The following is a 144,179-nucleotide window of genomic DNA, read 5'->3' on the forward strand; positions in this document are numbered from 1 at the left end:
CACGCTCCATATCTGGTTTAAATGCCAATTCCTTTTCATATTTTACACGATCATGCTCTAGCTTCTCACGATCATGCTGCCGATCATGCTCTCTTCTCACTATCATGCTCCAGCTGTAACAAAAGCAGTTCTTTCTGCTGTTCAAAAAGAAGGCTACTAGGACTAACCGATGGAATGGCCATTGTAACGTTATGGGGAGATGACAAATCCTCAGCAGAGGCTGGCCCAGGGGTAACTTCAAGAATACCACTCTCCATCAGATTGGCCTTCAATATCAACCTAATAGAATTCTTTACGTTTATCACTAATCTCAACCTTGTAGTGTTCCGTGACCCAACAGCTGTTCTTTAGTACCTAAATCTAACAATTCCTCTGATGGAGAGCGAATGAACTTATCTACATAAGACGCCATAATCACACAAAAAAAATTCTCACTCTTCCCTTCTGCTGAGCACACCAGACCACAACCCGAGAATTAACAATCACCCTGAGCACCACAGAAGAGAGATGAGATATGGAGCTTCCCCAAAACCTACAATAACTCAACCCTAGTCTTCGTGCAGATTTGCGGTGGGAATTTACACACTGTAGGCTGGCAAGGAAAAACTCCCCAGCATGCTGGCAAATTCCACCAAGCCACGGATGTGCCCCCGAGACAACTGCTCAGTCCACAGACACCACACAAAAATAACAAACATTAACCATGCCCAACATATTCCAAAAAATGAAACACGTCGCTAAACCTATCAGGGGAAAAAGGCTATAGCTCCGGGTAGCAAGTTCCACTACCCTACCCAAATCTCCCACCGAGGTACACAGCCGATTACTCACCTCAGACTGAAGTCGCAACAGAAAGTAGAACAAGAGTTCAGGCTAGGCAGGGCCTGGAAACTAACCATTATACTCTCTCCAACGCAGCACACAAACCAAACAACAAAGGCAACCAATACTAGGCCTATCAAACTCAAACAAAATATGCAAACCAAACACGTACCTTCAAGGTCTCCCAAACCAATAGTTCAAAGATCCCGGATGAGCCCACACTTGTCACGAACCGGCGTGACAAAATATATATTTATTAACTAAAGCAACTAAGGAAAATATACAATGGTGTGTGTAATCAGTAGTGTAAGTGAGTGTTTTGCATGCATGCATGCATGTGATAATGCAGGGTGTTGAAAGATGCTGTCGCAAACAACCCAAAAACCACCAAGAATCACAACAAAATCCATAAAGGTGTCTGCATGGAGAGAGTCTCCCCATGAATGGGGAAGTGGTGTATTTATCCTGGGAGACACCGGGCCCAGGTGTTTCCCATGTAGCTGACGACCCTCCCAACTCCGCCCACCAGCATCCTAATAAGGAAACAACAGAGAGAGAATACGGCAGACAGAGTGGGAGGGTCGTCACACTACAGTGGTAGTACCAACAATGAAGAGACGGCCTACAGGGAGGCGGTGAGGGCCCTCGGAGTGTGGTGTCAGGAAAATAACCTCACACTCAATGTCAACAAAACAAAGGAGATGATCGTGAACTTCAGGAAACAGCATAGGGAGCAGCCCCCTATCTACATTGACGGGACAGTAGTGGAGATGGTGGAGAGTTAAGTTTTTCGGCTACACATCACGGACAAACTGAAATGGTCCACCCACACAGAAAGCGTGGTAAAGAAGGTGCAGCAGCGCCTCTTCAACCTCAGGAGGCTGAAGAAATTTGGCATGTCACCAAAAACACACAAACTTTTACAGATGCACAATCGAGAGCATCCTGTCTGGCTGTATCACCGCCTGGTACGGCAGCTGCTCCTCCCATAACCGGAAGGCTCTCCAGAGGGTAGTGAGGTCTGCACAACGAATCACCGGGTGCAAACTACCTGCCCTCCAGGACACCTACACCACCCGATGTCACAGGAAGGCCATAAAGAAAGGCCACCCCAGCCACTACCTGTTCACCCCGCTATCATCCAGAAGGCGAGGTCAGTACAGGTGCATCAAAGCTGGGACTGAGAGACTGAAAAATAGCTTCTATCTCAAGACCATCAGACTGCTAAACAGCCATCACTAACATTGAGTGGCTGCTGCCAACATACTGACTCAACTCCAGCCACTTTAATAATGGAAAAATTGATGTAATCAATTTATCACTAGCTACTTTATATTATATAATGTTTACTTACCCTACATTACTAATTTCATATGTATATACTGTACGCTATACCATCTACTACATCTTGCAATCTTGATGTAATGTATCACTAGCCACTTCATATAATGTTTTCATACCCAACATTACTCATCTCATATGTTTATACTGTACTCTATACCATATACTGCAGGGGGACCTTGCGTGCGCTGCAGGATTTTAATCCATGACGGTGTAGTGTGTTACTAATGGTTTTCTTTGAGACTGTGGTCCCAGCTCTCTTCAGGTCATTGACCAGGTCCTGCCGTGTAGTTCTGGGCTGATCCCTCTCACCTTCCTCATGATCATTGATGCCCCACGAGGTGAGATCTTGCACGGAGCCCCAAACCGAGGGTGATTGACCGTCAAGAACAGGAGGCTTCTTAAAGAAAACGAACAGGTCTGTGAGAGCCGGCATTCTTACTGGTTGGTAGGTGATCAAATACTTATGTCATGCAATAAAATGCAAATGATTTCCTTAAAAATCATACAATGTGATTTTCTGGATTTTTGTTTTACATTCCGTCTCTCACAGTTGAAGTGTACCTATGATAAAAATTACAGACCTCTACATGCTTTGTAAGTAGGAAACCTGCAAAATCGGCAGTGTATCAAATACTTGTTCTCCCCACTGTATATACAGACACATCAAATACACTGCTCAAAAAAATAAAGGGAACACTTAAACAACACAATGTAACTCCAAGTCAATCACGCTTCTGTGAAATCAAACTGTCCACTTAGGAAGCAACACTGATTGACAATAAATTTCACATGCTGTTGTGCAAATGGAATAGACAACAGGTGGAAATTATAGGCAATTAGCAAGACACCCCCAATAAAGGAGTGGTTCTGCAGGTGGTGACCTCAGACCACTTCTCAGTTCCTATGCTTCCTGGCTGATGTTTTGGTCACTTTTGAATGCTGGTGGTGCTTTCACTGTAGTGGTAGCATGAGACGGAGTCTACGACCCACACAAGTGGCTCAGGTAGTGCAGCTCATCCAGGATGGAACATCAATGCGAGCTGTGGCAAGAAGGTTTGCTGTGTCTGTCAGCATAGTGTCCAGAGCATGGAGGCGCTACCAGCAGACAGGCCAGTACATCAGGAGACGTGGAGGAGGCCGTAGGAGGGCAACAACCCAGCAGCAGGACCGTTACCTCCGCCTTTGTGCAAGGAGGAGCACTGCCAGAGCCCTGCAAAATGACCTCCAGCAGGCCACAAATGTGCATGTGTCTGCTCAAACGGTCAGAAACAGACTCCATGAGGGCCCGACGTCCACAGGTGGGGGTTGTGTTTACAGCCCAACACCGTGCAGGACATTTGGCATTTGCCAGAGAACACCAAGATTGGCAAATTCACCACTGGCGCCCTGTGCTCTTCACAGATGAAAGCAGGTTCACACTGAGCATATGTGAGAGTCTGGAGACGCTGTGGAGAACATTCTGCTGCCTGCAACATCCCCCAGCATGACCGGTTTGGCGGTGGGTCAGTCATGGTGTGGGGTGGCATTTCTTTGGGGGGCCACACAGCCCTCCAGAGGTAGCCTGACTGCCATTAGGTACTGAGATGAGATCCTCAGACCCCTTGTGAGACCATATGCTGGTGCAGTTGGCCCTGGGTTCCTCCTAATGCAAGACAATGCTAGACCTCATGTGGCTGGAGTGTGTCAGCAGTTCCTGCAAGAGGAAGGCATTGATTCTATGGACTGGCCCACCTGTTCCCCAGACCTGAATCCAATTGAGCACATCTGGGACATCATGTCTCGCTCCATCCACCAACAGACTGTCCAGGTCTGGGAGGAGATCCCTCAGGAGACCATCCGCCAACTCATCAGGAGCATGCCCAGGCATTGTAGGGAGGTCATACAGGCACGTGGAGGCCACACACACTACTGAGCCACATTTTGACTTGTTTTAAGGACATTACATCAAAGTTGGATCAGCCTGTAGTGTGGTTTTCCACTTTAATTTTGAGTGACTCCAAATCCAGAACTCCATGGGTTGATAAATTTGATTTCCATTGATAATTTGTGTGATTTTGTTGTCAGCACATTCAACTTTGTAAAGACAAAATAATTTAATAAGAATATTTCATTCATTCAGATGTAGGATGTGTTATTTTAGTGTTCCATTTATTTTTTTGAGCAGTGTATATACACACACACACACATCTATATACATACAAATATACGCAACAGGCACCACCAAGCAAGCGTCACCATGAAAACCAATGAGCTCTCCAAACAGGTCAGGGACAAAGTTGTGGAGAAGTACATATCAGAGTCGGGTTATAAAAAAATATCCTAAACTTTGAACATCCCACAGAGCACCATTAACTCCATTATAAAACATTTAAAGAATATGACACCACAACAAACCTGCCAAGATAGGGCCGCCCACCAAAACTCAAGGACCAGACAAGGAGGGCATTAAATCAGAGAGGCAACAAAGAGACGAAAGATAACGCTGAAGGAGCTGCAAAGCTCCACAGCGGAGATTGGAGTATCTGTCCATATGACCACTTTAAGCCGTACACTCCATAGAGCTGTGCTTTACGGATGAGAGGACAGAAAAAAAAATAAGCAAACACGTTTGATGTTCGCCAAAAGGCATGTTGGAGACTCCCAAAGAAATGGAAGAAGGTACTCTGGTCAGATGAGACTAAAATTCTGCTTTTTGGCCATCAAGAAAAGGTGGTGGCAACTCCATGGTCCCACAGTGAAGCATGGTGGTGGCAGCATCATGCTGTGGGGATGATTTTCTATTGGCAGGGAAACTGGTCAGAATTGAAGAAATGGATGGCGCTAAATACAGGGAAATTCTTGAGGGAAACCTGTTTGTCTTCCAGAGATTTGAGACTGGGACGGCGGTTCACCTTCCAGCAGGACAATGACCGTAAGCATACTGCTAAAGCAACACTTGAGTGGTTTAAGGGGAAACATTTAAATGTCTTGGAATGACCTAGTCAAAGCCCAGACCTCAATCCAATTGAGAATCTGTGGTATGATTTAAAGATTGCTGTACTCCAACGGAACCCATCCAACTTGAAGGAGCTGGAGCAGTTTTTGCTTCGAAGAAAGGGGTGAATACTTTCGCAAGCCACTGTACTCTATAGTTTCTTGTAGTTTTTACAGCCTCTATTACATTCAACTCTATATGCATTTAACCCAAAAGCTATACAATACCTTGAGACCAAAACATTGCAAATGGTACCATACAAACATACTTAATTGATATGAATGGTACAACTTTTATTCATGAGCTGGTGCCAGGAAATTAATGTTGACTATTCTGATTATAGGTACACTTTGCTTATTCTGAGAACCTGTCACAGTGCAAAGCCAAGAACTGGCATGGGGGGGGGGTCAGCAGCAACACTATGAATAGATTTGATTGAATGTCTCAATGCATATGTGTATTATTTTATGTATCTCCTAGAAGGAACATAGGATCCATACAATAAGTCATGTGTGCTACTGGAAAAGCCAAGGTTTACTGGATTGGTCTCCCTTCAAATAAGACCAACACACTGACGGAAGTTGTTAAATTCATTTGCACATCTCTTTTCAGTGAGATTTAACATGACCCGAGAGCCGACTGGAATGAAAATATCCTATTGTGTTTGACGAAGACAAACGTACCATCCATCTTTCAACACCAGTGGGCGCACTTACACCAGTCATGTTCCTGGGACCGATGAGGACTAGTGAGCACTTCCCTATGAGCAAAAGACGTTGAAAATACAACTTTTTGGTTGAAAAGAAGTTGAAAATACCACTTTCAACGTTGTGCTCAACGTATTCCCTTATTCACATCAGACGGCCAAACCAAGTCAAGTTGTACTGGTCTGCTTACACATCCCCCATAGTTGCTGAAAAGGACCAGCGCAGTACGATTCTGGATGACCATACTGTGAATCAGACAATGTGAATATGCTTGACGTATTTATGTCCAAAGGAGACACGAGTCACAAAAAAACAACCACATTTATTCCATGTCACAGTGTCAGTGAAACTGTAGATACATGGGAGAAGTACAATGTTGGTTTATCGAAGGACATCCACACATGCCAATTTAAGAGGTTCCATCTTTTGAAATGTTGAAAATAGTTGAAAGTAATTAAATGTAAGATTAACTGCATCAAAGCCAACAGAACAAGTATAACACAAAGGCAACCTACATACAGTGTCTTAAGTGTAAAAGGCAAACTTCAAAAGCCAGGATAGAGTATGTCATGACAGAAATTTAAGGACTTGTTTCAGTCCCTAAAATGAAGAGGCATAGTATGGGTTCTTAAAACGCATAGTAGTGGTAGAGTACAACATGCATTTTAAAAACAAGAGCAATGGAATTTTTTGGACAACCTACATACATTTCAGTAGAAATGTGGACAAAGCAATAGAAGTATCAAATCTTAGAAAATAATTGTGCAACATGCATGGCATCACCTCAAAGTGAACGGCATTTAAATGTACATTTTTTGGCCCTTTACTGCATAATGCTGAATGACACCAATGACTGAACGAGTCCTTGGAGTTTGATTGGTAGATACTGTGTAACCATATGAACAGCCAGCAACCTAAATCAGTTGAGTCAAGAGGACAAATATTCAGGATTTCTTCTCAGCTCAACATCCCAACTATACCAAATGGATGATAAGAGAAGTGGAAACAAGTTGAGTGTTACATTTCCTATAGTCCTGCAATGCCATCCTTCCAAGTATCCGAGTTGAGGAAATCTGGAAATAGCGTCTACATTTCTTCTGATCTCCAAACCCATTCAAAAAAACTCAACAATTCCAGAAAAACTACAGTATTTAATGAACATACTACATCTTGAAAACCAAAACAATAGTACACGTCACACCATAGAGTATTCTAAGGCTCAACCTCCAACATAACACCTACACCATACGGAAACAAGATCGCAGATTTTATTAAACGCTTCAAACTATTCACTCTACACCATTGAATTTCACCATTGCCACACACGAGAGACCTTCTTGGCACGATTGTCATACAAAGACATGGTCAGCTCAGTGATCCACATGTTCAGTTGAAACAGGCTTTGATGCATTAAGGGTCAGAAGAAAATGAGGCTACAGGCGAGGTATTCAAACATAACGTCATCTTTGTTTTGAAAGGAATGGCTACCATGAGGTAAGGTGATTGCTGATGATAGTTCCATTAACTGCCATAGCCCCTATTTGAATGCTACGAGGAGAGCAACATTAAAAATCAGGGACTTCTGAAGAGTTTCTCAGTATTCTGTATGTGTTCCAAAGTAGCTAACTGATAGACGGAATGATATTGACTCATCTCTTGAGTTTAGGGACAATCTTCAGTTCAAGCAATAAAAAGAGTGGGCACCCTGCCACTGTTTTGGTAAACAATAGATGTAGAAATTCATAAAACAGCTATGGATGCAAGGACTGACCATCCATTAAATATCAAAACTATAGTTAACCATTTTGAGGCTATAGAATTATTAGTGTTTCTAATGGGTTTATACAGTTGAACTAAGCTCACGAGACTGTTATATTCTTCATGAATCAATGGCTATATATTAAGATTGCCCTTTTCCATGTGTTTGAGTGAGAAACGGTGTAGCTACATGCATCCTCAGCACACAGTCGAATGGAACAACATGAGGACAAATGACGGTGATGAACTCATGTATGGCTTCTCAGATAGGTCAAATCAAACCCATGTTACATCTGATGCAAGTCAACCCCCCTGTTGTAAAACACTACCGTATGAAGAGATGGCACAGGGAATCTGGTATAACATACTGGACCACTTGATATGACCACACTATTAGCAAGACCTAGTAAGATTGGAAACGCACAAACTTGCATAGATACAGTGATGTGTAGAGCAGCTTTGGGATGTGTCCAAAACAGTCTCGTGAAGTTCTTGACATTTTGATAGCCCTGCAAAGGTTAGCTGCATGTAGAGAGAGTGAGCTCTCGACTTTCTCCCAATGAAAACATTGACAACCATACCACTAACATATGCAAGTTTTCCACTAGTTCACACAACAAAAAACATTTGTATAGGATTATTGTTCATTACAGTAGTTGGATATATATGACCAACATCAATGTGATATGGATGATATGAAGAGACATCTTTGTATCAGAGAGACATTAATTCATCTCTTATGTTCTACCTGACAATACACAGGTTTTAATGACTGATTGTGATGCATTAAACAAATTCATTATTTAAGTGTGCTTTCACAAGGACAGAACTGGACAAAAGCCATGTTTTTTTTTTCTTCAGGAAACTAAAGGTGGCTTTTTGGCTACTTTTCTAATTTATTTAAAACCATTTGTTCTATTTGGTTAAGCAATATGATTATCTGGGTTCAGAGGAACTCGGAATGAAAACGGCAGGACATCTATATTCAGGTATTCCATCTGTTGATTCCAAATGGTTTGTTTCCGTCTGTGTGGATGACGACACTAAGGTTCAGGGCCTGTATTCACAAAGTGTTTCAGAGTAAGAATGCTAACCTAGGATTTGTTTAGTCTTTCCTAGATCAGCAGTCCTACTCTGAGACTGTGAATACAGGCCCATGATTATCTTATTGGGACGTGAGAGTGAGTTTGGGACACCGTCACAAATACCTGTAGACACATAAGAGTTCAAATACAGTTTGTAAAATTAATACTTTCTTGCTGATAGTTGGAACAGAGCGAAAGATTACAAAAACACTGACATCAACAAGAGAACGTGCTGTACAGGGGAGTGAGAGAAAACGTCCCAACTCCCACCCCGGTCCTTAAAGTGACAAACGGGAGTCTCATGTGCAAACAGAGTGAACACAAAACGTGGGTCATCACGTAACTCCAGTGCTACTTCCTGTATGTTGACAGCTACACAGAGAGTGCTACTTCCTGTATGTTGACAGCTACACAGAGAGTGCTACTTCCTGTATGTTGACAGCTACACAGAGAGTGCTACTTCCTGTATGTTGACAGCTACACAGAGTGCTACTTCCTGTATGTTGACAGCTACACAGAGTGCTACTTCCTGTATGTTGACAGCTACACAGAGAGTGCTACTTCCTGTATGTTGACAGCTACACAGAGAGTGCTACTTCCTGTATGTTGACAGCTACACAGAGAGTGCTACTTCCTGTATGTTGACAGCTACACAGAGAGTGCTACTTCCTGTATGTTGACAGCTACACAGAGAGTGCTACTTCCTGTATGTTGACAGCTACACAGAGAGTGCTACTTCCTGTATGTTGACAGCTACACAGAGAGTGCTACTTCCTGTATGTTGACTGCTACACAGAGAGTGCTACTTCCTGTATGTTGACAGCTACACAGAGAGTGGGGGGGAGCTTTGTGTTTGACAAATGAACAAAACTTGATTAAAAGTGAGTTCAAGTGAAAGGTCCTCCGATTCAAGCTGTTCCTGCATGAAAATGTCCCGAGGAGAGGATCTAGAACAGGGAGGCTCAAATCAAATTGAAGGCAGTCAATTCATGGAAGTGGAAGAAATTTAAATTCTGAAATGTAAAAACTTTTGAAATAAAAAGTTTACAGTTAAGTTTATTGAGAAGTAATTTAAAATAAATGCAATTTGATCAATTATTTAATTTTTGTTTAATTCCTTAATGGACTGCCTTCAATTAGAATTGAGCCCAACCCTGACCAAGACATCCTAATGTGTTTATCCTTCATCTTGATAAAACACCCTCCTCTTGTCTTGTACTGCCTGAAGCACAGCTGAGGCCTCAGAGTGGCCCTGCTACAGTATACTTACACAAGCCCCCAAATCCACACAGAGGGGCATCATTGTCCTCCTCAAAGTCTGACCTGTGACCTTTGACCTCGTTGACCCCAGGCCAGTGGCCTGGGGTCAACTCCTCCTTCTCCACTCCCACCATGACACTGTGGAGTGATGGATTGGGAAGTGGCTAGGCCCAAGTCCCATTAAATAAAGCAGCACTCCAAGGTTGGAGGGAGGCAATAGAGGGAAAAAAGGAAAAAAATGGTCCATGGCGGGGGAGGGGGGGGCGGACTCTTCACCCGCCTGTGTTGGTGGGGTGGGGTTTAGGTGGGAAAGGGGTCATCATCTCCTTTGCTGCACTTGCACTTGCAGCAGAGGATGAATGGTGTGGCCAGGAGGAGGAAGGGAGAGGCCACCAGCAGGAGCAGGCCAAAGCCAGCGAAGATCCCCACCACCTGGAGAGAGAGAGGGGGAGAGAGGGGAGGAGAGAAAGTAGAGAGGAGGGAGAGAGAGGGGAGAGGGGAGAGAAAGTAGAGAGGAGGGAGCGAGAGGGGAGGAGAGAAAGTAGAGAGGGAGAGAGGAGGAGAGAAAGTAGAGAGGGAGAGAGGAGGAGAGAAAGTAGAGGAGGGAGAGAGAGGGGAGGGGGAGAGAGGGAGGAGAGGGGGAGGAGAGAAAGTAGAGAGGGAGAGAGGAGGGAGAGAAAGTAGAGAGGAGGGAGAGAGAAAGGAGGGAGAGAGATGGGGAGAGGGAGAGAGATGGGGAAGTAGGAGAGAGTAGAGAGAGAGAGAGAGAGAAAGTAGAGAGGATGGAGAGAAAGTAGAGAGGAGGGAGAGAGGAGGAGAGAAAGTAGAGAGGAGGGAGAGAGAGGGGGAGAAGGGAGGAGAGAAAGTAGAGAGGAGGGAGAGAGAGGGAGAGAGAGGGGAGAGGGGAGAGAAAGTAGAGAGGAGGGAGGAGAGGGAGAGAGGGAGAGAGGGAGAGAAGGGGAGAGAAAGGGGAGAGGAGGGAGAGAAAGTAGAGAGGAGGGAGAGAGGGGAGATAAAGTAGAGAGGAGGGGGGAGAGGGGAGGAGAGAAAGTAGAGGAGGGAGAGAGAGGGGAGGAGAGAGAGTAAGAAGGTGAGAGACTGCAACAAGACCGAAGCACCAGCAGATAAGACACTGTTTGTTTAGATACATAGCAAACATATCAAAAGGACAACACATGCCACACTATAGAGAAACCACTTTGAAAAGGACTAGCATCTGCGGAATCCCTTAACATGATAATTAGACTCCAAGCCATTTCCACTTTTCTTCTCAAACCATTTTCTCGTTTGGCCTTATTGAACATAAACCCCTGTGTGAGTGCTGGGCATCCCTTTTATTTTCAATCTTTGTTGTGCAAGTCACCTATCCCACCACATGGTGGCATCTGATTCCAGCCCAACATCTCCTCAGAAAAATGGCATACAAAGCATGCATTTACAGGGAAGACCTCCTTAGAATAACATAATGCAATTCTGCCAGTTTCAGAGCAAGAGTAATTTTGGGGATCACCTCAGGGTAGGTCTGTGAAGGACAAGACGGCAGAGAGTGAGATATAGTCTAAAAATCTAAAAATAACTGCAAACGGACAATTTTGACAGTCAGCTAGATGGTTTAACATAATATAATAAACATAATAAACATTTTAATTAAAGACCACCAAGCATGGATAAATATCATAGTTGAGATCCACTCTTGGGTGTTTCAGTTCCTCTCGTGGAGGTATTAATATTTACATGAATTCCCCAGACGAGCACCACAACCTTTAGTTGTGCCGGTATACCTGTATTAACATGATATCCTGTGTGCCCATATGAACAAACCCTGACAATGCTATCGTATAGAATATACCATGTCTGGTCTGAGAACAGTAAGCCTGGAGAGGTGACCTTCATTCCTCTTATGGCATCCCTAGTGGACACAATCCAATAACTGATCTGAAGTTAGACAGAGGCTGAGCTTTCATCAAGGCAGAATTTGCCCTATCAGATCAGGGCCTTTATTCATAAAAAGTGCTGATCTACGATCAGTTTTGCCTTTTAGATCCCAAGATCCGCACCTTTTGTGAATAAGGGCCATGTGTTAGGTATTCATGAGGAGTTCGAGAGAGCGACAAGATCCTTGGAAGCAGTGAGGTTGTACGGGCTGCGTAGGAAGCAGTGAGGTTGTACGGGCTGCGTAGGAAGCAGTGAGGTTGTACGGGCTGCGTAGGAAGCAGTGAGGCTGTACGGGCTGGGTAGGAAGCAGTGAGGTTGTACGGGCTGCGTAGGAAGCAGTGAGGTTGTACGGGCTGGGTAGGAAGCAGTGAGGGTGTACGGGCTGGGTAGGAAGCAGTGAGGTTGTACGGGCTGCGTAGGAAGCAGTGAGGCTGTACGGGCTGCGTAGGAAGCAGTGAGGTTGTACGGGCTGCGTAGGAAGCAGTGAGGTTGTACGGGCTGGGTAGGAAGCAGTGAGGTTGTACGGGCTGGGTAGGAAGCAGTGAGGCTGTACGGGCTGGGTAGGAAGCAGTGAGGTTGTACGGGCTGGGTAGGAAGCAGTGAGGCTGTACGGGCTGCGTAGGAAGCAGTGAGGTTGGACGGGCTGGGTAGGAAGCAGTGAGGTTGGACGGGCTGGGTAGGAAGCAGTGAGGTTGGACGGGCTGGGTACAGGAGGTGCAGTACACGAGCTGTAACCATGCTCAAATGATTCAGCCTGTCCCACTGGGCAACAGATGTCAGTGTGTAAGCTAGCAGTCACAACACTATTAAAACACGGGAAACATGCTCGTCTATGAATAGATATGTGTTTGAAGTTACTGTACTTATAGCTGAAAAATGACTTGGTGATGTAAGATGAAATTGTTTTGTTGTTGCATTAAATGAATATTAGAATAACAATTCTAAAGGACGCATGGACTTTCATTTGATTTCCTAATGTATGGCAAGTGTTATGTTTCAACTTTTATTTAACTAGGCAGGTCAGTTAAGAACAAATTCTTATTTACAATGATGGCCTACACCGGTCATACCCGGACGACCCTCGGCCAATTGTGCACCGCCCTATGGGGCACCCGATCACGGCGGGTTCTGATACAGACTGGATTCGAACCAGGTTGTCTGTAGTGACGCCTCAAGCACCTTAGATCACTGCGCCAGTCGGTTACAGCATGCTTATGCATGTTGTAACGCAAGATATTGAGCAGCCGGTCACATTTGTGCCAAACTAAAAGCTTTACTATTACCCATTGACTAGTAAATGTACACATACAAAGGAAATGACCTAGAAGACAGCAATGTCAGACATGTTCTCACCAACATCTAGAGCACATGAACCAACCTGTGCTCTCCTACCAACCAGTGTTTTTACATAGCACTGTCCATGTGTATTCATGTTGAACACGTGAAGTCCAGTGTGTGAAAGAGAGCGAGAGACAGAACGCTATGAAGGAGAACAGTGACTGTGCTAACATACTGTAACTCACCTGTGTTCTGTGCCAGATGACAGACGACCTGGAGTGGCCTAGTTTGTTTCGACAGGGTCCTTTGTCAAAGTGGATCAGGAGGAAGTCATCCTGTCACACACACACACACACACACACACACACACACACACACACAAAAACATGCAGACAGAGAGAGAGAATAATGATCTATCATTAGTACTCAGAGGCAGCTGCTGAGAGAAAATTGCTTTTAAATGACCAGTGCAGTCTAAATTGCTTGTGGTGTGAAATGAGGATTTACTTAAGACACTGCCAGTAAAGCATCCTAGCTTCCTGCAAGCACAGATAACACATAAATAAATAAAAACTGTTGTTTCAGTTCCATTGCCTTGTATCAAACGTCATGGATTTGGAAAGACATTGGTGTGCAGCCTTATCACTCCTCCTGTAGTGCTATTACTCACCATGTAACACATTGAATCACTGCTAACACCAAACGGAGTGAATTCTATGCAGATTTCAGACTGCTGTATTGCAGTCAGGTGCAACATTCTATGTACAGCGAATATAAAAATCCTTGGCAAAGATACGCGTGTATTATTCTATTGGAACATCAGCATGTTGTAGCAGCATGCGCGCAGATGTGTTTCAGGCAAACATTGAGACAACGTTCTTCTCAAGTCCAGGAACTCTAGAAAGTACCAGCAGAAAGGCGTGTGTGTGTGTGAGAGAGAGAGAGAGACAGGGTTCTTTACTCACGTCCAGTGACTCCAGGCAGTACCAGCAGAAGGCATGTTTGCAGTTCTTGCACATCATCTGGGCACAGCCCTCGTCTCTCTCGATGTACACCTTACACTTGGGACAGCGCTTGATGGGACAGTCATCGTCGTCACTCTTGTAAAAGGAGCTGAGGAGACAGTGAGAGAGCAACGTTCAGTGTGTGCTACGTTTCGTAAACAAATTCTGTTTGAAACAAGTGTTTATTCTGAATAATGCTTACAAAGACCACGATACATTAGAGACCCAGAGATGTTCCACCCATACAGTTTATCATGCCACAGAGCTGTTATAGCCTTTGTAAGTGCACAATAGACCCAAGCTTGCAATAAACTGGACACAGAACAAGCATATTAATTTCTTGAGCCAATTATCCAGCTATTGATCACATACAGCCAGAGTGAATTAAGGCACACCTCTTACTTCCTCCTTAATTTGATACCCTGACAGCCATTTTGTACCAAAAAAGGGCTTTTGATTCTAGCATCTACTTTGGAAGGAAAGTGATGGAGGCCTTAATGTAATACAGGTGCAAGATCAGAAGGTAAAATACATGGATCGCTGTGAGGTTAGAGGAGAGTGTCTGTTTCATATGAGCAATGGCAACAGAGAAACTAAAACAAATCTCAGTGAAAGGCAGAAAGCTCCGTGCAAAATGGGATCGGTCCACTGAGGATAACATTTGCCCTTTGTGATAATGCCTTCATATGTCAGCTGGTTGCAGAACGGGCTAATAGTGTAAGAAGAGGAGGCCATTCAAATAAGGAGACTAATTTCCCCTCCCCCACTCTTCAAGGAGAGAGAGAAGATAGAATGTACTCCAGAGCTCACTGTTGAGACAACTGAAGCATCACAGTAAGAGCCATACAAGCCATAATTGAAGTCTTGACAGTGGGGAGAGAGGAGGCTGCAGAGTAAAGGGGCAATCTGCAGCTCCTACGTCCATTTTGGGACGTAGAAATGAATTATATGTACCCCTTGAGTAATATGAATTATAAATGCCTCATGAAATTAGTACCCCATGAGAAACCAAAATATGCCTGTTTAACAATGTAAAGCTTCAAAACGTTGTTAAAACTTCCATTTTGAAATCATGGATGGTCAATCCTTGCATCCATAGCTCTGTCTATGAATATGAGAGTGGCTACAGGTTTCCAGCCCCATTCCTCAGCTTTTTACCCAAACAGAGGCGGGAGTACGATTTGGTATTATTCAACAGCTGATTGCCGCGTTAAAAGATGAATTGTTCAGGATTTTACAACTGGATGTTAGTTGGTTCCTCATCCTGAAGTTAAGTCCATGGGAAACTGTAATCCATGGTTTTCCTTAAACAGACAATACAAACAATACAACCATTAGCTGACTAGCTAACAAATGGTTAAAGAAAAGTGTGGCAAATAAAACATACCAATTTCATTTAAGGACCAAAAAAACTGACAGCTGTATAAATTGAAAAATAGTTGGTAAGAGATTTTCGATGTACCCATTCCATGGCACATGGTTAATGAATTGACACACAAAACAACGGCGGATTCAAAACGTCAAATTACAACCAATAGAATGGTCCAGGAATGGCTGAAGCCTTGCAACATTCGCTTAGAACTAACGCTGCAGATAGCAATACTGGGTGATTTGAAAAGCCATAGTCAATCAATCAATATATAATACAATAATTATTTTAGCATTTTTTTTTATTTACAATCTGTAGAAGCTATGAGAATAGAAAGGTTCAGTACTTTTGTGAAACATCACATTAAAAAAAATATATGTCAAATTGAAATCCAAAATGGATGGTGTTAAGAGATAGGAGGGGTTGAATGGAGCTGAAGGTTGGGAATAATAACAAGATGTAAAACATACGAGGTCTGTAAAATGTACATAGGTTCAGAAATGTTGTGAAATAGCAGTTACAAATAGAAATCAACTGGATGGACATCAGAAATAGAGGTAGGACAAAAAAAAAAAAAACTATTGTAAAATAGATTGTGTCTGTAAAATGTGTATAAACTGAAGGTAGAAACCTAAGTGTTATTGTTAATTAGTTTACTCCAATTGGGGGAAGGGTGGTAGAATTTGCAGGGAATAATAACGGTATATTCTAAAAAAAGTATGTATATCTATTTAGGTATGTGTGTGTATGTATGTGTGTATGTATGAATGTTTATGTATCCATATGTATGTACGTGTATGTACAGTCGTGGCCAAAAGTTTTGAGAATGACAAATATAAATTTTCAAAGTTCGCTGCTTCAGTGTCTTTAGATATTTTTGTCAGATGTTACTATGGAATACTGAAGTATAATTACAAGCATTTCATAAGTGTCAAAGGATTTTATTGACAATTACATGAAGTTGATGCAAAGAGTCAATATTTGCAGTGTTGACCCTTCTTTTTCAAGACCTCTGCAATCCGCCCTGGCATGCTGTCAATTAACTTCTTGGCCACATCCTGACTGATGGCAGCCCATTCTTGCATAATCAACGCTTGGAGTTTGTCCGAATTGGTGGGTTTTTGTTTGTCCACACGCCTCGAGGATGGATCAGAGGTTCTCAATGGGATTAAGGTCTGGGGAGTTTCCTGGCCATGGACCCAAAATATCGATGTTTTGTTCCTGAGCCATTTAGTTATCACTTTTGCCTTATAGCAAGGTGCTCCATCATGCTGGAAAAGGCATTGTTCTTCACCAAACTGTTCCTGGATGGTTGGGAGAAGTTGCTCTCGGATGATGTGTTGGTACCATTCTTTATTCATGGCTGTGTTCTTAGGCAAAATTGTGAGTGAGCCCACTCTCTTGGCTGAGAAGCAACCCCACACATGAATGGTCTCAGGATGCTTTACTGTTGGCATGACACAGGACTGATGGTAGCTCTCACCTTGTCTTCTACGGACAAGCTTTTTTTCCGGGTTGCCCCAAACAACCGGAAAGGGGATTTAGAGAAAATGACTTTACCCCAGTTCTCAGCAATCCAATCCCTGTACCTTTTGCAGAATATCAGTCTGTCCCTGATGTTTTTCCTGGAGAGAAGTGGCTTCTTTGCTGCCCTTCTTGACAGCAGGCCATCCTCCAAAAGTCTTCACCTCAGTGTGCGTGCAGATGCACTCACACCTGCCTGCTGCCATTCCTGAGAAAGCTCTGTACTGGTGGTGCCCCGATACTGCAGCGGAATCAACTTTAGGAGACGGTCCTGGTGCTTGCTGGACTTTCTTGGGTGCCCTGAAGCCTTCTTCACAACAATTGAACCGCTCTACTTGAAGTTCTTGATGATCCGATATTTAGGTGCAATCTTACTGCAGCAATATCCTTGCCTGTGAAGCCCTTTTTATGCAAAGCAATGATGACGGCACGTGTTTCCTTGCAGGTAACCATGATTGACAGAGGAAGAACAATGATTCCAAGCACCACCCTCCTTTTGAAGCTTCCAGTCTGTTATTCGAACTCAATCAGCATGACAGAGTGATCTCCAGCCCTGTCCTCGTCAACACTCACACCTGTGTTTGGGGATACATGATCCCCTTTGGGATCACCCCCCATCCCCCCTGAGCTGTAATGTGGCGCAGGGAACGCAATAAATAATCCTAAAAATATTTAACCTCCACAGAATCGCTTGAAAAAATGGCTCAAATGAAAGATAAAGAAGTTATTTATCTACCCAGCAAGTCAGATTTCTAAAATGTTTTACGGCGAAAACATAGCACATATTTATGTCCAACCACCACTGCATACATACCTCATTAGCATAGCCAAGTAGGAAAAAATATGCAATCAACAAACGCAGGATTAAAAGAAAAATCATTTCACTAACCTTTTGAAGTCTTCATCAGATGACAGTAATATAACATGTTACACAGTACATTCATTTTTTTTTCAATAATATGCAATATATATCCATAAATCTCTGTTTACAATTATGCATCGTTCAAAAAATGCTACTGCAATGTCAGGAGAAATAAAATAGCTCCGGCAGATAACGTCAGCTAACAAGGAATACACATCATAAACTTTGACTAAATATGCATGTTTTACATATGTATGGCAAGATAAACTTCTTCTAAATGCAATCGCTATGTTACAATTATTTTTAACGTTACATTTTGCGTTCACTAGGCTATAATAGGGAGGCAGCGCTCCCATTTAGCATACTGACTCCTCTATCTTGGAGTCGACAGAAACCCAAAATGAAGACATAAATATTCCCTTACCGTGGCTGTTCTTCCATTAGAAGACCTGGAAGGGTTAATACTCACCAAGTTAGCGTTCAGTTTTCAAGTCTGTGTCTTTCGGTTCTCAAACTAGCCACTTTTCGGTCTAAATGTATGCAAATTTCAAGTGGATGCGCACCAAAACGTCGAAAGTATACATTATATTTCGAGTAAACTTGTCAAACTATGTTTATAATTAAGCCTTAACATGTTATAAAGGTCTACAGCAATCGTGAGGGCGAACAGAGAAACACACGTTGTTCAATCCATCCTGAGGGAAAGAGAGAGAAATATCCCAGCTCGCATTGGTGAAACTTTTTTTTTGCGTCACCGGGACGTTTGGGCACGCTGAACGTCTCGTGAGCGCGCGATTCTCACAGTTACACGCCTCATCGAAAGCAGGCTTCACGCTGAAGACGTAGAAACTGTTTCCATGGTTATAACTGCTTGGGAAGTGTGTATACGATGACGTTGAAGTGGTGGCAACTTTTTTCATTACAAGAGAGACTTTGGGAGAATGCATGCCCTGAGACTTCTGCTTTACATAGAGACAAAATTTAAACGGTTTTAGAAGCTTTAGAGTGTTTCCTATTCGATAATAATTTTTATTTGCATATATTAGCAACTTTTGACAAAAATTTATCATGTTTTATATGGGTGCCGAATTCCTCCAGAAGGGCAGTATTCAGGGCTAGCCCCAACAGGTTTTAATTAACGAGAGAATCACTGACATGATGTCAGCTGGTCCTTTTGTGGCAGGGCTGAAATGCAGTGGAAATGTTTTTGGGTGATTCATTACATTGATGGAAGCAACAATCTTCCCGCAATATTGAGCTGATCCACCCCTAAGAAGAATTTATAAAAAACATTAACTAACTTTAGCCACCACTAGCTAACAATCAATGGACGTGATGGGGCATGTTTTTTATTTTTTATTGTATGGGGAAATGATGTTTAAGTAGCAACTAAATGTGGAGTTGATGAGAATTGATTTGGCCATGGCGAAAGTTGGTTGTGGCTGTTAAGAGAAAATTGAACCATGGATCAGTTTCTCCTGGCCCACAGACTACTTAAGTTGTAAAATCCTGAACAGTCCCTTTAACACTGGGGCCTTTCGTGACATCTGAGGACAACTCAACAACTCTCCCCTTCACTCTACTTTCAGATGGCTTTAATACTGGGCCACCATATCCTATAATTTCAAGTAGACAACTCATCCAAATTGGCTATGAGTTACGATCATAAATTGATCTACTTGCTCCCGGTACAACTTTCACCAGGTGACTTTAGTGCACTACCGTCAGGCAATCTGCTCCAGCCAATACACTCAGTCATATTAAATATCCACAAAAATGTACTAGATGACTAGAGACTACTACATGATTCATGCCATAGTGTTACGCATGAGAGCAGCAGGCTTCCTGGAACCATCAACAGCAGCAGCTAGGCTGGTATCCAGAAACAGAGAGCTGGCTGGATTGTAAATACAGGCTCCCACAGGGACCAGAGGTTGTGTCCTCACAGTGTCTTCAGTAGAGAGGACAGAGGCTGTGTCCTAGGTAGAGGACAGATCATCAACATGAGATACAGGGACCAGAGGTTGTGTCCTCACAGTGTCTTCAGTAGAGAGGACAGAGGCTGTGTCCTAGGTAGAGGACAGATCATCAACATGAGATACAGGGACCAGAGGTTGTGTCCTCACAGTGTCTTCATTAGAGAGGACAGAGGCTGTGTCCTAGGTAGAGGACAGATCATCAACCAGAGGTTGCGTCCTCACAGTGTCTTCAGTAGAGAGGACAGAGGCTGTGTCCTAGGTAGAGGACAGATCATCAACATGAGATACAGGGACCAGAGGTTGTGTCCTCACAGTGTCTTCAGTAGAGAGGACAGAGGCTGTGTCCTAGGTAGAGGACAGATCATCAACATGAGATACAGGGACCAGAGGTTGCGTCCTCACAGTGTCTTCAGTAGAGAGGACAGAGGCTGTGTCCTAGGTAGAGGACAGATCATCAACATGAGATACAGGGACCAGAGGTTGCGTCCTCACAGTGTCTTCAGTAGAGAGGAAAGATGCTGTGTCCTAGGTAGAGGACAGATCATCAACATGAGATACAGGGACCAGAGGTTGTGTCCTCACAGTGTCTTCAGTAGAGAGGACAGAGGCTGTGTCCTAGGTAGAGGACAGAACATCAACATGAAAAACAGGGACCAGAGGTTGTGTGCTCACAGTGTCTTCAGTAGAGAGGACAGAGGCTGTGTCCTAGGTAGAGGACAGATCATCAACATGAGATACAGGGACCAGAGGTTGTGTCCTCACAGTGTCTTCAGTAGAGAGGACAGATCATCAACATGAGATACAGGGACCAGAGGTTGTCCTCACAGTGTCTTCAGTAGAGAGGACAGAGGCTGTGTCCTAGGTAGAGGACAGATCATCAACATGAGATACAGGGACCAGAGGTTGTGTCCTCACAGTGTCTTCAGTAGAGAGGACAGAGGCTGTGTCCTAGGTAGAGGACAGATCATCAACATGAGAAGGAAACAATGACGGCTAAATACAATGCATGTATGTATGTGGATCACTGCACCAGGATTTCCAAAATAAGAAGAAACTTATGTTTATGCTCTCAACAAAACAATGCTTACAGTGTCATTTATTGGGGAAAGCCAGTTAAGCAGGTTGATTGAATAAGGCCCCATGTGCTGCTTTTTGGGATGAAATGTCATTCAGTTGTCACGAGTGTAACCCTATTCAACTAGTTTGAGGTGATGGGAAGGAGAGTGAGTTAAAGTGGCACTAGTCTCTTTTTCACTTCATTTAACATCCGATTTACTTAACAAAAGGCGGTCCAGCTAAGTCATGACAGAGCGGAGGGGGGGTACAAGCCTTCCCTCTTTTGTTCTCCATGGCCACTCAAACAAGGGGGAGGCTGATGACATCACGACATGCCATCAGACCAACTCAGGCTTGAATGCCCTATACACCTTGAAGTCTGCAGTAAACTTTTTGCTCAAAACAGATTTTTTTTACCCTTTAGTGTATGTACTTTAATGTATTTATACTTGGGATATCACTTTTCAACAGTAAAAAGTTAAGATGGCTGGAGGGCATCTTAAAGATGGTGAAAACAGGAGGAGGAAGAGGACAAAACTCCAGCTCTATACCTGGTCTCTTACGGGTAGGAAGGATGTGTCCGGGAGGATAGGAAGTGATTGAGATGAAGAAAAAAAAGAAGACTCTTGGGTGGTATCTAGATGGTCATACCTTCATACAGACTTTGTGCCATACTGGGATATTCAGTAATACCGGCACTGAACACAAGGTTCACTGATACTCTGTAATCCAAAAGGTTAGCAATGCTAACAAGCACATGTCAAGTTCCATAGAGAAGGTTAACGACATGCTAACAAACACATTGCAAACACTTTGTGCAGTTTCTGACCTAAACAAGTAACAAACAAATTATACTCAAAAGTTTTTAGCACGCACAAAACAAATATTAGCCTGCAAGGTTCCTGATCAAGGAGGGGATTCTCTGCGGTTACCAAGCGAATGCTTAATTTTGGAAGAAGCTAACCACTTAACGTTAGCTAGATAGCTAACTACCTACTAAATTAGCAAACCAAACGCACAGCTGCAGAGCATTTATCACATTTTAGACAGTTAACTTAAAATAGTTATAAGATTTCTAGCTGGCAAACTTTTAGTTGTGAATTCCATACCTTAACTAGATCACCTGGTGCATGCCGCACAACAATTAATGACTCAAAAGGCTCTGGTCTACTGTCGTTGTGTGCTTGTAAACAGGCGCCACGTGACTGGGGTCTACCACAAGCTTCATAACAATGTGACAGGTGAAATGAAGAACGCGATGTTCTTTATCTCCGAACATATTGCACAAGTTGACATCATGCATTTACTTAAAAAGCAGCAAAAATTCACATTTATTAAAACGGTATTGACAATTGTAAAAGCTTCCCGTGGCTTCTTCCAAATACCCTGGTATACCGCCAAGGCTAGAGGAGACTGCCTAGTTCCATACCTGGTCTCTCCAGGTAGGAAGGCGGTGATGGGTAGGTTGTTCTCCGGTGGTGGGCAGGCCTGCCCGGGGTGCCAGTTAGCCTTGCAGGCAGAGCAGAACTCCAGGGTGCACACGGCACACTGCACCAGCTGGGGCAGCGCCACCTCAGTCTCCTTCAGCTGGCACACTGCCTGGCACGACGATGACGGGCACCACATCAGACACGGGTCCAGAAGCACCTCTGTGGTGGCACAAAACAAGGTGTCACCAAAAGACTGTACTGTAACCTCAGCCCGCCTGTGTGGTAGTGGCATGGTGACCTTCTTAAGTGATTGTAGTGCCTATGTCGTTACATGTGGTAACACACATTCAATGCAATGACTTTTTGCAGAAATTAGTGATATTAATGATAGCAAAAACAATCCAATAATTCCATGTATTTTTTTAATACTTTATTATTGACTGTCATCTTTCATGTCTGTGTGTATAGTGAGATTGTATGTGTACCAAACCAATCGCAATTGTGACTGATGTAAACAAACTCCCAATCATGTCTAATTTGACATACACAAAATCACCTTCAGTTGGTCCATAACAGGGCAGCTAAATGCACTTCTATTTTTCTCTATTTAAATTAGCATCTACCGAACAAAACTGGCAGATGCTCAATGTTTGGTCTGTCGCTACAAAACAAACCTGACCATCCTGTCCCAATCAAAAACACACAATGCTTGTGTCCAATGCAACAGAGCCTCTTGCTTGCACACAATTCCACATGCAGTCTTAGGCTCTGCCAAATATGGAATGGTTTCAGACACTATTCTGACTCGCTGGCCTGGAACGTTGATGAGATGGCTGACTGTCTTTACCCACTGTTCTCCCTGGCTTTTCTTAAATATTTTTTACCCATTTATGGGGATCTAATGTGGCCACGGTCACCATATTGTGTGTGCGTGTTCTTGTATGTGTAAGCATGCACACTAGGGTTGAATATTCTCCTGACATTTTACAAAGTGTTCCATCCTGAGAAAAAATCCCTTTTCTCCCGAGTATTTCCAGACAAAACCGGACGTGTCATTCCAAAGCAATGGAGGACTTATGTAATTGTAAAAAATAAAATAAAACATTTACTTTGCTCTGTTTATCTTTCCCTTAATCTGGACTAATCTCCCAGTCCCTGACAATATGTTTTTGCGCTAGTTGGCTGTACCTGCACAAAAACTACAGTTTTTTTCATTCATAAGTTTTCAGCCAACTTGTTTATAGAACTTTTATTTTGATGACTGATCAAAACTCATTTTCACATGTCTCTCTTGTCCCTCTGCAGCACATACACATTTGTAAAAAAAAAAGTCTTAAAAACGTTTTTCACTTAGTCATTATGGGGTATTGTGTGTAGATTGATGAGGAATATTTTTTATTTAATACATTATAGAATAAGCCTGTAACGTAGGACTGGACGATATGGAAAATAAATTATCACGATATATATATATATATATATATTTTTTTAATTCGATAACGATAATTATCACAATAATCAAATAATGTTTAAAAAAGGTTCATATCTGCTTCAGACTCAAGAATGCCTGAACAAACCAAAGGCTTTAATGTTTCTTATTTATTGTCAGAAGTAGAACTCACAAATAACATTTTAACTTTTTTTAAAGCTGTAAACCCTTACAAGACTTGAGAAAGAAAGAAAAAAATACTGCAAGTCAATATGCATTATAACTGTTAGCCTAATGGCACATCACAGTTGAAGTTGGGGTAGTTTTTGTCTTACAAGTTACAAGCAAGAAGGACAAGTCTGTCTACGGTCTTCTGGCTTTAAAGCTGCCTTATGGCAGGTCACTGTTTCCACCGGTGCTAAAAACACGCTCTGAGGGGGAGCTGGTCGCAGGAACGCACAGGTAGCGCTTCGCCAGGTGCCTGACTTTGGGAAGGTTTTTTGGGTGGATCTTCCACCTGTCCAGTGGATTGGTTTCACCGTCAGCATTAGGAGACTGAAGGTAGCATTTGAGTTTCTTGTCCACCAGCTGGATTTCAGTAAAAACCTGTGGTGGTGGAGCATGACTTTTTGAAAAAACTGCCTAGTGACTCTTTTTAGCTGGCAGTTGTGGTGAAGCAGCAGCAACAACGTCTCCCTGTGCTGGGCTTGGGTTTTCATGTCCCTCATTGACCATCTCTGAGACAGCTCTTGCTTTTACCTGGCCCACCTTCTCCTCTTTGATGTAATGTGTTTTAAACCGAGGGTCGACCAAGGAGGCCATGTCCAGGAGGTCATCTGTGGCTAGGTCATCATATTTCTCGTTTCGATGAGCTCTGTTTCACCATCATCAGGTTTCATGACCTCTGTATTGAACAGGTGTAGTACTGGCTCCAGGTAAGACACACTGACATAATACTCCCCAGACAGAGCGGGGTCAATGCCTGGTTGATGGACTCCAGAACATCTATATAGGTGGAAGTTAAGTGTCGGGTGTTCTGGTCACTGGACATCACCTGTGAAATGTCTTTCTCCTGCTCCAGTACTCTTTGCACCACCTTTTGACGTGTCCCCACCCGGTAGGCAACTCTGTCACCAACTTGTGCTGGGGTAAGTCGTGTTCTTTTCGAGCAACTGTCAGGTCTCTTCTTTTTCCATGAATAGGAAAAGAAACCTACCACTTTCCTACACACTCCAATTGCTCAATCCACCCATTTGTCTCTACCCACTAAGAGAAATCAAATGTTAAATCACAATAATCCCTTTAGCTACGTAGAAATGTAATATTTATCTTAATCAGCAAAAAATGCACATTTAGTTTCATCTAACCAATCATGTCAATATACACAATTGACAAGGTTACTTAGGAATGGCCAAGTGCAGACGATGTTCAAAACATTGCAGTCGGGTCCATTTGTTGATCTGAGCGGCCTTCACCACATTCGCACCACTATCCGTTGTAATGCAGACCTGTCTGTCTTGACTGAGTCCCCTCTGCTATATGAGCCCCGTCAATGAGCCACTCTGCTATTGCTTCACCCGTGTGGTCGTCGGGAAAGTATGATGTTTGAAGGCATTTATTTGGAAGATTCCAGTCGTTGTCAATATAGTGGATAGCGAGGCTATTATAAGGCTCTGACGTGCGACTAGACCACAGCTCGGTAGTAGCAAAATACATCAAATCGGTCTTGAGCTGTTCCTCAACATTTTCTCTACACTCAGCGTCGAATTCAGGCAGTGCTGTGTGAGAGAAATGTTTGCGGACAGGGGGCACGTACCTGGGGTCCATTAAATTGATAAGCCTCTTGAAACATTCCTTTTCAACTGCGCTAATTGGTCGCATGTCCTTGGCAATGCAATGCATAAGAGATTTTGCGATGTCCTTGTGTGTCTTAGATGTTTGCTCGTAGGGCATAAACGCTGTCAGTGTTGACTGCTTGGACGAAACATCCCTAGATTGGCTGATTCTTGAGGAGAGTTTATCAATCTGTGGCGCAAACTCAAACTTTCTGCATGTGCCAAAGAGTGATTTTTCTTCAGATGGTGACTTGGCAGCCACCTGTCTACGGCACAATTTGCACCGAACATTGCTCTGCTCTTTGTCGGACTTCAAAAAGCCAAACCACTTCCAAATAACTGAAACAGTTGAACCCTTTTTATCAATCATTTCTATGTTGGAAGCTGTTCCTTCTCCATGGCTATCACTGCCACTGTTTTTGCCTACATAACACATTTTGTGGTTAATAGTGGCTACTCCATCACTCCAGGTGCTAAGTGGTTTTTAGTCGGCGTATACCTCTCTACGTGCATATTGTCACTTCTCCACCGCAGGTTCCTGCTGTGTCAGAGGTCAAATGGACTGCTGTACCTAATTATTCTATATCAATATTATATCTTTTTTTTTTTATCTAAACGTTTCTATATCGTTAGAGGGATGTAATTACCTCGATAATTATTGATATATCGCCCAGTCCTACTGTAACGTAACAAAATGTGGAAAAAGGAAAGCGGTCTGAATACTTTCCGAAAGCACTGTAGCCCTCTTTCCTCTCTTTGATAGCGGCTTGTGTTCAACTTTGATTGGGACAGAGACAGGCTCGAAGCCAGGACACGATAGGTCAGCCAACAGGACAAACACACACACACACACACACACACACACACGGCCGGGCGGGCGACACACACACGGCCGGGCGGGCGACACACACACGGCCGGGCGGGCGAGACACACACACGCGGGCGAGACACACACACGCGGGCGAGACACAGAGACACACACACGCGGCCGGACGCGCGACACACACACACGCGGCCGGACGCGCGAGACACACACGCGGCCGGACGAGACACACACGCGGCCGGACGAGACACACACACACGCGGCCGGGCGGGCGAGACACACACACGCGGCCGGGCGGGCGAGAAACACACACACACGCGGCCGGGCGGGCGAGACACACACACACGCGGCCGGGCGGGCGAGAAACACACACACACGCGGCCGGGCGGGCGAGACACACACACACACACGCACACGCACACGCACACGCACACACACACGCGCGGCCGGCCGGGCGGGCGAGACACACACACACGCGGCACGGGCGGGCGAGACGCACACACGCACACGCGCGGCCGGCCGGGCGGGCGAGACGCACACACACGCGGCCGGCCGGGCGGGCGAGACGCACACACACACGCGGCCGGCCGGGCGGGCGAGACGCACACACACACGCGGCCGGCCGGGCGGGCGAGACGCACACACACACGCGGCCGGCCGGGCGGGCGAGACGCACACGCGGCCGGCCGGGCGGGCGAGACGCACACACGCGGCCGGCCGGCCGAGACGCACACACGCGGCCGGCCGGCCGAGACGCACACGCGGCCGGCCGGCCGGGCGAGACGCGCACACACGGCCGGCCGGCCGGGCGAGACGCACACACGCGCCGGCCGGGGCCGGGCGAGACGCACACACGCGCCGGGCCGGCCGGGCGAGGCGCACACGCGGCCGGCCGGCCGGACGCACACGCGGGCGGGCGAGACACACACACACACACGCACGCACGCGCACGGGCGGCGGGCGGGCGAGAGACACACACACACACACACGCGCGCCGGCCGGGCGGGCGGGCGAGACACACACACGCGCGCGCCGGCCGGGCGGGCGAGACACACACACGCGCGCGGCCGGCCGGGCGGGCGGGCGAGACACACACTCGCGGCCGGCCGGGCGGGCGAGACACACACACGCGGCCGGCCGGGCGGGCGAGACACACACACACGCGGCCGGCCAGGCGGGCGAGACACACACGCGGCCGGCCGGGCGGGCGAGACACACACACGCGGCCGGCCGGGCGGGCGAGACACACACACGCGGCCGGCCGGGCGGGCGAGACACACACACACACACACACACACGCGGCACACACACACGGACATCAGGATATGAGTGGTGAGGCGGTCACAGATCGTTTCCTCTCCCACTCACCCCTTTCAAACTGTAGCTTCTTGTGTCTCTGCATAACCTCTGAAGCCACCATGCACTCGATCTGAATGAGGAAGAGAAGAGGAACAGTTAGGAACACACGCTTTTGATGGCGAATATCAGACAGGATGCTTTCAGTTAGACCACAATATTTTCAATTACTAAACCCCACTCAATTCCAGGATCATTAGAACTAGCCCACCTGTTTTAAAGAGAGGAATATGTGCATACTGGCTAGCTATACAGAGTTAAATGTGGTCATTACGAGATGATGAAAATAACATTTGGTGGTGGGTGGGTAGGGTTATCAAAGACGTAGCTGTCATAGCAGCTGGATGAGTACACCGTCTGACTTGAGTTACAAGCCAGGTTCTATTAAAGGGCCAGTGACTGATTGATTGGAAACATACAGCCGTGCCACCAACCTCAGACAGAGTGAGTCCATCAAGCAAACTACCTGGAGAGGCGAGGGAGCGGTGCCCTTGGATTGACCTCAAATTGGAGGGATGTAGGAGAGCAGAGCCCATCCACTTTGTATAAGCACGATGATACGTTTAGAGGGGAGCAAGAGCTAGGCCAGATGATTGCCGTGATGAGAGGGAGCCGGAGCTAGGACAGATTGCCGTGGTGAGAGGGAGCCAGAGCTAGGGCAGATTGCCATGTGGAGAGGGAGCCGGAGCTAGGGCAGATTGCCGTGTGGAGAGGGAGCCAGAGCTAGGACAGATTGCTGTGTGGAGGGAGCCGTAGCTAGGGCAGATTGCTGTGTGGAGAGGGAGCCGGAGCTAGGGCAGATTGCTGTGTGGAGAGGGAGCCGGAGCTAGGGCAGATTGCTGTGTGGAGACAGCTTCGGGGAAGGCTAATGTCTGCTCAGCAGGAAACACCAATTAAACAGTCCTTCTGCAGCTTCAGATCTTAGGAATGGATGTGGAGATCTTTTAAAGACATGTGAACAAATGTAATTAATCCAAACTCACATACTTATCTATGTTAATAGTAAGTGTTGTTCAAAAGGACTAAATATCAATAAAAGTTGGGCCATGAAAGAAAACAATTTCAGTGACATTTTAAAACCTGTCCCCTTCACATCCAAGACACCACCTTCACTTCCATTGTTTTTGATCAATGCTAATATCAGCAGTTGTTAGCAGGAGTTAAGTACTGAAAAATCTGAAACGTGAATTAAAGTTGCTTGCCCACAGGCTACGTGTCAAGGTACGGAGACATTAACTATGTGAGTGAGTGATCGGTATCTAAGAAACATAATCTATAATTGCACATCTTTTTCTTTAATGTACCTGCATGCTTATATTGTGCTTTGTTACTTTATTTTTATTGTGTACATTTTTATCTGTGCCAACGTACTCTGTGCATGTGGCAGTCATCTTTGCTGGAATTCCCCTCCCACTTCCTGCTTTATAAATGCAGTTCCCCATTAGGCCATAATCATTCCTGCCTCAAGAGTAAGGATGTCATCTCTGTCTGTGGCAAAAAGGTTTTCCTTGGATCTCTTTAAAGTTGAGGGTGACATCCATCACAGGTTCAGAAAACTCTTGTCTGTGCTGAACAAAGGAGGGAGCCCCATGTGCACGGAGCCTGGCTTAACGCCTGTAAGGAGACCAGTCTGTAAGGAGACAAGTTTGCTGAGGCATTTCTCAGTGAAACCAAGTAGTACAACGGTGCAGAGTTGGAGTCTGTCACCTTCAAGTCCAGTGCAGAGACTGCTAGGGTGAACTTAAGCAGCTAGGTGGAGAAAGAGGGGGAAATCAATAACATGGTGGGAGGGAACTGTAAACTAACACAAATAGTGTTGGTGAGTGCCATCTACTTCAAGGGCCAGCGGAAAGAGGAATTTGAGTAGGCCAAATCCAGAGAAGCTCAGTTCAAAGTGAGCAAGATTGCCGTGGAAATGATAACACACTCAATGTACAATTTCCAATTGGCAGTCATCCCTGAGGCCAACTGCCAGACTCTGAAGATTCTCAGATCATTCCCATCATAGGGCATGCTCATCCCTGATGAGGGCTGAAAAAGCTGGAGTTTCACCACTGGGGTTGAGAAGCTGAAGAAGAATCTCAAGAATTCTGTGACGTGGACAGAGCCAAAAATGATGCAGTCCATAAAGGTAAGGGGTAAATCTGCCAAAATGTACCTACGACCTGAAAGTAGTTAAGTCCAGCATGGGAATAGTGAACAACTTCAACTCATCCAGGAGCGATTTCTCAGGCATGTCGCCCAACAACAACTTGGATTTGCCCAAGGCCTTTATAGAGGTGCACGAGATGGGCACCGAGGCAGCTACCACCACCACGCTTGCAGAATATGACTTTATCTGCTCCTTTTTGCAAACCTAAAAACACACCTTCAAAGCGGACTACCCCTTTCTGTTCTTAATCCAACACAACAGCACCCAGGACATCCTCTTCTGTGGACGTTACTCCGCCTTAAAGGGATAGTCCACCCCCGGAAAAAATAATCATGAAACTTGTCAATTTAGCGAAAGCCTATTTTCTATCAGTGGGTAAATAAAAATCTCCCCCATGACTTAACTTCTACGTGGGCCATCTGTGAAAATCTGGAAATCACGTAGGAATATGTCAAAGTGCATTCAGAAAGTATTCAGACAGCTTGACGTTTTCCACATTTTGTTACGTTACAGCCTTATTCTAAAAAAGATGTTTTATTTATTTTTATAATCCCCGTCTCAATCTACACACAATACCCCACAATGACAAAGTGAAAACCGGTTTAGAAATTTTGGCAAATTGTATACATTTTTTAAATATATATTTTTTTTTTTATGTATTCACACTCTGTACAGAGACTCGAAATTGAGCTCAGGTGCATCCTGTTTCCATTGATCATAATTGACATGTTTCTTCAACTTGACTTGATTTGGAAAGGCACACACGTGTATAAGGTCCCACAGTTGACAGTGCATGTCAAAGCAAAAAGCAGGCCATTGGGTCGAAGGAATTTTCTGTAGAGCTCCGAGACAGGATTGTGTCGAGGCACAGATCTGGGGAAGGGTACCAAAACATTTCTGCAGCAGTGAAGGTCCCCAAGAGCACTGTGGCCCCCATCACTTATAAATGGAAGAAGTTTGGAACCACTAAGACTGGCTGGTGCTGGCTGCCCGGCCAAACTGAGCAATCGGAGGAGAAGGGCCTTGGTCAGGGAGGTGGCCAAGAGCCCGATGGTCACTGACAGAGTTCCTCTGTGGAGATGGGAGAACCTTCCAGAAGGACAACCATCTCTGCAGCACTCCACCAATCAGGCCTTTATGGTAAATTGGCCAGATCCTATGTAAAAACAAAAAGCCACTCCTATGTAAAAACAAAAAGCCACTCCTATGTAAAAACAAAAAGCCACTCCTATGTAAAAACAAAAAGCCACTCCTATGTAAAAACAAAAAGACACTCCTATGTAAAAACAAAAAGACACTCCTATGTAAAAACAAAGAGACACTCCTATGTAAAAACAAAGAGACACTCCTATGTAAAAACAAAGAGACACTCCTATGTAAAAACAAAGAGACACTCCTATGTAAAAACAAAGAGACACTCCTATGTAAAAACAAAGAGACACTCCTATGTAAAAACAAAGAGACACTCCTATGTAAAAACAAAGAGACACTCCTATGTAAAAACAAAGAGACACTCCTATGTAAAAACAAAGAGACACTCCTATGTAAAAACAAAGAGACACTCCTATGTAAAAACAAAGAGACACTCCTATGTAAAAACAAAAAGACACTCCTATGTAAAAACAAAAAGACACTCCTATGTAAAAGGCACATGAAAGCCCACTTGGTGTTTGCCAATAAAGCACCTAAAGGACTCTGACCATGAGAAACAAGATTCTCTGGTCTGATGAAACCAAGATTGAATTCTTTGGCCTGAATGCCATGCGTCACGTCTGGAGAAAACGTGGCACCATCCCTACGGTGAAGCATTGTGGTGGCAGCATCATGCTGTGGCGATGCTTTTGAGCAACAGGGACTGGAAGATTAGTCAGGAAAGCTGAACGGAGCAGAGATTCTTGACAAAACCTGCTCCAGAGCGCTCAGGACCTCAAACTGGGGCGAAGGTTCACCTTCCGACAGGACAATGAACCTAAGCACACAGCCAAGACAACGCAGGAGTGGCTTCGGGACAAGACCTTGAGTGGCCCAGCCAGAGCCCGGACTTGAACCCGATCGACTTCTCTGGAGAGACCTGAAAATAGCTGTGCGGCAACGCTCCCCATTCAACCTGACAGAGCTTGAGAGGATCTGCAGAGAAGAATGGGTGAAACATCCCAAATACAGGTGTGACAAGCTTGTAGCATCATACCCAAGAAGACTCAAGGCTATAATTGCTGCCAAAGGTGCTTCAACAAAGTACTGAGTAAAGGGTCTGAATACTTATGTAAATGTGATAGTTTCTTTTTTTTTCTACAGTACCAGTCAAAAGTTTGGACACACTTACTCATTCCAGGGTTTTTATTTATTTGGACTATTTTCTACATTGTAGAAAACTATGAAATGACACATGGAATAATGTAGTAACCGTATAATAAAAATAAAAAAAAGAGTTAAGCAAATCAAAATATATTTTATATTTGAAATTCTTCAAAGTAGCCACCCTTTGCCTTGGTGACAGCTTTGCACACTCTTGGCAGTTCTATCAACCAGCTTCATGAGGCATTTCAATTAACAGGTGTGCCTTCATAAAAGTTCATTTGTGAATTTTGAGATAATCACTTGTGTTGTGAAAAGGTAGGGGTGTATACTGAATATAGCCCTGTTTGGTAAAAGACCAAGTCCATATTATGGCAAGTACAGCTCAAATAAGCAAATAGAAACAGCAATACATTATTACTTTAAGACATGAAGGTGTTTTCATTTCAGTCTCCTCCATCTCCACTAACTGAAACTAATTGTATGGATTTTTTTCCTAATAATAACATCTGTACAGAAAGACTCATGTGAAGGCCAGATTACAGAGGCGGAACTTCTTGATGCAATTAAAGCCTTTAAGGCTGGGAAAACTCCAGGGCTGGATAGCATACCAGTGGAAGTAAACAAAACTTTTTTTATATACTCAGAGCACCATTATTAGCATGTTTTAACCACTCCTATATAAACGGTAGCTTACTGGACACTCAACAAGGTCTGATATCATTATTATTGAAACAGGACCCTAGTGGTATATATAAAGATCCAGTCCGTTTAAAAAATTGGAGACCTCTTACACTTCAGTGTTGTGATGCAAAAATCCTGGTGCATAGAATTAAAGTATTGTCAGATATTATTCATCTTAATCAGACAGGTTTTTTACATGGACGATACATTGGAGATATTATAAGACAAGTACTGGAAACAATAGAACACTATGAAAAACCGGGGACACCAGGCCTGATTTTCATAGCCGATTTTGAAAAGGCTTTTGATAAAGTAAGACTGGCGTTTACATATAAATGCCTAGAATATTTCAATTTTGGGGAATCTCTTATAAAATGGGTTCAAGTTATATATAGTAACCCTAGGTGTAAAATAGTGAACAATGGCTACATCTCAGAAAGTTTTAAACTATCTAGAGGAGTAAAACAAGGTTGTCCACTATCGGCATATATATTTATCATTGCTATCGAAATGTTAGCTGTAGATCAAACAATAATATTAAGGGATTAGAAATCAGTGGCTTAAAAACTAAGGTGTCATTGTATGCTGATGATTCATGTTTTCTTTTAAAAACACAATTAGAATCTCTCTACGGCCTCAGAGGATCTAGATACTTTTGCTATCCTCTCTGGATTAAAACCAAATAAAAATTAAGTGCACTAGATTACATATTGGATCACCAAAAAAATGCTAATTTTACATTACCGTGTAGTTTACCAATTAAATGGTCTGATGGATATGTGTACATACTCGGTATACAAATCCCAAAAGAAATGAATGATCTCACTCCCATAATTTTTGATAGAAAGTTAACAAAAATAGGTAAGATCTTGCTACCATGGAAAGGAAAATACCTGTCTATTTGTGGAAAAATCACCCTGATTAACTCTTTAGTCATATCACAGTTGACCTATTTGCTTATGGTTTTGCCTACACCCAGTGACCTGCTTTTCAAATTATACGAAAAAAGATATATATTCAAATTTTATTATTTGGAATGGCAAGCCAGACAAAATCAAAAAGGGCCCATTTAAAATAAATTCATTAAAAATCCTACAATGTGATTTTCTGGATTTTTTCCCCTCATTTTGTCTGTCATAGTTAAAGTGTACCTATGATGAAAATTACAGGCCTCATCTTCTTAAGTGGGAGAACTTGCACAATTGGTGGCTGACTAAATACTTTTTTGCCCCACTGTATATTCAAGAATGGCCTTTATTCAAATTACATCTGCTGAAATAAAAATATATCTATTTTTTTTCAAGTATAATTTTAGCGAATGATATCATAAATAGGACTGGTGGAGTTGTCACACATGCAGCTAACAGACATATGGAAATGTCTGCTCTACCCAAAATTACAACCAACTAATTGCAGGATTACCACAAAAACGGAAGAGGCAAGTAAGAAGGGGAAAAAAGTAAGGAACGTGTATGTCGGCCCTGTATTAAAGAACATAAATGGTTAAAGAAAAGTGTGGTAAATAAAACATATACCAATTTCATTTAAGGACCAAAAAAAACTGACAGCTGTATAAATTGGAAAATAGTTGGGAAGAGATTTGCGATGTACCCATTCCATGGCACATGGTTTATGAATTGATGCGCAAAACACCGGATTCAAAACTTAAAATTTTTAAAGTACTATACAAAATTCTTGCAACCAATAGAATTGTATATACAAATCCAGCTCTGCAGATTTTGCTGTGAGAAGGCAGTCATTAGATCCTTTATTTTGGTACTGTCCATATGTAGCTCGTTTTTGGTCACAGGTCCAGGAACAGCTGAAGCATTGCAAGATTTGCCTAGAACTAACGCTGCAGATAGCAATACTGGGTGATTTGAAAAGCCAAAGTCAATCAATAATATATACATATTTTTTATTTATACCCCAATTTCATGGTATCCAATTGTTAGTAGTTACTATCTTGTCTCATCGCTACAACTCCTGTACGGGCCCGGGAGAGACAAAGGTCGAAAGCCATGCGTCCTCCGAAACACAAACCAACCAAGCTGCACTGCATCCAACCCGGAAGCCAGCCGCACCAATGTGTCAGAGGAAACACCGTGCACCTGGCGACTGCGCCCGGCCCGCCACAGGAGTCGCTAGTGCGCGATGAGACAAGGATATACCTACCGGCCAAACCCTCCCTAACCCGGACGCCGCTAGGCCAATTGTGCGTCGCCCCAGCGACCTCCTGGTCGCGGCTGGCTGCGACAGAGCCTGGGCGCGAACCCAGTCTCTGGTGGCACAGCTAGCACTGTGATGCAGTGAGACTAATAACAAGACAACCAATGTAAAACATACAGGGTCTGTAAAATGTATATAGATTCAGAGATGTTGTGAAATAACACAGTTACAAATAGAAATAGAGGAAGGAGTAAAAACAAAAAATATAACTATTGTAAAATAGATTGTCTGTAAAATCTGTATAAGATGTTTGAACTAAAGCCTAAGTGTTATTGTTTATTAGTTTTCTCCAATTGGGGGAAGGGTGGTAGGGTTTGAGGGGGAATAAGAAAAGTATTATCTAAAAAAAAAGTATGTATGTATAGCTATATAGGTATGTGCATATGTATACGCATATACATATATTTACTCCCCAAAATATATGGGAGATTGGAAATGATGCTGACAATTACATTGTTGCTTCTATCAATCTTTCAACAATACTAAGCTGATCCACCCCTTAAAAAAAAAAGACATGAAGGTCAGTCAATTCAGAACTCTTCACAAAAACCATCAAGCGCTATGAAATGGGCTCTCATGAGAACCACCACAGGAAAGGAAGAGCCAGAGTTACCTCTGCTGCAGAGGATAAGTTCATTGTAGTTAACTGCACCTCAGATTGCAGCCCAAATAAATGCTTCAAAGAGTTCAAGTAACCGACACATCAAGACCAACTGTTCAGAGACTCAATGAAATCAGGCATTCATGGTTGAATTGCTGCAAAGAAACCACTACTAAAGGACACCAATAATAAAAACACGAGCATGAGTCCAAATTTGAGATGTTTGTTTCCCACTGTGAAGCATGAAGGTGTGGGGGTGCTTTGCTGGTGACACTGTCAGTGGGGGTGCTTTGCTGGTGACACTGTCAGTGATTTATTTACAATTCAAGGCACACCTAACCAGCATAGCTACCACAGAATTCTGCAGCGATACACCATTCCATCTGGTTTGTGCTTTGTGGGACTCAAATTTGGTTTTCAACAGGACAATGAACCAACACACCTCCAGGCTGTGTACGGGCTATTTGACCAAGAAGGAAAGTAATGGAGTGCTGCATCCGTTGACCTGGCCTCCACAATCACCCGACCCAATTGAGATGGTTTGGGATGAGTTGGACCGCGGAGTGAAGGAAAGGCAGCCAACAAGTGCTCACCATATGTGGGGACTCCTTCCAGATTGTTGGAAAATAATTCCAGGTGAAGCTGGTTGAGAGAATGCCAAGAATGTGCAAAGCTGTCATCAAGGCAAAGGGTAGCTACTTTGAAGAATCTCAAATATTAAACATGTTTTGATTTGTTTAACACTTTTTTGGTTACTACATGATTCCATATGTGTTATTTCATAGTTTTGATGTCTTCACTATTATTCTACAATCTAGAAAATAGTAAAAAAAAAAAAAAAAAAAAAACTTGAATGAGTAAGTGTCTAAACTTTTAGCTGGTACTGTACATTTGAAAAATGTAAAATAAAAAAAAAAAATGAAAATAATAATAAACTTGGTTTGGTCATTACAGGGTATTGTGTATAGATTGAGGGGGAAAAAACAAATTTATTCCATTTTAGATTAAGGCTGTAACGTAACAAAATGTGGAAAAATTCAAGGGATCTGAATACTTTCCAAATGCACTTTATATAACTCGTCAGACAATCACAATTCATAAAGCTTTTAAAACAATTACCTGCACACCAGATCACTTTGGTATTATTGTATGTTGCTATGTTTCTAGCTAGCTACCTAGCCCAGAGAGGGATAGAGAACATTGCATTGTGGGTTTTGTAGTAGACTTGCAGCTCAACAGATTTCCCAAAAAGATTTTCACATTTCTACCAATCTCTTTTAATTTGGTCCTTATAACATTAGTTCACATAAAAAATATAAAAAATAAAAATACATCGGTTTCACATAGTGTTATTTAACACTGTTAATAATAGGAATTTGTGTTTTGGACTTCCTTGATGATCTGATAGTATGAATGCAATGCATTTTGCCTCACTTATGAAATAGTCAGTTTCCCTACTTTATAGTGTCACCATAGCCAGGTGCCAGATCAGTTTGTTCTTGCCAACTTCATTGCCATAACAATGAGTGATACAGAGTTGGAATGATAGCACAAACAGACTGCCATTCCGTCTAGTTTCCCCATCATCCATCACGACTGAGTTGTGTTATGTCTGTGTAACCTACCTTTTGTCTTCTTGATATGAACACATTTTACTTAAGATACTTCTGTCAATTCTGCATGTATTCTGTTTTGCTGAAAACAGCAAGCAACAAGTCCAGTAAAATCAAATGGCATTATCAACTTACCACAACTTTGTGATCATGAATTCACTCACATGAATTCTGGTGTGTGTGTGTAGATGTAATATCATATTCTTAAAAGTAAGCAACTGTACACTGAAAAGTACAAGCTGAAAGATCGTACAATACATTAGGTTCCGGACCCTTCAATATCTGAATTGCATTGTCCCTGATACAAATTATACAATACCTCATTTTCCAGTAAGTGTCCTCTTTCTGGACAGGCAGAGTCTGGACAGCTAATAGCAGTTTCGAGCCCCTCTTTGATAAGGAGTTCCACATACTGCTTCAGGCACTGAAATAAAAACCAAGAGTATGAAATTGACCTCACTTCTTGGCCATGCAGTCAATCAGAAAATGTGCAGGCATACTGCAGGGATGGGCAACTCCAGTCCTCAGGGCAAAAGTGCAACATCCATCAGGACCCCCAAGGACTGGAGTTACCCATCCCTGGCATACTGTATGGTGTGACAACCAATGTGCCTCTCCCTCTTTGAACCCCGTAGTAGAGGTTCTCTGCTTTTGGCATTAACTATTCATTCTGCCATCCATTATTGGTTTCTTGACTGTGTCCGGTTAGCTGAAGAGAAGCATGCTAACCACAACATCCCAATGAAACTATTATCAACTAATGAGACAGTGAGAGGGCCTTCTAAACAAAGGCTCTTCACAGCTACAAGATGTAATATTGCATAGTGCTACAAATCCAGCCAATTCTCTATTAGCAACTGCAGTAAACATGAGTTCATTACCAAACTAAAAGCCACTGCTCTTTCATAGCTCTGATTGAGCTCCACCGACGACCGACTTGTAATACACACACACACCTTACATTTTTGGCCGATACCGATATCCAATATTTTCAATATTTATTGGCACATATTTAAAATAAAACTACACCGATAACCGATATTTAACATTTTTGCGGTCTTTTCAGCATTCTAGTACAGTTAAATAGTTAATACACACACACACGCAGCAGTCTAAGGCACCGCATCTCAGTGCAAGAGGAGTCACTACAGTCCCTGGTTCGAATCCAGACTATCACATCCGGCCGTGATTGAGAGTCCCATAGGGGAGCGCACAATTGGCCCAGCGTCGTCGGGCCATCATTGTGAATAAGAATTTGTTCTCAACAGACTTGCCTAGTTAAATAAAGAACATGCACACACACACAAAAAGTTATTTTGTTGGCATTTTTTTATGTCCACATTACCAGTAAAACATAATCAAAACCTATTTCTTTCACTTACTTGCTGTGCTGTTTTGTTGTTAATTTGTTTCATTCTCAACCAGGATTTCTATTGAACGCAGTTTGGTCTTTGCATGTCAAAAAAGGTATATGTCAAATAACATTATTTGACGTGTCAAATAACGACAATCTGTTTCAGTAGCTATATAGTTAGTTAGCTAGCTAGGTGTCATCATTCTTATCGGATTAATGGTGGTCGGCCCCAATAGTGGACTTTGCGGTTAGCCCTCAAAATAAAAGTATGCATAATTCGACTATTTGTATCACTGTCAATGGCATACTTTTATTTTGAAAGCAAACCGCAAATTCCACTACTGTGCCTAATCCTTATTGTGGCTAGCTTTACAACACATAACCCGGTCCGGTCGAGCCTCACTAGCCAGATGAGGCTAGCTGGCTGCTTAAAACGTTTGCCTTTGGCAACAGGGTTAAGTAGCTGGCTAGCTATTGATTTTCATGATCTGAAGTTCAATTTCAATAGGCGAACAACAAGTGGCAACCTAGATAATACTTACTCACAAGGATTCCTAAATCAGTCCTAAGAAAAACTGAAAATGACTGCAGTTTCTATTGGTCATTGTTTTCAGGCTGTTTGTATTGGTGCTAGCTAAAGCTAAGTACCCCAGAAGTTGCGGTCAAACAAATGATACTTTATTACTAACGCGGTATTGTAAACACATAGTTCGTGGCCGGTGTTTGCAGACTTTTTTGTTCAGCTTTGACTGTGCTACTGTATCTTTTGTGACACGCAAAGACTCAAATGGCGTTCCATAGTATGCATGTCGTGAAGCTAATAGCAGTGACGCTATTACTGTGTAACTCTGGTAGGGCAACATCTGAAAAATAGCGCACTTGGTAGTGGGTACCGGTGCTCGACCAGTTTGTGAAAGCCAACATCACCAACGACAGAGAACGGTAGATTGTCAAAGGCAATGAATTTCATTATCTTGGCTTTAATGGATTTCGCCTTTGAGTTGTCTCGCTGAAATGTTATTAATCTTTCAAATGACTGCCTGACTTGTTGAATGCTCGATCCACACAGCAGAAATTGTGTGGGCTAGGTTAGGAATGACGTGTTGCACGTGTAGCGCACAATTTTACGTGGTGTTATGGTCATGTAACTACGTTTTATACAGTTAACTCAGTTTTTCACAATTCCTGACATTTAATCCTATTAAAAATTCCCTGTCTTAGGTCAGTTAGGATCACCACTTTATTTTAAGAATGTGAAATGTCAGAATAATAGTAGAGAGAATGATATATTTCAGCTTTTCTTTCTTTCATCACATTCCCAGTGGGTCAGAAGTTTACATGCACTCAATTAGTATTTGGTAGCATTGCCTTTAAATTGTTTAACTTGGGTCAAACTTTTCAGGTAGCCATCCACAAGCTTCCCACAATAAGTTGGGTGAATTTTGGCCCATTCTTCCTGACAGAGCTGGTGTAACTGAGTCAGGTTTGTAGGCCTCCTTGCTCACACACACGCACATTCAGTTCTGCCCACAAATTAACTATAGGATTGAGGTCAGGGCTTTGTGATGGCCACTCCAATAACTTGACTTTGTGGTCCTTAACTTCTCTAGGGTAGGGGGTAGCATTGGGAATTTTGGATGAAAAGCGTGCCCAAATTAAACTGCTTGCTACTCAGCCATAAAAGCTAGAATATGCATATATTAGTAAATTTGGATAAAAAAAACACTGAAGTTTCTAAAACAGTTTGAATGATGTCTGAGTATAACAGAACCCACTTTGCCTGTGGCAGGAAAACCCCTGAGAAAAAATCCAACCAGGAAGTGGAAAATCTGAGGTTTGTAGTTTTGACTCTTGCCCTATCGAATACACAGTGTCTATGGGGTGATGTTGCACTTCCTAAGGCTTCCACTAGATGTCAACAGTCTTTAGAACATTGTTTGAGGCTTCGACTGTGACTGGGGCCGAATGAGAGGGGAATGAGTCAGAGGTCTGCCAGCAGCCACGAGCTCGGTCTCGCGCGTTCACGTGAGAGCAACCTGCGTTCCATTGCATTTCTGAAGACAAAGGTATTCTCCGGTTGGAACATGATTGAAGATTTGTTAAAAACATCCTAAAGATTGATTCTATACATCGTTTGACATGTTTCTACGGACTGTAATGGAACTCTTGGACTTTGTCTGCTCGTGCGTCATGAAGTTGATTTACTGGGCTGAACGCACTAACAACAAGGAGGAATTTGGACATAAATGATGGACATTATCGAACAAAACAAACATTTATTATGGAACTGGGATTCCTGAGAGTGCATTCTGATGAAGATCAAAGGTAAGTGAATATTTATAATCATGATGCCATCTATTTTGTGAAGTGCACCAGTCCCTCCTGCAGCAAAGCACCCCCACAACATGATGTTGCCACCCCCGTGTTTCACGGTTGGGATGGTGTTCTTCGGCTTGCAAGCCTCCCCCTTTCTCCTCCAAACATAATGATGGTCATTATGGCCAAACAGTTCTATTTTTGTTTAATCAAACCAGAGACATTTCTCCAAAAAGTACTCTCTTTGTCCCCATGTGCAGTTGCAAACCGTAGAGTTTTTATGGCGGTTTTGGAGGCGTGGCTTCTTCCTTGCTGAGCGGCCTTTCAGGTTATGTTGATATAGGACTCGTTTTACTGTGGATATAGATACTTTTGTACCCGTTTCCTCCAGCATCTTCACAAGGTCCTTTGCTGTTGTTCTGGGATTGATATGCACTTTTCGCACCAAAGTACGTTTATGTCTAGGAGACAGAATGCGTCTCCTTCCAGAGCGGTATGACGGCTGCGTGGTCCCATGGTGTTCATACTTCCGTACTATTGTTTGTACAGATGAACGTGGTACCTTCAGGCTTTTGGAAAGTGCTCCCAAGAATGAACCAGACTTGTGGATGTCTACAATTCTTTTCTGAAGTCTTGGCTGATTCCTTTTGACTTCCCCATGCTGTCAAGCAAAGAGGCACGGAGTTTGAAGGTAGGCCTTGAAATACATCCTCAGGTACACCTCCAATTGACTCAAATTACGTCAATTAGCCGTATCAGAAGCTTCTAAAGCCATACTTTTTGAAGCTGTTTATAGGCACAGTCAACTTAGTGTATGTTAACTTCTGACCCACTGGAATTGTGATACAGTGAATAATAAGTGAAATAATCTGTTTGTAAACCATTTTTGAAAAATTACTTGTGTCATGCACAAAGTAGATGTCCTAACCAACTTGCCAAAACTATAGTTTGTTAAAAATACATTTGTGGAGTGGTTGAAAAACAAGTTTTAATGACTCCAACCTAAGTGTATGTAAACTTCCGACTTCAACTGTAGGTATGCATGGTAGCTTTGACATCGGTTTTTATCACCATTAAACTTGACATCGATATGTTCACCGATATATCGTGCATCCCTAAGACAGCCAGACAGTTATTGTTCCCATTGTTCAAATATATAAATGATAGCGGACTGGTTTGAGAGATCCCCTACCAAACCATTACAGTACATTCAGTCTCTTGCTACTGAGTTTATATTCAATATGTCAATTACAGACAAAACACAATACATTTGATGTAGGCCCACTGACTGGAAGACACCTTAAATCCTAACTAAGATATTTGTTGCAGTTATTTACTTTTAATGCATAATTTTCTAAGTTAAATTACGACCAGTATTGTATTTCTGTAGATACATTACAAACAAAATTGCAAGATCAAGAAGGGAGTTGAGGTCTCATTGAGGTTTCAGTGTTTGACCCAGGTAGAGGAATACCATGGACTGACATGTATAGGAGTTGCTCACTCCTAGATCTAGGTATGCGATGCATGTGCTCACAACCTCCAGCCATGTAAGAATTCCTTTCACTTTGTTGACAGTTATATTGTTACATTGATCTGTGCATTCAAAGGCAGTGGTAAACACTGGATCTATATGGAAGAAACAATTGCATAGTATTCACTGCAAGTACTTCACTATCCACATATTGAGGTAGAAAGCACATGACTCCTTAGGCATAACATCGTGGGTGAACAAACACTATTCTTCAGGACGTTAACATGGGCAACACGGATACGGCTCTTTCACAGAGGACATATTGACAAGGACTGTGTAAAACACAACACATACACACTACGGTGCACACAGGGGACATATTGACAAGATAGGGAACAGACGATTTAAGTGCACTCACCAGTGTACAGAAGACACATTGACACTGAGTGATGGTGGTCATCTGCTCCAGGGGAAACTCTCCAAGGCACAGTTTGCAGGAGACCAGCGGGTCCAGTGCCAGGTCCCAGGTGGGCCGATACCTGGCTGTGGTCATCTTGCCTGGCACAGAGCTGAGAGCAAGAGAGAGGAGCCCTGGTTAAAAACATTTCCTGAGATGAATCAGAGAATTTGATGCTCTTCCAGCTCTGCAACTGGTATTCTTAATGATAGGTTTACGACGCAGAATGGCTAATGTTTGTCATTTCACAGACAACGGAAAACTGATATGAGATTCACAATGTGTGAATGAAGATAGCTCAGTAATGAGCATCTACATGATCTGTCCCCATGTCCCAGACATGCAGTTATTCGCTGTGTCATTCTGCATTGGTCAGAAAGGCAGTGTGACACCAGCTCGTTGCCTAAACGCACCTTGTCAGTAACAATCACTTCCCTTCTGGATGCTCTCAGACAGAATAAATACATCTCTAATCCTGCAGCGAGCGTCTTGTTGCTTTTTGCCCCGAGATAAAAGCAGTCGTATTAAAAGAACACTTTCCCTTCGCCGTCATCTCCGCTCTTCAATTTGGAAAAGGGTTTATTTTGGACCTTCTCAACTCTGATTCTGACTGCCTTTCATCCACCCTGGCTGAGACCGGAGAGGAAGAGACAGCAGTCACTTAATGTCTCTGAGTGTTTACAGGAACTGCCCCCGTGCAGTAAATGTCAACACTGTCAAACTCTCCCATCGCTGCTAGGCAACTGGGGAGAGACGAGAGAGAAAAGGAGGGGCCGGGCAGATACATAGCTTTCACTTGTCTGAGCAGTGAGCACTAACACAATAGCTTCCCTCTCAGAGACCAAAAAGTGGAAGGAGGCAGAAAGGATGAGTGGCTAGTTAACTAATGTAAAATGTACTGTGTCTGTAAAATGTATAAGCTGGAAGTAGAAGCCTAAGCGTTGTTGTCCATTAGTATATTTCAATTAGGGGAGGGATGGTAGGGTCAGGGGAAAATAAGAAAAACATATGGGGGATTGGAAATAATGCAGACAATTACATAGATAGAACCCACAATCTGCAATATTAAAGCTGATCTACCCCCTAAAAAAAATACAAAAGGAGAGGCTGCTATAGGGACTGAGAATGAGTCTGTCTACACATGCTGCAGGAAGAGAACATGTCCTGACCTGTGCTAAGTCTGCCAAGCTGACAACACACTGGCCAGTGTGAGTCGTTTATAGGAACAGTGTTGTTTGTCTGGTTGTGTCAAGGTCAACGTGCTGCATGGGGAGTCACCAAAACCACCCTGTGTCAAACAGACAGGGAGAAGTCCTGGGAATCAGATGTGGTAAATTATTAATCTAGTGACAAAGCAACTGAAATGGGCACCTCCTAACTATTAAGTGATTCCCCTTGATTTGTGGACTCTGTCTTCCCTTCAGCTCTTCAGTGGAGGCAGGCAGGTTGAGGGGACGCGAGAGAGGCAGAACGAGAGAGGGGGGAGAGGGAGCGAGAGGAGAGCCTCCTATCCATTAGTGTAGTACACTGGGCCTGCTTTCATCAGGCCAAGCAGTGGGAGGCTAGCCAAGAGCGCTAAAAGCCCATCTACTCTACACCAATCAAACATGCCAAGACAAGACTCACTGGCTGCCAAGTGAAAACCTGCCAGGGCCAGCCATCACAGCAGCAAGTGGAATCACATTAGCACTATAGATCGCCATATGATTGTTGAAATGGTATGTGCATTATACGGCTGTCTTTACAACGAGAGCCTCATTGAAGAGGTTGTCATTTTTGTCCAACAGTAGTACAAGGTGGATAGACCGCCATTATACAGACCGTGTACACTATAAAGCTCCCTCTATGTATTGTGGATTGGTTAAGCTGGGGTAAATAAGAATCAAAGACAAATGAGAGATTCTCTAAGGCGAGCCGGAGGAGAGGAGAGAGCAAAGTTCTCATGACAAAAGGTGGTGCAACTCAAAAGGGTGCCCTCCCGTCGCTGCATTATTTACCAGGTGGTCCATTATCGCTCCGTGACACACACACACACCAAATTTTAAAAATAGACCTACTGCATGTCTGGCACGACACATTACGGCAGCAATCAATATGCTGGAGGCCGTAAGTCAACGTGGTTAACCACGGCTACAGACAAGAAAGTTTGCATTCTTATCTTATAGATTAACTAACAAATAAGTGGAAGTGCCGGAGTCTGGCCTTCCGGAGTTGCAGTCTAAGCTCCCGACAACATACAGGGTTAGAGCCTGTCAATAATAATACAAAATATATGTAAATGGTGTCAGAAAACACTGTGTGTGTGTGTGTGTGTGTGTGTGTGTGTGTACACATTGTGTAGTATCCTGGGGGATTTGAGAGCAGTTCTAGCATTATATTGCTATAACTGCACAGAATGTATACATCCATCTATGAATGTACAACATTGAACTATTCCATAACACATTACGTGAGCAACCTAGATAGTGAAAGTGTACAGTAGAGAGTAGGGCTGTATAGAAAGTGGGGCAGTGGTACTTTGAGGAGCTAGCCAAGTAACTATAAATGGACATATCCTGTATACTACAGTATCTCTACATAATTCATCTTCCATCAGAGGAAATGGGTAATCTTCACATATTCAACCCCTTTAAGGCAAGCATAAATTTAAAAAAAATCTGAATAAATCACATAAGTTGCATGGACTCACTGTGTGCAAAAGTGTTTAATATGATTTTTGAATGATTAACTCATCAACTGTATGTACCCCACACGTACAAATATCTGTAAGGTCCCTCAGTCGAGCAGTGAATTTCAAACAATGATTCAACCACAAAGACCAGGGAGGTTTTCCAAGGCCTCACAAAGAAGGGTACCTATTGGTAGATGGGTAAAAATAAAAAAGCAGACATTGAATATGGAGGCCACTGTGTTCTTGGGGACCTCTAATGCTGCAGACATTTGGTACCGTTACCCCAGATCTGTGCCTCAACACAACCCTGTCGTGCAGCGCTACGGACAATTCCTTCGACCTCATGGCATTGTTTTTTGCTCTGACATGGACTGTCAACTGTGGGACCTTATATAGACAGGTGTGTGCTCGCGCCTTTCCAAATCATGTCCAAGTTGTAGAAACATCAAGAATGATCAATGGAAACAGGATGCACCGGAGCTCAATTTAGTGTCTCATAGCAAAGGGTCTGAATACTTATGTAAATAAGGTATCAATTCATTTATATATTTGCAAACATTTCACTTTGTCATTATGGAGTATTGTGTGTAGATTGATAAGGACTTGTATTTATTTAATACATTTTAGAATAAGGCTGTAACATAACACAATGTGGAAAAGGGGAAGGGGTCTGAATACTTTCCGAAAGCACTAAGTATCGTGACAATATTATATTGAGGTCCCTGGCAATTCCCAGTCCCACTCGTCATCAAAAAGGCCTAGACAAGCCTCCCTTCCCTCTCCCCGTCTGTCACTGCACCCTACCGCTCAAATGACACCATAGCCGAGCCCTGCATTAAATCGCTGTGATAAGCACTGCCATCACTCGTTAATATCAACATTCAACACCTCCTGGGCTACGATGCAGACAGAGACTCTGGTCAAGAACGGCTCTCATTTGAACCTGGTCTAGCAGCTCTCTCTGTAATTACATAATGTCATATCAAACTTGATTACGTAAGACCTATATATAGTCTACCGAGGCTCCTCTCGGAGCGGATGCACTCTACTAGGGATGGGCAAGGTTAAACGAGACGTTAGTGTTCGAATTTTTTTGGGCCGATTTTAACAATGAAAAAACTTTCAATTAAATGATCCTTGTGACATTTGAAATTCTTAATTTAATAACTTTTGAATGTAGTTTTTACAACGTTGAGTTAAGCTACTGGTGCACATTTAGCCCTCTAGGCGGCCTTGACATCGGTATGCTATTTCTCCCTACTTTAAATAGCAATTACAGATGCTCATCTAACAGAGTTCCACAATACGACACAAATGCAAAAAGTCCCCAGAAAGTATTTTTTGTAACAGAATCAGTCCTATCATGGCAAAAATGTCTTCTTTTGCTGTTGCTACCAGAGAAAAATCAGAATGACGCAAATACACATGGTAGAGGTTAACAGCGGACATTCTGCTATTTACTCTCAACCAATTAATTTTCTGACAAAATGTCTATTTGAATAGTAAATAAATGTCAAACGCCCATCCCTACATTCTGTTTTCCACACTCCAAAACACAGGTTCCCTTTTGTGAAGCGGCCAAACCACGAGTCGTCCTTGTGTGTTAGTGCAAAATGCAGGGGCTGTGATGGTGGACAGGGTTTACCTTTCTCAAAGAGACAAAAGCGCTGTCAAACAACTGATGACTTGTCCCTGGTCAATTCAACCTTTGAAAGTTTGAAAGCTTTTTTTGAAGAAACAAAAATAGAAAGGGGAAAAAAATGGGTCAGAGATGTGATACAATTGCTGCTGGAAGTGCTTCCTACTAAAGTGAACACTGGAGCAATGCATGTAAGATGCATCTAATCCTGTGAAGAAAGCTGTCATTCTGAGGAGTGTTTCATTGACTTCCACTGCGGAGGGGATGGTGAAGAGGCAACTCAACGTTGGTGTGCATTCAGTCAGAAGAGAAATGAATGGCAGTTGAAATGGTTGGAACCATGGTGAAGACCTAACATTCAGGGAAATGGTTTCACATAAATATTCCTACAGTGAAATCATAAGAAGTTTTTTTTAGCTCTCTATGCAAATGCTAGGCTCAAGGACCGTATCAATGAAGCACTAAGAAGACCAGAGAGGCTGACTGCTGAGTCAATCAAACCACATGCTGGCCAGCCAAAAGCTGCCACACTAATCTCATTGAACGTTTAGCATCCTTAAGCTTTCACTTACTGTAAGTTCCTCAAAATGACACACACAGACTGATCTTAACCTAATGGAAGTTCAAAAGTCCAAACCACAAATCAAAAGTTACAATGCTAATAGGCAAAGCTAGGTTAACCGACTAGGCTACCAGGGTAATTGAGGCTAAAAGGCTAGGCTAACAATCACAACACTATTTTGTTAGTCTGATCAAGGCCTCTAATGGACGTGCTTTGTGGGCCTGCCATCATCATGTTCCTCCCTCGCTGCACTCCTCGCTCTAGACAGGTAATTAAGAGAGGCGTCGGCACTCATTTGTGTCATGTCTCCTCGGCGTCCAGTGTTTCCGTCACACCGTGGCCATCTGCCAATATCCTCAGTCTCCTGAGTCACCTGGTTTTTGGCAGCGCTGCCGTTTGTCACCTTGTTGTGTAGCTCCCACTGGACATACGCTGTACGACAGACGGAGCACACGTATACCCCTGTTAGCAGTCAAGCCCTTCAAACAACAAGACAGACACTATTATATTTCTAACAGTTGATTTGAAGCCTGCATGTTCTTTGACATATGGCTGTGAACATTTTCAAATGACAAGTGTTTTTCCATTATTTACAAAACTGACATTGCCATAAAAAGGAACGTGCCCAACTGTAATGTCTTGGAATCATAAAAGAACAAGATGACAGCAGCGTTGACAGATTGAAGTAGAACAACTACTTCTCTGAGAGGCAGTCAGAGTATGACATCCTTGATGTTGCAAGCTAGACAGAGGACAAGTCAATGCTATTTCATTGTCTTAGCCAAGGAATGTTTTGTATGCAAGGATTTAAAAACCATCCTAATCCCAAATGGAGACATCCCAGCTACATCACGAAGACCTGAGAAACGTTGCTTCATTTCTAGCCTGGGCGTACTACAAAAGAAAGGATGTAATCTTGTGTTTTCCCTCAACTACAATTAACCATAATACATTTTGACAGGAACCACCTACTGTAGGCCGCAAGCCTATTCACAAAGGAAACGAATTAACACAATATATTCACATATATGTTTACTAACCGTGCTAAATGCTGTCCACGCTGCATTAGTTACTCAACACGAGCAGATGAAGAAGGAATATTCTCCTGATTGAGTTCATCAAATGCACCATAACCTAGAGGCCTCATTCTCATGCAGTCTGCATGTTTGGCCGTGTGCATAATAGTGTCCGTTCATGTGTGTGCGCCATGCTGGTCTGAGGGCCAAGGGCCACCGGCCTGGTGGACTCAGCGTGGTGTCAAACTCCTCTCTCTCTGTGAAGGTCACCCCTGGCCCTGTGCCAAGAACACAATGATTCATTAACTTCTGGTTGCCATGGAAGTCATGCATTCACCGTTTCTGGATGAGTGGGAAACCATGACTAGGAGCAGGTGAAAAGCACGTTGCAATGTGCGACAGTAACACTGACAGTATTGTTCTAAATATTTTCAGGTAAATCAAGAGTGATTACTCGATTTCTCTACCCATCTCCCCCCAACATGCACACACCAAAATGTTAGCTCAAGATTCACAATGGCACAAATGATTCAACACAACATTATGAAAGCAATAAAATAATCCAAAGAATGGAACACTGTTGCTGCTAGTGACCCATGCAAATAATAAGTTCGTGCCAGGCCCGGCCGTTATCGAAACAAAATGCTGTGACTGAAAAGCTGCGTATTACGAACGTCTGCCTCACCGGTCACAAATTTAGAATGTAGGACATTGGTTTCCATTCCACCGTCACCAACGTTTCTGTAATATAGAGACTCAGGAGGCCACACTTCTTCACCGCTCTCCAGTTCTCTTCTGCCCCAGCCAACTGACCTACATTCATAACCCAAAGGGATCCAGAGGTCCTTTATTTGGGGCACACTCTTTCTTTCCCCTCAATGAGGATCTGAAGTGACATGCCGAGAGTAGTGTAGAATAGTGAAGGGCGGGCGGGCCCAGACATCAAACAATTGGTTTTCTGTCCTTACAAGGAAAGGTTCACCCACTTTGAATGTTATATTGTTTTTGTTTATCTCTGAGTGATGTTCTATCAATTCCCTGGGTCATTTCATGTTTATCTGAGTTATTGGCGTTCAAGCAGGCAGAAAACCAGGCTGGTATGATGTAGCACTGTGATGAAGTCGCTCTCACTACACTGGAAGATAATAGGAATACAACTTTTAGATCACAAAAACCATCATAAACAGTTTTCAATACTGGCCAAACTCATAACTCAGGAGGATGTATTCTCACGAATGAGAAAATGAATCATATTTTGCAGATATTCCTACCTCGAGAAATTTGCAATTGAACATTTTTGGGATAGGGGGCAGCATTTTCACTTTTGGATGAAAAGTGTGCCCAGAGAGAACTGCCTCCTACTCTGTCCCAGACGCTAATATATGCATATTGTTATTAGTATTGGATAGAAAACACTGAAGTTTCTAAAACTGTTTGAATGATGTCTATGAGTATAACAGAACTCATATGGCAGGCGAAAACCTGAGAAATCCAACCAGGAAGTGTGAAATCTGAGGTTTGTAGTTTTTCAAAGCTTGGCCTACCGAATACACAGTGTCTATGGGGTCAAGTTGCACTTCCTACGGCTTCCACTAGATGTCAACCGTCTTTAGAAACTTGTTTCAGGTTTCTGCTATAAAGGAGGGGGGAATGGGAGCTGAATGAGTCATGGGTCTGGCAGTGTCTCAGGCTCGTGACGCGCAGTCACGACAGAGTCGTTCGACTCGTTCCAGTGCTTTTCTTCAGACAATGAAATTCTCCGGTTGGAACCGTATTGATGATTTATGTTAACAACATCCTAAAGATTGATTCCATACATCGTTTGACTTGTTTCTACGACCTGTAACGGAACTTTTAGAGTTTTTGTCTGGACGAAGTGCTCACGCCTCATGAAGATGGATTACTGGGCTGAACACACTAACAACAAGTGGCTATTTGGACATAAATTATGGACTTTATGGAACATATCACTCATTTATTGTCGAACTGGGATTCCTGAGAGTGCCTTCTGATGAAGATCATCAAAAGGTAAGTGAATATTTATAACATTTATTTCTAACTATTTCTATCTGTTGACTCCAACATGGCGGATATTTATTTGGCTGGATTGGGCTGAGGACCACTCAGATTATGTTTTTTCCATAAAAATCTGACACAGCGGTTGCATTAAGGAGAAGTCTCTTTAATTCTGTGAATAACACTTGTATCTTTTATCAATGTTTATTATGAGTATTTCTGCAAAATCACCAGATGTTTTGGAATCAAAACCATAGAGAGCACATTGCATTGTGGATTTTGTAGTCGACTTAAGCTGCAGATTTTCCATGTTTCTCACAGTTATTTGAAACTATATAATTAAAAGGAATGACTGGTTTTGGGTGGATTTCTTTCCTTTAATGCTGTGGAGGGACTGAACTGGATTATTAGTTAAGTGTGACAGTAAAGGTATTCAATGGCTGTACAGACAGACCACCCTCTAGATGTAGTTGTAGCTTTGATGGAAGAAGGGTAGACTAAGCTAAATGTTGTGCTGTTTGGGATGGACGCAGTCAGATAGGCTTCATGCACGGGTAACTAGGACACAACCAGTCTCATGCCTACTGGGCACGTCGCCATCCCTCTGCAGAGCAGTCATGGTGTCGTTTTTCTCTATTCTCGAGACAAGGGGGAGGAGAGGAGGTGGTAATGAATGTTGCCGTAGGCCCCGGTCCAGTTTCAACACCTCGCTAAACCTCCTAAATGTGCCATTAGCCAAGCGAGCCAGCGAGCCGAGGTTTAGGCAGCGCTCAATGACACAGCGTAAATATTCATGAGATTGTGGTGCTTTAAATAGGGCTCTGTAAATTCCTTTCAAATCCCCAAAAGGTTGAGGCAGGGACACGATGCATATTCCATCAGCTGTGTCTGATTGAAATCCTTCTTGGTTTTGGTTGGCGGTGTGCGACCATGGCCCAAAATGACATTTTCCCCATACCATGTTGCTTACTAAGTGCGCACTAGAGGTCGACCGATTAATTGGTGCCGATTTCAAGTTTTCATAACAAATCGGAAATCTGAACTTTGGACACCGATTTGGCAGATTTCTTCTATTTTCACACCTTTATTTAACTAGGCAAGTCAGTTAAGAACACATTTTCAATGACGGCCTAGGAACAGTGGGTTAACTGCCTTGTTCAGGGGAAGAACGACAGATTTGTACCTTGTCAGCTCGGGGGTTTGAACTTGCAACCTTCCGATTACTAAAATATTTTTAAAAATGCCAGATTTTTACATAATTATGACATAACATTGAAGGTTGTGCAATGTAACAAGAATATTTAGACTTAAGGATGCCACCCGTTAGATAAAATACGGAACAGTTCTGTATTTCACTGAAAGAATAAACGTCTGGTTTTCGAGATGATAGTTTCCGGATTCAACCATATTAATGACATAAGGCTTGCATTTCTGTGTGTTATGTTATAATTAAGTCTATGATTTGATAGAGCAGTCTGAGCGATGGTAGGTAGCAGCAGGCTCGTAAGCATTAATTCAAACAGCACTTTTGTGCGTTTTGCAAGCAGCTCTGCTGTTTATGACTTCAAGCCTATCAACTCCTGAGATTAGGCTGGTGTAACGATGTGATGTGAAATGGCTAGCTAGCGTTTCAAACGTTACTCGCTCTGAGACACGGAGTAGTTGTTCCCCTTGCTCTGCATGGGTAACGCTGCTTCGAGGGTGGCTGTTGTGTTCCTGGTTCGAGCCCAGGTAGGAGTGAGGAGAGGTACGGATGCTATACTGTTACACTGGCAATACTAAAGTGCCTTTAAGAACATCCAATAGTCAAAGGTATATGAAATACAAAATGGTAGAGAGAGAAAGTCCTATAATAACTACAACCTAAAACTTCTTACCTGGGAATATTGAAGACTCGTGTTAAAAGGAACCACGAGCTTTCATATGTTCTCATGTTTTGAGCAAGTAACTTAAACTTTAGCTTTCTTACATGGCACATATTGCACTTTTACTTTCTTCTCCAACTTCTTCTTTGTTTTTGCATTATTTAAACTAAATTGAACATGTTTCAGTATTTATTTGAGGCTAAATTGATTTTGACGTATTATATTAAGTTAAAATAAGTGTTCATTCAGTATTTTTGTAATTGTCATTATTACAAATATATTTTTATATTTATATATATATTTTAAATTGTCCGATTAAAATCTGTATCGGCTTTTTTGTTCCTCCAATAATCAGTATCGGTGTTGAAAAATCATAATCGACCTCTAGTATATGCAGCAGTTCGGGCCGCCTGGCTCGTTGCGAACTGTGTGAGGACTATTTCTTCCTAACAAAGACAGCCAACTGCGCCAAAAGGGGGATGATTTAACAAAAGCGCATTTGCAAAAAAAGCAATCGTTGCACAACTGTACCTAACCATAAACATCAATGCCTTTCTTAAAATCAATACAGAAAAGTATATATTTTTAAACCTTGCATATTTAGCTCAAATAAATCCAGGTTAGCAGGCAATATTAACCAGGTGAAATTGTGTCACTTCTTGCGTTCATTGCACGCAGAGTCAGGGTATATGCAAGAGTTTTGGCAGCCTGGCTTATTGCGAACTAATTTGCCAGAATTTTACGTAATTATGACATAACATTGAAGGTTGTGCAATGTAACAGCAATATTTAGACTTATAAGTCTATAAGCAGTCTTACTGAGTGATGGTAGGCACCAGCAGGCTCATAAGCATTCATTCAAACAGCACTTTAGTGCGTTTTGCCAGCAGTTCTTTGCTGTGCTTCAAGCATTGCGCTGTTCAAGCCTATCAACTCCCAAGATTAGGCTGGTGTAACCGATGTGAAATGGCTAGACAGGCTAGACACAGACTTGGAGTAGTTGTTCCCCTTGCTCTGCAAGGGCTGTGGCTTTTGTGGAGCGATGGGTAACAATGCTTTGAGGGTGTCTGTTGTCGATGTGTTCCTGGTTCGAGCCCAGGTAGGGGCGAGGAGAGGGACGGAAGCTATACTGTTACACTGGCAATACTAAAGTGCCTATAAGAACACATCCAACAGTCAAAGGTATATGAAATACAAATGGTAGAGAGAGAAATAGTTCTATAGATACTATATCAACTACAACCTAAAACCTCTTACCTTGGAATATTGAAGCCTCATGTTAAAAAGGAACCACCAGCTTTCATATGTTCTCATGTTCTGAGCAAGGCACTGAAACGTTAGCTTTCTTACATGGCACATATTGCACTTATACTTTCTTCTCCAACACTTTGTTATTGCATTATTTAAACCAAATATAACTAAATAATTTTTTTCTTCAAGTAAAAAAAAAAAATAATAAAAAAAAAAACGATTAATCGGTATTGGCTTTTTGTGGTCCTCCAATAAATCGGTATCGGCGTAGATTAAAAATAACAACTTTTTTTTATTTTTATTATTTTTAAAATCAGTCGACCTCTAGTGCGCACACCCTCAACTAGACGGACGTGTTACCGTCAGTAATGTATATATTTTTACTCATCCATACTGCTACGTCAACAGTCAGATTGACAACAGTGTTGTTGCCATAGAGATATTTTGGATGCTGTACACCTACTAGTGCTGGTTTGAGAATTCCAAACAACTTCACACAGCCTTAGAGAGAATGACAACCACAGACCACACAAAGGCTTGGGTTGTTCTGATTTTGAGAAGGATTTCTTTTTTTTTAATGTAAAAAAAAAACAACACTTTCCATAATCTTAAAACTGAGCAGTAGACGTCCTCCCCAGTCTCTTTGCACATATCGGTGAAGAAACGAGACGGAGTGTGCACGCCAATGTGCATATCCTTATTGACAGCTGCAGAGAACAAGGGCCCAGGGTTGACTGTGCTGACAGTCTGTTGTCTCTCAATGCTCTGAGCTCTACTTCTCAAAACAGCTCAAGCCACAATCACATTTATTTGCTCTGACAGAATAACTTTTTTTAAATGGGGTTTCCGTTCTTTTTATAGTAGAAACTTTACATTTCACTGTAATGCCAGGAGACTTCTATGCATTGAAAAAGCTTTTCTTAAACACTCCACAATGATACATTATTACACACATACAGTACCAATCAAAAGTTGACACCTACTCATTCCAGGGTTGTTCTTTATTTGTTCTATTTGCTAGATTGTAGAATAATAGTGAAGACATCAAACCATGTAGCAACCAAAAATGTGATAAACAAATCAAAATATATTTTATATTCTTCAAAGTAGCCTTGATGACAGCATCGCACTCTTGGCCTTGAATTGTAAATAAATCACTGACAATGTCACCAGCAAGGCTTATAACGTCATACCTCCTCCTCCATGCTTCACGATGGGAACCACACATGCAGAGATCATCCATTCACCTACTCTGCGTTTCATAAAGACACGGTGGTTGGAAGCAAAAATATCACATTTGGACAGATTTCCACCGGTGTAATGTCCATTGCTCGTGTTGCTTGGCCAAAGCAAATCTCTTCTTATTGGTGTCCTTTAGAAGTGGTTTCTTTGTAGCAATTTAACCATGAAGGCCTGATTCACAGAGTCTCCTCTGAACAGTTGATGTTGAGATGTGTCCGTTACTTGAACTCTGTGAAGCATTTATTTGGGCTGCAATCTGAGGTGCAGTTAACTATTTTATCCTCTGCAGCAGAGGTAACTCTGGGCCTTTCTTTCCTATGGTGGTCCTCATGAGAGCCAGTTTCACCATAGCGCTTGATGGTTTTTGGCGACAAAGTTTCTTCAAGTGCAAAGTTCTTAAAATGTTCCAGATTGACTGACCTTCAAGTCTTAAAGTAATCAGGACTGTAATCTCTCTTCGCTTATTTGAGCTTTTCTTGCCATATTATGGACTTGGTCTTTTAGCAAAAATGGCCATTTTCTGTATACCCACCCCTACCATGTCACAACAACTGATTGGCTCAAACACATTGAGGAAAGTCATTCCACAAATTAACAAGGCACACCTGTTAATTGAGATGTATTCCAGGTGACTACCTCATGAAGCTGATTGGGAGAATGCCAAGAGTGTGCAAAGCTGTCATCAAGGCAAAGGGTGGGTACTTTGAAAAATCTAAATTATAAAATATATTTTGATTTGTTTAACACTTTTTGGTTAGTACATGATTCCATGTGTTATTTCATAGTTTTGATGTCTTCACTATTATTCTACAATGTCAAAAATAGTACAAATAAAGAAAAACCCTGGAATGAGTAGGTGTCAACTTGACTGGTACTGTATATACAGCACATTCAGAAAGTATTTAGACCCCTTCCCTTTTCTACATTTCGTTACAGCCTTAATCTCAAATGTATTACATAATTTTTTCTACACACAATACCCCATAATGACAAAGCAAAAACAGGTTAATAAATGGTTGCAAATTTATTTACATAAATATTCAGAAACTTTGCTATGAGACTCGAAATTGAGCTCAGGTGCATCCTGTTTCCATTGATCATTTTGAGAAGTTTATACAACTTGGAGTCCACCGGTGGTAAATTAAATTGATTGCAAATTATTTGGAAAAGGCACACACCTGTTTATAAAAAGGTCCCACAGTTGACAGTGCATGTCAAACAAAAACCAAGCCATGAGGTTGAAGGAATTGTGTGAGACAGGATTGTGTCGAGGCACAGATCTGGGAAAGGGTACCAAAACATTTCTGCAGCACTGAAGCGCCAAGAACACAGTGGCCTCCATCATTCTTAAATGGAACAAGTTTGGAACCACAAAGACTCTTCCTAGAGCTGGCCGAATGGCCAAACTGAGCAATCGGGGGAAAAGGGCCTTGGTAAGTGAGGTGACCAGGAACCCGATGGTCACTCTGATAGAGCTTCTGTGGAGATGGGAGAACCTTCCAGAAGGACAACCATCTCTGTAGCCCTCCACCAATCAGGCCTTTATGGTAGAGTGGCCAGATGGATGCCACTCCTCAGTAAAAGACATGTGACAGCCCACTTGGAGTTTGCCAAAAGGCACCTCAAGGACTCTCAGACCATGAGAAACAAGATTCTCTGATCTGATGAAACCAAGATTGAACTCTTTAGCCTGAATGCCAAGCATCACATCTGGAACAAATCTGGCACCATCCCTACTGTGAAGCATGTGGGGATGTTTTCAGCAGCAGGGACTGGGAGACTAATCAGGATCGAAGGAAAGATGAACGGAGCAAAGTACAGAAAGATCCTTGATGAAAACCTGCTCCAGAGCATTCAGACAATGACCCTAAGGACAAAGACAAGACAATGCAGGAGTGGCTTCAGGACAAGTCTCGGAATGTCCTTTAGTGGCCTGGACGAACATCTCTGGAGACACCTGAAAATAGCTGTGCGGCGATGCTCCCAATTTAACCTAACAGAGCATCCTGCAGAGAAGGGGAAAAACTCAAAATACAGCAGGTGTGCCAAGATTGTAGTGTCATACACAAGAAGACAAGGCAATAATCGCTGACAAAAGGTGCTTCAACAAAGTAGTGAGTAAAGGGTTTGAATAATTATGTAAATGGGATTTAAAAAAAAATTGTAATAAAATCAGCTCTGCCTTCACTCAGTATCCTCTCAGGCCGCAGCAGACACTTTCCCAGAGCCACACACAGGCTGGAAAAGCCAATATGCTACACTAGGCCACATGCTGATGCCAGAGAGAAGTGCTAGATGAGACTGGATCCACAAGAGCAAAACACATTGGATTAAGGCAATTGGATCAAGATACAAAGTCCAGAAATAGCCATACTAGGTCCAGCGTTCAGAACTGTATTTGAGATGCATAGTGTATGTCAAATTCAACTTGTTTTTTCTTACACCAATTTGTCATGTGGTGTTGCAGATTACTTAGCATTTTGCCAGCTAGAAATCTGCCTATATACAACCAAATCTCTCTGGCCTAGCTTCTTAACGGGGTCCCGAGAGAGAGGCTCTCATCATGCCTAGGCTCAGAGACCAAGAAAGGGACAGAACTGGTTACATCATCAACACCTGGATTCCACAGGTGCCTGCCTGCCCGGAACACTGATCTAGCTATTCTGGTGCAGGGCTGAAGGAAGTACCCAGGCGGGCAGGCATGCACTATGCTACTTTACCATCGCCAGAGCGATAGAGGGGGGAGACGGAGCCAGAGCAATAGAGGGGGGGACAGAGCCAGAGCAATAGAGGGGAGAGAGTGTGAGAAGGAGGGAGGTGTGATCACTTACTCATATCATAGCACTGATTAACCTAGAGGACTACCCTGACTGCACGTAAAGCTCTAGACAATGGTGACTTCATGGCCACTTTGAGGGAGGGTTACTGACAGACACTGATGGAGTCTAATCCAAAGGTCATGGCACAGGGTTATTTCCTCGAGTGTAATGCAGTTTAGTAAATTGACAAGAATTTTAAGATTTCTAACTTCTAGAACTGCAGTGACAGTGAAAGCCCTTAAACAAAGGACACAGTCTCTCCATGTGTCATCCCGGCACAAGGGCCCGCCACTTAAGGCATTTTCTAAATCCCTGCAGCAGCACTTGAGGGATAATCAGTGTCCAGACAGACTATGGGCAGAGTCTGACTGAGCTGTCCCTTCTGTTAAACACATCCACGTGGTCTGAATAAGATCCAGCAAGGCCACACCAGGCCATCAAGTCAAGAACTACTTAGCAGTTCTGGTCAGCAACACAATTCAACGGGAAAGTAAAAGGTCTTTCTTTCAGATAGTATGCAGCAGAGGTGCACTCCTCAAGTCATGTGACTCGGATTCGAGTCCGACTCGATTCACAAATGTGAGGACTCGAGACTCGACTTAATAGAAAATAAAAACTTGAGTTGATTTGGACTTGGAGCCTCAAGGCGTTTTATCACTCATTTTGTGGCAGATTCTCCATAGATTACTCACCAAGCAGACAGAGAAAAGCCGCAATCAGCAGCACACATGCAAAGAAAAACTTGTAACAGATTGGCTAGTGAAATGCACACTCTGCCCTCTGATTGGATCAGCAAACTGTCAATCACAGGTCCGGTAAGCTGGTGCAGTATTTCCCAAAGTGTTAGTTCTATCCGGAATCCTAAACCCTTACCTTAACAATATTAAATATCACCTTCAAATGGGGTAACGTCAGAGTTGGGCCGTTCTTAAAGTGGAGAATAAAAAGAGTATGAAACTGAATAGGAAAAATATACTTTTTTAATACATTTACTTGACTACATATGCATACCATTTGTATTTTATATATTTCTACCTTTGTCTATTTGATCTGGTTTCTAGCATAGGTCTACGGTAGTGCAACAAATTGTCTAAAAAACCTCATCTGTGCTTCAGCACCAAAAAGTTGCATGTCTTGTTGGTGACCAGTGACCAGTTGTCTCGCAAAGGCGAGCGAGCATATCCAGAAAGCACACATTTAATTTTCTATGTTTTTTCCTGATAAGAGTATGCCTACTTTTATATTATCCATACATACAGTTTTGCAGTCTACTACAGACTAATCTTTGCCAAAACAATAAGGTTAAGCTACCTGGCAAGTTCTTTGATCATTTACATATATTTCAGATAGCCAGTAGTCCTACTTTGGGTGGCTATATGTGAGCGACCGGCTCAAAAAAACTAAATAAAATACAAATTCGGTCTTATGTAGCAAAATGTTTTTTTTACATTGGATAAAAGTAGAGACTCAGAGCTACAAAATGGTATATCAAGTCATTTTTGCTTTGAAAGTTGATTAACTTGTAAACTCACTGTGGCCTTTGAATGTTTTGGTACTACTACTGGAGAGCCCTTCTACACCCATTCAGCATCGTTCACACCCTCTTAAGCTTTAGACCAACCCATCTCTTTAGCACCAATCATCTCTTTAAGGGTTGATCCAAGCATTCTGTACTAACAGCAGCAGTCAAGCACTCCTGTAAAGACCTTTATTATACACAGATTCAAAATAGCGATTCTTAACAAATCTGTATTTGTGGATGTGACCGAGACTCTTGCCCATTGATTTTGGGACTGTTCTTATGTCGGATTGGAGCGAGATAGTAGTTAAAAAAATAAATAAAAAATCTATTAATGTTAATTTGAAAGACTTATTTTGATCAAAATTTTATGGACCCCGATTGAACTTTTGTTAAAAAAAAATATTTTTCATTGCAGATTCTTAATCCATAAAATGAAGTGGGTGGAGAACAAAACCCCTCTCCGCATTTTTAAAGACAGAATTAAAACATTATTTTGAAATGATCAGAAAGTGCTAAAACAAAGCAGCAATACGTACCATACATTTTCAATTTGGCAAAGTCTTATCTCGATATGTAATACCCAGTCTGTTAGGTTTATGTACTCGTTTGTATATAATAATAAAAAAATAAAAACAACAGTCAAGCACCCAAGCTAACTTGCTAGCTACTTCCAGACACAAATGAGAGAACAGATCACGGAACATTACTCACCCTAGCAGAGCTAGTTAGGCTGTTATGTTATCCAAAGCATTGGTGACTAACTGTACTGCTGGCAACAATTTAATCACGTTTTTTTTTGCAGACATAAATCAGTTTTTCTGCACTCTGGAACACTCAGACGAGAGTGCTCTGAAATCGTAATGGATGGTCAGACTGATTTTACGAACGCACCCCGAAATGGTTACTTACATAGTAGAGTCTTCTGTTAAGACATGTAGCTAGGTAGCTAGCTAGCTAAATAATGAACAACAACTCATGATGTTACTACCCTGCATGAATCTGCAGGTATCTAACCAACGTATATGAACAGTTGTCACAGTGACATTCTATTGAAATGGATACTTGCATAGGGGGGTCTTTTGTTCAAACTTGTAGATAACTAGCTAAACAATGAACCATAATTCCAACTCATTACGTTACTACCCCTCTTGAATCTGCAGGTAGCTAACCAACCAACAGATTCAATGTTAGCTACCCAAGCAAATGGCTCTGACATACAAATAATAAGATCATACACGTAACGTTAGCTAGCTAACAGTACACTAACTTGAAACATCACTTTCTTACCCGTATACATCATAGATGGACGCGTCTCCTGTCACGAATGCCATGGTTGCCCTTAGTTTGAAGATGTAATCCAAAGACAGGTGTTTTCTCCATCTCCTTAGATATCATACTCAAATTCCACTGAACAAGAAAGTGGAGCGACACTTATGCAGTTTTGCTACGTGATACATAAAAAAAGCTGCGTTAGACAGAATTACCAACACATACTAACTAGCTCAAATAGACAGAAGCGTGCTATATGGTAGACCAATCCAAACTCACCTCTCAGCATGTCCAGCCCACTAATTATCTCAGCCAATCACGGCTAGCGGGAAGGTTGCTGGCTTTTTCTGTGGCTAAACCAACTAGGCTTGTAATTTAACAATTTCATTTGTATTTACAGATGGCATACAAGTTTGTTATTAAGGCACATGAAATTTCACATGTTCGAGAAGGCATTTCTGCCAAACAAAAGCATTTTGCTAAAAAAAATGTTTTTTAAGGTTACGTTCAAACAGCTCTCCTATGAAGTAGTGACGCGCGACATACGCCTAGTTTCCAGAAACAGGTCATACATGTCTGGAGCTCTTCAATATTATGGGATAAGGTAATACATTAGCAAGAATATGTTACGATATTTGTGAGGGAAAAAAGTGTCTACACAGTTGGCAAAAAGCATTCTGCAGGCAGACAGTGTGGTGACAGACCATGCTTTCCATTTATCTCCTGCAACAACCTCTGCATACAGGTAGGGTAGGTATTATCCTGCTTGCTCTCAACTCCAGAGAAGTGACAATGTGACATGACATTGCCTGCTAACATGATTGACTTTCATCTCAAAATGCAGGTGTAAAACAGTTTCTTTCTGTGTGGTGTGTTTTGAAAATGCTTCACTGTTTATGGCTGTAATGACAGGTTACATTTACGCAGCAATTTTGGGTGCACGCATGTGTGGGGATCGCGGGTCAAAAAGTTTGAGAACCATTGAACTACAGTGCCTTGCATAAGTATTCATCCCTCTTGGCATTTTTACTATTTTGTTGCATTACAACCTGTAATTAATGGATTTTTATTTGGATTTCATTCAAAGGACACACAAAATAGTCCAAATTGGTGACGTGAAAAAAAATTACTTAAAAAAATTTAAAGCGGAAAAGTGGTGCGTGCATATGTATTCACTCTTCTTGCTATGAAGCCCCTAAATAAGATCTGGTGCAACCAATTACCTTCAGAAGTCACATAACTAGTTCACTTTTTAGGAATAGGGGGCAGCATTTTCACTTTGGATAAATTGCGTGCCCATAGTGAACTGCCTCCTACTCTATCCCAGATGCTAATATATGCATATTATTATTACCATTGGATAGAAAACACTGACGTTTCTAAAACTGTTTGAATGATGTCTGTGAGTACAACAGAACTCATATGGCAGGCAAAAACCTGAGAAAAATCCAACCAGGAAGTGGAACATCTGAGGTTTGTACTTTTTCCAATGCTTGGCCTAACGATTACACATTGAGATATGGATAAATTTGCACTTCCTAAGGCTTCCACTAGATGTCAAACGTCTTTAGAAACTTGAATGAGGATTCTACTATAATGGAAGGGCTCATGAGACCCCTGAGTCAGTGGTCTGGAAGAGTGCCTTGGTCTCATGACGCGCGCTCACGACTGAGTTACCTCTCGTCCCAGTGCTTTTCTGAAGATAAAGGAATTCTCCGGTTGGAACATTATAGATGTTTTGTGTTAAAAACATCCTAAAGATTGATTTTTAGATAATTGGCCCTCTTTCTGGGACTCACCCACAAACAGGACCAAGCCTGACCTGCTGAGGAGTGACGGACTCCATCCTAGCTGGAGGGGTGCTCTCATCTTATCTACCAACATAGACAGGGCTCTAACTCCTCTAGCTCCACAATGAAATAGGGTGCAGGCCAGGCAGCAGGCTGTTAGCCAGCATAGTGGAGTCTGCCACTAGCACAGTCAGTGTAGTCAGCTCAGCTATCACCATTGAGACCGTGTCTGTGCCTCGACCTAGGTTGGGCAAAACTAAACATGGCGGTGTTCGCCTTAGCAATCTCACTAGGATAAAGACCACCTCCATTCCTGTCATTACTGAAAGAGATCCTGATACCTCACTTCTCAAAATAGGGCTACTTAATCTTAGATCCCTTACTTCAAAGGCAATTATAGTCATTGAACTAATCACTGATCATAATCTTGATGTGATTGGCCTGACTGAAACATGGCTTAAGCCTGATGAATTTACTGTTTTAAGTGAGGCCTCACCTCCTGGCTACACTAGTGACCATATCCCCCGTGCATCCCGCAAAGGCGGAGGTGTTGCTAACATTTACGATAGCAAATTTCAATATATATTTTTTTTTTAAATGACGTTTTTGTCTTTTGAGCTTCTAGTCATGAAATCTATGCAGCCTACTCAATCACTTTTTATAGCTACTGTTTACAGTCCTCCTGGGCCATATACAGCGTTTCTCACTGAGTTCCCTGAATTCCTATCGGACCTTGTAGTCATAGCAGATAATATTCTAATCTTTGGTGACTTTAATATTCACAATGAAAAGTCCACAGACCCACTCCAAAAGGCTTTCGGAGCCATCATCGACTCAGTGGGTTTTGTCCAACATGTCTCTGGACCCACTCACTGTCACAGTTATACGCTGGACCTAGTTTTGTCCCATGGAATAAATGTTGTGGATCTTAATGTTTTTCCTCATAATCCTGGACTATCGGACCACCATTTTATTACGTTTGCAATTGCAACAAATAATCTGCTCAGACCCCAACCAAGGAACATCAAAAGTCATGCTATAAATTCACAGACAACACAAAGATTCCTTGATGCCCTTCCAGACTCCCTCTGCCTACCCAAGGACGCCAGAGGACAAAAATAAGTTAACCACCTAACTGAGGATCTCAATTTAACCTTGCTCAATACCCTAGATGCAGTTGCACCCCTAAAAACTAAAAAAAATTATCATAAGAAACTAGCTCCCTGGTACACAGAAAATACCCGAGCTCTGAAGCAAGCTTCCAGAAAATTGGAACGGAAATGGCGCCACACCAAACTGGAAGTCTTCCGACTAGCTTGGAAGGACGGTACCGTGCAGTACCGAAGAGCCCTTACTGCTGCTCGATTATCCTATTTTTCTAACTTAATTGAGGAAAATAAGAACAATCCGAAATTCCTTTTTGATACTGTCGCAAAGCTAACTAAAAAGCAGCATTCCCCAAGAGAGGATGACTTTCATTTTAGCAGTGATAAATTCATGAACTTCTTTGAGGAAAATATTATGATTATTAGAAAGCAAATTACGGACTCCTCTTTAAACCTGCATATTCCTCCAAACCTCAGTTGTCCTGAGTCTGCACAACTCTGCCAGGACCTAGGATCAAGAGAGACGCTCAAGTGTTTTAGTACTACATCTCTTGACACAATGATGAAAATAATCATGGCCTCTAAACCTTCAAGCTGCATACTGGACCCTATTCCAACTAAACTACTGAAAGAGCTGCTTCCTGTGCTTGGCCCTCCTATGTTGAACATAATAAACGGCTCTCTATCTACTGGATGTGTACCAAACTCACTAAAAGTGGCAGTAATAAAGCCTCTCTTGAAAAAGCCAAACCTTGACCCAGAAAATATAAAAAACTATCGGCCTATATCGATACTTCCATTCCTCTCAAAAATTTTAGAGAAGGCTGTTGCGCAGCAACTCACTGCCTTCCTGAAGACAAACAATGTATACGAAATGCTTCAGTCTGGTTTTAGACCCCATCATAGCACTGAGACGGCACTTGTGAAGGTGGTAAATTACATTTTAATGGCATTGGACAGAGGCTCTGCATCTGTCCTCATGCTCCTAGACCTTAGTGCTGCTTTTGATACCATCGATCACCACATTCTTTTGGAGAGATTGGAAACCCAAATTGGTCTACACGGACATGTTCTGGCCTGGTTTAGATCTTATCTGTCGGAAAGATATCAGTTTGTCTCTGTGAATGGTTTGTCCTCTGACAAATCAACTGTAAATTTCGGTGTTCCTCAAGGTTCCGTTTTAGGACCACTATTGTTTTCACTATATATTTTACCTCTTGGGGATGTTATTCGAAAACATAACGTAAACTTTCACTGCTATGCGGATGACACACAGCTGTACATTTCAATGAAACATGGTGAAGCCCCAAAATTGCCCTCGCTAGAAGCATGTGTTTCAGACATAAGGAAGTGGATGGCTGCAAACTTTTTACTATTAAACTCGGACAAAACAGAGATGCTTGTTCTAGGTCCCAAGAAACAAAGAGATCTTCTGTTGAATCTGACAATTAATCTTAATGGTTGTACAGTCGTCTCAAATAAAACTGTGAAGGACCTCGGCGTTACTCTGGACCCTGATCTCTCTTTTGAAGAACATATCAAGACCATTTCGAGGACAGCTTTTTTCCATCTACGTAACATTGCAAAAATCAGAAACTTTGTCCAAAAATGATGCAGAAAAATTAATCCATGCTTTTGTCACTTCTAGGTTAGACTACTGCAATGCTCTATTTTCCGGCTACCCGGATAAAGCACTAAATAAACTTCAGTTAGTGCTAAATACGGCTGCTAGAATCCTGACTAGAACCAAAAAATTTGATCATATTACTCCAGTGCTAGCCTCTCTAAACTGGCTTCCTGTCAAAGCAAGGGTTGATTTCAAGGTTTTACTGCTAACCTACAAAGCATTACATGGGCTTGCTCCTACCTATCTCTCTGATTTGGTCCTGCCGTACATACCTACACGTACGCTACGGTCACAAGACGCAGGCCTCCTAATTGTCCCTAGAATTTCTAAGCAAACAGCTGGAGGCAGGGCTTTCTCCTATAGAGCTCCATTTTTATGGAACGGTCTGCCTACCCATGTCAGAGACGCAAACTCGGTCTCAACCTTTAAGTCCTTACTGAAGACTCATCTCTTCAGTGGGTCATATGATTGAGTGTAGTCTGGCCCAGGAGTGGGAAGGTGAACGGAAAGGCTCTGGAGCAACGAACCGCCCTTGCTGTCTCTGCCTGGCCGGTTCCCCTCTTTCCACTGGGATTCTCTGCCTCTAACCCTATTACAGGGGCTGAGTCACTGGCTTACTGTGGCTCTCTCATGCCGTCCCTGGAGGGGGTGTGTCACCTGAGTGGGTTGATTCACTGTTGTGGTCATCCTGTCTGGGTTGGCGCCCCCCCTTGGGTTGTGCCGTGGCGGAGATCTTTGTGGGCTATACTCAGCCTTGTCTCAGGATGGTAAGTTGGTGGTTGAAGATATCCCTCTAGTGGTGTGGGGGCTGTGCTTTGGCAAAGTGGGTGGGGTTATATCCTTCCTGTTTGGCCCTGTCCGTGGGTGTCCTCGGATGGGGCTACAGTGTCTCCTGACCCCTCCTGTCTCAGCCTCCAGTATTTATGCTGCAGTAGTTTATGTGTCGGGGGGCTAGGGTCAGTTTGTTATATCTGGAGTACTTCTCCTGTCCTATTCGGTGTCCTGTGTGAATCTAAGTGTGCGTTCTCTAATTCTCTCCTCTCTTTCTTTCTCTCTCTCGGAGGACCTGAGCCCTAGGACCATGCCCCAGGACTACCTGACATGATGACTCCTTGCTGTCCCCAGTCCACGCTGCTGCTCCAGTTTCAACTTCCACCTGACTGTGCTGCTGCTCCAGTTTCAACTGTTCTGCCTTATTATTATTCGACCATGCTGGTCATTTATGAACATTTGAACATCTTGGCCATGTTCTGTTATAATCTCCACCCGGCACAGCCAGAAGAGGACTGGCCACCCCACATAGCCTGGTTCCTCTCTAGGTTTCTTCCTAGGTTTTGGCCTTTCTAGGGTGTTTTTCCTAGCCACCGTGCTTCTACACCTGCATTGCTTGCTGTTTGGGGTTTTAGGCTGGGTTTCTGTACAGCACTTTGAGATATCAGCTGATGTACGAAGGGCTATATAAATAAATTTGATTTGATTCCATACATGTTTTGACTTGTTTCTAAAGGACTAACGGAACTTTTCAAGTTTTTGTCTGGACGAAGTGCCTGCGCCTCATGAAGATGGATTACTGGGCTGAACAAGCTAACAACAAGTGGCTATTTGGACATAAATTAGGGACTTATGGAACAAATCAGTCATTTATTGTCGAACTGGGATTCCTGGGAGTGCCTTCTGATGAAGATCAAAGGTAAGTGAATATTTATGGTGTTGTTTCTAACTTTGTTGAATCCAAAATAGCAGATATTCCTCAGGCTGTTTTGGGTTCTGAGCGCCGTTCTCAGATTATGCTTTTTCCGTAAAGATTTTTTGAAATCTGACACAGCGGTTGTATTAAGCAGAAGAACATCTTTAAATCTGTGAATGACACTTGTATCTTTTATCAATGTTTATTATGAGTATTTCTGCAAAATCACCGGATGTTTTGGAATCAAAACATTACTGCACGTAACGCGCCAATGTAAACAGATTTTTGGATATAAATATGCACATTATCGAACAAACCATACATGTATTGTGTAACATGATGTCCTATGAGTGTCATCTGATGAAGATCAAAGGTTAGTGATTCATTTTATCTATATTTCTGCTTTTTTGACTCCTTTCTTTGGCTGGAAAAAAAATGGCTGTGTTTTTTCAACTTGGCTATGACCTAACAATCATATGTGGTGCATTCGCTGTAAAGCATTTTTGAAATTGGACACGATGGGTAGATTAAACTATTGAGTGTACAGGGCAGTATTTTGATGTTTGGATGAAAAACATACCCAAATGAAACTGCATAGAATTGTCAGATTAGGATAGAAAACACTAAAGTTTCCAAAACTGTCAAAATATTGTCTGAGTATGACAGAACTGGTATTGCAGGTGAAAACCTGAGATAAATCCAACCCGGAAGTGCTGTTTTTCCTGAATGCTCTCTGTTCCATTGCCTGCCTACACTCCATTTAAAGGGATAGCAACCAGATTCATTTTCCTATGGCTTCCTCAAGGTGTCAGTCTTTAGACATTTTCAGGCTTTTATTTTAAAAAATGAGCGAGAAAAGATCACATCGCGTCATTGGATGGCTGGGTGCCAGCAGCGTTTTGCATGCGCAACAGCTTGGAGCAGACATTCTCGCGCTCTCCCTCCTAATGAAGAAGCTACAGTCCGGTTGAAATATTATCGATTATATGTTGTAAAAACAACCTGAGGATTGATTATAAAAAACGCTTGACATGTTTCCACGAACTTTACGGATACTATTTGGAATGTTCGTCTGCCCGGTCGTGACCAATCGAGCCTGTGGATTTCTGAACATAACCCGCAGTGACAGTGCTCACCGAGGGAGAGAAGCAACTTGTGTAATCGACAGGTGCAGTACTGCAGGTAGTAGCAGTACTACCAGAAGAGCCGGTACGCGGCTCTATGGACGCGGGCCTTACTAAATGGACTGTGTGAATGTGAAGATTTTTATACATACATACATACATACATACATACATACATACATACATACATACATACATACTGCTCAAAGAAATAAAGGGAACACTAAAATAACACATCCTAGATCTGAATGAATTAAATAGTTTTAAATAGTTTTTTCTTTACATAGTTGACTGTGCTAACAAAATCACACAAAAATGATCAATGGAAATCAAATTTATCAACCCATGGAGGTCTGGATTTGGAGTCACACTGAAAATTAAAGTGGAAAACCACACTACAGGCTGATCCAACTTTGATGTAATGTCCTTAAAACAAGTCATAATGAGGCTCAGTAGTGTGTGTGGCCTCCACGTGCCTGTATGCACATTTGTGGCCTGCTGGAGGTCATTTTGCAGGGCTCTGGCAGTGCTCCTCCTGCTCCTCCTTGCACAAAGGCGGAGGTAGCGGTCCTGCTGCTGGGTTGTTGCCCTCCTACGACCTCCTCCACGTCTCCTGATGTACTGGCCTGTCTCCTGGTAGCGCCTCCATGCTCTGGACACTACAGCGACAGACACAGCAAACCTTCTTGCCACAGCACGCATTGATGGGCCATCCTGGATGAGCTGCACTGGCTGAGGAACTTGTGTGGGTTGTAGACTCAGTCTCATGCTACCACTAGAGTGAAAGCACCGCCAGCATTCAAAAGTGACCAAAACAGCCAGGAAGCATAGGAACTGAGAAGTGGTCTGAGGTCACCACCTGCAGAACCACTCCTTTATTGGGAGTGTCTTGCTAATTGCCAATAATTTCCACCTGTTGTCTATTCCATTTGCACAACAGCATGTGAAATTTATTGTCAATCAGTGTTGCTTCCTAAGTGGACAGTTTGATTTCACAGAAGCGTGATTGACTTGGAGTTACATTGTGTTGTTTAAGTGTTCCCTTTATTTTTTTGTTTTTTGAGCAGTGTATTTCTTATGTGAATCACATTTTTTTTGGCGCACCCCCGCCGGCATGGCGCGTACCCCAGATTGGGAATACCTGCTGTAGAGGTTAAAACGGCATTGTTAGTTAAGGACATGTAAGTAAGCATTTCACTGTAACGTTTTATTCGATTGCATTCGGTTGCATTTGGTATGTGACAAAGAACATTTTATTTGGAGCAGTGGAAATGCATTCTTTGAAGTGATGAATCAAGCTTCACCATCTGGCAGTCCAACGGATGAATCTGGGTTTTGCAGACTTCAGGAGAACACTACCTGCCCCAATGCCTACTGCTAACTGTAAAGTTCGGTGGATGAGGAATAATGGTCTGGGGCTGTTTTTCCATGGTTCGGGCTAGGCCCCTTGGTTCCACTGAAGAGAAATCTAAATTGCTACAACATACACTAACATTGTAGATGATTCTGTGCTTCCAACTTTGTGGCAACGCTTTCCTGTTCCATCACCCCTGTGCACAAACCAAGGTCCATACAGAAATAAGTTGTCCAGATCGGTGCGGTAAAACTTGAATGGCCTGCAAAGAGTCCCAACTGCAAGCCAATCCTAATCGCCCAACATCAGTGCCCGACCTCACTAATGCTTGTGACTGAATGGGGGCACATCCCCCAGCAATATTCCAACATCTAGTGGAAAGCCTTCCCAGAAGAGTGGAGGCAGTTATATTTATTTTTTATTTCACCTTTATTTAACCAGGTAGGCCAGTTGAGAACAAGTTCTCATTTACAACTGTGACCTGGACAAGATAAAGCAAAGCAATGAGAAAAACAGAGTTACGTGGAACAAACAAACATACAGTCAATAACACAATATAAAAATCTATATACAGTGTGTGCAAATAAGATTAGGGAGGAAAGGCAATAAATAGGCCGTAGTGGAGAAGTAATTACAATTTAGCAATTAAACACTGGAGTGATAGATGTGCAGAAGATGAATGGGCAAATAGGGATATTGGGGTGCAAAGGAGCAATAAAATAAATACCAATATGGGGATGAGGTAGTTGGATGGGCTATTTACAGATGAGCTATTTACAGATGGGCTATGTACAGGTGCAGTGATCTGTGAGCTGCTTTCACAGCTGATGCTTTAAGTGAGGGAGGTATGAGTCTCCAGCTTTAGTGATTTTTGCAATTCATTCCAGTCATTGGCAGCAGAGAATTGGAAGGAAAGGCGGCCAAAGGAGGAATTGGCTTTTGGGGTGACCAGTGAAACATACCTGCTGGAGCGCGTGCTACGGGTGGGTGCCGCTACGGTGACCAGTGAGCTGAGATACGGTGGGGCTTTACCTAGCAAAGACTTGTAGATGACCTGGAGCCAGTGGGTTTGGCGACGAATATGAAGTGAGGGCCAGACAACGAGAGCATACAGGTCGGAGTGGTGGGTAGTATATGGGGCTTTGGTGACAAAACAGATGGCACTATGATAGACTGCATCAAATGTGTTGAGTAGTGTTGGAGGCTATTTTGTAAATTACATCGCCGAACTGAAGGATCGGTAGGATAGTCAGTTTTACAAGGGTGTTTGGCAGTGAAAGATGCTTTGTTGCAAAATAGGAAGCTAATTCTAGATTTCATTTTGGATTGGAGATTGGAGAGTTTAGGGTCTAACCAGACACCTGGGTGTTTGTAGTTGTCCACATATTCTAAGTCAGAACCGTCCAGAGAAGCGATGCTGGATGGGCGGACAGGTGCAGGCTGCGATCAGTTGAAGTGCATGTATTTAGTTTTACTTGCATTTAAGAGCAGTTGGAGGCCACAGAAGAAGTTGTATGGCATTGAAGCGTGTCTGAAGGTTAGTTAACACAGTATCCAAAGGGCCAGAAGTATACACAATGGTCTCGTATGCATAGAGGTGGATCAGAGAATCACCAGCAGCAAGAGTGACATCATTGCTGTATACAGAGAAAAGAGTCGACCCGAGAATTGAACCCTGTGGCACCCCCATGGAGACTGCCAGAGGTCCGGAAAACAGGCCCTCTGATTTGACACGCTGAACTCTATCAGAGACGTAGTTGGTGAACCATGCGAGGCAGTCATTTGAGAAACCAAGGCTGTCGAGTCTGCCGATAAGAATGTGGTGATTGACCGAGTCGAAAGCCTTGGCCAGGTCAATGAATACAGTATTGTATTTTATCGATGGCGCTTATGATATCATTTAGGACCTTGAGTGTGGCCGAGGTGCACCCATGACCAGCTCGGAAAACAGATTGCATAGCGGAGAAGGTACGGTGGGATTCGAAATGGTCGGTGATCGGTTTGTTAACTTGGCTTTCGAAGACTTTAGAAAGGCAGGGTAGGATAGATATAGGTCTAGAGTAGAGGTTGACCGATTATCATTTTTCAACCGATTATTGGAGGACCAAAAAAGCAGATACCGATGAATATGGCCGATATTTATTTATTTGTAATAATGACAATTACAACAATACTGAATGAACACTTATTTTAACTTAATATAATACAACAATAAAATAAATTTAGCCTCAAGTAAATAATGAAACATCTTCAATTTGGTTTAAATAATGCAAAAACAAAGTGTTGGAGAAGCAAAAGTGCAATATGTGCTATGTAAGAAAGCTAACGTTTCAGTTCCTTGCTCAGAACATGAGAACATATGAAAGCTGGTGGTTCCTTTCAACATGAGTCTTCAATATTCCCAGGTAAGAAGTGTTAGGTTGTAGTTATTATAGGAATTATAGAACTATTTCCCTCTATACCATTTGTATTTCATTAACCGTTGACTATTGGATGTTCTTATAGGCACTTTAGTATTGCCAGTGTAACAACAGTATAGCTTCCGTCCCTCTCCTCGCTCCTCCCTGGGCTCGAACAAGCAACACGACAACAGCCACCCTCGAAGCAGCGTTACCCATGCAGAGCAAGGGGAACAACTACTAGAAGGCTCAGAGCGAGTGACGTTTGAAACGCTATTAGTGTGCGCTAACTAGCTAGCCATTTCACTTTGGTTACACCAGCCTCATCCCGGGAGTTGATAGGCTTGAAGTCATAAACAGCGCAATGCTTGACGCACAACAAAGAGCTGCTGGCAAAACGCGCGAAAGTCCTGTTTGAATGAATGTTTACTTGTATGCTCAGTCAGATTATATGCAACGCAAGACGCGCTAGATAATATCTAGTAATATCATCAACCATGTGTAGTTAACTAGTGATTATGATTGAATGTTTTTTCAGATAAGTTTAATGTTAGCTAGCAACTTACCTTGGCTTACAACATTCGCCTAACAGGCAGTCTCCTTGTGGAGTGCAACGAGAGAGAGAGGCCGGTCGTTATTGCGTTGGACAAGTTAACTGTAAGGCTGCAAGTTTGGATCCCCCGAGCTGACAAGGTGAAAATCTGTCGTTCTGCCCCTGAACGAGGCAGTTAACCCACCGTTCCTAGGTCATTGAAAATAAGAATGTGTTCTTAACTGACTTGCCAAGTTAAATAAAAGGTATATAAAAAAATATATAAATATATATATTTTTTTTTAATCAGAAAATGGGCGCCCAAAAATTCCGATTTCCGATTGTTATGAAAACCTGAAATCGGCCCTAATTAAATCGCCCATTCCGATTAATCGGTCGACCTCTAGTCTAGAGTGTCTCCCCCTTTCAGGAGGGCGATGACCGCGGCAGCTTTCCAATCTTTGGGGATCTCACACGATACCAAAGAGGTTGAACAGGCTAGTAATAGGGGTTGCAACAATTGAGGTGGATGATTTTAGAATTAGAGGGTCCAGATTGTCTAGCCCAGCTGATTTGTCAGGGTCCGGATTATGCAACTTTCACAACATTAGCTATCTGGATTTGTGTGAAGGAGAAATGGGAGTTTGTGCTACAGGATGCAAATTTCTGCTTGAAAAAGCTAGCCTTTGCTTTCCTAACTGCCTGTGTATATTGGTTCCTAAATTCCCTGAAAAGTTACATACCGTGGGGGCTAGTCGATGCTAATGCAGTACACCAAAGGATGTTTTTGTGCTGGTCAAGGGCAGTCAGGTCTGGAGTGAACCAAGGGCTATATTTGTTCCTGGTTCTACATTTATTGAATGGGGCATGCTTATTTAAGACTAGGAAAGCACTTTTAAAGAGCAACCAGGCATCCTCTACTGACGGAATGAGGTCAATATCCTTCCAGGATACCCGGACCATGTCGATTAGAAAGGCCTGCTCACTGAAGTGTTTTAGGGAGCGTGTGACAGTGATGAGGTGGGTCTGACTGCAGACCCATTACGGACGCTGGCAATGAGGCAGTGATCGCTGAGATCAAACAGCAGAGGTGTATTTAGAGGTTAGGTTGGTCAGGATGACATCTATGAGGGTGCCCATATGTTTACAGATTTGGGGTTGTACCTGGTAGGTTCATTGATAATTTGTGTGAGAATGAGGGGATCTACCTTAGATTGTAGGATGGCCGGGGTGTTAAGCATGTCCCAGTTATGTCACCTAACAGTGTGAGCTCTGAAGATAGATGGGGGGCAATCAATTCACATATGGTGTCAAGGCACAGCTGGGGGCGGAAGGTGGTCTATAACAAGCGGCAACAGTGAAAGACTTCTTTCTGGAAAGGTGGATTCTTAGAAGTAGAAGCTTGAATTGTTTGGGCACAGACCTAGATAGTATGACATAACTCTGCAGGCTAACTCCACCGGCCTTTGGCAGTTCTATCTTGTTGGAAAATGTTAGTTAGGGATGGAAATTGCAGGATTTTTGGTGGCCTTCCTAAACCAGGATTCAGACAAGGCTAGGACATCCAGGTTGGCAGAGTGTGCTAAAGCAGTGAATAAAACAAACTTAGGGAGGAGGATTCTAATGTTAACATGCATGAAACCAAGGCTTTTAAGGTTACATGTCCCTGATTGAAACTGTATTACCAACATGTTTCAAGCAGACCACCATAGTCCCTGTGCCCAAGAACACAAAGGCAACCTGCCTAAATGACTACAGATGCGTAGCACTCACGTCCGTAGCCATGATGTGCTTTGAAAGGTTGGTAATGGCTCAGGTCAACACCATTATTCCAGAAACCCTAAACACACTCCAATTTTCATACCGCCCAAACAGATCCACAGATGATGCCATCTCTATTGCACTCCACACTGCCATTTCCCACTTGGACAAAAGGAACACTTATGTGAGAATGCTATTCATTGACGACAGCTCAGCGTTCAACACCATAGTACCCTCAAAGCTCATCACCAAGCTAAGGATCCTGGGACTAAACACCTCCATCTGCAACTGGACCCTGGACACCCTGACAGACAGCCCCAGGTGGTGTGGGTAGGTAGCAACACATCTGCCACGCTGATCCTCAACACTGGAGTTCCCCAGGGGTGCATGCTCAGTCCCCTCCTGTACTCCCTGTTCACCCACGACTGCATGGCCAGGCACGACTCCAACACCATCATTAAGTTTGCAGATGACACAACAGTGAAAGGCATGATCACCGAAAACAACGAGACAGCCTATAGGGAAGAGGTCAGAGACCTGGCCGTGTGGTGCCAGAATAACAACCTATCCCTCAACGTAACCAAGACTAAGGAGATGATTGTAGACTACAGGAAAAGGAGGACAGAGCACGCCACCCATTCTCATTGACGGGGCTATAGTGGAGCAGGTTGAGAGCTTCAAGTTCCTTGATGTCCACATCAAACTATCATGGTCCAAACACACCAAGACAGTCGTGAAGAGGGCACGACAAAGCCTATTCCTCCTCAGTAAACTAAAAAGACTTGGCATGCGTCCTGAGATCCTCAAAATGTATTACAGCTGCAACATCGAGAGCATCCCGACTGGTTGCATCACTGCCTGGTACGGCAATTGCTCAGCCTCTGACAGCAAGGTACTACAGAGGGTAGTGTGTATGGCCCAGTACATCACTGGGTCTAAGCTGCCTGCCATCCAGGACCTCGACACCAGGCGGTGTCAGAGGAAGGCCACCCCAGTCAGACTGTTCTCTCTACTACCGGAGTGCCAAGTCTAGGACAAAAAGGCTTCAACAGTTTTTACCCCCATGCCATAAGACTCCACAACAGGTAATCAAATGGCTACCCAGACTATTTGCATTGTGTGCCCCCCCAACCCAACCCCTCTTTAACGCTGATGCTACTCTCCGTTTATCATATGCATAGTCATTTTAACTATACATTAATGTACATACTACCTCAATTGGGCCGACCAACCAGTGCTCCCGCACATTGGCTAACCGGCCTATCTGCATTGTGTCCCGCCACCCACCAACCCCTCTTATGCTACTGCTCCTCTCTGTTCATCATATATGCACAGTCACTTTAACCATATCTACATGTACGTACTACTTCAATCAGCCTGACTAACCGGTGTCTGTATGTAGCCTCGCTACTGTATATAGCCTGTCCTTTTACAGTTTTTTTTCTTTACTTCCCTATTGTTCACCTAATACCTTTTTTGCACTAATGGTTAGAGCCTGTAAGTAAGCGTTTCACTGTAAGGTCTACACCTGTTGTATTTGGCGCACGTGACAAACTTTGATTTACAGAAGTCAACAAATGAGCGCCTGGGGAATGTGAGGAGCTAGGCGCTGCAGGGCCTGGATTAACCTCTACATCACCAGAAGAACAGAAGAGGAGTAGGATAAGGGTACAGCTAAAGGCTTTAAGAACTGGTCGTGTAGTGCGTTCGGAACAGAGAGTAAAAGGAGCACGTTTCTGGGTGCAGAAGAATAGATTCAAGGCATACTGTACAGACAAGGGTATGGTAGGATGGGAATACAGTGGAGGTAAACCTAGGCATTGAGTGACAATGAGAGGTTGTGTCTCTAGAGACAACATTTAAACCAGGTGAGGTCACCGCATGTGTGGGAGGTGGAACAAAAGCTCTACAGTGAAATAAGACAATCACTAACCAAAACTGCAATGGACAAGGCATATTGACATCAGGGAGACGCATGCATAGCCGAGTGATCATAGGGACCAGTGAGTAACTAGGCGAGCTGGAGACACGGCGATTCAGACAGCTATCGGGCCGGGGCTAGCAGAAGGGCCTTAGGGGGACGTCACGACGGAAGAGTCTGTTGTAGCCCCCTCGGACGGTTATGTCGGCAGACCAGTCGTGATGGATCGGCAGGGCTCCGTGTCGGCATTAAAAGGGGTCCAGGCCAATTTGCAAAATAGGTATTGTAGCCCAAGAAATTGGCTGATGGACCTATCAGCTAGCCAGGAGATGGGCCTAGCACGAGGCTAGTTCCAGGCTAACTGGTGTTTGCGTCGGGACAGAGACGTTAGTCAGTAGTAGCCACTCGGATAGTAGCTAGCTAGCTGCGATGACCCAGGTGAAAAGGTTCAGAGCTTGCGGTAGGAATCCCGAGATGTGGAGATTTGGTAGAGAAAAAGCAGTCGGATATGCTCTGGGTTGAATCGCGCTGGGAAGACTGGCAGTTGACAGGCTAAGGTTAGCTGATGACCGCTAGCAGTGACTAACTGACAACTAGCTGGCTAGCTTCTGTTGAGGGTTCCGGTTCTAAAGTATAGAAATGAGCAGATCCATACCACATTGGGTGAGGCAGGTTGCAGGAGAGTATGTTGAAGTTGAGGCAAAAAAAAAATCTATAAATATACTAAATATATACACGAAGAAAAAATATCTATACACGGGACACGGCAAGACGTCAGAACTGCTACGTCATCTTGGAAAAAAACAGTCCAAAGGGGGGGGGACCAACTCCATGTTAATGCCTATGATTTTGGAATGAGATGTATGTGGACACCTGCTCGTCAAACGTTTGGTCATGTAGTGTACCTAGGAAAACACTCACATCCTGTTTTGTTTGATGCACTGAAAAGTGAGACCCTAGACTAGATAGAACCCACTTACGGTAAAGAACCCACTTACGGTAAGGAACACTCAAACGAGTAAGGTATGCAACTTAGCATGTCAAAAAGGAGAGAAAACACCATGGGGACTGGCTTAATAGGAAGCGAGTATGGGCTTTAAGACCAGTTAATGACTAATGCATGCACTTAAAGCATTTTCACCCTTTTCTTCAGTGAAATTACATAAGTGTACAGTATGCTGCTCACTACAGGATCGCTGAACCCCTTAATGGGTCTTTATCATTACCCAGCCTACAGAGCTGCAGGCCTATGACCTTTTGCCTCAAATCACAAGAATCAAAGCCTATATGGCTATCATGTTCTAAAGGTCTGGGTTTATAGTTCTACTAATCATACGTGTAAAGCGTGTATCCATTTTAAGAGGTACTATTACTTTACACTATACTGCTGCAATGTTTGTCAGGCCAGCCCGAGGCTTATTGACAGAGATTAATGTTTAACCTTTGCAGAGCACAATTTGATCAGGGATTAAACATACTATCGATGTGCTATAGAGTTAGGCCTGGAGGGTGTTCATGGCACTGCACACTATGTTCTCTATTTAAAACACAAACCTAGAGATGCGAGTGAGCTCTGTGAGCGAGGAGCGAGCTCTGTCGAAAAAAGTAATTACAGTACAATACCATTAGGGATGCCTCGAAATACTGTTATGATTGTTGGGCTGGATGCTGGCCATTAGGCAAAGCGTCCCTCTGAGCAATACACATTTCAGGAACCATTCAAACACTCAATCATTTGTTTCCCGACTCGCGCCACGATCCCCACCACTTGGACCCGGCAGTCTGCTGAATGCGAATGACACTGAAAACGATTAGGTAACCTAACCTCATACAACTTGAACGAACAATTTTAACCCCACCACAGAGTCATATAACGGCAAAATATTATAACATCTTGCCAGGAGTGACAATAGATTTTCTCCACATTTCCAATGCAGCAAAACACAGCCTTTGAGAGTGACACACACATCCCTGAGAAGCTAGCCTAATTGGATTTAAAAGGTAAAGAGTAGGCATTCATTAACGGGGCAAGTGCTTCTGTTTAAACTGAATGGGTGTTACATTTCTGGCATGGTCATGCAGTCACAAGCAGCCTGAGCTACTTACATGAGTAACTTGTCATGTTTAACAAGTTCAATGGCGCTAGACAGATTCATCACATTCTAAAGCCTTGTTCACACTGCAGGCCTTAATGGTCAAATCAGTTTTGGAATACTGACTGTCCAAACAGCAAGTTAGAAGTGACCAAGTCATTCAGACAGCAGTCATTTTGCTGATCTGGCTACGCTAGTTGTCATAGTAACGGTAGGTGTGTGTACAGTGGTGTAGGTTCATTGGTGGTGGTGCTCATGCTTCCTATCATTCAGAAGTTATGTACCAAGCTAAGGAGACAACAATGCCTGCCATGGACGTTTACCAATTGCTTTGAATGTTCAAAATCACAATTCCCTTTTGGCAAGCCACAACAATCTAGCTAGCTGTCACATTCACTCATTTGTAAAAAAAAAAAAAATAAATAAAATAAAAAGCTAGTTAGCTACACATGTACTTGTCAAAACTGTCAGAGTAACAAGAAACAGGATATGGCAAATAACAGTCTAAAACTACTTGAGGGCAAATAAATCAGATTTGACCATTCAGACAAGTCACATGGCCAGGAATCTCATTTGTGTCAGATTTCAAACCATCTGCGAATGTGAAATGTTGCTTGAAATATCTGATTCTGTGCTTTTTGGCTGTTTAGACTGTAGGAAAAATAACATATTCGAGTCAGATAAAAATAGATATATATTTCAGTCACTTCAAACTGCCAAAGTGAGCCAGGATTAACGGTGTCAAGGCGTGAGCAGTATTTTTAAGTTACTCCCACCTCCATACTTGTGCGATTACATTGTGATCGAATGTGGCAACCTTAAAAACGACTTAGGGTAGGGCAGTGCATGGCATAAGCTTACCAACAATTTCAACATGCTGGAATTGCCCAGTCATGTATAACATCAACATGGCATATCTTTATAGAACTAGCCTACCAGAGGAGATGGCAAAGTTGGCCCTAATGTTTATTTAGTGACAATGATCAATACATTATGATTGAGTAGCCTAAATGTACAGCAGCCAAGAATCCCTTCATTCAATAAAATACCATTAGGAGTAGAGGTCGACCAATTATGATTTTTCAACGCTGAGACCGATTATTGGAGGATCAAAAAAGCCGAAACCGATTTAAAAATCGGCAGATTTTTTAAATGTATGTTTATTTATTTGTAATAATGACAATTGCCACAACACTGAATGAACACGTATTTTAACTTAATATAATACAACAATAAAATCAATTTAACCTCAAATAAATAATGAAACATGTTCAATTTGGTTGAAATAATGCAAAACAAAAGTGTTGGAGAAGTAAAAGTGCAATATGTGCCATGTAAAAAAAAAAGCTAACGTTTGAGTTCCTTGCTCAGAACATGAGAACATATGAAAGTTGGTGGTTTCTTTTCAAATGAGACTTCAATATTCCAAGGTAAGAGGTTTTAAGTTGTAGTTAATATAGTATTTATAGGACTATTTCTCTCTATACCATTTGTATTTCATATACCTCTGACTATTGGATGTTCTTATAGGCACTATAGTATTGCCAGTGTAACAGTATAGCTTCCGTCCCTCTCCTCGCCCCTACCTGGGCTCGAACCAGGAACACATCGACAACAGCCACACTCGAAGCAGCGTTACCCATCGCTCCATAAAAGCCGCGGCCCTTGCAAAGCAAGGGGAATAACTACTCCAAGTCTCAGAGCGAGTGATGTTTGAAACGCTATTAGTGCGCACCCCGCTAACTAGCTAGCTAGCTATTTCACATCGGTTACACCAGTCATTAGGCTGATAGTCATTAGGCTTGAAGTCATAAACAGCGCTGTGCTTGCGAAGAGCTGCTGGCAAAACGCACGAAAGTGCTGTTTAAATAAATGCATACGATTCTGCTGCTGCCTACCATCGCTCAGTCAGAATGCTCTATCAAATTATAGACTTAATTATAACATAACACACATAAATATTAGCCTTTGGCCATTAATATGGTTGAATCTGGAAACGATCACTTCGAAAAAACTAAACTTTCATTATTTCAGTGAAATACAGAACCGTTCTGTATTTTATCTAACGGGTGGCATCCTTAAGTCTAAATATTCTTGTTACATTGCACAACCTTCAATGTTGTCATAATTACGTACAATTCTGGCAAATAAGTTCACAATGAGCGAGGCGGCCTAAACTGTTGCATATACCCTGACTCTGCGTGCAATGAACGTAAGAGAAGTGACAATTTCACCTGGTTAATATTGCCTGCTAACCTGGATTTCTTTTAGCTAAATATGCAGGTTTAAAAATATATACTTCTATGTATTGATTTTGAGAAAGGCATTGGTGTTTATGGTTAGGTACAGTCGTCCAACGATTGTGCTTTTTTCACAAATGCGCTTTTGTTAAGTCATCCCCCAGCGTTGCATCGATTATATGCAACGCAGGACACGCTAGATAAACAAGTAATATCATCAACCATGTGTAGTTATAACTAGTGATTGATTTTTATAAGATCATTTTAGTACTAGCTAGTAACTTACCTTGGCTTCTAATGCATTCGCGTAACAGGCAGGCTCCTCGTGGAGTGCAATGAGAGGCAGGTGGTTAGAGCGTTGGACGAGTTAACTGTAAGGTTGCAAGATTGTATCCCCCGAGCTGACAAGGTGAAACTGTCGTTATGCCCCTGAACAAGGCAGTTAACCCACTGTTCCTAGGCCGTCATTGAAAATAAGAATGTGTTCTTAACTGACTTGCCTAGTTAAATTTTTTAATTAAAATCGGCTAAATCAGAGCCCAAAAATACAGATTTCCAATTGTTATGAAAACTTGAAATCGGCCCTAATTAAATTGGCCATTTCGATTAAAATCGGTCGACCACTAATTAAGAGGTTCCTTTCTCAAATCCAAGCAACTTTTCATTCAATAGCAGTATTAAAAACCACAGCCGTTCATGTTACATGCCAAGCCACGCCCCAAAAAAACATAAAATGCTTAGAGGCACATTGTGAAATGCCAAAGTATTTATTACTGAAAAGGGGGATGGTGGTGTTTGACACCACCACAATACACACTCCTACACCCAGGTACATTCAATGCCTGTTTAAATTAAAAGAAATACTCAAGTTAGTCAGTATTATTCACTGGGGCTTTCTGATGGTACAGGTGGATGTTTGAGCAGGACTCACAGTTCTGAGGGATTGTGGAGTGTAATGTTGATTGTGTTCCCAAGAGGCTGGCAGGTACACTGTGTTCTCAGCCTGCTTCATTACCAGCATATCACATGAATTGAAAAATATTCTTCCCCTCATGCAAATCCAGGTCCATTTCCCCTGAGTGTGGCTTGTCACTCTGTGAATTAATTTCAACACAACCAATTTTCACAGAACAATCTTTTGGCCATGTATAGCTAGAGTAGGATATGTTTTGTTTTGTTCCCTAATGGGAATAATGCCTGCCTCATCCCTTGAAACTCCATCCCTACTGCATGCCTGTCTGACTGCCTGTCTGACTGCCTGCCAGGCTCTATTCACCTTTCAAGTGTGAGATCTTCCCAGCACGCTATTACAGCTCACATGTAGTTCAGCGAAACAGAATCAAATTGTACAGTATGGGCAAGATGAGTAAGTGGTGACGCGACAGAGACTGGGTATGTATGCATCACTACATGGGTCCTCAGCTTTGACGGTGACTGTGCAGACATGCTCTTTGTTCATGTCTAGGCCTAAACTTTACCTGGGGGGGAGGCTGCTTCAAATGGAAATGCCATGGCAAGGTACCATATGACATTTAAGAGCTCAGAGAGAGAGCAGTCAACCAGTCCAAACAGGTTGAAATTAATATTGAGATGTACTCATGTATTATATGGTGTCATCTTTTGTTTTGTTGCAATATATTTTCCTTGATGAATGTCATGGATTCACATTACCTGGAATCATTGATATTCATATGTATAGTATCACTACACAGCGCTTACATTTCCCTTATTCTGGTTGATGACTCACTAGAACAGTAGCCTAGGGGAATAATCACCTCAATGTTTTAGGGTGTCACCTTGCTGTGCATCATATATCCAACATGAACACTAGCAGCCTATCTGACATCAGCACTGCATCAGTCCCATGGTTGCTGAAGAGCCACTGTTCTTGAATAATGATAACGTGGTTGCAGTGTCAGCAACACAAATAGCAGAAGTTCATTAAATCAACACTGTTGTACACCTGAGTTGATGAACATGTAGTCTTGGCAAAACAATTTGGAGAACTCGGAGTATCAACTAGATGACAAACGACAACTAGATGAAAACGACAAAATGCAAAACAGCTTGCTACTGACAACAGGTAATTCCAGAACTACAGCCAATCATGTTGGCACCCTCCTATAATGCCTCATGTAATTTTCAGTAGGCCTAATATTGTAACAAAAAGCCTACAGTAGGCTGCAACACTATTTTCCTGCACCAAAAAGTGTCACAGCAGCCTACCTGTACAATGTAATGGGTGAGGTTTAGTTCATCTGAAATTGTGACATCTTGCACACCCTGACTGGAGGGCAGATGACAATATCAGCCTGTATTTCACAAAGCAAATCCGTTCTAATTGTCCTTCTCAGCTTAAAAAAAGATACAACGTTAACAGTGTAGACTCGACTGTATGGGAAACGCAGTTAGTGTTAAGGTTCTCAGACAGAACTGTCATGTGAACGACTCGGTGGTGCACATATTGGAAATAAACCAAATTACCTGGCGTTTTGTGACAGCGCCGTATTCTTCGTTATAAAATAACCCCAGGAGCGATGCAAGCAGAACTTCAGAAGGTTATCAACTAGATAAAATGTAGGTGGCTGATTGCTGCTACTCGAGAGGCATTGTGACAGACAGAGTATCGTTATGGGTGTATATTCATTACGCCAATTATGTTGCAAAACGTTTCTTAAAGGGAAGCAAAACTGAACGAAACGGGGAGGGACCAACCTGAATTTGTCAACTAGAAACTCTCGTTTCTCTCGATTACACCCGTGGTTACAGATTGTTTTTGGTATTGACTTCTAAACGTATCCGTCCAAAATGAAGAGGCTAAAACATTCGACCATGTATCACCTGGAAATAAACGAAGAGGATATTCAATTCAATATAAATAAGACTACGTGGATAACGAAAGCAGGCTAATTAAAACCACAGCTGACAAGCAGTATCGAATGACCGTTACAGTAACGTTAGCTGCATGAGGAAATCATGAAAATAATGTCTGAGGACTCCTTTGCAACTAAGCAACGTCCCCTTTCACCCGCCTCGAAACCGGTGATTCACAAGACACAAACCGAGCTTACATCTGCATAAAATTGTAAATATCCCAAGGTGATGTGCCTACCTTGAAAATGCCTAGCAACTACACGGGGAAAATCAGCTACTCCGCGCGACGCACTGGAGAGACGCCATTTGTCAGCGAACGTTTTTGTTGAGTTATGGCGCCGCCTTCTTCTTATTCTTCTTCTTTAAGGCTTTTTGGGAGTTTACACCCATAATGTGTATTACTGCCTCCTACTGTACGGGGTACTATGAGTGAACATTCCCTATCAAATGTGCACTTATCAATGGCCTGGTCGGAAAATAACTATTTATATTATGCAAGTTCAGCAAGGACAAAAGCTAAATTACATTTCATATGAATGCCATTACAGACAAAGCTTTAAGTCAATAGGCCTATTACATGTCTATACAGATTTATCCAGGTATTAACTGTGTTCAATTCCTTTGTAATTAAGGAAATGCATTTCACAATGTACATTTGTTTATTGACATTATGGCCCAATATCAATAAATGGAAAATTATTGTTTACTGTAGAAAAGCACAAAGTTTGACAGCTTTGCACCACAGGCAAATAAACAGGTCAGAATACTACTACCAAGAAAGGCGTATGTATTAGCTTTAATTTTTTTCTGTGTTTTCTATGTTGGCTTTACTTGATACACATTCAGCTTCAGTAGCAACATATGTAGGCATATAAGTCTTCTCTATATAAGATGTTTTATCAGGGGACTGACTATTGGCCTATTGACGATCTCCAGATCTAATGAGACAAAGATCGAGATGATGACAATATACTGTAGGAAACATAGAATTTATGTCAGTTCCAAGGGAACCCCTCATCATAGGGCTCCAGGGAACAATCCTTTTTGGAGTGGGGATTGGAGTGAGCCCATTACACATTTACAGCTACCAACAGGCTCAGAGACCGTTTCTATCTACATGCCATCAGACTGGTAAACATTTGAACTGTACTGACCACCTGCACTGACTCTGCACCTTAGCACACATGTACTCACTCATGCACACACCTATACAGTGCATTCGGAAAGTATTCAGACCCCTTGACATTTTCCACATTTTGTTACGTTAGTCTTACTCTAAAATGGACTATGTTGTGTAATCCATTTTAGTTGACAGAGCATGTTAGAGCAAAAACCAAGCTTCCAGGTTGAAGGAATTGTCCGTAGAGATCCGAGACAGGATTGTGTCGAAGCACCGATCTGGGGAAGAGTACCAAAAAATGTCTGCAGCATTGACGGTCCCCAAGAACACAGTGGCCTCCATCATTCTTAAATGGAAGAAGTTTGGAACCACCAAGACTCTTCTTAGAGCTGGCCGCACGGCTAAACTGAGCAATCGGGGGAAAGGACCTTGGTCAGGGAGGTGACCAAGAACCAGATGCTCACTCTAACAGAGTTCCAAAGTTTCTCTGTGGATATGGGAGAACCTTCCAGAAAGACAACCATCTCTGCAGCACTCAACCAATCAGGCCTTTATGGTAGAATGGTCAGATGGATGCCACTCCCTCATAAAAGGCACATGACAGCCAGCTTGGAGTTTGCCAAAAAGCACCTAAACAACATTCTCTGGTCTGATGAAACCAAGATTGAACTCTTCGGCCTGAATGCCAAGTGTCACATCTGGACGAAACCTGGCACCATCACTACGGTGAAGCGTGGTGGCAGCATCATTCTGTGGGGAAGTTTTTCAGCGGCAGGGACTGGGAAACTAGTCAGGATCGAGGGAAAGATGAACGGAACAAAGTACAGACAGTTCCTTGATGAAAACCTGCTCAGGTCCTCAGACGGGGGTCGCTGCTGTTTAAGATGAGGGAGGACGATAATGAATTCCATGAGCGTGGCCTTATTTCTATTACAGCAAATTAGATGTAATTCATATTCCATTCACCCAGCTCAATGTAACATCGATAGGTTTAGGCTACTACATGATACACACATTTTCCCTATACCCATCGTGAGGTTAATACAACCTAGCTTATGAATGAAAGTTTACAACGTAGGTGCACAGCTCTGGAGAAATTTGAGTAATCAAGGTGACAGACATTAACACATTCAATACCGCCTTGCACAATCTTTCCTGCATCTAGCTGATCTAGGGTATAATCATTAGTCCAACAGTTGCAAACAAGAGTTTCTATTGGATAAATTGTTTATCCCCATTTCATTCCGTTTGCTCCCGTTTAAGAAAGGTTTTCAACAGAATCGGCAGAATGAATACACCCCAGGCATTAATATATGTCACATACCAGTTTGCAAACAATGGAGAAACAAATTATCATTGAGCTAATAAAGCTGCATATAAACATGGTCTCCTTTTTGCTGTTTTGAGTAAGACAGCTCCAAAATGCAGGTGTTCAGCCTAACTCAGTACTTTCTGTGGTGGTGGGGCAGCAAGTGGAAAATACAGAGCGTAGGGTTTGGTAATCTTCTATATTTGCCCCGTAATTGGCTAAGTGTTCCCTCACTCATGGGGACACTACGTCGCCTCAAAATCTACAGGGAGAGCTAGAAAGATCAAGCCCCCTTGGGTGCTGCCATAGAGTTACATTAGAATTGCCCATCCAAGAAGGCTCAATGTCAAATTAAATCAACGTTTATTTGTCACGTGCGCCGAATACAACACCTTACAGTGAAATGCTTACTTACAGGCTCTAACCAATGGTGCGGGGGAAAAAGAAGGAAAAAAGGTATGTGTGTGTGTAGGTAAGTAAAGAAATAAAACAACAGTAAAAAGACATTTGAAAAAAGAGTAGCAAGGCTATATACAGACACCTGTTAGTCAGGCTTATTGAGGTAGTATGTACATGAATGTATAGTTAAAGTGACTATGCATATAAGATAAACAGAGAGCAGCGTAAAAGAGGGTTTGGGGGGGGCACACAATGCAAATAGTCCGGGTAACCATTTGGTTACCTGTTCAGGAGTCTTATGGCTTGGGGGTAAAAACTGTTGAGAAACCTTTTTGTCCTAGACTTGGCGCTCCTGTACCGCTTGCCATGCGGTAGTAGAGAGAACAGTCTATGACTGGGGTGACTGGGGTCTTTGACCATTTTAAGGGCCTTCCTCTGACACCGCCTGGTGTAGAGGTCCTGGATGGCAGGCAGCTTTGCCCCAGTGATGTACTGGGCCGTACGCACTACCCTCTGAAGTGCCTTGCAGCCGGAGGCCGAGCAATTGCCATACCAGGCAGTGATGCAACCGGTTAGGATGCTCTCGATGTTGCAGCTGTAGAACCTTTTGAGGATCTCAGGACCCATGCCAAATCTTTTTAGTTTTCTGAGGGGGAATAGGCTTTGTCGTGCCCTCTTCACGACTGTCTTGGTGTGTTTGGACCAATATATAGAGAATACACTACTTGTCATTTCCGGTGACAACTTGCAGACTTGCTTACGTCTTGCTGTGAGTTTTGTTGCCAACCTTACTTTGCTACCTGACAACTTTACGTTTTTTACTTTTTAATTACCGTTTATGTTTTTAGTTTTTCCCTCACTCAACTTATTTTTCATTCAACTTTTTCACTCCGGACACTTTATCTGGACATGGTTCGTCAGGACCTCCAACAGCCGAAGATAAGTAGTAACATTAACATGATGCCTTCTAATTGCAGTCACTTTACTCATAATATACAGGAGAACGATCGCCTTACGGCGAGGATAGCTGTGCTGAGGATAGCTGTGCTGCAAGCCCAGCTTCAGACGCAATCGTTAGGCAAGGGTAATTTCAGTGTAGGAAAGGATGAAACAGCGTCTGTGCCACCAGTAAACACAGATAGGAACGTTAGAATAAATCCCCTCGCACGTTCCCCCGCAGCCGGACAACTTTCTCATGGCTTCTGGAAGGAAATGCTGTAGGAATGCTGTAGGAATGCTCAACCGGTGTCGCTCATTCAGCCGAAAGAAACTTTCAACTGGTTTTCCCCATTAAGCAGCAAGTCGGAGACTGATGCCGAGCCTTCTCTTGTCTCTACTCTTCTCCTTACGGGGTCTGAGACGCCGAAGCTTCCCACCATTAGCTCTGACAAATTGAAAACCCTAGTCACTGGCGACTCCATTACCCGCAGTATTAGATTTAAAACGAATCATCCAGCAATCATACACTGTTTCCAGGGGACTTTAAATCTAATCTGAAGATGGTGCTGGCTAAAGCCAAAACTGGCGAGTGTAGAGAGTATAGAGATATTGTCATCCACGTTGGCACCAACGATGTTAGGATGAAACAGTCAGAGGTCACCAAGCGCAACATAGCTTCAGCGTGTAATTCAGCTAGAAAGATGTGTCGGCATCGAGTAATTGTCTCTGGCCCCCTCCCAGTTAAGGGGAGTGATGACCTCTACAGCAGAGTCTCACAACTCAATCGCTGGTTGAAAACTGTGTTCTGCCCCTCACAAAATATAGAATTTGTAGATAATTGGCCCTCTTTCAGGGACTCACCCACAAACAGGACCAAGCCTGGCCTGCTGAGGAGTGACGGACTCCATCCTAGCTGGAGGGGTGCTCTCATCTTATCTACCAACATAGACAGGGCTCTAGCTCCACAATGAAATAGGGTGCAGGCCAGACAGCAGGCTGTTAGCCAGCCTGCCAGCTTAGTGGAGTCTGCCACTAGCACAGTCAGTGTAGTCAGCTCAGCTATCCCCATTGAGGCCGTGTCTGTGCCTCGACCTAGGTTGGGCAAAACTTAACATGGCAGTGTTTGCCTTAGCAATCTCACTAGGATAAATACCTCCTCCATTCCTGCCATTATTGAAAGAAATCGTGATACCTCACATCTCAAAATAGGGCTATTTAATGTTAGATCCCTCACTTCAAAGGCAATTATAGTCAATGAACTAATCACGGATCATAATCTTGATGTGATTGGCCTGACTGAAACATGGCTTAAGTCCAGTGGTGGGCCGTCAGGGCCAGCAAGGCCTTCTCTGCTGGCCTAAACATCATCAGAATATAATTTTTTTAAAATATATTTTCCCACAAATATATATTAAATTATTCCCCAGAGTAAGAGTTACACTCTTCATTTCATAGCGTTCCTCTTGGTTGCACTGCTTCCAGCCCCAGGTTGAGATTTGGAGGGCTGGTCTTTATGTTAGATCTTTTATCCAATCATATTCAGCCAACATGTGTTGCCAGGGGTCTAAAATCTGCCCTCAGGCCTTCAGAATCAACAGTGCGGGCGCTTGTAGCTTAAAGTGAATGGAAATTAAAATTTAGTGTCAACCAATCAGCTTTAGAGTTGGCTATTGTACGCCTCCAGTGTTACACAGGAGCCAGCTAGCAGGCGTAGTGCGTGCACGCCTTTTGATTGGATTACCAATATTGAGAGGCAGGTCCTATATGGGTAGGTCTCAGAACTAATAAACTGAAATTGATCAACTAATTAATTTGCGTACTACTAAGCTGTTTTTTCAACCCACAATGGCGGAAGGAGAAGATATCGATTTGGTCGAGGATATAATTATAACGCCATTCTCAAGACAAACTTTTCAAGAAAAGTTAGACATTGTCAGGAGAGGTAGACGCCGACGCTACAAAGCCTGTCACAGGCGGGAAAGGGGTTTGTTCGCCTCTTTCAACTATGGGCGCTATCAATGACTCACAGGCTCCGAGAAGCACTGCAAACTGTACTGCTGGGAATGCCTATTATTTGCAAGTGATCGATTTGGTGTTTGGAGCCACACTGGCTTTGCAAACCTGAGTTGTCTAACCAAGGCAGCAAGGAGACACCAAAGTACGGCTGGGCACTTACAAGCAATGGTGCTTTTGAAAACTTTTGGGGACACCCGAGTGGATCTACAGCTCAACGAACAAGCGCGCAGGGCAACGAAGCTGCACAATGAAAAGGTATTGCACTCTTCCCCTGCAATTCTCTGAATAAAAATGTCCATTTCAAGGTGACGCAACGCCTGGTTATACTGCGTTTCTGTCTAAATGTATAGTGTCTAGAGCCATGGCATCATAATGATGGTAATAAGAGGTGGATTAATTCTGGTGGGACTGTGTAGGACTTCACTGAAGGCCCAGGCCCCAGAACCACGGCACGCTACTGTTAAATGAGGCCTCACATCCTGGTTACACTAGTGACCATATCCCCCGTGCATCCCGCAAAGGCGGAGGTGTTGCTAACATTTATTTGCTAGCAAATTTCTATTTTTGAGCTTCTAGTCATGTAATCTATGCAGCCTACTCAATCACTTTTTATAGCTACTGTTTACAGGCCTCCTGGGCATTATCCAGCGTTCCTCACTGAGTTCCCTGAATTCCTATCGGACCTTGTAGTCATAGCAGATAATATTCAAATGTTTGGTGATTTTAATATTCACATGGAAAAGTCCACAGACTCACCCCAAAAGGCTTTCGGAGCCATCATCGACTCAGTGGGTTTTGTCCAACATGTCTCTGGACCTACTCATTGTCTCAGTCATACTCTGGACCTACTTTTGTCCCATGGAATAAATGTTGTGGATCTTAATGTTTTAACTCATAATCCTGGACTATCGGACCACCACTTTATTACGTCTACAATCACAACAAATAATCTGCTCAGACCCCAACCAAGGATCATTAAAAGTCATGCTATAAATTCTCAGACAACACAGATTTATTGATGCCCTTCCAGACTCTCTCTGTCTACCCAAGGACGTCAGAGGACAAAAATAAGTTAACCACCTAACTGAGGAACTCAATTTAACCTTGCGCAATACCCTAGATGCAGTTGCACCCCTAAAAACTAAAAACATTTCTCATAAGAAACTAGCTCCCTGGTATACAGCAAATACCCGAAGCCGTACACCGGATGTGTACCAAACTCACTAAAAGTGGCAGTAATAAAGCCTCTCTTGAAAAAGCCAAACATTGACCCAGAAAATATCGGCCTATATCGAATCTTCCATTCCTCTCAATTTTTTATAGAAAAAGCTGTTGCACAGCAACTCACTGCCGTCCTGAAGACAAACCATGTATACGAAATGCTTCTGTCTGGTTTTAGACTCCATCATAGCACTGAGGCTGCACTTGTGAAGGTGGTAAATTACCTTTTAATGGTGTCAGACTGAGGCTCTGCATCTGTTCTCGTGCTCCTAGACCTTAGTGCTGCTTTTGATACCATCGATCACCACATTATTTTGGAGAGATTGGAAACCCAAATTGGTCTACACGGACAAGTTCTGGCCTGGTTTAGATCTTATCTGTCGGAAAGATATCAATTTGTCTCTGTGAATGGTTTGTCCTCTGACAAATCAACTGTAAATTTCAGTGTTCCTCAAGGTTCCGTTTTAGGACCACTATTTCACTATATATTTTACCTTTTGGGGATGTCATTCGAAAACACAATGTTAACTTTCACTGCTATGCGGATGACACACAGCTGTACATTTCAATGAAACATGGTGAAGCCCCAAAATTGCCCTCGCTAGAAGCATGTGTTTCAGACATAAGGAAGTGGATGGCTACAAACTTTCTACTTTAAACTCGGAGAAAACAGAGATGCTTGTTCTATGTCCCAAGAAACAAAGAGATCTTCTGTTGAATTTGACAATTAATCTTGATGGTTGTACAGTTGTCTCAAATGAAACTGTGAAGGACCTCGGCGTTACTCTGGACCCTGATCTCTCTTTTGACGAGTATATCAAGACTGTTTCAAGGACAGCTTTTTTCCATCTATGTAAAATTGCAAAAATCAGAAACTTTCTGTCCAAAAATTATGCAGAAAAATTAATCCATGCTTTTGTCACTTCTAGGTTAGACTACTGCAATGCTCTATTTTCCGGTTACCCGGATATAGCACTAAAGCACTTCAGTTAGTGCTAATTACGGCTGCTAAAATCCTAACTAGAACCAAAAAATTTGATCATATTACTCCAGTGCTAGCCTCCCTACACTGGCTTACTGTTAAGGCAAGGGCTGATTTCAAGGTTTTACTGCTAACCTACAAAGCATTACATGGGCTTGTTCCTACATATCTCTCTGATTTGGACCTGCCGTACATACCCACACGTACGCTACGGTCACAAGACGCAGGCCTCCTAATTGTCCCTAGAATTTCTAAGCAAACAGCTGGAGGCAGGGCTTTCTCCTATAGAGCTCCATTTTTATGGAATGGTCTGCCTACCCATGTGAGAGATGCAGACTTGGTCTCAACCTTTAAGTCTTTACTGAAGACGCATCTCTTCAGTGGTGTCACGCCCTGACCGTAGAGAGCTTTTTATGTCTATTTTGGTTTGGTCAGGGTGTGATTTGGGTGGGCATTCTATGTTCTTTTTTCTATGTTTTGTATATCTTTGTTTTGGCCAGGTATGGTTCTCAATCAGGGACAGCTGACTATCGTTGTCTCTGATCGGGAACCATACTTAGGTAGCTTTTTCCCTCCATTGTGTTGTGGATAGTTGTTTTCTGTTTAGTGTTTTGCACCTGACAGGACTGTTTCGGTTTCGTTTATTCACGTTGTCATTTTTGTTTCAGCGTTCTTTTTAATAAAAAGTCATGAACACTTACCACGCTGCGCTTTGGTCTGATTCCTCCTCTTCAGAAGACGACACCCATTATAAGTGGGTCATATGATTGAGTGTAGTCTGGCCCAGGAGTATGAAGGTGAACGGAAAGGCTCTGGAGCAACGATCCGCCCTTGCTGTCTCTGCCTGGCCGGTTCCCCTCTCTCCACTGGGATTCTCTGCCTGTAACCCTATTACAGGGGCTGTCACTGGATTACTGGTGCTCTTTCATGCCATCCCTAGGAGGGGTGCGTTACTTGAGTGGGTTGAGTCACTGACGTGATCTTCCTGTCTGAGGTGGCAACCCCAGACAGGGGTTGAAGATATCCCTCTAGTGGTGTGGGGGCTGTGTTTTGGCAAAGTGGGTGTGGTTATATTCTTCCTGTTTGGCCCTGTCCGGGGGTATCATCGGATGGGGCCACAGTGTCTCCTGAACCCTCCTGTCTCAGCCTCCAGTATTTATGCTGCAGTAGTTTATGTGTCGAGGGGCTAGGGTTAGTTTGTTATATCTGGAGTACTTCTCCTGTCTTATCCGGTGTCCTGTGTGAATTTAAGTATTCTCTCTCTAATTCTCTCTCTCAGAGGACCTGAGCCCTAGGACCATGCCTCAGGACTACCTGGCATGATGACTCCTTGCTGTCCCCAGTCCACCTGGCTGTGCTGCTGATCTAGTTTCAACTGTTCTGCCTGCGGCTATGGAACCCTGACCTGTTCACCGGACGTGCTACCTGTCCCAGACCTACTGTTTTCAACTCCCTAGAGACAGCAGGAGCGGTAGAGATACTATTAATGATCGGCTATGAAAAGCCAACTGACATTTACTCCTGAGGTGCTGTCTTGCTGCACCCTCGACAACTACTGTGATTATTATTATTTGACCATGCTGGTCATTTATGAACATTTGAACATCTTGGCCATGTTCTGTTATAAGCTCAACCCGGCACAGCCAGAAGAGAACTGGCCAACCCGAATAGCCTGGTTCCTCTCTAGGTTTCTAACTAGGTTTTGGCCTTTCTAGGGAGTTTTTCCTAGCCACTGTGCTTCTACACCTGCATTGCTTGCTGTTTGTGGTTTTAGGCTGGGTTTCTGTACAGCACTTTGAGATATCAGCTGATGTAAGAAGGGCTTTGATCTAGTTTGTTGTTTATGTGGATACCAAGGAATTTGAAGCTCTCAACCTGCTCCACTACAGCCCCGGCGATGAGAATGGGGACGTGCTCGGTGCTCCTTTTCGTGTAGTCCACAATCATCTCCTTAGTCTTGGTTACGTTGAGGGATAGGTTGTTATTCTGCCACCACCCGGCCAGGTCTCTGACCTCCTCCCTATAGGCTGTCTCGTCGTTGTCGGTGATCAGGCCTACCAATGTAATGATGGTGTTGGAGTCGTGCCTGGCCATGCAGTTGTGGATGAACAGGTAGTACAGGAGGGGACTGAGCATGCACCCCTGGGGAGCTCGAGTGTTGAGGATCAGCGTGACAGATGTGTTGCTACCTATCCTCACCACCTGGGGCCGGCCTTTCAGGAAGTTCAGGATCCAGTTGCAGAGGGAGGTGTTTAGTCCCAGGATCCTTAGCTTGGTGATGAGCTTTGAGGGTACTATGGTGTTGAACGCTGAACTGTAGTCAATGAATAGCATTCTCACATAGGTGTTCCTTTTGTCCAGGTGGGAAAGGGCAGTGTGGAGTGCAATAGAGGTGGCATCATCTGTGGATCTGTTTAGGCGGTATGCAAATTGGAGCGGGTCTAGGGTTTCTGGGATAATGGTGTTGATGTGAGCCATTACCAGCCTTTCAAAGCACTTCATGACTATGGACGTGAGTGCTACGGGGCTGTAGTCATTTAGGCAAGTTGTCTTTGTGTTCTTGGCAAACATTCTGGTAATCCGTCTGGCCCCGCAGCCTTGTGTATGTTGACCTGTTTATAGGTCTTAATCATGTCGGCTACGGAGAGTGTGATCACACAGTCGTCCGGAACAGCTGATGCTCTCATGCATGCCTCAGTGTTGCTTGTCTCAAAGCGAGCCTAGAAGTGATTTAGCTCATCTGGTAGGCTTGTGTCATTGGACAGCTCGCGGCTGTGCTTCCCTTTGTAGTCTGTAATAGTTTGCGAGCCCTGCCACATCCGACGACCGTCGGAGCCGGTGTAGTATGATTCTGTATTGACGCTTTGCCCAATTGATGGTTCGTCTCAGGGCATAGCGGGATTTCTTTTAAGCTTCCAGGTTAGAGTCCCGCACCTTGAAAGCGGCAGCTCTACCCTTTAGCTCAGTGCGAATGTTGCCTGTAATCCATCGCTTCTGTTAGAGCTAGAGAAGCAGTCATCATCATGAATCAAGTCGACAATCTACTGGCAAATCCTTTTCAATCCTTGTCATATGAAGAGAAATTATAGATAAGACGTATTAGTGCTCATCGGCCATTGGACATAAACTTTACACAACAAGTTTGAAATCTCAAATTCAACAATGAGGGGTTTTGAGGTAATCAGTGTCTAACTGCAAGTGTTGCAAAGCACTCATTAGCCTGCTATTCAGTGGAGAGAGTGTGTGTTCTGAGTTTAAGAGTCTCTTTTCCAAGCTTAAAAGTGTAAACCATCACATTTTTTTTTTTTTTATTTTACCTTTATTTTACTAGGCAAGTCAGTTAAGAACAAATTCTTATTTTCAATGATGGCCTAGGAACAGTGGGTTAACTGCCTGTTCAGGGGCAGAACGACAGATTTGCAGACATGCAACACCATGGGCCAGTAGGTTGAATACATTGGCCATGCTGTCAATCCAGCATGATTTCTGCGGCTTTCAAAACAACTGGGAAATCTCACTCCAGCGAGTTCAGAAAAACTGGGATCTCGGGAAAGAATTTCCTCCGACTGGGAAAATAACGTTTTGAATAGTCATCCAACTCGGAATTCCATGTTGGGAAATCAGACCTATTTCTAGACCTCCGACCTGAAGATCTCTGACGTCATGATTCAACCTTGTTTTTTTCTGTTCCCAGTTTACTTGAAAGCACTATAAATCCAGAGAATACCAGACTTTGATGACAGAATTTGACCACACGAAGGATCGCCACTCCACCTTCCTGTTCAAGTGAGCACCTCACAACAAGGTGAGTCCAAAAATGTCTTGTATGCTGCTGCAGAAAGGATGTAATATGCCAGGGAGATATGCATTCTGTAGCTAAGAAAGTAATACTAAGTGTATGTTGTGTAGTAAGTTGTTAGTAGCCCATGTACCTCACCCTAATAATTTGTTCCCTTTCCCCTTCATAACTTAGCCTACTGTTCTGACTTGGTGGTGCACATGTAGCCTATAGCCTGTTTTAGAGAAAATGTTATCATCAAATATTGTAAGAGCTTTCATTGTCTGCTTATATGCCCCATTTATTTATCCTATGGTTCTGACTTGGTGTCCAGGGAGAATACTGTGAGAACGGCCCATGTTCTGAATTCTGTCACTGTTCATTTCAAAAGTGCTGAACAAATAGTTATATTGACTACGTCCGTCCTAGATCGCTCATTAATGTCTTAATTGAAATTACAGATTGCATCTTATCCGCTTGTCGTCCCCTTATGCCATAGTTTGTACATCTCAATTGTCAGTAGAAACCACATTTGTTTAAGCAAGTCAGCCATATCAGCTATGTTTTTTTTTAACCCTTGTATGGTGTTCATGTTTTTGTTATTCACCCAATGTTCGCAGGTCTGATGGACCTACAACATTATTGGGTTTTTAAAACAATACAGCCATAACAATTTTCGTAAAAATACTTAATACCTAGACTTATATCAATTACAAGCAATATAGACAGTGTACATGGTTCATATTTACCTCTGCTACCTCCTTCTTGGGTCCACACACATTGCAGCGCTTTTTCTTGTTGCTACCGGCTGCAATCAGGAATTTTACTAACAACTCACTCACTCACATATTTAGTTACAGCGGGCCAAGTTAGGAGAGTCAGACACACACACATGCAACAAAATCACACACACTTGCTTCCGGTATTGGAGTTGTTGTTTCTGTGGGTCAGGCGGATGGGCCACCAGCATTCTCCTCCTGAATCCTCCTCACCATGGCTGCAGAAGTGGGGGTCCTAGGGATATGTTGCCTCCGCTGGATTTGAGGTCTTACCAACGCTTTGTCCAGCTCCTCGAGAAAAAACGGTCTCCTCTGGAGCTTTTCTCTTTTCCAATCTGGGTTCAATGCCATCCAGATGACAAACGCGTTGTTCACCGAGATGTCCAAGATGGTGAAGAATATCCCAAGTGGCCAGCGTAGGATTCTTCTTTTGCAGCTGTAGCAAGTCACCAGCTTGTCAAAATTGTCCACCCCTCCTTTTGTGGCATTGTAAACCATTTAGATTTCTGTTTTTTGATGTTCCTGCCCACAGATTATCCCATCTCTATGCAACGTACTCATGAGTACCACATTTTTGCCTTTTTTGGCACGTAGGACACTAGGGATGTGTCAGCCGTGAACACAAACTTAGAGGAATATGGAATTCAACAGCTGAGGTGGGTGCTCTGGCTTGTTTTTTCGTACTGTTCCTACCATCGTCAGCTTCCTCTTGAGCTCCTGTCCCAGGTTGTGCGAAGTAAAAAAGTTATCGCATGTGATGTTGTGGCTACGGAGTCCTTGTGTCAAGTCCAGGACAACCCACATCCCTTGGTTCTTCTCACAGCCTTCTCCCTCTGGCTTCCCCGTATACACTTCAAGTTCCACGCATATGATGAAGCATCATCACAGGCAGCCCAGATCTTCATTCCATATTTTGTGGTATGTACTGCCTGAAGGGGCAGAGGCCCCTAAATGTCATAAGCTGCTCATCAACAGTAGCGTTGGGCCCAGAGTTGTAAAACAGGGGAAGGCGGTCCACCCACTTGTCCCACACTGACCTGATTGCAGCTAGCTTGTCTCTCTGCACTGACCTGATTGCAGCTAGCTTGCCTCTGTGCCGCCGAGCTGGTCTGGTGCCTTTGGTTATCGAAGAGGATAATCCTGGAAATAATGTGGAAGTTTTCCAGAGACATTGTTGCACGGAAAAGTTCTCTGGCAGTTTCCTGGAGCTGGCTGCTGATGGGATGGTCCTGGGGCTGGCTGAGGGTCAATCTCAACCTCCTCTTCCATTTCACTGTCAGACTCCGAATTGACATAGAAGACGCTCAATCCACACTAGCTTCTCTCTGCAAAAAAAATGTCTAAGGCCCTCTGAGCAGAGATAATTTTTGCCGTACTGATTGATTGTGGCAAGGAGCCTCACATGCAAAGCTATTCATTTGTTGTGTCCCTCCCCTAATTTGCACTTGGCTGGTGTAGCGTGGGGGAAAATACTGCATTTTTTTTACAATGTATCGAAATAATGTATTGTAATAACATTGTGCAGGTTCCCGTAAGACATTGTGTAGTTTCACACACTACAAAGGGTAAAGAGTGTGAGAAAAGCGGGAGACAGACAGGTACTATGTTGAAACAACAGGCCCAAGGAAGAGGAAGACAAGAGTGATGGCACACAGCAAACCTTTTTGTTTCAATTTGACTTGTTTTCACCTACACACACACACTTTTCCACACTTTCATTACCCTCGGGTTCAGTAAGACCAGAACAGCACATATGTAATATAAATGTGTAGGAGGGTGCACAGTGTGCACTCAATGAAAATGTGTTCTTTTACATGTTCTTCGCAGAAAATGAGCCAATGAGTCTCAGGTTGAAAAAATCATTCATTGTATCACTTTTCTTTTAGTAAACATTGAAAATGGGTCCCCCAGATACAAACACCACACAAGGGTTAAAGGTAATAAATGAGGCTGAATGAACTGTTTCGTTGCCAGACAAGGCTCTGCTGATAGCTTCAGTAACAAAATAACACCATGATTGTAATAATACTTTAAACAGGTCATTTGTGAATGTGTAGAATGTGTTTGTTTTGGGTCCAAATTGGTAAGCTAACATATGTGAATTAGACAGTCACAGAGGATTTTCTTCTGAATAACTGGTCAGAGCATAGCACTTTCCATTCAGCTTCAGGCAACTTTGATGTAAGGCTTGATCACACCTGTCGTGACTATTTCTATCTGTCACTCCCATTGTTGCTCATCCATTGTTCACTAGATACATCCATGTAATTACACCTAACACAATGTTGAAAAACAGAATGCTTTCAAAAGATTGTTCCTGAAGTTTGCCTGCCAAAAATGTATTTTCCTATGAATTAGGTCACACAAAAATGTGTATTTTCACAGGAATTAAGCCACAGAAAAAAGCACGAAATCTGATTAAATACTTTTCGGACATATTTGCATGTGAGATTGTGTTGTCCAGACACATGCCAGAGTCGACATGGGTTCGAATCCGGCCCACTGTCCTTTGACTCCGCCTCCCCCTATCTTCCCCGTCTTTCCAACACTGTTCTATCTCTTCAATGAAAGCAAAAAAGATACAAAAGGAGTGAGACTGTCAATTTAATAAAGAATAATAATAGGCTTGAGTAATATAATGATCATATGTACTGTATGATTCAGTATGATGACGATATAGGCCTAATAATATGCCAGTTAGCAGTGGGAGGAAGGCAAAGTGCCAGATTCTTGAATGATAATGACCAAATCATTATCGCACGATTAAAGAGACTGCGCAAGTTGCAGGAGTGGGGATGATGAAATCAGCTGTTCAACTAGCTGTCAATCAACTGATGGCCCAAATGATCTCATTAGCTCAGCCATGGAAACTGTTATCATTATGTGAGAATGGATAGACTAATGGATAGCCTAAAGAATGTATTGGAATATAATCAAATAACAAGGGGTCTATTGCAACCATCGACGTCACTAGATTATCACCAGCTATCAATATGTTCTAAATTTGCCCACACAGCTGATCTCAACTGCAACCATTATTGGTCACCTCATTACCACTCCCTAAACGATGTTGGTGCTACCTTAGTCCTGCTTGCAAACAAAGATATGTTCGCCCTCTGGTTGGTATTCATCATCAGAACATCGTAGTCCCTTTTTGAACTAAGGACAATTGATCTATTTGACAAGCATTCCATACAATTGAATACAATTATTTCCTGGCTTACCACAGCAAATCTACTGTGGCAATTTACCCGACACTTTGTATGAATAGAAACAAATGTTGGTGTAGCCTAATGTTATTATTTTATTTGTTTTCCTATTTATGTTATCCATTAAATACATCTGTCTATACAAATAAAAACACACACAAGTACAAACAAAAAGTGGAATTGATTACAATGTGTGGATCACCACTCGAGCCGCATGTCAGCTTTGCTCCACACATATTTCCCTCCTCTCTTTAGGAACATCTTCTCATCAAAGCCACTGAACTGAATGGCCTCCTCCACGCCAACATCAAGGATGGACTTGGATGGATCCTTCCTCCCCTCTCTGCAATCCAGGAAACGCATCTAAAAAAAAAGCACATCAAAACATAGAATTCATAAGCATTTAGAAAATGTATAATCATTTATAAAGAATGTATAAGCATTTATAAAGAATGTATAAGCATTTATAAAGAATGTATAAGCATTTATAAAGGCTTATTAAGGAAAGTTATTATGAAGTGTTACCAACGGGTCAGAAAAGAGAATCTTAACACGGTGGTTCATTATCAAAGTAATTCACTACTATGAAACCTCATGTCTAATACTAACATAAATATCTGCAAATCCACATCTCCTTTCTCCCATCTCAAAGCCTGTAAATCCCCTGATTAAAGATTGAAGTCATAGACTACCCTGGGACTTAATATGGGAAGGTGCATGTCTTTACATCTCAATCGATGAGAGCATTTAGATGGCTGTTCAATAGTTCTGATGGATGAGGACTGATGGATGAGGACTGTCTACTTTAAAGGGCTTGCTAAGACTTGGAAGGTAGTGTGTGTATCACGTAAAATAACAGATTGATGAAAAGGACTTACATATTCATCCAGGATGAGGTAGGAATCTCTCATCTGACAAGATAAGACAACAAGGAAACATGTTAATGTCACAACTATTCTGTATTATGTACAATATTGTCACAGACTATCGTTTTTTTTGTGGACAATATTGTGTCTGATAGGTCTGATATACAGTGCATTCGGAAAGTATTCAGACCCCTTGACTTTTTCCACATTTTGTTACGTTACAGCCTTATTCTAAAATGGATTAAATCAAGCCTCATCAATCTACACACAATATGCCGTAATGATGATGCAAAAACAGGTTTTTAGATTATTTTGCGAATTTATAAAATGAAATGAAACATCACATTTATATACGTTTTCAGACCCTTTACTCAGGACATTGTTGAAGCAGCTTTGGCAGTGATTATTTCCTTGAGTCTTCTTGTGTCTTACGCTACAAGCTTGGCACACCTATATTTGGGGAGTTTCTCCCATTCTTCTCAGTAGATCCTCTCAAACTCTGTCAGATTGGATGGGGAGGGTCACAGCTGTTTTCAGGTCTCTCCAGAGATGTTTGATTGGGTTTAAGTCATGGCTCTGGCTGGGCCACTCAAGGACATTCAGAGACTTGTCCCGAAGCCACTCCTGCATTGTCTTGGCTGTGTGCTTTGGGTCGTTGTCCTGTTGGAAGGTGAACCTTTGCCCTAGTCTGAGGTCCTGAGCCCTCTGGAGCAGGTTTTCATCAAGGATCCCTCTGTACTTTACTCCGTTCATCTTTCCCTCAATCCTGACTAGTCCCCCAGTCCTTGAAGCTAAAAATATCCCCACAGCATGATGCTGCCACCACCATGCTTCATCGTTGGGATGGTGCCAGGTTTCCTCCAGACGTGACACTTGGCATTCCGGCCAAAGAGTTGAATCTTGGTTTAATCAGACCAGAGAATCTTGTTTCTCATGGTCTGAGAGTCTTTAGGTGCATTTTGACAAACTCCAAGTAGGCTGTCATGTGCCTTTTACTGAGGCGTGGTTTCCGTCCAGCCACTCTACCATAAAGGCCTTATTGGTTGAGTGCTGCAGAGATGGTTGTCCTTCTGGAAGGTTCTCCCATCTCTACAGAGGAACTCTGGAGCTCTGTCAGAGTGACCATTGGGTTCTTGGTCACCTCTCTGACCAAGGCCCTTCTACCCCGATTGCTCAGTTTGGCCGGGCGGCCAGCTCTAAGAAGAGCCTTGTTGGTTCCAAACTTCTTCAATTCAAGAATGATGGAGGCCACTGTATTCTTAGGGACCTTCAATGCTGCAGACATTTTTTGGTACCCTTCCCCAGATCTGTGCCTCGACACAATCCAGTCTCTGAGCTCTAGGACAGTTCCTTTGACCTCATGGCTTGGTTTTTGCTCTGACATGCACTGTCAACTGTGGGACCTTATATAGACAGGTGTGTGACTTTCCAAATCATGTTCAATCAATTAAATTTACCACAGATGGACTCCAATCAAGTTGAAGAAACATCTCAAGGATGATCAATGGAAACAGGATGCACCTGAACTCAATTTCGAGTCTCATAGCAAAGGGTCGGAATACTTATGTAAATAAGGTATTTATTTTCTAAAAACCTGTTTTCGTTTTGTCATTATGGGTTATTGTGTGTAGGTGAGGGGGAAAAATTATTGAATCCATTTTAGAATGAGGCCGTAACCTAAAAAAATGTGGAAAAAGGGAAGGGGTCTGAATATTTTCCGAATGCTCTGTACGTGATTAATTGAGTTAGTAGATTACACTAGGCCTACTCTACACATTAATAGCATTCTGAAACTACAAGGAATAGTAGTAGTTCAATCATCATAATATCAATAACAGACCATTTTTTTGTGTGTTGTCTTTAGTTCAGTCCCATACCTTCTGATTGGATTCAGGTACCAGGCAGCTGATGGTGCTGTGTCTATCCAGGAAGTCCTGAAACTGCTGATTGCTGATGACAAACCTCTCTGCCTCCCTCAGACTGTTCTCCCCAGCATTCTCCCCATCGATCAGTAGACACTGGAACACCTAGACAGAGTAGACACACACACACACACACACACAAAGTCAAGGCCATACAACTTACTTCTTACTTATCTATGGTAGGAGAAGAAACCACTATTCACAACACAGATACAGTATTACTGGTGAGTAATGTAAATGCATTGGAACACCCTTACCTTCCAGCGTACAGGGTTGAGTTCAGAAATGTTTTCTCTCATGTCTTCATTCACATTAAATGTGTTGATCACAGAGTTAATTTTGAATGCCACTTTGTAGTCCCGGCACCACTCCCGGACTTTGAAGAGGTTGTCAAGGTGGCTCTTTCTGCCCTGGGCTCTGCCTATAGTCTGGTTCGTGTCCTCATCAAAGCTGTCACAGGAAATGGCCAGAATGTCCAGGTATTGGCCTGTGAGGACAAGAAGAGTTCTGATATTAAAACTGACATAATCTCAAAGAATTGTATTTTGAAACACCCATGTATTCAAAATGTATTAACATCTAGACATACAATTTATGACATAGCCTAGAACATGTGATAGTTAAGATTTATTGAGATAAAAATCAACAAGTAGTTTTAATAACACTGTGATGATCAAATCATGCATTTGAAAATGTGTCCAAACATTTTATAACTCAACTGGGAAACATTTTAAAGAGTGAAATGTTTCTCTTGAGTTGTGACCTCATATCAAAACTAACCCGGTGCTGACATCTAGTGTAAATAAAATGAACTTATTTACCAGACTTTGCATGAGAATAATGAAGATTCAAGCAAAGACAGTAAAGTATGAAGATTGGCTAAAACTGCTTCTCCGATAGAAATCCCTGATCACACTTGCAGGTGACGTCATGGCAATGTCGGCTAACAAGGCTCTTAATAGAAACACGTCATCGTGCATCAATCGTGACACGATTGCAACGCGCCAAACTGCGCATGTACGTTGTCACACACCAAACTGCGCATGTTGTTTTCGAAGAAAATTCAAACGTGTCAGTTTGACACTTTCACGAGGTAAATAACATGTTAAACTACTTAAGTACACATTGGCTCGAATCTAGGTTGCGCCTTTAGAATTGTTTTCTTCCCGGCCTCGGGGTTCCGGGAAGTCTTGCGATGTTGCGCCTCTGGGTTTAAAAACTCTGTGTGTTTTTTATTTAACTAGGCAAGTCAACAATTTCTTATTTTCAATGACGGCCAATGAACAGTGGGTTATAACTGCCTGTTCAGGGGCAGAACGACAGATGTGTACCTTGTCGGCTCGGGGGTTTGAACTTGCAACAGGTTACTAGTCCAACGCTCTAACCACTAGGCTACCCTGCCGCACCGCGTTTATTATGGTGGCTGTTCGATATAATGACGACCAGTATAAAGTAGCGTAATGTTGGTACCATTTATTTCAAAAGAAAACCCTCTTACCATATTCCTGGAACCACTTCTCTCTGATCAGGCTGCCATTGCTGACAATACTGACACTTGGGAGATGGAGGTCTTGTTTGCAGTACTGGACTAATTTACCCAAGAAATCCCCTCTGTCCTGTAAGAAAGGCTCTCCACCAGAGAAGTTCATCTTTTCCAGTCCTGCAAAAAAAAAAAAAATGAAATTCAGAATTCTAAACACTGAATAAAAAGGGAATTAGTTAGAAATAGGATGTAATAATAATGTAATAACATGTCATGTGAATTTATATAGGGATTTTGCGATATCATAAATACATTGGCTAATTTTGGCAAATGTACCTGATTGCTTCAGAAGCTGTAAACCTCTCTTTGCTTCCTCAATGGGCAGGACAAAAGACGTTTTTGCCGTGTGGAAACAAAAACCGCATTTATAATTGCACTGTCGAGTAAAATGATAATTGACACTGCTTGGAGTTGTCGCTGTTTGAGATATATTATTTTGCAACACCTTGACTAGATTGACTTTTCCTGTAGATGTCAACCGCATCTGCGGACCGCGCACACCTATCCATGCCAGGACAGTTGCAAAGATGTGCTGGATGTTACTTATGCAAAGCTGCAGGGACATCTTCACAAACACGACTTGAGTAGAGAACGACATTGCTAGTCTCCAGCTATCTGTCATGTTGAAACTTCTGATGTAGGATTAGCTTGAATCCCTTTTTACCGCAATGGCCTAAGTGACGCGTCTCATGACGTTTGGTCAAACAGTTTCTATTTGCAAATAAGGAAAACGAAAGTTACAATGTTGAATATAAAATCCTAACCTTATTCATATGCAGTCCTACATGCCTACATGGAAAAAGGCTGTCATGTCCTAAAGTTCCATGCAAATAAGGTGATCCTCTGTGTTTGCTTAATGTATGTGACGGCATCGAACAGAACGTGACAGCTACAGGCGCACTTATGCCGCGTTCATGTCCTGTCGGAAACCCGGTAATGTCCGACCTTGTAACATAGACGGAAGACTCGGATCCCAAGTTTTACATTTGGGAAGTATCCGAATCAAACATTAGGAAGCTCAATACAAATCATACATTTTAATGCCGCGTTCAAATGCTAGTCGGAACTAGTCAACTCTGAAATGTTCGACTTGCTAATTCGTTGAACGTAGCATGTGTATTACTACAACTAGATAGCAAATCGGACATTTACGAGTTTCCTAGTTCAGACTAGGTCGAGGACGCGGCATAATTCGTAGGTCCCAGTTTCCGATAATATGAGAACGTAAGATCATCTCCGTACGACATTGCATCACGTTTCAAATTGGCTAAAGTTTCGGATTGCTTGTCCAGCACTTCAAGTTTCATTTCCCCCTCAGTTTCCAAAATAATTAGCCGTGCGCGTGAGTTGCGATTCACCTGAAATGCACTTAGCTCGGCCTTTGATTAAATATTGCAAGACGCATAATGTCCGGGTTTGGTTAGTGGTTGGTATTTCTATGCGTTAGCAGTTTAATTCGATATGAAATCGGACCCAATCTATTTCACACTACAAGCGGAGCATTGCAACGAGGTGCCACAAATGTTCAGAAATGTCCTCGCTTCTGATGAAAGATGCTACTCACTCCATGTCCACAGCGATAACACAATTCAAAGAGCAAAGGAGAGCAAAAATAAACTATCATAAAGGTTACCAAATGTAAGGTTTTGAAATGTCAGCATTTCAGCCTGAGGTAAAAGATACTGTTATCAAATTATCATTTCCTAAATATTTTCTGTCTTAATTTCTGACACAAAAAAGCAAGTTTTGGAAGAAATTGTACGTGGAAGAATGTATTGCTTTGGCTTAAACTATAAAGGCAAAAAATGGCTACAGTTTACACTTTTTTAGTTCTTTCATGAAATGCTGTTTTTTTGAAAAGGGACGTTTTTTTTTTTAAAGAACTGGGGTAACTGCCACCCCCCATGGGATAACTGTCCCCCAGTGGTGCCAGTTACCTGAATATTATGGCATAAGGTTTCACAACAGTGTAACATCAGCTGTAAAGATATCAGTCATTAGTAGAAACATTTCTAAGTTATGTTATCTTTTTTACGTATTTTATCTCAGACGATCAATCTGGTAGTAAGGTTGCTAGCTAGCACTCCTAGCAGCTTATGCTAACTAGCTAACTGGCTAGCATTTACTGCTAGTGAAGTTGTCAGCTAGCAAGTTAGCACAAACTAGTGCTAATTGGGCTAGTTATTGTCTATATGACAGGTAGAGACACATTCATAACCATAAGGGGGGGTTGCCCCCAATTATAGATATAACTTCATTGGAATATATCAACAACTTTATTTTATTTTTATATCTCCAAAAGTTGTGATGACAAAAATGACATTTTGTTGAGCAAGAGTAGTGGCAGCCAAGGAAAGTGTTGGGGAAATCATTTGGTGTCATCTTATGGTCTTCATGTGTATTACCGGGGGGGAGGGCAGTTACCCCATGGGGCTAGTTACCCCCCGGTACCCTACGCATCTAAGTCCTCAGTGACTGAAGGATTATTGGGCAAGCTGTTTCATATTGACCCAGTCTATTGCCGTGTTCAAAACAACTTCAAACTCAGAAATCTCGGACTTCCGACTTTAGTGTGTTCAAGACAACTGGGAACTCAACAAAAAAAATATGAGCTCCGACTGGGATTTTTTTTTTTTAACCGTCATTTAACTTAGAATTCCAAGTCTGAAACTATGACATCTTTCTAGAGCTCCAACATTCCGACCTAAAGATCACCAACTTCATAATTAGACCTCGGTTATTTCAGAGTTCCCAGTTGTCTTGAAAGCAGCATACGTATGCTTCTATTTGTGCTGGGAGAGGACAGGCTAACCTGCTGAAAAGCCGGAGTGTCATCCTTCAACTCTGATATGTTCCACAGTTTTGAGGATGCCTACAAAGTTCTACAACAGGGTTGAACAGTGAAACGTTCATGTTTCAAATCAGTTGGCGTATGGTGCCATGTATTTGAGCAGTTGTCATTATATAGTATAGGCCTATATACTTCGTGACAGAGGAATAACATGAACAAAAGCCCAGCAATGTCACACTCCAGTGGTGGACAGAGGAATAACATGATATTCAAACTGGGTTTACTGAAACTGAATCTCTGTATCTCTCCTTTGCTTCTCATCTGCAGTGTGGTGACATCCTCCCAAAGTCCAAGGCAGTGCTGGATCTTTCCTTAGATGCTACAGATGAACATCATCACTACTTCACTATTGTCCTAGCAATTCTATTTACTATAAGGTTATCAGTAGGGCCAGGAGTTTTCCCAGGTCAGCTCACATGCTGATCAGGGAACACTCCTCGTCCTATTAATCAGAATGTTGTCACAGTAATCAGGACATACAATACTGAATGTTGTCACAGTAATCAGGACATACAATACTGAATGTTGTCACAGTAATCAGGACATACAATACTGAATGTTGTCACAGTAATCAGGACATACAATACTGAATGTTGTCACAGTAATCAGGACATACAATACTGAATGTTGTCACAGTAATCAGGACATACAATACTGAATGTTGTCACAGTAATCAGGACAGACAATACTGAATGTTGTCACAGTAATCAGGACATACAATACCGAATGTTGTCACAGTAATCAGGACATACAATACTGAATGTTGTCACAGTAATCAGGACATACAATACTGAATGTTGTCACAGTAATCAGGACATACAATACTGAATGTTGTCACAGTAATCAGGACATACAATACTGAATGTTGTCACAATAATCAGGACATACAATACTGAATGTTGTCACAATAATCAGGACATACAATTCTGAATGTTGTCACAGTAATCAGGACATACAATTCTGAGTGGTCTTTCAGTCAGTTACAATGCTTCAGTTTTCTCTCTTCTCACTCCTCTGGTAAAACCTCTGAAGGAGGCCCTGGAGTCCCCTCCCCAGGCTCTGTCCCCATGGAGGGCCGCTTCGATGCTGAGACCCCCTCTCCCTCCCCTCATCCGCAGGGCTTTCTACACCCTTTGGAATTACCTGACAGCTGGACAGGTAGGCCAGGAGGCCAAACAAGCACCTGTCATTGTAGACAGGTGAGGACAGCATCAAAGAGTTTTGGTGTTGGATAAAGTTTGATGAGTTGGGATATGTTATTCTTTCTGAAAGATATGTTATCGTTTCTGTATGGTAGGGATCATGTGCATAACTTCAACTCATGTGCATTGTTCACGTTGTTCAATGACATTAATGGATCATTTATTTAAAATGTGAAGTGCTCCCCGTTTGTAGCAATTTGTCCTTACACTGGCTCATATTATGTCACTATTTTATTCAAATGTATTTAATCAGGGAATCCCATTGAGACCATGGCCTCTTGCAAGGGAACCCTGCACACAATCATATTCACAATTCCAACGCAATAAAAACGTGCAATATGACACAAGCAATTGAAGAAAAGTAACTTACAAAACACATCATGAAAATAAACACATTCCTCAGTAAAAGTCATCAATCAGCTGTCTGAACTGTCCTAGTGGCACGGAGACATCCAACATTTGAGAGCTCTGGAGATCATTCAACAAGTAAGGTGCAAAAAAAATCTATATACAGACCTACTTAACTCAGTGGAGACTGAAGGGTTATCCTGAGTTGGCCATCCCTGTGATCAGGTCTGGAGTAATTTAACAATGAAGTAAGGTACGGCAGAAGTTTGCACAAGAGGGCTTTAGTAACAAAACGAGAGCAGCGCCTTGATCTATGAGACTTTAGAGAGGGCCAGCCTACTTTCTGATATAGAATGTGGTGATGTGTACTTAACCTATCACCCATATTTAAGCGTATTGCAAAGGCTTCAATACTGTGGCAGCTGTATTCTTATAGACCATATCACCATAGTCTAAAGCCGGAATGAATGTCGACTGAATGATTTGTTTTCTGCTATTTAACTGGAACGAAATGAAACCTGAAGTTGGTAAATATAGCTGTCAATAACCACCAAACACCACAAGTAGTCACCAGGCGTAGTCGCTGGTCTTTGAGGCTCACTATAACCCACTACTTCCCTATACTCTCCATTCTCCCAGGTACTGGCACTGTGGCACAGAGCAGCCTCTGCCATAGCCATGGCGGTCATGGCAGTAACTACATATGAGCACACCGAGTTCCGGACCTCTGTAATGTTGTATAATTTGAAAAAATTAATAATAATTCAAAATATATGTTTTGTACAAAAATATGGTAAACATTTCTCCCAGCGTTGATCAAAGCTCAGAATGCTTCTATTCTCAATCTGACTGAGTTCTAATCGCGTCTACCTCTGTGAATGAGTGGAATCGTAAACAGTGGTTTGTTCATTATGTTTACCTGTGTCCCCTGAATTAGCCTCCCGGATTTGCCTTTTTAGCAGCAAATGCACCTCTCTTGCCGTCTCGTGGTAGTGGCCAAGGGCCTGAGAAAGGAATTACCCCAGCTCACAGTCGGCTCAGTAGTCAACTTGAGATGCTGATGACAGTGTGTTTGCGAGATGCCAGACAAAAGGCAATTTTAAAACCATCTAGCGACTCCTGCCGTGTCTACAGATATCTCCCAAACAAACAAAAAACGACTCTCGGAGAATGAGTGCATAACTGGTAAATAGTTGCTTATAGACCCCCCCTTCCGGACCTCACTAAAACTCAAACCCAAGTTCTGATGGCACAGCTGGCGCTGCAGTACAGCGCCCTTATCCACTGCGCCACCCGGGAGGCCCCGTAAATCACGGTATTTAACTAACTTTAAAGTACTTTTTTTTAGGAGAGATTGGTCTCTGCCCAGACAGCAGGGAGACAATCTGCGAGCAGCAGCTCAAGATTATTTGATTGGCAGTGCTGGTCGTCTAGTGATGATTGTTTGTCCCGCTTCAGCAACCTCATTCCTTTACTGACATGTAAAATGCCCATTCATATCTCCAGAGAATGTTCCGTAGTGTAGCCTAACCTAACAGACAGGCAAACAGATATGCCGTAGGCGAGTCGCTTTCAAGGGGCCACATTCCAAAATGTCTGAAAAGGGTAATCCATTTTTTATTTTTTTATTTAACCTTTATTTAGCCAGGTAGGCTAGTTGAGAACAAGTTCTCATTTACAACTGCGACTTGGCCAAGATAAAGCAAAGCAGTGCGACACAAACAACACATGGAGTTACACATGGAATAAACAAGCGTACAGTCAATAACACAATAGAAAAAAAGAAAGCCCTATATACAGTGTGTGCAAATGGCGTGAGGAGGTAGGCAATAAATAGGCCATAGTAGCGAAGTAATTACAATTTAGCAGATTAACACGAGTGATAAATGAGCAGATGATGATGTGCAAGTAGAGATACTGGTGTGCAAAAGAGCAGAAAAGTAAATAAATCAATATGGGGATGAGGTAGGTAGATTGGGTGGCTATTTACAGATGGACTATGTACAGTTGCAGCAATCGGTTAGCTGCTCAGATAGCTGAAGTTTAAAGTTAGCGAGGGAAATATAAGTCTCCAGCTTCAGAGATTTTTGTGACTCTTTCCAGTCACTGGCAGCAGAGAATTGGAAGGATAGGCGGCCAAAGGTAGGTGTTGGCTTTGGGGATGAACAGTGAGATATACCTGCTGGAGCGTGTGCTACGGGTGGGTGTTGTTATCGTGGCCAGTGAGCTGAGATAAGGCGGAGCTTTACCCAGCATAGACTTATAGATGATGACTTATAGATGACCACTACATATTCTGGCGACGAATATGTAGTGAGGGCCAGCCGACTAGAGTATACAGGTCGCATTGGTGGGTGGTATAAGGGGCTTTGGTAACAAAACGGATGGCACTGTGACAGACTGCATCCAGTTTGCTGAGTAGAGTATCGGAAGCTATTTTGTAGATGACATCGCCGAAGTCGAGGATCAGTAGGATAGTCAGTTTTACTAGGGTAAGTTTGATGGCGTGAGTGAAGGAGGCTTTGTTGCGAAATAGAAAGCCGATTCAAGATTTGATTTTGGATTGGAGATGTTTAATATGTGTCTGGAAGGAGAGTTTACAGTCTAGCCAGTGTCACGTTCTGACCTTTATTTCCTTTGTTTTGTATTTATTTAGTATGGTCAGGGCGTGAGTTGGGTGGGCAGTCTATGTTTGTTTTTCTAGGTTTTGGGTATTTCTATGTTTCAGCCTAGTATGGTTCTCAATCAGAGGCAGGTGTCATTAGTTGTCTCTGATTGAGAATCATACTTAGGTAGCCTGGGTTTCACTGTGTGTTGGTGGGTGATTGTTCCTGTCTCTGTGTTTTGCACCAGATAGGGCTGTTTTTGGTTTTCCACGTTTATTGTTTTGTAGTGTTCATGTTTATCTGTTTTTATTAAACATGAATCAATATAACCACGCTGCATTTTGGTCTGCCTCTACTTCACCACAGGAAAACCCTTACAGCCAGACACCTAGGTGTTTGTAGTTGTCCACATATTCTAGTTCAGAACCATCCAGGGTAGTAATGCTAGTTGGGCGGGCGGGTAATTGAACCCTGTGGTACCCCCATAGAGACTGACAGAGGTCCGGAAAACAGGCCCTCCGATTTGACACACTGAACTCTGTCTGCGAAGTAGTTGGTGAACCAGGCGAGCCAGTCATTTGAGAAACCAAGGCTATTGAGTCTGCCGATAAGAATACGGTGAATACGGATTGCACAGCGGAGAAGGTACGGTGGGATTGGTACGGTGAGGTAGCCAGGAGGAAAGCATGGCCAGCCGTAGAGAAATGCTTATTGAAATTTCCGATTATCATGGATTGTTTGGAGGGCAATAAAGACTACCGGTAATGTAGTGTAATTTCATATAATGTGGCAAAAATGAAGAGTAGGCTACCCCGTGTTCGCTAGACTGGCCCAAAGATCCTCTCTATCCCGCCGACATCGGTGCCATGAATAGACTAGGACATTCTACGTGCAACAGACCGAAGACTGAACACACACTTGCATCATTAGCAAAGAGACAGAGCAGGCCAGCAGGAGGGAGAGGAGAGGGACAGGCAGAAACCTGCTCATATGTGTTGGTAATCTGCATCTCGCAGTTCTTGTCTTGCACGCCTTGCAAATTCACCAAGCAGCCTAAAGCCCGCCTCTTCCTCTCTGGTTTTATTTGAATTACACAACTTTCCAAGGCCTTTATAGCCTATTGGCTATAACACAGAAAGTAATAGGCTTTGTGAAAATTTTATTTAATTGGTTAGAGATTATTTTGAATTTTTTTGTATGTCCTGAATTTTCTTAACTTAAATGATCCCAATTTAGTTAAAATGTTTTAATGTTTAAACATTCACACTCTTACTGGTAACACATGTTGACCCCCAGAGGCCGGGGTTTGATCCCTGTTTCCAACCTTCCTACAGTGTTTCCTCTTCATCTATCTCTCCTCTACTTCAACCAAAAGAGTAAGATTACTGAAATTCCGACCAAACTGTACTTCAGTTAACAACTGTAACAGAGTATGATACAGCAAGGGTGACACCACTGCACTGATACAGCAAGGGTGACACCACTGCACTGATACAGCAAGGGTGACACCACTGCACTGATACAGCAAGGGTGACACCACTGCACTGATACAGCAAGGGTGACACCACTGCACTGATACAGCAAGGGTGACACCACTGCACTGATACAGCAAGGGTGACACCACTGCACTGACGTGAGTAGACATACAGTTGAAGTCGAAAGTTGAAAAATATATATATATTTTTATATATATGATTATTTATTACAAAAAACACAAGGAAGAGGTAACATTAAAGTATTAGAACATGAAGGAAAAACAATACAGCATCAAGACACTATCAAACATGTATCAGTCTTTCTGCAACAGAGCCATCCTTATGTGTGAGGGAACATGTGCATGATAGTGATATAAAATATATGTTATAATTTCCTTTTACATGATCACAATCTTGTGAAACCTGAACCCTCCAAGATCCCCCCCACAGTTCCCCAATAGCTATCCCTCAACCATTCTAGACCCCTGCCACAGTCCCCCTCCGCCCGGATAAAAAACAAAAACAATGAATTCCATTCCCCACCCCCAAGAACCCCCCAATGCACCAACAACCAAGAGAATGAACTTGAGACAAAAGGAAAAGACATAAGAAAACAGCAAACAGCAAGGCAAAATAATAATAATAATAATACATTTAAAACAAAGGACATCAAGGACACCTGAAATCATAACAGCAATAACTACTTTATATGTTTGTGTGCATGTCTGGCACTATTACATATGTGTGTTCTTGTATGTGTTTATTTGAATGAGAGTGTGTATATATGCATGTGTACAAACACCTGCACGGCATCAGCCTCTGGCAAACCGGCATTAGTTCTAAAAACACTGCCACTTAGTGTCATTCAAATGTACTTTAATTATGTTTTATTTTGACTTTTTTTCCCCTTTATCTTTTGACAATCATTCTCTCACACAGCAACTTCACTCCCACTTGTCTCCAATTCCACATACCACCCCTCAGCTTCCCTCAGCCCATCCCATCTATCTCTGCTGACCACCCACTTCGTGTTTCTATACAACACATATCTTTCAACTATGCTATGATGTTTAACGTACAATTTGAATCTATCTACTAGAATCTACAGATTGCGTGTTGAAGATAAATACTTTTACTAAGAGTATTAGTATATTAGTAATTGACTGACCCGGTCTCTCCAGATCTCCTAACATAACTATTTCTAGTGTCAATTTGAGATTTTCAGCCATTCCTGAACCTGAGACCAGAAACCGGCTACCTGAGAGCAATACCAAAATAAATGGTCTATTGATTCTGTATCCTTACAACAAAATCTGCAAGCTTCGATGAGTTTATGCCCCAAATATTCAACATTTTGTTGGTGGCAAGAATTCTATGTAATAATTTTAGCTGAAAAGCATGAAGTCTTGAATTTTGCGTTGTTTTATATATCAACTCATATGGAATCGGTACATCAAAAATCTCTTCCCAACTATTTTACAATCTGTATGGCACAGTTGTCATTGTCAACATCCTGGTCCTCAAATGAAACTGGTATACTTTCCTATTTATGCTATTTTAATTCCCCCTCCAGTTTTGATCCATTATATTGGGCAGACCGACCAGTTCCCTACCTCCTCCCGCTGCCACCAGCCTCCTCCAGTTTTGATCCATTATATTGGGCAGACCGACCAGTTCCCTACCTCCTCCCGCTGCCACCAGCCTCCTCCAGTTTTGATCCATTATATTGGGCAGACCGACCAGTTCCCTACCTCCTCCCGCTGCCACCAGCCTCCTCCAGTTTTGATCCATTATATTGGGCAGACCGACCAGTTCCCTACCTCCTCCCGCTGCCACCAGCCTCCTCCAGTTTTGATCCATTATATTGGGCAGACCGACCAGTTCCCTACCTCCTCCCGCTGCCACCAGCCTCCTCCAGTTTTGATCCATTATATTGGGCAGACCGACCAGTTCCCTACCTCGTCCCGCTGCCACCAGCCTCCTCCATTTTTGAAGTCGGAAGTTTACATACACATAGGGTGGAGCCATTAAAACGAGTTTTTCAACCACTCCACAAATGTCTTGTTAACAAACTATAGTTTTAGCAAGTCGGTTAGGACATCTACTTCGTGCATGACACAAGTCATTTTTCCAACAATTGTTTACAGACAGATTATTTCGCTTTTAATTCACTGTATCACAATTCCAGTGGGTCAGAAGTTTACATACACTAAGTTAACTGTGCCTTTAAACAGCTTGGAAAATTACAGAAAATTATGTCATGGCTTTAGAAACTTCTGTTAGGCTAATTGACATCGTTTGAGTCAATTGGAGGTGCACTTGTGGATGTATTTCAAGGCCTACCTTCAAACTCAGTGTCTCTTTGCTTGACAGCATGGGAAAATCTAAAGAAATCAGCCCACACCTCAGAAAAACAATTGTAGACCTCAAGAAGTCTGGTTCATCCTTGGGAGCAATTTACAAACGCCTGAAGGTACCACGTTCATCTGTAAAAACAATAGTATAAACACCATGGGACCACGCAGCCTTCATACTGCTCAGGAAGGAGATGAGTTCTGTCTCCTAGAGATGAACGTACCTTGGTGCGAATCAATCCCAGAACAACAGCAAAGGACCTTGTGAAGAGGTTGGAGGAAACAGGTACAAAAGCATCTATATCCACAGTAAAACAAGTCATATATCGACATAACCTGAAAGGCCGCTCAGCAAGGAAGAAGCCACTGCTCCAAAACAGCCATAAAATAGCCAGACCACAGTTTGCAACTGCACATGGGGACAAAGATTGTAATTTTTGGGGAAATGTCCTCTGGTCTGATGAAACAAAAATAGAACTGTTTGGCCATAATGACCATCGCTATGTTTGGAGGAAAAAGGGGGAGGCTTGCAAGTGGAAGAACACCGTCCCAACCATGAAGCACAGGGGTGGCAGCATCATGTTGTGGGGGTGCTTTGCTGCAGGAGGGCCTGGTGCACTTCACAAAATAGATGGCATCATGAGGGAGGAAAGTTATGTGGATATATTGAAGCAACATCTCAAGACATCTGTCAGGAAGTTGAAGCTTTGTGTCAAATAGGTCTTACAAATGGACAGTGACCCCAAACATACTTCCAAAGTTGTGGCAAAATGGCTTAAGGACAGCAAAGTCAAGGTATTGGAGTGGCCATCACAAAGCCCTGACCTCAATCGTATAGAAGATTTGTGGGCAGAACTGAAAGCGCGTGTGCGAGCAAGGAGGCCTACAAACCTGACTCAGTTACACCATCTCTGTCAGGTGGAATGGGCCAAAATTCACCCAACTTATTGTGGAAAGCTTTTTGAAGGCTACCCGAAACATTTGACCCAAGTTAAACAATTTAAAGGCAATGTTACCAAATACTAATTGAGTGTATGTAAACTTCTGACCCACTGGGAATGTGAGGAAAGAAATAAAAGCTGAAATAAATGATTCTCTCTACTATTATTCATTTCACATTTCACGACATTTCACATTCTTAAAATAAAGTGGTGATCCTAACTAACCTTAAACAAGGAATTTTTTTACTAGCAATACATTTCAGGAATTGTGAAAAACTGAGTTTAAATGTATTTGGCGAAGGTGTATGTAAACTTACGACTTCAACTGTTAAGTAGTACATATTATTTCATTACAGTAAATAGACAGAGCACATTCCACTCCAATGCATTGACACATTACCCACTACTTCAATGTACTGTGTGTATAGATACTGGAACAGAGGCTTTACAGCCGTTTATTGACACACAGTACCTTACACACTGCTGTATTGAAATGGTGAGATGAGCAGAACTAACCGTGGACTGTATATGTGCGCACGCGCACACACACACACACACACACACACACATACACACACAAACAAACGCGTAAAAACACACGCACGCACACACGCACACACACACACACACACAACTGTACCTCATTGAGTGAGTATGTCAGGTACGCTTGGTTTTAGGCCTGACCCATCAAACATTTTACAATCATTTACCATCCCTAGGGCAACCAGCTGATGAGGAAAGAACAAGTGATTAGTTGCTGAGCTGGTCTGCTCCATTAAGCTGGTCTAAACGCACTGCTACTAGTCAGACTGGTCGATGACAACTTTCATTCATCCTCCCCACTGACATCATGGGTTCATCCCAAATGCCACCCTATTCCCTACATAGTGCACTTCTTATGAGCAGGGCTCTGGTCAACATTAGTTGACTATATAGGGAATAGGGTGCCATTTGGGACAAATGCTTTCCACATGGGCTCACCAGATGTTCTACCAGCAGTAATTATCCTCAAGGAAGACCACTGTTGATCACTCTTGACAGTCTGGACTCTGGGACTCAGTCCATCACCTGTCCATACCCTATAATATGATTGTGTATTTGTGTGCTATAATCTTGTGGACTATCGTTCTTACTGTTGCTCAATGTCCACTTGGGCTGCCATATGTTTTGGTACTTATTGTGTGAAATATATTACATTATATAGATGGACTAGGCAAAGGCATATACATTTGCAGTCTAAAATGGACATACAAGTATAGAAAACCATTGTGACCATAATTTTACAGCATTACTCATCCAAAGGGCCCTGAGTTTTTCATTTTTCCAGGTAGGGTCATGTGATCAGGAAAAACAATTAATTTGGTACACCATTTCAAAAGTTCTGCTGATCCAGTTTGTAAGTGCTGTGGTGATTTGTGGGACATACTGTAATTGCTTATTCACTTCGTCTGCAGAGTGGAGGAGGCTTGCCACCAGATTGTGGGCTTTGCCTGCGTCATAGTGGATTCCAGTCCTTTTGCAGACCAAGTGCTCCAACAAGTTCTGCTTTTAATTAGGGGCAAATGCCGCTTGTGAACAGCTCCTTTCCTCCTCTCCCAGTCTTGCCCCGGGTGGCTGCTGTTCCATTGTGTTTCACTAGGTGGTAGTAGAGTGCCATGCAGGGCTAGTGAGATAATAGCAGGGTGTAGACCAGGGATCTCCAACCCCGTTCCTGGAGGAGAACCCCCTAGTAGGTTTTCACTACAATCCCAGTTGTAACTAACCTGATTCAGCTTATCAACTAGCTAATTAGTAGAATCAGCTGCGCTAGATTAGGGTTGGAGTGAAAACCTGCAGGACGGTAGCTCTCCAGGAACAGTGTTGGAGAACCTTGGTGTAGAGTGTATGGACTGGGGATAAGCCTTATATGGCAAAGGGCCAGTACTACACACTCTCTCACACACACACACAAGCATGCCTGCACACGTACACACTCACAGAGCCAAGACCCTGACCAGAGTGTCATGACATGTCCTATTCTGTCCGACTGCCATCAGTGAGCTGAGGAGGAACGTTATTATGAATGCCCCTGTAATCCGTCAGTAGTGATACTTAGGGATATGCAGCCAGACTGCCCACAGTGACAACCATTTTTATTAGACCTGAAATTCAGGAAATGAAAGGGAGGGTTTGTATTTTCATCAATCACTTCTATTTCATTTAAACAGGCCGCCACAGCTAGTTCTGTTTTTTCCTTTTGAAGTATCGATATGGACCCAGGAATTAAAACACAAGACAACCATCTCTCTCTCTCTCTCTATCACCCATGCACACACCCACCCACACTTAAACACATACAGGTACATTAACTCATTTATATAGTAGGAAGCTGTATTTGGCCGGTGATGGGAAGATTAATTAGAGGTTTTAGTAATTATGAGCTTGGCAAGGCTATGGGCCGGAGAAGACAGAGTGACCCATCTCTTCTACAGGGATGCATCAGCAGAGAGGCAACGGCTGTGGACCTTATTCATATGGCAATTAATGGAGCGCTCTATATCAATGTCATTCCTTGCTCCAGCACAGCACAAGCCACATGCATGGGCATCTTCTTCCAATTACTGTAACTCACTGTTTCCAGTGACCCGAGAGGTTCTATCATTAGGGATATATCCATGGAATTACGTTGTTTGTTGAAATTATTCAAATTACCCAAGGGTGTCTACAATAGGCCAAATCAATTGGCTTTACAAGGAGTGAAAATTGAATGTCCTTGGCTAAAATCCTGATGAAGTGAGAAATGTATCAGCATCCATGCATTTATTTATATACAGTATTACTAGGGTGTAGATAAGGTTTCCACTTATTTACTGTAAGTCTGACTAAAAGTTTCTTGAATATAAGCAGTTACTCAGAGACATTCCTTTTAAATCTAAAATGTAAAAATTTTCTAAAATGTGCAACACAGTGTCTCAAGAGTACAATAAAATGTTGTTGTAGGAAAGCAGAGTGACTTGTGCCAGTAATCCCACGGGCCAGTAATGTCACGGGCCAGTAATGCAACGGGCCAGTAATGCCACGGGCCAGTAATGCCACGGGCCAGTAATGCCACGGGCCAGTAATGCCACGGGCCAGTAATGTCACGGGCCAGTAATGCCACGGGCCAGTAATGCCACGGGCCAGTAATGTCACGGGCCAGTAATGCCACTGGCCTGTAATGTCACGGGCCAGTAATGCCACGGGCCAGTAATGTCACGGGCCAGTAATGCAACGGGCCAGTAATGTCACGGGCCAGTAATGCCACGGGCCAGTAATGCCACGGGCCAGTAATGCAACGGGCCAGTAATGTCACGGGCCAGTAATGCCACGGGCCAGTAATGCCACGGGCCAGTAATGCCACGGGCCAGTAATGCCCCGGGCCAGTAATGCCACGGGCCAGTAATGCCACGGGCCAGTAATGCCACGGGCCAATCTCTACTTTGGCACAATGTACCATAGGCTCGAGGCAGAATGTTCAAGTGACGTGGTACCAGCACGATGTCTAACATGTTTCTTGGACAAATGTGATCATGTCTTTTCATTCTGCACAGCAGAACATTTTAGAGTGACGTAACTAAATGTTCTACCCTAAGGCTTAATGAAGTCCCACAGTTGTAGAATCTACATTTGAGGCAGTTTGCTACAACAGGAGAATAATCCTGCAGAAACAGGACATGTGAATTATTATGTGGATTATAATTAACAGACATTTTTGTAGGGGTTGATACATGTTTCATAAGGGAATTCAAGTCTGACATTGAAAGTGGAAATTACAAACTTCAGAAGCCTTTTTAAACCTAAAATACAGGCAATGAAAATCCTGAAATGCAGTAAAATAATGTCCTGTATTGCATGACAGTTCACCTGCAACTGGGTGATCAAATTCAGATCCACATCTGCACCCAAACACATACATCGTACATGCATTAAAAACACAATACAGTAGTCGTTACGACAGGTGTAGTTTTCGACTGTTTAGCTAATGAAGATTTTAAACAGTAAACAAATAATGATCCACTTCAACTCGGTTTACCAAAGCAACCGTACAGCTCAATGTCCAATTAAGAACTGTGATTTTTATTAGTTTTTATTATTTGAAGGCCTGGTACTTTGTCAAGGTGAACACAGTCCTCTGTCAAAAGGGCCAAACCAATTGCCCATTCTTTCCTCTGCAATATTGACAGACCGGTAGGGTAAATGTTGACAGACCAGTCCGGTAATTGTTGACAGACCGGTCCGGTAAATGTTGACAGACCGGTCCGGTAAATGTTGACAGACCAGTCCGGTAAATGTTGACAGACCGGTCCGGTAAATGTTGACAGACCGGTCCGGTAAATGTTGACAGACCGGTCCGGTAAATGTTGGCAGACCGGTCCGGTAAATGTTGACAGACCGGTCCGGTAAATGTTGACAGACCGGTCCGGTAAATGTTGGCAGACCGGTCCGGTAATTGTTGACAGACCGGTCCGGTAAATGTTGACAGACCGGTCCGGTAATTGTTGACAGACCGGTCCGGTAAATGTTGACAGACCGGTCCGGTAAATGTTGACAGACCGGTCCGGTAAATGTTGACAGACCGGTCCGGTAAATGTTGACAGACCGGTCCGGTAATTGTTGACAGACCGGTCCGGTAAATGTTGACAGACCGGTCCGGTAAATGTTGACAGACCGGTCCGGTAAACGCACGTAAATGAGGGCTGACACATGTCAGCATTAAGTGCAAACAATCCAAACAAGATGACACTATAGCAAAAAAAGTCTAGCATTTGTTTAAGAAATAAGTTAAGAAGTAAATTCAAGGGGACATTATCAATCCATGAAGGTAGCACACTGAAGGGTTAAGATCAAGGTGAAGCTCAGTGCCCACCTTCTGGATAAAGGAAGGAGAGGTCTGTCTGAGAAGAACAGCTATAGCCCAGCATTGGCCCTTACCTCACCCTGCATGGAGGCCCTTTCCACTACACTACTCCCTTCAATTTTTCATCTGCACAACAGAGACCCAGCCGGAGAAAACCCTCCCTGAAATAATGAAAGATCCAGACGGGACGCGGCAGCACAGCAGCCCTGGTCCCATTCTAAGTAATAGATCAAATGAAAGTTGTCGCTCAGAACATGAATAATGAGTGTGGAGAGGAGGGATGGGGGCAGCAGGGTTTGGAGGGGAGTGGGAGGACATGGGGGTGGTAGTAGGGGAGGGAGAGGGGGAAGGCTGGTGCCCTGGCATGGACCCTTCCACTGGGTGTGACTTGGCTGCCAGAGGAGGTGATATGGAGTTGGGGGGTGGTGAAAGGGGTGGGGCCGAGTTGGCCCATGCAGACAGGCAGGGATGGGCTCTGTCTGTCTGGGTAAGGTGGAAGTGAGGCTGGAACGGGGAGGCGGGACTCCTTCGGTGGTTCCACAATCCTCCAGCTCTCCTCAGACTCCTCCAGCTGGCAGGTAGGCCCTGCCTCCCCTTCTCTCCTCCTCCTCCCCCACTCTGCCCTCTGAACACAGTGGGAAGGTGGCAGCCGCAGCTCCTCCCCCAGCACCAACAGGATCAGTGGGGGACAGCTCCTCCAAACACCTCAATATGGAGAGACAAATAGTGAAGCAGTGGATCAAGGGACAGTGTTTTGACATTGATTGAAGGATAGAAACAAGTGTGTCTTGATATTGTACTGTAAATTACAACATTTTCTTTGCGTTTCTAGATTTTGGTCCTACTTTATGACTCTTTATGACATTGCATTTGCGCTGTACATAAAGTCTTTCAGGACAATTCTCAGTTAACCTCTTTTCCTTTCTCAACACATTTGAATATCTTTCACATGAAAAAGCTAATTTGACATTTCTGAATGCATAATTCATCACTTTACCTACAGCTCTGTGTACATATCATTTCTCAGGTAGAGGGTTGGTGCATATGATAAATACCAATCTCATTTCCAGACCTAGTCTAGTTTTCATATTTTGTGGGGATGGATGGTGGGGGGTAATGGAATGAAACCTCGCCGGTTGACTTCCCTGTCGGCTGTTGGAGGGGCTACACAAGGCGTTGTTAAATATTTAAACACGGTGTGAGATCTCATTAAAAGCTTCACGTCGGCTCACTTTAGGCCCCGCACACAGACGGTGTTCCCTCACACACATGCACACAGACATTTACACACAGTGCTCACACACACAAACGCTTGCACACAGACGGACAGGCATACACACATCCTCTTTCACTGTCAAATGAGGAAGTCTCCGCTACAGCGGAGCTCTGACATCAGCCGACAAGTAGAAAAACACTCAACAAAAACATGACAGACCGACTGCACTAATATTTCCATAACACAGACACAAAAACAAGACAGAGAATAAACTTTGGCTCTCTAGAGTCTTCTCCGTGTTCTTGCGCTCTCTCTACAAAATCTGGGCAATTAATTCTGCGTATTGTTAGGGGCTCCCTATTTTTAGTTCAGGCTGCCCTCTCAAATAAATTGATTTCCTGTGGTGAGTAGTGAATGTTCCCTGTGCACTGTGGAGTTTGTTCTTCTTCTTTCCACACATATCGTCCTGCCTCTCCCAGAGGGTTAAATCAAAGACAACGCTGCCGTCTTCTCTCCTCCGTAGCTGTGTGTGTCTCATTTTATACTCGGAGATGGTTTATTTTTGTTTCAGTGCCATTAATGCTTAGGCATGTCTCCAAATTCATCAGTGTCAACTGTCACCAGAAAGCAGAGGAGCTCGCTACTTGTTTGGATACTTTTGATCTCTATCCCTCTCTCTCTCTCTCCCTCTCTCTCGCTCTTTTTCCCCTCTGTCTCTCTCTCTCTTTTTCCCTCTCTCTCCTTCTCTCGCTCTCCCTTTCTCTCTCTCTCTCTCTCTCTCTTTTGAGTGTCTGTGAGACAAGCCACCCTGATGGCGAGGTCAAAACAAACTAAGCTCTCAGACAGCGAAAATATTTAAAAATCCACCACTACACCTAAATAAAAGTAGAGCAACCCGATCCCAGATTCTTGTAACAGGTCAGGGGAGAGACTCCTCTCTGATTAATCCTCTGTAGGAGGCTGCTACTACCACAGTGTCAGGGGAGAGACTCCTCTCTGATTAATCCTCTGTAGGAGGCTGCTACTACCACAGGTCAGGGGAGAGACTCCTCTCTGATTAATCCTCTGTAAGAGGCTGCTACTACCACAGGGTCAGGGGAGAGACTCCTCTCTGATTAATCCTCTGTAGGAGGCTGCTACTACCACAGGTCAGGGGAGAGACTCCTCTCTGATTAATCCTCCGTAGGAGGCTGCTACTACCACAGGTCAGGGGAGAGACTCATCTCTGATTAATCCTCTGTAAGAGGCTGCTACTACCACAGTGTCAGGGGAGAGACTCCTCCTCCTCTGATTAATCCTCTGTATGAGGCTGCTACTACCACAGTGTCAGGGGAGAGACTCCTCTCTGATTAATCCTCTGTAGGAGGCTGCTACTACCACAGGTCAGGGGAGAGACTCCTCTCTGATTAATCCTCTGTAAGAGGCTGCTACTACCACAGTGTCAGGGAGAGACTCCTCTCTGATTAATCCTCTGTAGGAGGCTGCTACTACCACAGGTCAGGGAGAGACTCCTCTCTGATTAATCCTCTGTAGGAGGCTGCTACTACCACAGGTCAGGGGAGAGACTCCTCTCTGATTAATCCTCTGTAGGAGGCTGCTACTACCACAGTGTCAGGGGAGAGACTCCTCTCTGATTAATCCTCTGTAGGAGGCTGCTACTACCACAGTGTCAGGGAAGAGACTCCTCTCTGATTAATCCTCTGTAGGAGGCTGCTACTACCACAGTGTCAGAGGAGAGACTCCTCTCTGATTAATCCTCTGTAGGAGGCTGCTACTACCACAGGTCAGGGGAGAGACTCCTCTCTGATTAATCCTCTGTAGGAAGCTGCTACTACCACAGTGTCAGGGGAGAGACTCCTCTCTGATTAATCCTCTGTAGGAGGCTGATACTACCACAGTGTCAGGGGAGAGACTCCTCTCTGATTAATCCTCTGTAGGAGGCTGCTACTATCACAGTGTCAGGGGAGTGACTCCTCTCTGATTAATCCTCTGTAGGAGGCTGCTACAACCACAGTGTCAGAGGAGAGACTCCTCTCTGATTAATCCTCTGTAGGAGGCTGCTACTACCACAGGTCAGGGGAGAGACTCCTCTCTGATTAATCCTCTGTAGGAGGCTGCTACTACCACAGTGTCAGGGGAGAGACTCCTCTCTGATTAATCCTCTGTAGGAGGCTGCTACTACCACAGTGTCAGGGAGAGACTCTCTCTGATTAATCCTCTGTAGGAGGCTGCTACTACCACAGTGTCAGAGGAGAGACTCCTCTCTGATTAATCCTCTGTAGGAGGCTGCTACTACCACAGGTCAGGGGAGAGACTCCTCTCTGATTAATCCTCTGTAGGAGGCTGCTACTACCACAGTGTCAGGGAGAGACTCCTCTCTGATTAATCCTCTGTAGGAGGCTGCTACTACCACAGTGTCAGGGGAGAGACTCCTCTCTGATTAATCCTCTGTAGGAGGCTGCTACTACCACAGTGTCAGGGGAGAGACTCCTCTCTGATTAATCCTCTGTAGGAGGCTGCTACTACCACAGGTCAGGGGAGAGACTCCTCTCTGATTAATCCTCTGTAGGAGGCTGCTACTACCACAGTGTCAGGGGAGAGACTCCTCTCTGATTAATCCTCTGTAGGAGGCTGCTACTACCACAGTGTCAGGGAGAGACTCCTCTCTGATTAATCCTCTGTAGGAGGCTGCTACTACCACAGTGTCAGGGGAGAGACTCTCTCTGATTAATCCTCTGTAGGAGGCTGCTACTACCACAGTGTCAGGGAGAGACTCCTCTCTGATTAATCCTCTGTAGGAGGCTGCTACTACCACAGTGTCAGGGAGAGACTCCTCTCTGATTAATCCTCTGTAGGAGGCTGCTACTACCACAGGTCAGGGGAGAGACTCCTCTCTGATTAATCCTCTGTAGGAGGCTGCTACTACCACAGTGTCAGGGGAGAGACTCCTCTCTGATTAATCCTCTGTAAGAGGCTGCTACTACCACAGTGTCAGGGGAGAGACTCCTCTCTGATTAATCCTCTGTAGGAGGCTGCTACTACCACAGGTCAGGGAGGGGACTCCTCTCTGATTAATCCTCTGTAGGAGGCTGCTACTACCACAGTGTCAGGGAGAGACTCCTCTCTGATTAATCCTCTGTAAGAGGCTGCTACTACCACAGTGTCAGGGAGAGACTCCTCTCTGATTAATCCTCTGTAAGAGGCTGCTACTACCACAGGTCAGGGAGAGACTCCTCTCTGATTAATCCTCTGTAGGAGGCTGCTACTACCACAGTGTCAGGGAGAGACTCCTCTCTGATTAATCCTCTGTAGGAGGCTGCTACTACCACAGGTCAGGGGAGAGACTCCTCTCTGATTAATCCTCTGTAGGAGGCTGCTACTACCACAGTGTCAGGGGAGAGACTCCTCTCTGATTAATCCTCTGTAGGAGGCTGCTACTACCACAGTGTCAGGGGAGAGACTCCTCTCTGATTAATCCTCTGTAGGAGGCTGCTACTACCACAGTGTCAGAGGAGAGACTCCTCTCTGATTAATCCTCTGTAGGAGGCTGCTACTACCACAGGTCAGGGGAGAGACTCCTCTCTGATTAATCCTCTGTAGGAGGCTGCTACTACCACAGTGTCAGGGGAGAGACTCCTCTCTGATTAATCCTCTGTAGGAGGCTGCTACTACCACAGTGTCAGGGGAGAGACTCCTCTCTGATTAATCCTCTGTAGGCTGCTACTACCACAGGTCAGGGAGAGACTCCTCTCTGATTAATCCTCTGTAGGAGGCTGCTACTACCACAGTGTCAGGGAGAGACTCCTCTCTGATTAATCCTCTGTAGGAGGCTGCTACTACCACAGGTCAGGGAGAGACTCCTCTCTGATTAATCCTCTGTAGGAGGCTGCTACTACCACAGTGTCAGGGGAGAGACTCCTCTCTGATTAATCCTCTGTAGGAGGCTGCTACTACCACAGTGTCAGGGAGAGACTCCTCTCTGATTAATCCTCTGTAGGAGGCTGCTACTACCACAGTGTCAGGGAGAGACTCCTCTCTGATTAATCCTCTGTAGGAGGCTGCTACTACCACAGTGTCAGGGGAGAGACTCCTCTCTGATTAATCCTCTGTAGGAGGCTGCTACTACCACAGGTCAGGGAGAGACTCCTCTCTGATTAATCCTCTGTAGGAGGCTGCTACTACCACAGTGTCAGGGAGAGACTCCTCTCTGATTAATCCTCTGTAAGAGGCTGCTACTACCACAGTGTCAGGGGAGAGACTCCTCTCTGATTAATCCTCTGTAGGAGGCTGCTACTACCACAGGTCAGGGAGAGACTCCTCTCTGATTAATCCTCTGTAGGAGGCTGCTACTACCACAGTGTCAGGGAGAGACTCCTCTCTGATTAATCCTCTGTAGGAGGCTGCTACTACCACAGTGTCAGGGAGAGACTCCTCTCTGATTAATCCTCTGTAAGAGGCTGCTACTACCACAGGTCAGGGAGAGACTCCTCTCTGATTAATCCTCTGTAGGAGGCTGCTACTACCACAGTGTCAGGGAGAGACTCCTCTCTGATTAATCCTCTGTAGGAGGCTGCTACTACCACAGGTCAGGGAGAGACTCCTCTCTGATTAATCCTCTGTAGGAGGCTGCTACTACCACAGTGTCAGGGAGAGACTCCTCTCTGATTAATCCTCTGTAGGAGGCTGCTACTACCACAGTGTCAGGGAGAGACTCCTCTCTGATTAATCCTCTGTAGGAGGCTGCTACTACCACAGTGTCAGGGAGAGACTCCTCTCTGATTAATCCTCTGTAGGAGGCTGCTACTACCACAGGTCAGGGGAGAGCCTCCTCTCTGATTAATCCTCTGTAGGAGGCTGCTACTACCACAGTGTCAGGGGAGAGACTCCTCTCTGATTAATCCTCTGTAGGAGGCTGCTACTACCACAGTGTCAGAGGAGAGACTCCTCTCTGATTAATCCTCTGTAGGAGGCTGCTACTACCACAGGTCAGGGGAGAGACTCCTCTCTGATTAATCCTCTGTAGGAGGCTGCTACTACCACAGTGTCAGGGAGAGACTCCTCTCTGATTAATCCTCTGTAGGAGGCTGCTACTACCACAGGTCAGGGGAGAGACTCCTCTCTGATTAATCCTCTGTAAGAGGCTGCTACTACCACAGTGTCAGGGGAGAGACTCCTCTCTGATTAATCCTCTGTAGGAGGCTGCTACTACCACAGTGTCAGGGGAGAGACTCCTCTCTGATTAATCCTCTGTAGGAGGCTGCTACTACCACAGTGTCAGGGGAGAGACTCCTCTCTGATTAATCCTCTGTAGGAGGCTGCTACTACCACAGTGTCAGGGAGAGACTCCTCTCTGATTAATCCTCTGTAGGAGGCTGCTACTACCACAGGTCAGGGAGAGACTCCTCTCTGATTAATCCTCTGTAGGAGGCTGCTACTACCACAGTGTCAGGGGAGAGACTCCTCTCTGATTAATCCTCTGTAAGAGGCTGCTACTACCACAGTGTCAGGGGAGAGACTCCTCTCTGATTAATCCTCTGTAGGAGGCTGCTACTACCACAGGTCAGGGGAGAGACTCCTCTCTGATTAATCCTCTGTAGGAGGCTGCTACTACCACAGTGTCAGGGAGAGACTCCTCTCTGATTAATCCTCTGTAAGAGGCTGCTACTACCACAGTGTCAGGGGAGAGACTCCTCTCTGATTAATCCTCTGTAAGAGGCTGCTACTACCACAGGTCAGGGAGAGACTCCTCTCTGATTAATCCTCTGTAGGAGGCTGCTACTACCACAGTGTCAGGGAGAGACTCCTCTCTGATTAATCCTCTGTAGGAGGCTGCTACTACCACAGGTCAGGGAGAGACTCCTCTCTGATTAATCCTCTGTAGGAGGCTGCTACTACCACAGTGTCAGGGAGAGACTCCTCTCTGATTAATCCTCTGTAGGAGGCTGCTACTACCACAGTGTCAGGGAGAGACTCCTCTCTGATTAATCCTCTGTAGGAGGCTGCTACTACCACAGTGTCAGGGGAGAGACTCCTCTCTGATTAATCCTCTGTAGGAGGCTGCTACTACCACAGGTCAGGGAGAGACTCCTCTCTGATTAATCCTCTGTAGGAGGCTGCTACTACCACAGTGTCAGGGGAGAGACTCCTCTCTGATTAATCCTCTGTAGGAGGCTGCTACTACCACAGTGTCAGGGGAGAGACTCCTCTCTGATTAATCCTCTGTAGGAGGCTGCTACTACCACAGGTCAGGGAGAGACTCCTCTCTGATTAATCCTCTGTAGGAGGCTGCTACTACCACAGTGTCAGGGAGAGACTCCTCTCTGATTAATCCTCTGTAGGAGGCTGCTACTACCACAGGTCAGGGGAGAGACTCCTCTCTGATTAATCCTCTGTAAGAGGCTGCTACTACCACAGTGTCAGGGAGAGACTCCTCTCTGATTAATCCTCTGTAGGAGGCTGCTACTACCACAGGTCAGGGAGAGACTCCTCTCTGATTAATCCTCTGTAGGAGGCTGCTACTACCACAGGTCAGGGGAGAGACTCCTCTCTGATTAATCCTCTGTAGAGGCTGCTACTACCACAGTGTCAGGGAGAGACTCCTCTCTGATTAATCCTCTGTAGGAGGCTGCTACTACCACAGGTCAGGGAGAGACTCCTCTCTGATTAATCCTCTGTAGGAGGCTGCTACTACCACAGTGTCAGGGGAGAGACTCCTCTCTGATTAATCCTCTGTAGGAGGCTGCTACTACCACAGGTCAGGGGAGAGACTCCTCTCTGATTAATCCTCTGTAGGAGGCTGCTACTACCACAGTGTCAGGGGAGAGACTCCTCTCTGATTAATCCTCTGTAGGAGGCTGCTACTACCACAGGTCAGGGGAGAGACTCCTCTCTGATTAATCCTCTGTAAGAGGCTGCTACTACCACAGTGTCAGGGGAGAGACTCCTCTCTGATTAATCCTCTGTAGGAGGCTGCTACTACCACAGGTCAGGGGAGAGACTCCTCTCTGATTAATCCTCTGTAGGAGGCTGCTACTACCACAGGTCAGGGAGAGACTCCTCTCTGATTAATCCTCTGTAGGAGGCTGCTACTACCACAGTGTCAGGGAGAGACTCCTCTCTGATTAATCCTCTGTAGGAGGCTGCTACTACCACAGGTCAGGGAGAGACTCCTCTCTGATTAATCCTCTGTAGGAGGCTGCTACTACCACAGGTCAGGGGAGAGACTCCTCTCTGATTAATCCTCTGTAGGAGGCTGCTACTACCACAGGTCAGGGGAGAGACTCCTCTCTGATTAATCCTCTGTAAGAGGCTGCTACTACCACAGTGTCAGGGGAGAGACTCCTCTCTGATTAATCCTCTGTAGGAGGCTGCTACTACCACAGGTCAGGGGAGAGACTCCTCTCTGATTAATCCTCTGTAGGAGGCTGCTACTACCACAGTGTCAGGGGAGAGACTCCTCTCTGATTAATCCTCTGTAAGAGGCTGCTACTACCACAGTGTCAGGGGAGAGACTCCTCTCTGATTAATCCTCTGTAAGAGGCTGCTACTACCACAGGTCAGGGGAGAGACTCCTCTCTGATTAATCCTCTGTAGGAGGCTGCTACTACCACAGTGTCAGGGGAGAGACTCCTCTCTGATTAATCCTCTGTAGGAGGCTGCTACTACCACAGTGTCAGAGGAGAGACTCCTCTCTGATTAATCCTCTGTAGGAGGCTGCTACTACCACAGGTCAGGGGAGAGACTCCTCTCTGATTAATCCTCTGTAGGAGGCTGCTACTACCACAGGTCAGGGAGAGACTCCTCTCTGATTAATCCTCTGTAGGAGGCTGCTACTACCACAGTGTCAGGGAGAGACTCCTCTCTGATTAATCCTCTGTAGGAGGCTGCTACTACCACAGGTCAGGGAGAGACTCCTCTCTGATTAATCCTCTGTAGGAGGCTGCTACTACCACAGTGTCAGGGGAGAGACTCCTCTCTGATTAATCCTCTGTAGGAGGCTGCTACTACCACAGTGTCAGAGGAGAGACTCCTCTCTGATTAATCCTCTGTAGGAGGCTGCTACTACCACAGGTCAGGGAGAGACTCCTCTCTGATTAATCCTCTGTAGGAGGCTGCTACTACCACAGTGTCAGAGGAGAGACTCCTCTCTGATTAATCCTCTGTAGGAGGCTGCTACTACCACAGGTCAGGGGAGAGACTCCTCTCTGATTAATCCTCTGTAGGAGGCTGCTACTACCACAGTGTCAGGGGAGAGACTCCTCTCTGATTAATCCTCTGTAGGAGGCTGCTACTACCACAGGTCAGGGGAGAGACTCCTCTCTGATTAATCCTCTGTAGGAGGCTGCTACTACCACAGTGTCAGGGAGAGACTCCTCTCTGATTAATCCTCTGTAGGAGGCTGCTACTACCACAGGTCAGGGGAGAGACTCCTCTCTGATTAATCCTCTGTAGGAGGCTGCTACTACCACAGGTCAGGGGAGAGACTCCTCTCTGATTAATCCTCTGTAGGAGGCTGCTACTACCACAGTGTCAGGGAGAGACTCCTCTCTGATTAATCCTCTGTAGGAGGCTGCTACTACCACAGTGTCAGGGGAGAGACTCCTCTCTGATTAATCCTCTGTAGGAGGCTGCTACTACCACAGTGTCAGGGGAGAGACTCCTCTCTGATTAATCCTCTGTAAGAGGCTGCTACTACCACAGGTCAGGGGAGAGACTCCTCTCTGATTAATCCTCTGTAGGAGGCTGCTACTACCACAGGTCAGGGGAGAGACTCCTCTCTGATTAATCCTCTGTAGGAGGCTGCTACTACCACAGGTCAGGGAGAGACTCCTCTCTGATTAATCCTCTGTAGGAGGCTGCTACTACCACAGGTCAGGGAGAGACTCCTCTCTGATTAATCCTCTGTAGGAGGCTGCTACTACCACAGTGTCAGGGAGAGACTCCTCTCTGATTAATCCTCTGTAGGAGGCTGCTACTACCACAGTGTCAGGGAGAGACTCCTCTCTGATTAATCCTCTGTAGGAGGCTGCTACTACCACAGTGTCAGGGAGAGACTCCTCTCTGATTAATCCTCTGTAGGAGGCTGCTACTACCACAGTGTCAGGGGAGAGACTCCTCTCTGATTAATCCTCTGTAGGAGGCTGCTACTACCACAGTGTCAGGGGAGAGACTCCTCTCTGATTAATCCTCTGTAGGAGGCTGCTACTACCACAGTGTCAGAGGAGAGACTCCTCTCTGATTAATCCTCTGTAGGAGGCTGCTACTACCACAGTGTCAGGGAGAGACTCCTCTCTGATTAATCCTCTGTAGGAGGCTGCTACTACCACAGTGTCAGGGAGAGACTCCTCTCTGATTAATCCTCTGTAGGAGGCTGCTACTACCACAGGTCAGGGGAGAGACTCCTCTCTGATTAATCCTCTGTAGGAGGCTGCTACTACCACAGTGTCAGGGAGAGACTCCTCTCTGATTAATCCTCTGTAGGAGGCTGCTACTACCACAGGTCAGGGAGAGACTCCTCTCTGATTAATCCTCTGTAGGAGGCTGCTACTACCACAGTGTCAGGGGAGAGACTCCTCTCTGATTAATCCTCTGTAGAGGCTGCTACTACCACAGTGTCAGGGAGAGACTCCTCTCTGATTAATCCTCTGTAGGAGGCTGCTACTACCACAGGTCAGGGGAGAGACTCCTCTCTGATTAATCCTCTGTAGGAGGCTGCTACTACCACAGTGTCAGGGAGAGACTCCTCTCTGATTAATCCTCTGTAGGAGGCTGCTACTACCACAGTGTCAGGGAGAGACTCCTCTCTGATTAATCCTCTGTAGGAGGCTGCTACTACCACAGTGTCAGGGGAGAGACTCCTCTCTGATTAATCCTCTGTAGGAGGCTGCTACTACCACAGGTCAGGGGAGAGACTCCTCTCTGATTAATCCTCTGTAAGAGGCTGCTACTACCACAGTGTCAGGGGAGAGACTCCTCTCTGATTAATCCTCTGTAGGAGGCTGCTACTACCACAGGTCAGGGAGAGACTCCTCTCTGATTAATCCTCTGTAGGAGGCTGCTACTACCACAGTGTCAGGGGAGAGACTCCTCTCTGATTAATCCTCTGTAGGAGGCTGCTACTACCACAGGTCAGGGGAGAGACTCCTCTCTGATTAATCCTCTGTAGGAGGCTGCTACTACCACAGGTCAGGGGAGAGACTCCTCTCTGATTAATCCTCTGTAGGAGGCTGCTACTACCACAGGTCAGGGGAGAGACTCCTCTCTGATTAATCCTCTGTAGGAGGCTGCTACTACCACAGGTCAGGGAGAGACTCCTCTCTGATTAATCCTCTGTAAGAGGCTGCTACTACCACAGTGTCAGGGAGAGACTCCTCTCTGATTAATCCTCTGTAGGAGGCTGCTACTACCACAGGTCAGGGAGAGACTCCTCTCTGATTAATCCTCTGTAGGAGGCTGCTACTACCACAGTGTCAGGGAGAGACTCCTCTCTGATTAATCCTCTGTAGGAGGCTGCTACTACCACAGTGTCAGGGGAGAGACTCCTCTCTGATTAATCCTCTGTAGGAGGCTGCTACTACCACAGGTCAGGGGAGAGACTCCTCTCTGATTAATCCTCTGTAGGAGGCTGCTACTACCACAGGTCAGGGAGAGTCTCCTCTCTGATTAATCCTCTGTAGGAGGCTGCTACTACCACAGTGTCAGGGGAGAGACTCCTCTCTGATTAATCCTCTGTAGGAGGCTGCTACTACCACAGTGTCAGGGGAGAGACTCCTCTCTGATTAATCCTCTGTAGGAGGCTGCTACTACCACAGGTCAGGGGAGAGACTCCTCTCTGATTAATCCTCTGTAAGAGGCTGCTACTACCACAGTGTCAGGGGAGAGACTCCTCTCTGATTAATCCTCTGTAGGAGGCTGCTACTACCACAGGTCAGGGAGAGACTCCTCTCTGATTAATCCTCTGTAGGAGGCTGCTACTACCACAGGTCAGGGGAGAGACTCCTCTCTGATTAATCCTCTGTAGGAGGCTGCTACTACCACAGGTCAGGGGAGAGACTCCTCTCTGATTAATCCTCTGTAGGAGGCTGCTACTACCACAGGTCAGGGGAGAGACTCCTCTCTGATTAATCCTCTGTAGGAGGCTGCTACTACCACAGTGTCAGGGGAGAGACTCCTCTCTGATTAATCCTCTGTAGGAGGCTGCTACTACCACAGGTCAGGGGAGAGACTCCTCTCTGATTAATCCTCTGTAAGAGGCTGCTACTACCACAGTGTCAGGTGAGAGACTCCTCTCTGATTAATCCTCTGTAGGAGGCTGCTACTACCACAGGTCAGGGGAGAGACTCCTCTCTGATTAATCCTCTGTAGGAGGCTGCTACTACCACAGTGTCAGGGGAGAGACTCCTCTCTGATTAATCCTCTGTAAGAGGCTGCTACTACCACAGGTCAGGGGAGAGACTCCTCTCTGATTAATCCTCTGTAGGAGGCTGCTACTACCACAGGTCAGGGGAGACTCCTCTCTGATTAATCCTCTGTAGGAGGCTGCTACTACCACAGTGTCAGGGAGAGACTCCTCTCTGATTAATCCTCTGTAGGAGGCTGCTACTACCACAGTGTCAGGGGAGAGACTCCTCTCTGATTAATCCTCTGTAGGAGGCTGCTACTACCACAGTGTCAGGGAGAGACTCCTCTCTGATTAATCCTCTGTAGGAGGCTGCTACTACCACAGGTCAGGGGAGAGACTCCTCTCTGATTAATCCTCTGTAAGAGGCTGCTACTACCACAGTGTCAGGGGAGAGACTCCTCTCTGATTAATCCTCTGTAGGAGGCTGCTACTACCACAGTGTCAGGGGAGAGACTCCTCTCTGATTAATCCTCTGTAGGAGGCTGCTACTACCACAGTGTCAGGGAGAGACTCCTCTCTGATTAATCCTCTGTAGGAGGCTGCTACTACCACAGGTCAGGGGAGAGACTCCTCTCTGATTAATCCTCTGTAGGAGGCTGCTACTACCACAGTGTCAGGGGAGAGACTCCTCTCTGATTAATCCTCTGTAGGAGGCTGCTACTACCACAGGTCAGGGAGAGACTCCTCTCTGATTAATCCTCTGTAGGAGGCTGCTACTACCACAGTGTCAGGGAGAGACTCCTCTCTGATTAATCCTCTGTAGGAGGCTGCTACTACCACAGTGTCAGGGAGAGACTCCTCTCTGATTAATCCTCTGTAGGAGGCTGCTACTACCACAGGTCAGGGGAGAGACTCCTCTCTGATTAATCCTCTGTAGGAGGCTGCTACTACCACAGGTCAGGGGAGAGACTCCTCTCTGATTAATCCTCTGTAGGAGGCTGCTACTACCACAGGTCAGGGGAGAGACTCCTCTCTGATTAATCCTCTGTAGGAGGCTGCTACTACCACAGTGTCAGGGAGAGACTCCTCTCTGATTAATCCTCTGTAGGAGGCTGCTACTACCACAGTGTCAGGGGAGAGACTCCTCTCTGATTAATCCTCTGTAGGAGGCTGCTACTACCACAGGTCAGGGGAGAGACTCCTCTCTGATTAATCCTCTGTAGGAGGCTGCTACTACCACAGTGTCAGGTGAGAGACTCCTCTCTGATTAATCCTCTGTAGGAGGCTGCTACTACCACAGGTCAGGGGAGAGACTCCTCTCTGATTAATCCTCTGTAGGAGGCTGCTACTACCACAGTGTCAGGGAGAGACTCCTCTCTGATTAATCCTCTGTAGGAGGCTGCTACTACCACAGGTCAGGGAGAGACTCCTCTCTGATTAATCCTCTGTAGGAGGCTGCTACTACCACAGTGTCAGGGAGAGACTCCTCTCTGATTAATCCTCTGTAGGAGGCTGCTACTACCACAGTGTCAGGGGAGAGACTCCTCTCTGATTAATCCTCTGTAGGAGGCTGCTACTACCACAGGTCAGGGAGAGACTCCTCTCTGATTAATCCTCTGTAGGAGGCTGCTACTACCACAGTGTCAGGGAGAGACTCCTCTCTGATTAATCCTCTGTAGGAGGCTGCTACTACCACAGGTCAGGGGAGAGACTCCTCTCTGATTAATCCTCTGTAGGAGGCTGCTACTACCACAGGTCAGGGAGAGACTCCTCTCTGATTAATCCTCTGTAGGAGGCTGCTACTACCACAGTGTCAGGGAGAGACTCCTCTCTGATTAATCCTCTGTAGGAGGCTGCTACTACCACAGTGTCAGGGGAGAGACTCCTCTCTGATTAATCCTCTGTAGGAGGCTGCTACTACCACAGGTCAGGGAGAGACTCCTCTCTGATTAATCCTCTGTAGGAGGCTGCTACTACCACAGTGTCAGGGAGAGACTCCTCTCTGATTAATCCTCTGTAGGAGGCTGCTACTACCACAGGTCAGGGAGAGACTCCTCTCTGATTAATCCTCTGTAGGAGGCTGCTACTACCACAGTGTCAGGGGAGAGACTCCTCTCTGATTAATCCTCTGTAGGAGGCTGCTACTACCACAGGTCAGGGAGAGACTCCTCTCTGATTAATCCTCTGTAGGAGGCTGCTACTACCACAGTGTCAGGGAGAGACTCCTCTCTGATTAATCCTCTGTAGGAGGCTGCTACTACCACAGGTCAGGGAGAGACTCCTCTCTGATTAATCCTCTGTAGGAGGCTGCTACTACCACAGTGTCAGGGGAGAGACTCCTCTCTGATTAATCCTCTGTAGGAGGCTGCTACTACCACAGTGTCAGAGGAGAGACTTCTCTCTGATTAATCCTCTGTAGGAGGCTGCTACTACCACAGGTCAGTACCACAGTGTCAGAGGAGAGACTTCTCTCTGATTAATCCTCTGTAGGAGGCTGCTACTACCACAGTGTCAGGGGAGAGACTCCTCTCTGATTAATCCTCTGTAGGAGGCTGCTACTACCACAGGTCAGGGGAGAGACTCCTCTCTGATTAATCCTCTGTAGGAGGCTGCTACTACCACAGGTCAGGGGAGAGACTCCTCTCTGATTAATCCTCTGTAGGAGGCTGCTACTACCACAGTGTCAGGGGAGAGACTCCTCTCTGATTAATCCTCTGTAGGAGGCTGCTACTACCACAGTGTCAGGGGAGAGACTCCTCTCTGATTAATCCTCTGTAGGAGGCTGCTACTACCACAGGTCAGGGGAGAGACTCCTCTCTGATTAATCCTCTGTAAGAGGCTGCTACTACCACAGTGTCAGGGGAGAGACTCCTCTCTGATTAATCCTCTGTAAGAGGCTGCTACTACCACAGTGTCAGGGAGAGACTCCTCTCTGATTAATCCTCTGTAGAGGCTGCTACTACCACAGTGTCAGGGAGAGACTCCTCTCTGATTAATCCTCTGTAGGAGGCTGCTACTACCACAGTGTCAGGGAGAGACTCCTCTCTGATTAATCCTCTGTAGGAGGCTGCTACTACCACAGTGTCAGAGGAGAGACTCCTCTCTGATTAATCCTCTGTAGGAGGCTGCTACTACCACAGGTCAGGGGAGAGACTCCTCTCTGATTAATCCTCTGTAGGAGGCTGCTACTACCACAGGTCAGGGGAGAGACTCCTCTCTGATTAATCCTCTGTAGGAGGCTGCTACTACCACAGTGTCAGGGAGAGACTCCTCTCTGATTAATCCTCTGTAGGAGGCTGCTACTACCACAGTGTCAGGGGAGAGACTCCTCTCTGATTAATCCTCTGTAGGAGGCTGCTACTACCACAGTGTCAGGGGAGAGACTCCTCTCTGATTAATCCTCTGTAGGAGGCTGCTACTACCACAGGTCAGGGAGAGACTCCTCTCTGATTAATCCTCTGTAGGAGGCTGCTACTACCACAGTGTCAGGGAGAGACTCCTCTCTGATTAATCCTCTGTAGGAGGCTGCTACTACCACAGTGTCAGGGGAGAGACTCCTCTCTGATTAATCCTCTGTAGGAGGCTGCTACTACCACAGTGTCAGGGGAGAGACTCCTCTCTGATTAATCCTCTGTAGGAGGCTGCTACTACCACAGTGTCAGAGGAGAGACTCCTCTCTGATTAATCCTCTGTAGGAGGCTGCTACTACCACAGTGTCAGGGAGAGACTCCTCTCTGATTAATCCTCTGTAGGAGGCTGCTACTACCACAGGTCAGGGGAGAGACTCCTCTCTGATTAATCCTCTGTAGGAGGCTGCTACTACCACAGTGTCAGGGAGAGACTCCTCTCTGATTAATCCTCTGTAGGAGGCTGCTACTACCACAGTGTCAGGGGAGAGACTCCTCTCTGATTAATCCTCTGTAGGAGGCTGCTACTACCACAGGTCAGGGAGAGACTCCTCTCTGATTAATCCTCTGTAGGAGGCTGCTACTACCACAGGTCAGGGGAGAGACTCCTCTCTGATTAATCCTCTGTAGGAGGCTGCTACTACCACAGTGTCAGAGGAGAGACTCCTCTCTGATTAATCCTCTGTAGGAGGCTGCTACTACCACAGGTCAGGGGAGAGACTCCTCTCTGATTAATCCTCTGTAGGAGGCTGCTACTACCACAGTGTCAGGGGAGAGACTCCTCTCTGATTAATCCTCTGTAGGAGGCTGCTACTACCACAGTGTCAGGGGAGAGACTCCTCTCTGATTAATCCTCTGTAGGAGGCTGCTACTACCACAGTGTCAGGGGAGAGACTCCTCTCTGATTAATCCTCTGTAGGAGGCTGCTACTACCACAGTGTCAGGGAGAGACTCCTCTCTGATTAATCCTCTGTAGGAGGCTGCTACTACCACAGGTCAGGGAGAGACTCCTCTCTGATTAATCCTCTGTAGGAGGCTGCTACTACCACAGGTCAGGGGAGAGACTCCTCTCTGATTAATCCTCTGTAGGAGGCTGCTACTACCACAGTGTCAGGGAGAGACTCCTCTCTGATTAATCCTCTGTAGGAGGCTGCTACTACCACAGTGTCAGGGAGAGACTCCTCTCTGATTAATCCTCTGTAGGAGGCTGCTACTACCACAGGTCAGGGGAGAGACTCCTCTCTGATTAATCCTCTGTAGGAGGCTGCTACTACCACAGTGTCAGGGGAGAGACTCCTCTCTGATTAATCCTCTGTAGGAGGCTGCTACTACCACAGTGTCAGGGAGAGACTCCTCTCTGATTAATCCTCTGTAGGAGGCTGCTACTACCACAGGTCAGGGAGAGACTCCTCTCTGATTAATCCTCTGTAGGAGGCTGCTACTACCACAGGTCAGGGGAGACTCCTCTCTGATTAATCCTCTGTAGGAGGCTGCTACTACCACAGTGTCAGGGAGAGACTCCTCTCTGATTAATCCTCTGTAGGAGGCTGCTACTACCACAGTGTCAGGGAGAGACTCCTCTCTGATTAATCCTCTGTAGGAGGCTGCTACTACCACAGTGTCAGGGAGAGACTCCTCTCTGATTAATCCTCTGTAGGAGGCTGCTACTACCACAGGTCAGGGGAGAGACTCCTCTCTGATTAATCCTCTGTAAGAGGCTGCTACTACCACAGTGTCAGGGGAGAGACTCCTCTCTGATTAATCCTCTGTAGGAGGCTGCTACTACCACAGGTCAGGGGAGAGACTCCTCTCTGATTAATCCTCTGTAAGAGGCTGCTACTACCACAGGTCAGGGGAGAGACTCCTCTCTGATTAATCCTCTGTAGGAGGCTGCTACTACCACAGTGTCAGGGGAGAGACTCCTCTCTGATTAATCCTCTGTAGGAGGCTGCTACTACCACAGGTCAGGGGAGAGACTCCTCTCTGATTAATCCTCTGTAGGAGGCTGCTACTACCACAGGTCAGGGAGAGACTCCTCTCTGATTAATCCTCTGTAGGAGGCTGCTACTACCACAGTGTCAGGGAGAGACTCCTCTCTGATTAATCCTCTGTAGGAGGCTGCTACTACCACAGTGTCAGGGAGAGACTCCTCTCTGATTAATCCTCTGTAGGAGGCTGCTACTACCACAGTGTCAGGGAGAGACTCCTCTCTGATTAATCCTCTGTAGGAGGCTGCTACTACCACAGTGTCAGGGGAGAGACTCCTCTCTGATTAATCCTCTGTAGGAGGCTGCTACTACCACAGTGTCAGAGGAGAGACTCCTCTCTGATTAATCCTCTGTAGGAGGCTGCTACTACCACAGGTCAGGGGAGAGACTCCTCTCTGATTAATCCTCTGTAGGAGGCTGCTACTACCACAGTGTCAGGAGAGAGACTCCTCTCTGATTAATCCTCTGTAGGAGGCTGCTACTACCACAGTGTCAGGGGAGAGACTCCTCTCTGATTAATCCTCTGTAGGAGGCTGCTACTACCACAGGTCAGGGAGAGACTCCTCTCTGATTAATCCTCTGTAGGAGGCTGCTACTACCACAGTGTCAGGGGAGAGACTCCTCTCTGATTAATCCTCTGTAGGAGGCTGCTACTACCACAGTGTCAGGGGAGAGACTCCTCTCTGATTAATCCTCTGTAGGAGGCTGCTACTACCACAGTGTCAGGGAGAGACTCCTCTCTGATTAATCCTCTGTAGGAGGCTGCTACTACCACAGTGTCAGGGAGAGACTCCTCTCTGATTAATCCTCTGTAGGAGGCTGCTACTACCACAGTGTCAGGGAGAGACTCCTCTCTGATTAATCCTCTGTAGGAGGCTGCTACTACCACAGGTCAGGGGAGAGACTCCTCTCTGATTAATCCTCTGTAGGAGGCTGCTACTACCACAGTGTCAGGGGAGAGACTCCTCTCTGATTAATCCTCTGTAGGAGGCTGCTACTACCACAGTGTCAGGGAGAGACTCCTCTCTGATTAATCCTCTGTAGGAGGCTGCTACTACCACAGGTCAGGGAGAGACTCCTCTCTGATTAATCCTCTGTAGGAGGCTGCTACTACCACAGTGTCAGGGAGAGACTCCTCTCTGATTAATCCTCTGTAAGAGGCTGCTACTACCACAGTGTCAGGGGAGAGACTCTCTCTGATTAATCCTCTGTAGGAGGCTGCTACTACCACAGGTCAGGGAGAGACTCCTCTCTGATTAATCCTCTGTAGGAGGCTGCTACTACCACAGTGTCAGGGAGAGACTCCTCTCTGATTAATCCTCTGTAGGAGGCTGCTACTACCACAGGTCAGGGGAGAGACTCCTCTCTGATTAATCCTCTGTAGGAGGCTGCTACTACCACAGTGTCAGGGAGAGACTCCTCTCTGATTAATCCTCTGTAGGAGGCTGCTACTACCACAGTGTCAGGGAGAGACTCCTCTCTGATTAATCCTCTGTAGGAGGCTGCTACTACCACAGTGTCAGGGAGAGACTCCTCTCTGATTAATCCTCTGTAGGAGGCTGCTACTACCACAGGTCAGGGGAGAGACTCCTCTCTGATTAATCCTCTGTAGGAGGCTGCTACTACCACAGTGTCAGGGGAGAGACTCCTCTCTGATTAATCCTCTGTAGGAGGCTGCTACTACCACAGTGTCAGGGAGAGACTCCTCTCTGATTAATCCTCTGTAGGAGGCTGCTACTACCACAGTGTCAGGGGAGACTCCTCTCTGATTAATCCTCTGTAGGAGGCTGCTACTACCACAGTGTCAGGGGAGAGACTCCTCTCTGATTAATCCTCTGTAGGAGGCTGCTACTACCACAGGTCAGGGAGAGACTCCTCTCTGATTAATCCTCTGTAGGAGGCTGCTACTACCACAGTGTCAGGGGAGAGACTCCTCTCTGATTAATCCTCTGTAGGAGGCTGCTACTACCACAGTGTCAGGGGAGAGACTCCTCTCTGATTAATCCTCTGTAGGAGGCTGCTACTACCACAGGTCAGGGAGAGACTCCTCTCTGATTAATCCTCTGTAGGAGGCTGCTACTACCACAGTGTCAGGGGAGACTCCTCTCTGATTAATCCTCTGTAGGAGGCTGCTACTACCACAGTGTCAGGGAGAGACTCCTCTCTGATTAATCCTCTGTAGGAGGCTGCTACTACCACAGGTCAGGGGAGAGACTCCTCTCTGATTAATCCTCTGTAGGAGGCTGCTACTACCACAGTGTCAGGGAGAGACTCCTCTCTGATTAATCCTCTGTAGGAGGCTGCTACTACCACAGGTCAGGGGAGAGACTCCTCTCTGATTAATCCTCTGTAGGAGGCTGCTACTACCACAGGTCAGGGAGAGACTCCTCTCTGATTAATCCTCTGTAGGAGGCTGCTACTACCACAGGTCAGGGAGAGACTCCTCTCTGATTAATCCTCTGTAGGAGGCTGCTACTACCACAGTGTCAGGGAGAGACTCCTCTCTGATTAATCCTCTGTAGGAGGCTGCTACTACCACAGGTCAGGGAGAGACTCTCTCTGATTAATCCTCTGTAGGAGGCTGCTACTACCACAGTGTCAGGGAGAGACTCCTCTCTGATTAATCCTCTGTAGGAGGCTGCTACTACCACAGTGTCAGGGAGAGACTCCTCTCTGATTAATCCTCTGTAGGGAGGCTGCTACTACCACAGTGTCAGGAGAGACTCCTCTCTGATTAATCCTCTGTAAGAGAGGCTGCTACTACCACAGTGTCAGGGAGAGACTCCTCTCTGATTAATCCTCTGTAGGAGGCTGCTACTACCACAGGTCAGGGAGAGACTCCTCTCTGATTAATCCTCTGTAGGAGGCTGCTACTACCACAGTGTCAGGGAGAGACTCCTCTCTGATTAATCCTCTGTAGGAGGCTGCTACTACCACAGTGTCAGGGAGAGACTCCTCTCTGATTAATCCTCTGTAGGAGGCTGCTACTACCACAGTGTCAGGGAGAGACTCCTCTGATTAATCCTCTGTAGGAGGCTGCTACTACCACAGTGTCAGGGAGAGACTCCTCTCTGATTAATCCTCTGTAGGAGGCTGCTACTACCACAGTGTCAGGGGAGAGACTCCTCTCTGATTAATCCTCTGTAGGAGGCTGCTACTACCACAGTGTCAGGGAGAGAGACTCCTCTCTGATTAATCCTCTGTAGGAGGCTGCTACTACCACAGGTCAGGGAGAGACTCCTCTCTGATTAATCCTCTGTAGGAGGCTGCTACTACCACAGTGTCAGGGAGAGACTCCTCTCTGATTAATCCTCTGTAGGAGGCTGCTACTACCACAGTGTCAGGGGAGAGACTCCTCTCTGATTAATCCTCTGTAGGAGGCTGCTACTACCACAGGTCAGGGAGAGACTCCTCTCTGATTAATCCTCTGTAGGAGGCTGCTACTACCACAGTGTCAGGGAGAGACTCTCTCTGATTAATCCTCTGTAAGAGGCTGCTACTACCACAGTGTCAGGGAGAGACTCCTCTCTGATTAATCCTCTGTAGGAGGCTGCTACTACCACAGGTCAGGGAGAGACTCCTCTCTGATTAATCCTCTGTAGGAGGCTGCTACTACCACAGTGTCAGGGGAGAGACTCCTCTCTGATTAATCCTCTGTAGGAGGCTGCTACTACCACAGGTCAGGGAGAGACTCCTCTCTGATTAATCCTCTGTAGGAGGCTGCTACTACCACAGGTCAGGGAGAGACTCCTCTCTGATTAATCCTCTGTAGGAGGCTGCTACTACCACAGTGTCAGGGAGAGACTCCTCTCTGATTAATCCTCTGTAGGAGGCTGCTACTACCACAGTGTCAGGGAGAGACTCTCTCTGATTAATCCTCTGTAGGAGGCTGCTACTACCACAGGTCAGGGGAGAGACTCCTCTCTGATTAATCCTCTGTAGGAGGCTGCTACTACCACAGTGTCAGGGGAGAGACTCCTCTCTGATTAATCCTCTGTAGGAGGCTGCTACTACCACAGTGTCAGGGAGAGACTCCTCTCTGATTAATCCTCTGTAGGAGGCTGCTACTACCACAGTGTCAGGGGAGAGACTCCTCTCTGATTAATCCTCTGTAAGAGGCTGCTACTACCACAGTGTCAGGGGAGAGACTCCTCTCTGATTAATCCTCTGTAAGAGGCTGCTACTACCACAGGTCAGGGGAGAGCCTCCTCTCTGATTAATCCTCTGTAGGAGGCTGCTACTACCACAGTGTCAGGGGAGAGACTCCTCTCTGATTAATCCTCTGTAGGAGGCTGCTACTACCACAGTGTCAGGGGAGAGACTCCTCTCTGATTAATCCTCTGTAGGAGGCTGCTACTACCACAGTGTCAGGGAGAGACTCCTCTCTGATTAATCCTCTGTAGGAGGCTGCTACTACCACAGTGTCAGGGGAGAGACTCCTCTCTGATTAATCCTCTGTAGGAGGCTGCTACTACCACAGGTCAGGGGAGAGACTCCTCTCTGATTAATCCTCTGTAGGAGGCTGCTACTACCACAGTGTCAGGGGAGAGACTCCTCTCTGATTAATCCTCTGTAGGAGGCTGCTACTACCACAGTGTCAGGGGAGAGACTCCTCTCTGATTAATCCTCTGTAGGAGGCTGCTACTACCACAGTGTCAGAGGAGAGACTCCTCTCTGATTAATCCTCTGTAGGAGGCTGCTACTACCACAGGTCAGGGAGAGACTCCTCTCTGATTAATCCTCTGTAGGAGGCTGCTACTACCACAGTGTCAGGGGAGAGACTCCTCTCTGATTAATCCTCTGTAGGAGGCTGCTACTACCACAGTGTCAGAGGAGAGACTCCTCTCTGATTAATCCTCTGTAGGAGGCTGCTACTACCACAGGTCAGGGGAGAGACTCCTCTCTGATTAATCCTCTGTAGGAGGCTGCTACTACCACAGTGTCAGGGGAGAGACTCCTCTCTGATTAATCCTCTGTAAGAGGCTGCTACTACCACAGTGTCAGGGGAGAGACTCCTCTCTGATTAATCCTCTGTAGGAGGCTGCTACTACCACAGGTCAGGGGAGAGACTCCTCTCTGATTAATCCTCTGTAGGAGGCTGCTACTACCACAGTGTCAGGGGAGAGACTCCTCTCTGATTAATCCTCTGTAGGAGGCTGCTACTACCACAGGTCAGGGGAGAGACTCCTCTCTGATTAATCCTCTGTAGGAGGCTGCTACTACCACAGGTCAGGGGAGAGACTCCTCTGATTAATCCTCTGTAGGAGGCTGCTACTACCACAGGTCAGGGAGAGACTCCTCTCTGATTAATCCTCTGTAGGAGGCTGCTACTACCACAGTGTCAGGGAGAGACTCCTCTCTGATTAATCCTCTGTAGGAGGCTGCTACTACCACAGGTCAGGGAGAGACTCCTCTCTGATTAATCCTCTGTAGGAGGCTGCTACTACCACAGTGTCAGGGAGAGACTCCTCTCTGATTAATCCTCTGTAGGAGGCTGCTACTACCACAGTGTCAGGGAGAGACTCCTCTCTGATTAATCCTCTGTAGGAGGCTGCTACTACCACAGTGTCAGGGAGAGACTCCTCTCTGATTAATCCTCTGTAGGAGGCTGCTACTACCACAGTGTCAGGGAGAGACTCCTCTCTGATTAATCCTCTGTAGGAGGCTGCTACTACCACAGGTCAGGGGAGAGACTCCTCTCTGATTAATCCTCTGTAGGAGGCTGCTACTACCACAGTGTCAGGGGAGAGACTCCTCTCTGATTAATCCTCTGTAGGAGGCTGCTACTACCACAGTGTCAGGGGAGAGACTCCTCTCTGATTAATCCTCTGTAGGAGGCTGCTACTACCACAGTGTCAGGGAGAGACTCCTCTCTGATTAATCCTCTGTAGGAGGCTGCTACTACCACAGTGTCAGGGGAGAGACTCCTCTCTGATTAATCCTCTGTAGGAGGCTGCTACTACCACAGTGTCAGGGAGAGACTCCTCTCTGATTAATCCTCTGTAGGAGGCTGCTACTACCACAGTGTCAGGGGAGAGACTCCTCTCTGATTAATCCTCTGTAGGAGGCTGCTACTACCACAGGTCAGGGAGAGACTCCTCTCTGA

At 44.2% G+C, this 144,179-nt stretch overlaps 2 protein-coding genes, 1 long non-coding RNA gene and 1 pseudogene across 5 annotated transcripts; 2 read left to right on the top strand and 2 right to left on the bottom strand.

Moving 5' to 3' along the window:
- Window positions 1-10,053: 10,053 nt before the first annotated feature.
- LOC115146394 (probable E3 ubiquitin-protein ligase RNF144A-A) lies at window positions 10,054-83,729 on the bottom strand. Of its 3 annotated transcripts, XM_065004313.1 has the most exons (9): window positions 83,624-83,715; window positions 48,918-49,171; window positions 42,967-43,117; window positions 37,724-37,828; window positions 27,843-27,903; window positions 22,387-22,606; window positions 14,129-14,276; window positions 13,409-13,498; window positions 10,054-10,382 (listed from the first exon to the last, which is right to left on the bottom strand). In XM_065004313.1, the coding sequence occupies exons 2-9, from the start codon at window positions 48,941-48,943 to the stop codon at window positions 10,251-10,253; spliced, it is 933 nt and encodes a 310-aa protein (XP_064860385.1). In that variant the 5' UTR covers window positions 48,944-49,171; window positions 83,624-83,715; the 3' UTR covers window positions 10,054-10,250. The 3 variants fall into 3 exon arrangements, with proteins under 3 accessions (XP_064860385.1, XP_029544298.1, XP_064860387.1); XM_029688438.2 differs by lacking the exon at window positions 48,918-49,171 and having other exon boundaries at window positions 83,624-83,729; XM_065004315.1 differs by lacking the exons at window positions 48,918-49,171; window positions 83,624-83,715 and adding an exon at window positions 82,996-83,069.
- On the top strand, window positions 29,306-30,292 carry LOC135561947 (leukocyte elastase inhibitor-like; annotated as a pseudogene).
- A 14,049-nt stretch (window positions 83,730-97,778) lies between the features above and the next one.
- Window positions 97,779-104,278, bottom strand: LOC115146395 (S-adenosylmethionine-dependent nucleotide dehydratase RSAD2-like). Its single transcript, XM_029688440.2, has 6 exons — window positions 103,745-104,278; window positions 103,424-103,585; window positions 102,183-102,412; window positions 101,881-102,030; window positions 100,016-100,048; window positions 97,779-99,500 (listed from the first exon to the last, which is right to left on the bottom strand). The coding sequence occupies exons 1-6, from the start codon at window positions 104,088-104,090 to the stop codon at window positions 99,336-99,338; spliced, it is 1,086 nt and encodes a 361-aa protein (XP_029544300.1). The 5' UTR covers window positions 104,091-104,278; the 3' UTR covers window positions 97,779-99,335.
- On the top strand, window positions 102,952-110,804 carry LOC115146396 (uncharacterized). The gene is made up of 2 exons (XR_003866141.2): window positions 102,952-103,018; window positions 106,587-110,804. It is a non-coding gene; the product is annotated as an uncharacterized LOC115146396 (long non-coding RNA).
- The last annotated feature ends 33,375 nt before the right edge of the window (window positions 110,805-144,179 follow it).

This window comes from Oncorhynchus nerka, linkage group LG18 (assembly GCF_034236695.1).
Source record: "Oncorhynchus nerka isolate Pitt River linkage group LG18, Oner_Uvic_2.0, whole genome shotgun sequence".
Classification (NCBI taxonomy): Eukaryota; Metazoa; Chordata; class Actinopteri; order Salmoniformes; family Salmonidae; genus Oncorhynchus; species Oncorhynchus nerka.

Bases quoted from the DNA above. Each gene is read 5' to 3' on its own strand.
- LOC115146394 (XM_065004313.1), bottom strand. From the start codon at position 48,943: ATGCAGCGTGGACAGCATTTAGCACG. The intron at 27,904-37,723 runs GTATTGTATAAT...TTCCTCATTCAG, and splicing joins GACACTTACTGGAAAATGAG to ATCGAGTGCATGGTGGCTTC. The intron at 13,499-14,128 runs GTGAGTAAAGAA...TGTGTGTGACAG, and splicing joins ACTGCCTGGAGTCACTGGAC to GATGACTTCCTCCTGATCCA.
- LOC115146395 (XM_029688440.2), bottom strand. From the start codon at position 104,090: ATGACAGATAGCTGGAGACTAGCAATGTCGTTCTCTACTCAAGTCGTG. The intron at 103,586-103,744 runs GTACATTTGCCA...TTTTTTTTGCAG, and splicing joins ACAGCTTCTGAAGCAATCAG to GACTGGAAAAGATGAACTTC. The intron at 102,031-102,182 runs GTAAGGGTGTTC...TACTCTGTCTAG, and splicing joins TCAACCCTGTACGCTGGAAG to GTGTTCCAGTGTCTACTGAT.